The following is a 144,179-nucleotide window of genomic DNA, read 5'->3' as shown; positions in this document are numbered from 1 at the left end:
TATTATTGCTTGTATAGCTAATTGTTTTACTGCTTGAATGGTCATTGCTTGTTAGACAGCCTTGTCATTGTTTGCTAAGCAGCCAATCTCAATAAGCCACAGCAATTGTGAAGAGGTGTAAGAGTAGCAGTAGAGAAAATAAAAGAACTTTTATGGCTTTGGATTACAAGAAGTGTCCTGCTGTTATGTCAGTCTCGACAAAGCGACACAAGAACTGGAGCATTACACAGGTAGGCTGGGAGAGCTGGGAATGTTCAGCATGGAGAAGGCTCCAGGGAGCCCTTAGAGCCCTTTCCAGGGCCTAAAGGGGCTCCGAGAGAGCTGGAAAGGGACTTTGGGCAAGAGCCTGGAGTGACAGGGGGAATGGCTTCCCACTGCCAGAGGGTGGGTTTAGATGGGATATTGGGAAACTCCTGTTCCCATTGGAAACTCTTGTTCCTAGTTCTGTGAGCTACAAAATTTCACTTTAACCAGCTGATATTTTCACATTAGATCAAAATCCAGAAGGGGGAAGGTAAAGATGGATAGTCCAATTCTTCCAATTATAATGGAAGGTGTCCATGGCCATAGCCAGGCAACTGGAACTACACCATCTTTAAAATACCTACCAAGACAAGCTGCTCTGGGATTCTGTGATTCCCAAGCTGAGAGAAAAACTACAATTCTACGCAAGTTCTCAGCTGCTGAGCAAACATCACAGCATCAAAGAAGTTTTAGGACTCCAGTTTATCCTTCTATAGTCACCACACCAACTGCTCAATCCCAAGTTCAGCATCTTTATTGCCACTGCAGACTCTGGAATTGGTGTCTTTGTCCTACTGCTGACCTTCGGTGTGCTCAGCAAGACCTTTAACTCCACAATGTGAAACTGGACCTTCATGGAAGGGACCTTTCCAGCCTGATCTCCCCTAGTTTGTCTCTGCACAAAACACAGCACAGAAAAGAATGGCAGGATGGGGCCTGTGTGCTCCAGGGCTCAGGTTTTGCTCCACTTCAGCTCCACAGAGACACAAATAAGGTGAAGAAGCTGAAATGTTTATTAATGGAAAGCAAAGCAGAGGGATGAGCTGGGAGCAGGAGAAGGGAACAGGCAGGGTCTGAGGGCTGCAGGGAGGGAGCAATAGAGAGGGAGGGAGAGGCCAGGAGCCACCGGAGTTTCCAGGCAGGCTCAGGTATGCCCAGCATCAGCTGTGCCTGGAGCTCCAGCTGGTCTCCTCTTGCATGGGATCTGGTGCTGTCCTGGTTGTCTCAATCCAGAAGATGAACTTAGTAGCTCAGCTCTTTCATTTAACATGACTTGAACAATCAGGTTTGTGTTAGAAGGGCTGTCATCTGTGCTCAGGGCTTGAAGGGCTGGAACAGAGAACAGACCCAGGGTCATTGTGAGGAAACCCCCTGAAAAGACTGTCCCCACACCGCTCCTGCCATGGCCTGGAGAGAGCAGGAGACAACAGGATCAGCTGAAAGGTGCTGGCCACAAATCCCCCACAGACCCCTGAAATGTCTCTGTGCTCTGCCCATGCTGCCCCTCATCCACACAAAGGAGCAGAACCCTCTGCAGCCAGGGCAGGGATTGCAGCTGCCCCTGCCAGCCCACTGGCCTCACTCACCCTCACAGATGAGCTGCAGCTCTTCTGGCTGCCCTTTCATGAGCATCCCAGTGATCCCTGGAAACACAGAGCCTGTCACGGCCCCTAGCCCGGATCCTGCTGCAGTGGGGCAGGGAGAGACCAGGACCCCGGACGGGTGGCTCACCAATGGACCTGATAGCAGCCTCTCGAAGGGGCTCCTGTCGGCTCTCCAGGTATGGCAGGGCCTGCCGCAGGTGCTCGGCCGCTCGGCTCCTGTCCTCTGCCAGCTGCAGAGAGCGCCAGGAGGGAAGGGTTGGCGCGGGCTCAGCCCCTTGGCCGGGCGCTCCCTTCGCCTGGCCCTGGCCTCCCCCTCCCGCACAGCCCCGAGGCCCGGCCAGCAGCCGCTGTCACCGGGCTCTGGAGAGGGCAGAGGGTCGGGTGCTACGCAGCTGAGCCAGCACTCCATCGGCTCCTGGCTCAAGGCCAGAGGAGCCTGGAGAAGAGCCCGCGTGGCCCAGGGAAGGGAGCAGCGTGTGGGGCACAGGCTGGCACCCCTGGGTGCAGCACTGGACGGGGAGCACAGCTGCCGGCCCTGCACACTGAGCGCTGGGGGCAGGGGGCTTCTCCAGGCTGGGGCTGGGGCTTCCAAGCTTTCCTTACCACACGCTCACAGAAGCTCCATGAGTCCTCCATCTTCAGCAGCTGCTTGAGATCCCTTCTCTTCAGAAACCTGACTGCACAAAGCAGCGTTTCCCAAGAAGCCTGGAGAGCAGCAGAGACCCAGAGATGGCACCGCAGCCCAGGGCACAGGACGCGCGTCCCTGTGCCAAGGCCAGGAGGAGACTGCAGCCCGTGAGGTGCCAGGGCAGGAAGACACTCAAGCTCCCTCCCAGGGGGACACCAGCAGCCCAAGAGTCCTCACCTCTGCCACACGCCGGTTCTCATCGTGGCAGTGGAAGAACAGTGGGAGCAGGCTCTGCCTCACATGCCTCTTCAGGGGCTTTTTTCCCTTTTCCACTACCAATTCCATCACTTCTTGGAAGAGCTGAATGGAGAGCAACTGCACAAGGCTGTTGTCCTGTTGGAAAGGAAAAAACTCAGCACTGCATTCTCCAGGCCCCCTGTGCACAGGCCTGAAAATGCACAGGGCACCACATTTCCAGGCAGCAGCCCAGTGTCAGTGCCTGGGGGCACAGAGCCTTACATTGTTGAAGAGTGGCCGGAGTGCCTCAGCCAGCCTTGGGGCCGTGGGGCTGGATATTAGGATATCTTTGTTCAGGAGTACATTCAGGAACACTGAGAGGGTCATCCTGACCACCTCTCCATCTGCATTCCTCAGTAGCTCCATGAGGCTTTCAGACAGGCTGCACATTTTTTTGGCCTGTGTGGAACACAAGGCTGTGCTATGCATCCATGAACGGCTGCACCACCAACACTGCTCCAATAGTGTAACCCCACCCTGCTGCCATGGAGCCCAGAGGCCAAAGGCCTGTCCCGAAGCACTCAGGCAGCTGACCAGCGACACAGGAGAGCTGGGAGCAGCTGCCACAACTCCCAAAGCCCAGCTAGCTCCAAGTGATTGAGTTCCCCAGCCCCAATGCTGCCAGTATGGCTTCAGCCACTGCCTCCTTCTCACCATCGAGGGGTTCTTGCTGAGCACCATGAGGCCTCTGATTGCCAGGCGATGCATCTCCCTGGACTCGCTCTGCAAGTGCCTTGTCATGATCTCCAGGACACTGTCACCCCATTCACTCAAGTCCAGGCACTCGAGGACCTGAAAGGCACAGGGCAGTGACAGGGGAGCCGGCCGGCAGGAGCCCGGAAGCGCACAGGGCTGGGCCCAGGCAGCAGCGCAGGGCGCGGGCACCGTCCCAGGCAGCTGTGGCTACAGGAGGGCAGAGAGCTGGGAGGCAGCTCAGCGAGGCAGTGCTGGCCATCGGGCTCACCTCCACAAGGAATGCCGTGGCAGGCAGATCCCAGCGTGGCTCCTCCCTGCTGAGCAGCCCAAGCAGGTGGAGTGCAATGCAGGAACACAAGGGTATGGAGACACGGTGCATCTCCCTGGCAGGGGGAAAGAGGCACCATCAGCCCTGAGATGGGTGGGCAAACATGTCCCATGACTGACTCACAGAGGTCTGGTCTTTCCCCACCACCCTGCAAGGGGACATGGGTACTTTAGGAGGCAGCTGTTCCCAGGCACTCTCTTCTCCTGGCCTTTTCCAGTCTGCTCAGCCGTCCCTTGGTGACAAGGCCCTCTGGCCCATGACCACGGTGACTCTGTGGGGTGTCCCGGGCACAAAGAGGAGGAGCAGTGGGGAGAAGGGGCTCTCACCTGGCCAGCAGACCCACGGCATAGTGGTGGGTGTCAGCACAGAGCAGCGTGTCCCAGGCACGCTTGCGCTCCATTGCCACCAGTAAATCCAGACACTGCAATCGGCGGAGCAGGGCCTTCAGGGTCTGCACTGCAAACCTGTGTGCAGAGGAAAGCCCAGGTCACGCTGGGAGCCCAGGCCTCAGCCCTGGAGACATGGGAGTTACAGGAGGACTGGGATGGAGCACCTGTTGATGCTGGTGGGAAGGCCATGTTCCTTCTGACATCTCCTCCAGAAAGTACTGATCTCCTCTGGCATCTGCTCTGTACTGATGAAAACTTGGAAGAGCAGAGCCACGAGGAGATGGGGGGAATATTCCATAAATGGCTCTGGGCACCAGGGCAGGCGGAGAATCTCCCAAACCACCCTGGTTCCCTGCAAAGGACAAACCACCCAGAGACAGCGCTCAGTGCTGAGTGGCAGGGCCTGAGCGTGCAAGAGAGAGGCCAGGGGAGATGCAGGGTAACACCAGGCCTGGTGTCCCTGAACCTGCCTCCAACCCAGGTTTCAGCCCAGTGCCTGAGGCAGGGAGATGCAGTGGGGGAAGGAGGATGGGGAGCTGCTGGAGCAGCAACCCAGGGGTGAGCAAAGGCCAGTTCCAGAAACTCACAGCCAGTGCAAAGACATCCTTATTGTCCCCATCAGAGGTGTACATTTTGTGCAGTGGCCAGTCCTGCATCACACGGAGCAGTGTTGGCAGCACCTTGTCCAGTGTTTCTCCTGATGAGGCTATGGTCTTCCACATGACTGCAGCACCTCTGCAGGACCAGAGATGTGTGTCGGAGGGTCTCAGCCAGAGCACTATGGCCTGGGCAGCCACAGGGGCCCAGGTGACAGAGCCACAGTGCTCTGAGGGGTAGGGAAGGAGCATAGCATCAGGCTTAGGGGCTGACATCCCAGAGCTGGGAAACAGGGTCTGGTGGCTCCTGGAACTCTCTGCCTGTCTAGCAGACCCCATTGGACTGGCTGTACAGAGTGATGGGCCCTAAAGGCTGGTTAAACCTAAGCCCTCAAGGCAGGTGGGCCCTGTACCTGTCACATGATGGGGCACAGCGCAGGAGGGTCACTGCAACGTCAGTGGGGTGTGCATCAGTCAGCCTCAGGATGTCCATGAACAGCCTGTCATCTGGAGGCACTTTGGACACAAGCCTCTGGTGGATGTTCCTAACAAAGCCTGGCACCTGGAGAAGGCACAGAGAGATTTGGAGAGCTGTCAGAGCAGGCACTTCCCCAGCTTCCCCTGAGACGCGCTTCCCTTCCCACCACACTGGGCTGGCCTCAAAGGCTGAGGAGGCCCAGTGGACCTGGCTTGGGGCCCTACGTGATTCCTGGGGGGACTCAGCCCTGGCCACAGGCTGCTTACTTGACTCGGACTGGACACAACTCTCTCCCCAAAAAGATCCAGGCTGGGAGCAGAAGCTATGCTCTGAGTGGACATGGGGTCAGACTCTGCCGCAGCCCTGGTCAGCATGGTGATCATCTCTCGACACCTAGTGCCTGTAAGGTTTGTAAACATCTGCAAAAGAAGGAACAATAGGGAAGAGAGGGATAATCCATTGAGTGCTCCAGCCATGATTCTTGGCTGAGAAGGTGGGGATGGCTCTCAGTACCTGGCCTATATAGCGCCAGCACCTATGGGCAAAGTTCTGCTCTTGTGTCCGATCCATGGCTGCATCTGGCAAAGAGCAAGCACAGCCAGAGCTGAGGAGCTGCAGGAGAGGCCAGAGAACACAGCCCAGCCCTGCGCCCCCCAGGCAGGGACAGCCCTGGGATAGCCAGGGGGTGGAGCACGAGTTCAGGGGGTTCAGCCCCAGTCCCTCTTCTGTCCTTTCCAGGGGAATGTCCACAGGGGATGGGATGGGATGGGATGGGATGGGATGGGATGGGATGGGATGGGATGGGATGGGATGGGACGGGACGGGACGGGACGGGATGGGATGGGATGGGACGGGATGGGATGGGATGGGGCCAACCTGGCTGCAGGCACCAGCCCTGTGGCCCAGCTCTGTCACTCACCCTTCTGCAGCAGTTGGAACTGCTCCATCTCATTACGTTGCTGTGGTGGGGCAGCACCAGGGCCTTTTTCCACCTTCTTGGGTATGCTGGGGGGTCTCTGTTCCATGTCAATGTCTGGATTTATGGCTACTTGCCAGAGAGATGTCTTAGAAAAGTTCTGGGTGAGCAAGTGCTACAGCCGTGTCTTGAAGGGACCTACAACAGAGAAGCCTTGGCAAGGTTGCAGGACAGTAAGTCCTGCAGTCTGTCCTCGAGGGCTCCTGCCACAGTGACAGGAGACATTTTGTAAAGGCTCTGGTCAGCAAGTCCTGAAGACTGCCCTCCAGGGCACCTGCAAAAGAAAAACCTTGGGAAGGCTATGGGTCACCACGACCCACAGTCTGGCCTCAAGGTCACCTGCAACAGTAACACCCTGGAAAAGCTCCAGGTCAGCAAGGAATGAGTTGGCTGTGTGGGGGCTCCTCACAGCACCGCTCTGTCCCGTCCTGTCCTGTTGTGTGCTCCAAGCACTGTGGCGTGGCTGCATTTCTGCCAGCCCCTATGTCAGCACGTGTCACAAAGGGCCCTGGGACACCCTGTCCCATTCCATCCCATGGTGACCATGCTGCACCACATCACAAAGAGCCCTTGCACACACTGGCACGTGCCCTGGCAACACCCCCTCCCCACCCAAGCTTCCCCAGCTTGCAAGGAAGATGTTCCCTTGAGTGTCTAAGACAGCCCAACAGGAATTTCAGGAACAGTTAAAACAATAAGCAGATGCTCCTATGGTCTGCCTGCTCAGGGCAGCAGAAGGAGCCCCCACAGCTGCTGACTCAGCTGCAGCAGGAAGGACACAAGGCCTTCCACAGAAGCCGAACATGCATTGGGGTCTGTGCTCCTTCCTGCAGGCAGCTGTTGGCAGGAGCACCTGGAGCAATTGATGGCAACACTTGGTATCTGTCAGAAGGCAGAAGCTGTTGCTCATTCCTGGAATGATTTTTGCTTGGAAGTGATTATCTGCAGCACAAAACAACTATCCACTGTTGACTCTCAGAGGACAATTAGATTCTTACAGAGATACTGTCAAGTTTCCTTGTGTTCTTCTGACTGTTTTTCTTACTTTCTGGAAAAAAACATCAGCCCAGTCTCTGATGCTCAATGCTCCACTTGCTGCCTACCTGGCTGCGGCCAGCAGCTCATGCTCAAACACAACTGGGTGCCTGCTGGGCAAGGGAATGGACGGACATGAGCAGTGATTTTCCCTGGTGAACAAGGGAGGTACCTGGGGAGATGCAGAGGATAGGGATAACTCTGTGATGTAAGAACCTGCTCTGTGTCTCTAATTATGGTGCCAGCACCATGAAGAAGCAGCCAAGACAAGCACTGGTAGCAGACATGTCCTGCCACTTTCTGCTGTTCGAAGGACATGGAACACACCTGTTCCCACGGCTCCAGAAGACTCGATCCAGGCACAACAGAGGGCTCTCCAGTGGTAGGGAACGGCCTCCAGCAAGACCAGAGCAGAATCCTCTACCAGCAGAGCCTGAGCTTGTGACCTGGGCCATCTGTTCAGCAGACACCAAAATGCTTACTTCCCTCCAGCCCTGAACCTCAGCCACGAGTCCCTGCTTTTCTTCAGCATTTTCTTCTGCTGCTTATTCCTTTGTTCTGAGGAAATTCTGCATTTAGAGTTTAGAAGCTCATGCATGTGTCTTTAAGGTGCCTGAATGGAGGAGAGGGTCAGCAGCTGCAGTGCAGGGCTCGTGTCCCACCAAAGTCTCTAGCGATGGCACCAATGCCGGTGCTTTGGGACACCTGACTGTGGAAGGCAACTCTGCCCTCAAGCACGGCCATTGAAGTCAGTCAGGGGCACAGGCTGCAGCTGAAGCTGCCAAACATCGCTGTGAGGCTGGCAAGGCAAGAGAAAGCCATTGTGACCGCTTTCCCTGACGCCTTTTGCCAAACCATGTAAAATTGTGCCGACAGTATCCCCTCTTTTGGCATCCTGGTTGCTGTAGATAACTTGCTGAGGAGGTACAGGCGTTCTGGGTCCTGCTGTTCCTGTGCACACTCTGGTGCTTTTTCTCTGGTGTCCAGAGCGTCTTTGGCAGCAGCAACTCTGCAGGCCAGCTTGAGGAGACATCGCCATCCTCCCCATGGTGGCAGCAGCTGCACAGGCCCAGAGCGCTGTGTCAGGGGCATCTCGGCTACACAGCACCGTGGTCGTGGGCCAGAGGGCCTCATCACTGGGGGACGGCTGAGCAGACTGCAAAAGGCCGGGAGAGCAGGGTGCCCAGGAGCAGACACCTGCCAAAGGGCCCAGGTCCCCTTGCAGGCTGGTGGGGAAAGACCAGACCTGTGTGAGTCTGTCCCAGGAGAGGTTTGCCCCCCAGCTCAGGGTTTTGGTTCCTTTTTTGCCCTGCCAGGGAAATGTCCTGTGTCTCCATACCCTTGTGTTCCCAGATCACACTCCACCTGCTCAGGCTGCTCAGCAGGGAGAAGCCACGCTGGGATCTGCCTGCTCTGGCATTCCTTGTGGAGGTGAGCCTGATGGCCAGCACTGTAGAGGGATTCCTTGTGGAATATAGGATACCCCAGGAGGGTTTGGGCATCCCAGGGCTGTTGCAGAAGTACCCCTGATGGAGCCTCAGGCTGAAAACAGGCTTGCAAGGTACCTGCTAGCTGGCAGCCTTGAACAGCCTTGGGAAAAGGTATACACTGGTCAGCTCCCCCACTGCTTAGAGGCTTTCTCATGAGAAAGGGGTGTGAACTTTGGAAAAAGTATAACTTGGTGTAACGGAATAATAAGAGGGGAGCACAATGCTCAAATCGTATCGGTGTTCGTATCATGACTCTGGCTGGATTCCCCTGCTCCCGGGACCCCCCCCTCGCTACACAGCGCTGCCTCGCTGAGCTGCCTCCCAGCTCTCTGCCCTCTCGCAGCCGCAGCTGCCTGGGACGGTGCCCGCGCCCTGCGCTGCTGCCTGGGCCCAGCCCTGTGCAGTTCCGGGCTCCTGCCTGACGGCTCCCCTGTCACTGCCCTGTGCCTTTCAGGTCCTCGAGTGCCTGGACTTGAGTGAATGGGGTGACAGTGTCCTGGAGATCATGTCAAAGTATCTGCAGACCAAGTGCATGGAGAGGTGTCACCTGGCACTCAGGGCCCTCCTGGTGCTCAGTGACGATCCCTCAATGGTCAGAAGGGGGCAGCAGCTGAAGCTGTTCTGGCAGCGTGGGGCTCGAGAATGCAGTCCCTTGGGCTTGCCTGGGCTTTGGGCACTGAGGCAGCTGCTTCCAGCTCTCCTGCCTCCCGGTACAGCTGCCTGAGGGCTTTGGGACAGGCCTTTGGCCTCTGGGCCCTGTGCCTGCAGGGTGGGGTTGCACAGCCTTGTGTTCCACACAGGCTGAAAAAATATGGAGCCTGACTGAAAACTCCGTGGAGCTCCTGCAGGACACATATGGAGACATGGTTGCAATGACACTCATTATACTCAGCTTTACAGTCTTGGACAAAGACATGCTGATACCCAGCCCCATCGCCCTCCGGCTGGCTGAGGCACTCCTACCACTCTTTGACAATGTAAGGCTCTGTGCTCCCAGCCACAGCCACTGGGTGCCTCCCAGAGACTTTGTGTCCTGTGGATTTTCAGGCCTGTGCCCAGGTGGGCCTGGCTAAGCCAGTGCTGAGGACTTTTTTTCTTCCTTTCATACAGGACAATAGCCATGTGCAGCTGCTCTCCATGATCCTCTTTCAAGAAATGCAGGACTTTTTAGTGGAAGAGGGAAAAAAGCCTTTCAAGATACCTCTGCGTCAGAGCCTGCTCCCCCTCTTCTTCCACTGCCATGATGAGAACCAGGAAGTGGCAGATGTAAGGATTTATTGGTTGCTGGTGTCGCCCTGTGAGGAGGCTCGGCTGCCTCCTGGCCTGGAGCCTTGCAGGCTGCAGCCTCCTCCACGCCTTGACACAAAAACATGACTCCTGTGGTGCCGTCTCTGTGTCTGTGCTGCTCTCCAGGCCTCTCACAAAACACTGCTTTGTGCAGCCAAGTTCCTGAAGAGGAGGGATCTCAAAAAGCCCATGAAGAAGGAGAAACTCTAGAAGTTCGGCGAGTATCTGGTACGGATGGCCTGGAAACCAGTCTCAGCTTTGAGAAGCTCCCTGACTGTGGCATTTAGTGTGTGGGGCTGGCAGCTGCACCCCTCCTCAGTGCTGCACCCAGGGGCGCCAGCCTGCGCCCCACACGCTGCTCCCTTCCCTGGGCCGCGTGGGCTCTTCTTCACCCTCCTCTGGCGCCGAGCCGGGCGCCGATGGAGCGCCGGCCCAGCTGGGCTGTGGGGCAGGGCGGCACCGCAGCTCCCCGGGCAGCACCCGGCCCTCAGCCCTCTCCAGAGCCCGGCGACAGCGGCTGCTGGCCGGGCCTCGGGGCTGTGCGGGCAGGGGAGGCCAGGGCCGGGCGAAGGGAGCGCCCGGCCAAGGGGCTGAGCCCGCGCCAACCCTTCCCTCCTGGCGCTCTCTGCAGCTGGCAGAGGACAGGAGCCAAGCGGCCGAGCACTTGCGCCGGGCCCTGCCGTACCTGTACAGCCCACAGGAGCCCCTGCGAGAGGCGGCCGTCAGGTTCATTGGTGAGCCACGAGGCCGGGGCCCCTCCCCGCCCCGCCGCAGCTCGGCCTCGGCCCCGGCCCCGGCCCCGGCTGCTGCCCCGGCAGCGGGATCCGGGCCCGGGGCCGTGCAGCCCCGCCTGCCCTCGGGCGTCAGGATGCGGCAAGGACCCGGGCTGAGCCCTGCCGGGCGGAGGAGAGCCACGGGGCTGGCAGTGCTGCTGGGAGGGAGCTGTGCCGCTGGGGCCGTGACAGGCTCTGTGTTCCCAGGGATCGCCGGGCGGCGCTTTAGAAGGCAGCCGGCAGAATTCAAGTTCATCTGTGGAGGTGAGTGACGGCAGCGAGGCGTCAACAGGAGTTTTCAGAGGGAGCTGCAATGCTGCAATCCCTGCCCCGGCTGCGGAGGGCTCTGCTCCCTGTGTGGGCGAGGGGTGCCTTGGGCAGAGCCCAGAGATTTTTCAGGAACACGTGGGGCATTTGTGGCCAGCAACTTCAGGCTGATCCCGTTTGTCCCTGCTCCCTCCTGGCCATGGCAAGAGCGGGCTGGGATAGCCCTGGCAAGGGGGTCTCCTTGGCTCCCTGCAGATCCGGAATCTGAGCATGGCTCTGTTCCTCTCTCTTGCAGCCCTTGAACACCTGTCAGAGGACATCAGCCCTGCCATCAGAAGCCTGGCACTTCAAATAGTGTATGTCCTCAGAGCAGTAGAGAGAGCTCCATACTCCACATTCCGGAGGCTGCAAGATCAGCTCCGCAGGGCATGGAAGACACGGCCTCATCTGTCAGGCTGTGGCTTGCTGTGCCGCATGAGCTCCAGAGAGCTGATCTGGGAGGCTCTGTCTGCTGGGGCCACCTGAGCCAGCAGGGATTTTCCTTTTCTTTATGATAGTTCTTTTCTTCTTTTCATTTTTCTTTAGTATGTAAATATAGAATGTGTTATAATATGCAGACTCCCAGGAGTTTTCTTTTGGTGGCCAGTGTCTGCAGGGCATAGGGAGCGCCCTGGAAGAGGTGCTTGTGCTCAACAGGTTGCCTGGGCATGCAGTGTTGAAGGGAAAATGGCCAGAAGCCCCTTGGCCTTTGGTGGTTCTGCTGAAGCCTTAGTGGTGCTGACAGAACGGGTGGGCAGGGGCCGGAGCTGCGGGGATCCCTGCAGGACTGGTGCCGGGAGATGGCCACAAGCCCTGTCCCAGGCAGGAACCGCCATCTGTATCCTCCTGCCCATGTGTTGCTGGCGGCATTGCTGAGGGCTCCAAGGTGCCTCTTGATCTGGCTCGTCTGGTGCTCTGTCGGGGCTGTGCTGCTGTCAGGCAGCTTGGCTGAGCTGGGGGAGAGCCTGAAGGGCCAAGGTGGTGGGAAGGTCTGACCAACTGGGTGTCAGAAGCCAGAAGCAGCCCCCAGGCAGCCACCTCGTTCCTGCCATCCGGCTGCTCTGGCGCTTTCCCAAAGCGTCTCCCACGCCTGTGGCAGAAGCCCTCGAGGCCAGGCCTCAGCAGGAGGTGGGGACCACCCTGAGGTGCCCAGGCGGGGTTGGCTGGGGACAAGGAGGGCAGGGGGGCCCTGCCAGGGCACGGCCCCTGGCTGCTGCCAATAAGGGGCAGTTGGCAGAGGCAGGGCTGGTGGCTAGCACAGGCCCCCGTGGCTGCCAAGGCCACGGTGCTGTGACTGCGGCCCCCCGACACAAAGCTCTGGACCCACACAGCTGCTGCCACCATGGGGAGGACGGCGACGTCTCCTCAAGCAGGGCTGCTCTTGCTGCCACCAAAGATGCTCTGGACACCAGAGAAACAGCAGCAGAGTGTGCACAGGCACAGCAGGAGCCTGAGCACCGGCACTGGCTCAACGAGGCATCCGCACCAGCCGGGATGCCAAACAGGAGTTCTGTGGGCACAGCTGCACGTGGCTTGGCAAAAGGCTCCAGCAGAATTGGCCACAATGGCTTTCTCTTGCCTTGCCAGCCTCACAGCGATGCTTGGCAGCTTCAGCTGCAGCCTGTGCCCCTGACTGACTTCAGTGGCCGTGATTGAGGGCAGATTCACCTTCCACAGTCAGGTGTACCAAGGCAGCGGCATTAGTGCCACCATGAGAGCGAGACTGATGGGACATGAGCCCTGCACTGCAGATGCCATCCTTCTCCTCCATTCAGGCACCTTAAAGACACATGCATGAGCTTCCAAACTAACTTTGGACTTGCTTGGAACAAAGGAAGATGCAGCAGAACTGAAGAAAAGCAGGGAGTGGTTGCAGATGTTCAGGGGTGGAGGGAAGCACTTGGTTGTGTGAAGAGGACATGGCCCGGTTCACAAGCTCAGGCTTTGCTGCTAGAGGATCCTGCTTTGCTCTTGCTGGAGGCCATTCCCTACCAATGCATGGCCCTCCATTGTTCCTGCATCACGTCTGCTGGACCTGTGGCAACAAGTGTGTTCCATGTCCATGTGACAGCAGAAAAGGGCAGGACATGCCTGCTTCCAGGGCCTGTCTTGGCTGCTCCTTCAGGGTGCTGGCACCATCATCAGAGACACAGAACAGCTTCTCCTCCCAGAGCTATCCCTATCCTCTGCGCTTCCCCAGGTGTCTCCCTTGATGTTCCCTGGGGAAGCTCCCTGTTTTAAGCCGCCCATTGCCCTGCTCAGCAGGGACGCAGTTGTGTTTGGACGTGAGTTGCCGCAGCCAGACACACAGCAACTGAAATGTTGAATATCAGAGGCTGAGCCGATTCTTTTATTTCCAGAATGCAAGAAAGACAGAAAAGTACAAGGAAACTTCACAGTGTCTCAGTAGAATCTCTTTGTCCTGCGAAACTCAGCAGCTGATGCTGTTCTGGTGCTACTGCTAATCCCTTCCATGATAAAATTCATTCCAGGAAGGAGCAACATCTCGTGTCAGATGCCAAGTGTTGCCCCCTGTTGCTCCAGGTGCTCCTGCCAACAGCCCCCTGTAGGAAGGAGCACAGCCCCCAATGCATCTTGGCTTTGGCTGCCCTCTGGCAGAGAAGCCCCCTGGGGGCACAGGTTTCTGGGGCAGGAGACGGGCACCAGCTCTGCCAGGGCTCAGGGACTGGCAGGTCTGCTTCGGAGGGGACTCTGCCACACCTGCTGATTTCAGCGCTCCCCGGGGCCCCGGGGTCAGAGCAGCATTCGCGCCCTGACCCACACGTTCCTTGTCTGTGTCACAGCCCCGGCTTTAGGATGGCCACCAGCTGGGACGTGTCCCAGGGAGGCCGTGCCAGCTTCTGTGGAAGACTGTGGGGTATGCCCAGCCCCTGCCCTGGAGGGAGACCTGCTGATAAGGAGATTGCATCCCTTGGAAGATCCCCTTGGAAAAGCCAGCACTTCTCAATGAGGGTAAGAGAAAACAAGAACCATGATCCTCTGAGAAAGAAGGTACCCTGCTGCAGTCTGTTGTGCTCAGCTTCAAGGCTGCTAAGAGAAGAAGGTACTGTAAGAATCCCTTCTCTTTTGATGCGTCCTTCTGTGTGAGCTCTACCTTGTCGGACTCTGCAACACTGAAGGTGTACGAAAGGGTTTTTCTCCACGTAGTGTGAAGGAGTCCAACCACTGAACGTTCCTTTTGGAAGCAGCAACAGCGTTCTCAGCTTCCTCTGATCATGAACGAGCTTTTGCTGGACTTCTGCAATTCGGTACACTGCGCACACAAGCCCGGTGCTCTGCCGCTTCCTTCTTTGCCTTTTGTAACACATCGCACTTTCCTTCTCCCGGAGGCAAATCGTCGTCTACTTCTCGCACAGAACACTGCCAGCAGCCAAGCGCCCCGGCGCCCTGCCTCTGCCGAAACACGCCGATGTCATGCACTTCCCTTCTCAGAGCTACTTACCACCACATTCTGCCTCTCTTGCATTCTGAATCAAAAGGGAAAGCTGCTCTCCTACGTCTCGCACAGAGAACTACGCCAGGAAAACAAGCTGGACGGGAGCTTGCTTGTGGAAACTTGTATTTGCACCACAGTCATGGGGCAGCCCTGGTTCCTTTACAACCTGCAAAGCGCCGTCAGCTCGTGCTGCTCTCTGCACGGCCCTTCTCAGCTCCAAGTACCACCGCCCCCATTACAGCCTCACAAGGAGCAAAGATCCGGATAGACATCTCACACAGAGAGAAATGTGTGCCAGGGCAAGAGCGTGTTCTTCATTACCCCCTCTCATTGCCCAGATTGTGGTGCTCTGTTGAAAGCCTGCCACTTTGAAAGGACTAATACAGCAAGTGCGTCTCTCTTGGCACATTTGCCTGAGTGGCAGCTAGATGGACAGTTCAGACCCTGTGAATCTGAAAGCATATGATTGCACCCAGAGCTGAGGAAGAAGCGTGCACAGCACAGTGTGGATGTGTGCAGCGTCCTCGCTGAAGAGTGGCAAAGTTGAATGTTTCGGCAGAAGCAGCGCGCCAGGGCTCTTTGCTGCCGGCACAGCGTTCTGCGCAAGCAGTAGACCACGATTCGCCTCCGGGAGAAGGAAAGTGCAACTTGTTACATAAGGTGAAGAAGGAAGCACACAGGGCTTGTGTGCGCAGCGTACAGGTGGCAAGAAGAGCGTGCTTGCAACTTGCTTGCCTGCCAAATACATGGTAGCAGCTGCAAGAGAAAAGTTCAACGGCAGCTTCTTGTGCTCCTACCCATTGGTTGTCCAGTGCCCCGTGGGAAAACAATGCGCTTAAACTTTCGGTGCTGAGATGCAGAGAACAGCATGCTAGATGCAGTGTAGAGTGCAGCAGTGAGTTTGGTGGGACTTACATGTGGCAAGGGGAAGGTGCAGCCCAGCACTAACTTTTTCTTCTTGAGCCTTTTTCTAGGAGAACAGCTGGTGGATGTTGTCAGCCAAGCTGCGAGAGCGAAGAACAATGTGATCGTACGTCTACCTGAGAAGGAAGATGCAGGGAGTACCGCAAGTGTGTTGTGCGTAATTTATATGCTGTTAAGAGAAGGAGGTACTTTTGGAACGTTTTCCTTCCTGACACTTCTCTCTGTGTGAGCTCTAGGTGCTTCAACTCGGCAACAGGGAAGGTCTATGGAAGGGATTGTGCTGCAAGAATCAGGTTGCACAGGGAAGAGGGAAGGCCGGCAAATGCTTTCTGGCCTGGCGCGTCTCTCCATCCAAGCTGCAGCTGGAGACGCGTCGCTTCTGCCAAGGACTCTGCCACCTTGAGAGAACGTGATTATGCGCTACATGTAGTTGAGAAGGAAAGAGTATACCACTGGTTTGTTTCCTCTAGACTGCAAAGGGGCTGTGAAGGCCAGAATTGGCTTTTTGTTCTAGAACTTTTTCATTGGGAGCAGTTGCTGGATGGTTTGGAGTGGGTTTGGGAGCTGTGAAATTGAGAGGGTAAGGTTACCACTATTACCGCAGTCCTAGGGTGTATCACCGTGTCCTGAAGCCTTAGGGAGGAGGAGGAGAGAAGATCCAGCAGGCAGGAATTGTGCAGCAAGATTGATTTATTTAATTATTTTACAAACTCTTTTATAGACTTTTTTCTTCATAGTCTAGTTGAACAAAGGATCAGCCACCCCTTGGGGTAATTGGCTAAAATCCTAAAACATCCATTGTCAATATATTTTTCTACTGTACTATAAACAAGACTTTTCAAGGCTGCAGGTGGCTTGGTTGTTTACATAACTCTGCTACCTCTTCTGTGAGAGAGAAAAGTCTCTCACGGACTTAGAAAATAGCAAGAAAATCCTTACTAGCAGCATTTTTGTATCCACCATTCCCCCTTTTTGTTTGATAAGATAACAACTCTACTATTAATCCTAAATAGAAATTTACATCAGTTATTAATTCTAAATATGTCCTTAAGGCTTTAACTATCTGACTCCATAACAAGAAATTTAAAATTCAGTCTCTGCTTGTAGAAGGACCATCCCAGTCTCTGCTTGTAGAAGGACCATCTGCCTGATGGTTGACATCTTGGTCATCATCAGAAGAGTCATTAGGCTGATGATCTACATTCTGGTCGCCATTTGGGTGGTTGGCATTCTGGTCATCATTTGGAGGTTGCCTGTTCTGCCTCTGGTGCCGTAGGTCAGGGCGAACGCATTTTGAAGGTAGCCACCGTACCCCAGTATCTGTGGAAACGCAAGCATACCCACGACCCCAAACGATAACCTCATGCAGGCCTTCCCACTGGTTAGTGAGTAAATTCTGTACCCAGACTTTTGCCCAGGGCAGTTTTGTCTCACCTGAAGACTGCAATGAGAGAAAATGATTCAGAATAACTGGATTATTTGAATTTGTGGTACTGTAAGGTGACTGATTGTATACAAATCTTTTTCTAGTCGGCTTCAGTAACCAAATTCAAAGGTTCCTGCGAGAATCATTGAAAGACCATTAATCCAACAGCCCTTAATTCGGCTAACTGAGCAGAGCCTGACTTGGATTGGTGTGTTAGTCAGCCACCACAGAGGTGTGCCCTTACACACAGTGACCCCTATTAAAAATTTGTCCCAATCCGTACCCCCCAAGCTGCCAACACGTGCCATCCCCAAAGGTTAAGGGAAGTGGTAGTAACATAAGGCCTAATTGTAGCTGTGTGCCCCTCTGAGTCGTTCACCACCACAGGCCGTTTGCTTAAATAGCTCTGTGTGGTTCCTCCTACTCCTGTGATGGCCGATCCCACCAGGGCTAAAGCCCATGAGGGAGGCCATGCAGAGAAGGAGATGATAGTTACATCAGCACCCGTATCAATCAAACCTCAAAGCTGAGTCCAGGGCGGACGGGCGTTCGGCAGGATCAGGGTACATGTCATCTGTGGCCTTTGGTCAGAAGGCCTGCGGAAGTCCCGGAGATCCACTGCTGTTATCTTTGTGAGTTTGTTGTTCTATCCTGGGGACACAAAAGGCACTAATTTAGCAAGGCAGGTCTTTCCAGGAAGGGGTTTTTGTGTGGAGACCATAGCGCAAATCTGACTTTTAAAGTCAGCGTCAATAACCCCTGAGTGCACTAAGATTCCTTGATGGGCAACGTCAGGTTTTCCCACCAGCATTGCACTGGGTCCCTGGGCTAAGGGTCCATATGCATCCAAGGGAACCTTATAAATACTGCTAGAGTCTAAGACGACTGCGGCTGCGGTGTGGACGTCAAAACCGTCTGATCCCTGGGTGCTGTCTCTAGGGTGGCTGGGTAGGCCTGTGCCTCTACCTGTGCCACTCTCTGGGGGAGCGACTGCATCGGAGAGCAATTCCCCCTCCTTGCACCCCAGCGGAAGTTTCTTCACAACGGCCAACCATTGGCATGAGTCAGAGATCTACAATAGTCCGAGCAATGCCCTGGCCTGCCACACCTTTTGCACTGAGGGATCGGTGTGTTCTCTTTTTGGCTCGGCTTAGGCCGCTTCTGTTTCTTCATCTGTTTTGGTTGCTTTGGTTCACTATCAGAAGATGCATGACCAGACTGCAGGAACGCAGCCAAAGCAGACCTTTTCTGGTTCCCAGATCCCACCTTAGCGCAGGCTTCGACCATGTCTGTTACCTCAGGATCCCCTGATAAGGCATCTATGATTTTTCCGCACTCCTCATTTGCGTTATCTCTCACTAACTGCCTTAACAACATCTGCCTTAACCCGTCATCCTCAACCTGCTTCTCGAGAGAAGCCGCGACTTTCTCTACAAAGGAGAGGAATGACTCTGATTTCCCTTGAACTATTTCAGTATATCGCTCTCTAGACGCAGACAGCTCTATGGTTTTCAACAGGGCAGCCATGCCGACCTGTTGAGCTTGCTGCAGGATGCTAGAGGACAAGGTACCCTGTAGGCTGGGATCAGAGAAGGGATCAGTTCCCATAAGAGCATCCGTTCCTGCTGTCCATCTAGGATCGGCAGCAGGGAGCTGCATAGTCCCTAATGCAGCCTTGTCGGCCAGCTTTCTCCACGTTTTCTCAAAAACTGTAAATTGTATAGGTTGAAATAGAATTTGACCTAAGTGTCTGATATCAAATGGAGCAAGTAAATCTGTATTTATCACCCTTACTATCTGCATAACCTCAGCAGAACCTAGCCCATGTTGTGCCACCTTGGATTGCAGATCCTGGGCAACCTTCCAAGCAATCACCTCATGTTTGTCATGCTCCCCTGAATTTGGGAGAGCCTTATACACTGGGAAAGCTTGGATCTCCCCTTTTGGGGAATCACTACCATCCTGAACTTCTGGCACAGCCTGTAGCTGGAGTGTAACAGCTTCCCGATTACCCCCAGAATCCTCAAATCTATTTGGCATTCCAAGTGTTTCCATTAATTTCCAATCTCCCTCCTCCAACACTCGCATCTTAACTAAGAAGCGATTGTAGTGGGTTGGACGCACTGTTACCGTGCAGTCCTGAAAGGTCCAGGGGCAAGACCACAGCAGCCTTTCCATTGCCGCCTGGCTATGGCAGCTTTACACCCCGGGGCCAGAACCTAATCAACCTCACTTTCTGACGAGGAATCATCAGGCAAAGGCAACTCAGAGACGCTGTGAGTGAACAGAGGTGGGTGGAGAGGGGCACTTTGGCTAGGTTGGCTAGCGGCAGAACAGACAGCACAGACTACAGCTGGCTGCGCTGCAGTTTGAACAGCAGCCTATTTACAGGATGCCGTCTCGGCTGATCCCGACCAAACTGGTACTGGAGCTGCTGTAGCTGTCTCCAGGGCTGCAGCCGCGCCTGGCGCCGTGCCCATCTCTTGCACCATGCCAGCGCCTGGCACCACCGCTGGCCCCCACGCTGCAGCCGCGCCCGACACCGCGCTCATCTCTTCCACCGTGCCAGCGCCCGGTGCCGCCGCTGGATCTTGCTCCAAGCCGCGTTCGGTGCTGCCGCTGGCTGGGGCACGGCTGCCGCTGCTGCTTCTGGGTTTTCCCACGGCAGCGCTACTTCTGGGTTTGCCGCTGGCCGCGCCGCTTCCTGATTCGGAGCCACATCTCCCGCGGGCGGCGCGGGCCTGGTGCACCCCGCACAGCAGGGTGCCTCTAGCATCTGCAGCAGCTGCTTTTGCAAGCTGAGCAGTTCCTCCAGCTTCCGTGATATGCTCAGCAGCTCTGTCAGCAAAGTCAGATGCTGTGTTAAAAAAGTAGATAGCTCGGTTCTGCAGCGGTGCAGAACAGTCCAGCACCAAGGAGGGCACTGGACCACACCCAGGCAGTCTCGGTGCAGGCCCGCCTGGAGCCGCATCGGCCAAGAAGGGACGTCCGGGCAGTTTTGGCTCTGCTGGCGCATACAAAACAGGCTAGGAGCTGCCATGGTCCAATTCACTAAACCGCTAATTCGCGGCCCTGAATAAGCCGTGGCTGCTGCCGAGCCGAGCGGCAAGGTGTACTGTGCATCTTCCCTCTGCCCTGACACCCCCGCCTCTGCTGGTGCGGGTTCCCTGGCAGCTGTGGAGTCCTGTGATTGTGTAGGGTGAGGCGGTGCAGGCTCTGCCTGTGGAGCTGAGGGTGTTTTTTCGGATTTACCATCACTTGCCCCTGGAGCCCAGTCAGCGGGGTCCACCTTGGACATCCCTCCGTCATTCATCACCGAAATAGGCAAGCCAGCTCTGCTGCCACAGTCAAGGTCAGTCAGCAGCATAAATAACGAACGCCAAGTTCGGTATAATCCTAACACTTCTGGGTCCCAAAACAGGATTCCCTGTCAGACAGCACAGACAAGTTCCTACCATAAGGCAAAGTCCAGGGCAGTATCTCTGTCCATGGAAATCCCTTTTAAGGTAGCCCAATCTAATAATTCCCGAACTGAGTTCTCAGGAATGGAGGTGTGCATTATACTGAAAACACCTTTCCAGTCCATTACCACAGCATCGGTTTGTGAGCCGCTGTTCACCATTTCTCAGTCCCGCTGGACCTCCCGGTCCTGGGGGGGAAGGGGAACAGCGTACCTCTACAGGAATTCGGCTTGGCTCGCAGCAGCAGGACACTTCGCAGCGTGCAGATCATGTCGGGCAGCACCAAATATTATCACAGCCCTATGTCCTAGGGTATATCACCATGTCCCGCAGCCATAGGGAGGAGAAGTGCAGCAAGATTGATTTATTTAATTATTTTACAAACTCTTTTATAGACTTTTTTCTTCATAGTCTAATTGGACAAAGGATCAGCCACCCCTTGGGATGATTGACTAAAATCCTAAAACATCCATTGTCAAAATATTTTTCTACTATACCATAAACAAGACTTTTCAAGGCTGCAGGTGTTTGGTTGTTTACATAACTCTGCTACCTCTTCTGTGAGAGAGAAAAGTCTCTCATGGGCTTAGAAAATAGCAAGAAAATCCTTGCTAGCAGCATTTTTTATCCACACAGATCCCTCTCTTAGTAAAGTTTATGCTCCTAAGTGTGTTTCAACAGACAAATGATATGGACTGAGTTTGCCTGGTCATTCACTGATAGACCATAGTGTTTCTGCAGCTGTTACACTGGGGGGAAGCCCCCATTTTGATATTCATGTAACTCCAGCCATTTTGGCAAACAAGCATGCTTTCATTCCATGTGCAAAAATATAAATTAAGGGAGAAAGGTTGCACTAGAATTTTATTGTTACTGGGTTTTATAACATTTTCTCCTTAGAGCACAAATGTTGTAACCTTATCTAGCAGCTATAAAAAACATTTCAGGGTTCAGAAGTGCTCTGAGGGGCTTTAAAAACAATGATCATTAGTTAAAACGCAGTATCAGGTTTTGCCATGTTCCTTTCCTTCAGGTCAATTCAGCACTCATTACTGCAAGGGCAGGGAAGCTCCAACCTGTCAGAGTCCATAAGACTTCTTCGTCCAAGCAGAGTTAGCAGCTACCTGGCGCTAACACAAATCTGGGCTCTCAGACTACTTAGAATTGTTACATGGGCAGGTTGCTACACAGTTAGCTCAAATAGGAGTTTGGAATGGACTTGCAGTTTGGCAAGCAGGCAAGGCAGAATGAATTACCCCAGAAAGATCTCCAAGGGGCCCACAATAAGAATCAGCCAGTGCTCTAAAAATAGCAGGAAGCTCCACAGTGCTGAGGTATTGCCGCAGGCCTGGGCCCTAGGGTATATCACTGTGTCCCGCAGCCATAGGGAGGAGGAGGAGAGAAGATCAAGCAGGCAGGAACTGTGCAGCCAGATTGATTTATTTAATTATTTTACAAACTTTTTTATAGACTTTTTTCTTCATAGTCTAATTGGACAAAGGATCAGCCATCCCTTGGGGGTGATTGACTAAAATCTTAAAACATTCATTGTCAAAATATTTTTCTACTATACCATAAACAAGACTTTTCGAGGCTGCAGGTGGCTTGGTTGTTTACATACTCTGCTACCTCTTCTGTGAGAGAGAAAAGTCTCTCACAGCTTAGAAAATAGCAGGAAAATCCTTGCTAGCAGCATTTTTGTATCTACACTGAGGTGCAGTCATTGTGTTTACATTCCGCTGGCTGGGAACACCAGGGAGAGCTACCAGGAACATGTACTCTTACTGCTACAAGTATTTTACCTTTAGCTGTCAGAAGTGGGTGCACTATGAGCTGTGGGAGCATTGACTGCATGGTGTATCATGTGTAGACCATGGAGCCCCAAAAATCAATCACCCGGGAAGGTGAGGAAATATCTCAATGATAATCCATAGTGATATAAAGAAGGAGCTCTGACTCTTCCCCTTCTAAATTGCTCTTTGGTTTTCTGGCAAAAACCTGGTTACTACCTTTTCCCCAGGCTGGATTTGGAAAAGAAGCATGCATTCATCTCCCATAACTTAGATATCTGCCAGGTACCTTCTCCCTGTTCCCATCATCTAGATGTGTCTGGTCATGGCAAGAAACAGGCATATGGAGACCTGTGATTTAATTCCTGAGGAACACATCCCAAACAGTACAAATAACTCTCCCCTAGAAGCGCTGTTTCCTTCTGGTGATTATTCAAGGAGTTCCAGACAACCAGGTCACATGCAGGTGACTCTGCTTCAGACATCTGGGGTCAGTCAGCTGAGAGGAATCATACTTAGAGTTCCCCAAAACATACTGTGTTTGAGAGGAATCTGAACATTGTACAAAACCTGGCTTGGGTCAAACTTAGGACGTTAGTTTTCAAGCAAGGGAAGGGAAAAGATGTCCAGTTTCAATGCAGACTTTTTGCTTTGATGACAGATTTTTATTTGTTACAGTTGTCAAATGACATATCCTCCAACTCTAGCTGTTCCACCAGTCCAGTGCTGGTCATTCAGGGTTGGTACTGGCTACATTTATGAATGTACTGGGTTACCTATGCACTCTTCCCATCCTTGCTGGTTCCCTCTTCCCCTCCCTTTCCCTGCTAGAACTCCTTCTCCTCACTGGCCCCAGCTCCTGCAAGGACCACTGGGGGGCTGGTTCTCCTAGATCCACCCCAGCTCAGTGCTCAATGAAAGGCACCTCCATTTCACTGACGTTGGAGGATATGGCATGGATGAAACTGTAAGTAGCCAGTTGTGGTGATGTGCTCTGTTTGTATTGCAGGTGATGGGAGTGGTAGGACCCTCCAGTGTGGCTGACGGATTACCCCTTCTTCATCTCAGCCCTTATCTCTCGCCACCTCTGCCCTTCAGCACAGCTGTTGTCCGGCTTGTAGCATTGCAGATACAGGTGTGTCTGCCCTGGCCCACGGCCAGGCCTTTAGAGCTTCTGGTTGAGACACCAACTCATCAGTGCTCTGTTTTCTTTCTGCAAAAACTGGCCAAAAACTGTGGAACATGCACCAAAATTTAAGGAGAAGCAACATGTAAATTCTCCCTCCTTTCTGAAGGCTTGAACTGAGCTCAGAATTCATCTGTTGGGGCCAAGGCCACAGCAAGCATAACACTGCCATTGGAAATCCAGGGAGTTTGGCTGATGGATGCTGTTTAAGGCTCTGACAAGCAGGTTAGGATTGTCTGCAGGATCTAAGGAGTTAGTGTAAGACTTCTACCACAGGAAGATGGGCCCTGACTTGGGTTACATCCATGCAAACTTTCCTGTGGGACCATGTGTGTAACTGAGAGTGGAGTTTGTGCTCTTCTGCTCTTACCTGAGCTGGTCACACAGTGTGCCAGCACAAAAAGCCGGGCAACTTGACTTTTCAGCTGCTGATGCAATGGTATCCTTGCCAGAATTAAAAAAAGTTCCAGACTTTTTGCAGATTTTCACCACTATTCCCTTCTCATAGCAGCACTATAACTTTCCACAGAGTCTTTCTGCCTCTGTGTCCCTTTCCTTCCCCACTGGCATGAAATTAGTCTGAATGGTGACCAAAGCTAATTTAGCTCCAACTTGAATTTTTAAATATGCATTGGTACATCCAGTTGAATACTTAGGCAGGTATTTCTGAGCAGCAGGATGGCTTGGGAAGGAAGGCTTACAGGGACCAACACACAAAGCGGTCCCTCCAAGCATGAGGCACAAAAGGACTTTTTGGTACAAACTGGCACAGAAAGAGAACAGATTTCTTCCAGCTCTGAGGGAATGGTTCCTTAATCAAAACAAAACAAAACACAAAAAAAAACCCAAAAAGGCCACTTTCACTTACTGTGAAATATTATATTTTAAAAAATAAAACAAAAACAGGTACCAAATCAATAAATTTTAAAAAAATTATTGGGAACTTTTACTTCTATTATCTTCTTCTCCCTGTTCACTCATTTGTGGGCTTAAATGTAATGAAAACCGAACATGTCAGGAAGAACACAAGTCATAATTCCCAATACTTCCAGCAGAATACAAAACAGAAGTACCTCACACCCCATCAGAAAACATCTCCTAGACTTTCTCAGCCCAGGTCTGCAAGCTTGAGGAATTACAAGGTTCAGCTGCATTTCACAGTCTGTAGCAACTGGGATGTTGTAAATGAGCCAAGGTTTTGGTGACAGCCTTTTGAATTACTTCCTCTAAAAAAAGGTGAAAGACCTTTCAATGTAAGCTTGACTGTGTGTCAAAAAGTAAGCATGCATTTTGTTTATTTTTCAGGAGTTCATTCTTTGTGTTAAGAAGGATGACAGGGCAGCACAAAGTGAGGCAGACCAAAAATGTGTTTGGGAATAGCCTCCATGTTCGGACAGGAGAATATTTAGATAATGTCATTTGTGCAGTTTCCTCTGTTCCTTTTTTTATTCTCTATAGTCTGTGTCAGATCCTGATACCATTCACAGCAGTGGAGAGCTTAGGCTGACTCCTGTGGGATACATCTGATTTTGTTAATGATATTTAAGAGTTAGGAGTCTGGGTTTCTTACATTTGGCTATGACAAGAGCAGGTGATCCCTATGTTACTCTGTGAATTCCTTTTACTCCTGACTAAGTGGTCTGAGGACATCTCATTCAGTCAATGCTGAATCAGGTGATCAGAGCTGGTGGTGTACTGTGTGAACAGGGTGGCCAGGGGATCGTCATTCCCTGCAGTGACTTGTGTGCATGATCTGCTGATGAAATCGTTTAATCCTTTTTTATTATTACTGCACAGGCTTTGAAAGAAGATTTCCCCCTAAGCCATGTCGTCTCCCCATTCACCAATCAGGAAAGAAGGGAAGGAATGCTTTTAAACCTACTGATTCCATTTGTGCTCACAGTAGGATCTGGAAGCAAAGGTCTGACTAATTTAACAAAAAGAATTTTTGTCTCTCTTTTGGATATTTGCACTTTCCCTGCTCTCTGTATTTTATTCTTATTTTTTAGTTTGGTTTTCTGTCACTGGCAGTATGTCAGCTAAGTGCCCTTTGGGTCTGAGACTGAAAAGAGCCCCGCTGGGAGGAGTTGTTGTTTCTTCTCTTTATTTCAGCTGTGCCTTGGTTCTTGAGTCAGGTCTTGCACAGATGTGCTCCTGCTTTTGAAACTGGAGTGCAGGGCAAGACAAATCTGTTGTAGCAGAAGTCACAGAGGGGAGCAGAGGTGTTGGAGTGAAAGCTCCTCTGGACTCAGGCCCAGAGGGAAGCCAAAGCACAGGGGTTGAATTAAAACCTTTGGACAAGCTGAGATACATGAAGTCACACCAAAGTGAAATAGAAATATAGATTTTTAACTTTTAGTAGAAATACATGCTAAGTGCTTTAAACATTAAAAAGCTGTAGCAGAGACCTTAAACACAGTTCTTGCTGCAGCAGTGTTACCTTTTCACAGAATTCTTTACTTTAGACAAAATATAGATAGAACTGTACTGTTCACATTTTTTAGATAGAGTGTTCACATAAACAATAAGAACTGATATAAACTATGTATGCAAATTTGCGTAATACCTATGTAATACTTGTGTAAGATTTACGACTGTTTGAATTAGACCAGGATAGGTTAAGGAAAGAAAAACTAGAATGGTGTGTTAATCTTATTGGTCAGTTAACAAATATAATCCACACTTCTGTAAGAAAATAAATGGAGCATATAGAGCATGTAGAAGAAGCTGTTTTTGCCTGCTGTTGCTGCTGCTGCTTGGCTTTATCATGTAACCCCCTTCAAACTCTGTCTTCAAGAAAGCCGTGAAACTATGAAATAAAGAACTTAGCAGAACAGCAGCCTCCTCTGCTCTCTTACCCTGGTCCAAGAAGGAAGGGTACCCTGTCAAAAGCTCAACACAGAGGTCACAGAAATTGTGTGCCCCTGTGGATCACAGTTTGCCCAGTCCATGCCACTTGTCTTGCACACGTCCTGCTCCTTGCTTTCTGCTATAGAGGGTCTTCACTGGTAAATCCCTAAATGAAAGCAAAGAGTAAAGGGAGAGGGGAATGCTAAAAGGAAATGAGACCACTGAATTGGACATTTCTTTGTGCTGTGTGGCTCTATGTTCGTGTGTGTTTGTGTTGGTGCTAAAATAAGCTTTGCTTGCAGGAGGAGAAGCAGCATAACAAGGTGTGTGGGATGGAGTTTATGCTTAGGGGACATTTGAGATGCACCCTGTAGGAACCCAGAGTACCGAGAATATTTCCCTGCCTGTTTTGAAGGGGTTTTAGCCCCTGAACAACACTGTTTTGATCTCCAACCTTGGAAAAAATTACCAACTATCAGACAAGAACTAGAAAATACAGTGGTGTGAATTAGGTGATAGACTACTATGTAAGATTGTCACAGGGTGAAAAAATTAAGAGGTTTTAAGCTTCTCTTTGTAGTAACTAGATAAGAGCAAAAACCAACAAAATGGAGGATTGTTGTTGTTCACCAAACCTTTTTCTTCTTCTTCTACTACTCCATATTCTGCAGTAAAAGTAATTTTGGATGATTGGACAAAAAATTCTGCAATTCCTGGCTGTGTTACTGAATAATTGGTAGGAAAGTGAAAATAATATATGTTTTTAGTAACCATTGGTTAAATTATCTTTAAAAGGCCGTATAAATCTTGATAATTGGGGCTTTCTCCTGCATTCTCTGCTCTGTACTGTGTCTGGGTCATGCTAGTGACTCTGTTTCTCTGATAAGACCTAATAACTACCCAGCAGCAGTGAAAGCAGAAAGTCTCTGTTTGTCTCTTGAACTCCTAACACGGACTTTAAAAAACTCTCTCCCATCAGGAGAGATTTGATTTACAGCACGGATCTGTGTCACATCCCATTTTGGAACTGAACAGAGTCTGGATCTTTTGGGTGTCTATGATGGGATGTAGCCTGATCTTTCTCTCTCTTTCCCCTCCCAATGTATCTCAGACAGCCCCTGGCTGGAGCAGCCTGAGGTCCTGCTGCTGCTCCAGACTGTTATCAATATCCTCCTGCCACCTCGCATCATCAGCACTTCCCGCAGCAAGAATTTTATGCTGGAGAGCTCCCCCGCCCACTGCTCCACCCCAGGGGATGCGGGGAAGGACCTGCGGCGGGAAGGGCTTGCAGAATCCACCAGCCAGGCTGCCTACCTGGGTGAGTGATGGCTTCTGCTGACCACTGAGAAGAGACAGAGCTATGGTGGAGTGCTCAAGAGTAGAGTGGAGTGCTCTCTGTAGAGAGCACTAAAGAAAACCATCTCAGGCAGGAGCTAACTGACCTCTTTAGAGCTGCTTTAGGCCTTGTCCTGAACAAGGGGCCAGGCCAGAGCATGAAGCCAAGAGTACCTCTGGAATACATCACAACATGAGTGATGTCTGCACTGCAGCTGGAGGAAAAGCAGCACAGGTAGAAGTCGCTCAGTTTTCACACTGCCAGACTACAGCAGTGAAGCCACAAAGGCGAGTCAGACTGCCCATCAACCCCTAACATCAGAGCCTCACTGGCCCTTGGCTATCTAGGGTGAGAGGTGGTGTAGTCTGTCTGGCTGCTGGCCCCACACACGGTCCTTACTGACTGGTATGCCCCCTGCTTGCTGTAGGGTGGTGCAAGATAGTACTGCCTTATCTCCCATCTGACCCACAGGTGAAAGGACAGAAAAAATAATTAAATTGGAGATGCAGCAGCACTGCAGGCAGTCGGGCCTATATGGGGACAGTTTTCTCTCAAAGCCCCCTTCAAAAACAGCTTCTCTGTTTCTGATTTTGTGAGGGTGAGCATTTATCTGAAGATTTATATTTGGTCTTTGTTAACCTGTATCTGAGGAATGGAGTAAAACTGATGAAAAATTGGCAGTTCACCACTGATTTAGCCCCCCACCCAAACAAACCAGGATACAGAGGTATAATGGCTGAGAAGTCTTGGCCATCCCATTAAGAAAGATGGAGTAGTCAACTTTCCCCCAATAATGTTTTTGCCAGACATGGGGAACATGGAAAGGGAGAGATTGCTTGTCTCTCCTGTGATTCAAGTGTTAAGCACTGCCCACTTTAATGCAGAGCATTGTTTTGAACTTCATTGCTGTTCATCCCCATTTGTAATGCCATGCTCTTGTTCTTGTGAATTACTACCCTTGGCTTACTGGACCATATTTGTATTTAAATTGTGGTGTGACCATGACTCATGCAGCTGCATTGCTAGAAAGGTTCTTTTCATCACCCTATAAATCATCTGCAGATTATTGTGCTCACAGGGTGACTCTTTGTGTGGATATGCTTGGTCAAGATTTTTGAGGTTGTCTGATCAGCCAGGGCTGTATTCCTACTCTGAGCTGCTTTCAAAATATCTGATTCTGGGAAGACAAAAGAACTCTACAGGGAGGGAGAGGGAAAGCCAGAGCAAGAAAATACAGAAGAACTTAGGTATGAAGTAGAAAAATTTCTCTGGGAATGGGACTGCCAATACTGATCCTGAGGCCTTTATTACTAGAAGGTTGGTTGCTCCTTCCCTGCCATGTTTGGAGACTGATAGAAAAGACAGTTGTGACTCTGAGGTGTGTGGGTGTGCATGTGCATGTACATGCAAAGCATGCCTGTATAGGTTTGTGCTCACTGTGGCCCCCTCCCCCATTCTTCCCCCAGTGCTCGTGAGGGACACTGGTAACATCTCTGACTGCCCTTTGTTGATGTGTGTTCCCCTGTGTATTGGGTTGACCCTGAGTTGATGGACAGTCTTTAAGACCAATTACGCTTCTCACAATTTACATATTTAAACCGCACAGAAAGGCGGGACTTCCCCTTTTTGTCGGAGCTCGCCTGCTGGAAGGTGGGGGGGGGGGCTCCGAGCCTCCCGGCCCCGCCGGGCCGGGGCCACTGCCCCTTTCCCCCTTTCCCAACGCTGTGGCACGGACCCTGGGTGGCTGGAGGGGACTGCCTCAGAGCCACAGGCAGCTAAAACCAGCCATGGACTGCTCACAGCTAAACCCATCCAGCGCGGCTTCTGGGGACCGGTGGGTCCCTCTCCTCTCCATGCAGAGCCAGCGGAGTCAACGGGAGCCGGCAGAGCCTCCTGTCTGCAGCCAGCACACTTCGTGCTGAACTGAAGAGGACACCACGCAGCCAGCAGCACAAAGGGAGCGAGGCTTTCCCCACCGTAAAGCCTGAACAAGAACACTCTTCAGCATGGCGGCATCAGAGTCAGAGAGAAAGAGAAGTGAGTCCCGTGGGATGGAGCTGGAAATGGCGACGGGAGAAAAGAGGGCGGTGCCGCGATTCTGGCGCGCAGCTTAAAAGAAACCTTCTTGCATGCCGTGGTAAGAAACTGTAATACCACAAACTGTTTGTCTCTTTAATCCATTTGAAGAACATGGGGGGATGGAGTATCTTCGTGTGCCTGTGAAGATTGTGAAGAATGCCTATGCCAGGCTATATAGAAGTAGTAAGAGGCTGTTAGAGACTTGTGGTGAAGAAAAAGCTTTTGTGTGCAGGCCAAAAGAACTTATCCTTAAAAAGATGAATAACCCCATGTGATGGCCCATGTTTTGTAGTGTGAAGGAACTGTGAGATTTTTCATGGGAGAGATGTTCTACACACAGCAGATTGTTTGTTTCTGGGCGGATCTGCTGTTGGTGGCAGTTTGGGAACCACGTGCAACTGAAGGAAAAACCCTTTTTTCCCTTAAGCATAAGAGAGAGACTTTTCAAGAACTGGAACACTGACTAACATCCCATGTTCTGTTATCCCTTGTGTGAGCTAGGTAAAAGGAGAGAAGTGCTGGAGGGGGGGGGGGATTTGCTTTAATTTTGTTTTGTTATTGTCTCTTTACTTTTAATTCTATTAGTAATAAAACTCTTTCATTGTACTGCAACTGTTTAAGGTTTATGCCTGCTTTGCTTTTCTCCTAATTCTTATCTCACAGAAGGAAAATAAGTAAGTAATGAATATTTTGAACCAAAACCACTACATTTAATTGGTGTTTCTGCCCAGTTTCGAACTCAACCCGCTACACCCTGTAGCCCTGAAGGTGATCCTTGTTTGCTTTGAACGCCAACTGGACAGCCAGTGGTACTGGCTGAGCCTGCAAGTCAAAGAGATGGCCCTGTGGAAGGTGGGAGGGCTGGCCCTGTGGGATTTCCTCGACTTTATCGTAAGAACACGGATCCCTATCTTTGTGCTCCTTCGGCCCTTCATCCAGAGCAATGTAACAGTTGCTTTGGCTCCTGATATTTCACTCCCTGAAGGCAAGATAGCCCTTATTCCCCAGCTGAGAACAGAGGAACAGCACTTCTGGAAGAATTATATATGTATGGAGTGACCTTTCAGAAGTTAGTAGGCCTAAGAACCCTTTGAAACTAAATCACAGAGCTTTTTCCTAGCCAAAACTAAAGAGCATGTCAGTCATCCAGGTGCTCTGATCCATGGAGTACAGCTAGTCTTAGTTCCTCTGGATGGGGAAAGGCATGTGGACTTAATTCTACAATGAAGACAATCAAAGCACTTGGAAGGAGTGTGAATGTGCTGAACCTGGGAGGATGTTGGCAGAAATCTTCTAGTAATCTCTCTTCTGCATAGAGCTGGGCAATACAGCTAACAGCCAAGAAGGACCACTCCTCTTTCCATCTCTTGGATGAAGGTTCTGACAGGAATTTTGTGGATGGACAAACAGCTGCTAGGCTGAGGCATCTGGGGCTTAAGTTAATCACAGCTTCTCACCGGTTACCAGGTAGACTAGCAGATGGTACTCTACCTTATTTAGCCTACCTTGTCTCTTGGACAGACTAAATCATCATGGAGGAAGGAGCTGTCTCATGACAGGATCATGAGGATAGAGTTTAGAATAAGGAAGCCCTCATCTCCATGTACCCTGTGCCACTGAGGTTTTGATCTCTGTTCAGTCAAATATAAGGTTGTCCCTGTGTAGTGGTTTGGTCCAAAATACTCATTACTATTACCTTCTGTGAGATAAGAATTAGGAGAAAAACAAAGCAGGCACCAAACTTGAAAGAATATAAAGAAGTTTATTAACAGACCTAAAATAAGAAAAAAAAATTATACCACACCTTCAGAACTCTTCTCCTCCCCCCACCTTCCTCCCTTCTCCCATTGACAATATAAAAAAGTGCCACTGTAAAGCCAAAGCTCCTCATGCAGAAAGGTCTGGCTGCTCAGCAGCAGCAGATCCTCCAACTTTCTCCTGGTCTCTTTGATTTTTCTCTACTATGATATCCAGATCAGCATCCCTGAGCTGATGGGGCACTGAGTTCTCTTCTGAACAAGGGGAGACTTTTCTTCAGTGATGGCCACCCCTGTTGCCACGAGATGGCAGCTGCTGCTCATACATGGCAAGCAGTTTATGTGCTTTCTTCTTAGGAAAACAAATTCAAAAGGAAATGCTTCAGTCTTTTTTCCTTGGCAAGAATTTGCCTTGTTTCTAAATATTGAAGCTGATCTGTAAAATACTGGTTGTGAAAATCAGACTGCATAAGTAAAACAGAGATTTTGCCTTGCTCGCCTCACCTTTCCAAAATCTCTGTTTTACTTATGCAGTCTGAAGGCGAGCAAGGCAGCTGTTTGTGTTTTATCACCTCTACCACCCCCTGTCACAGTATCACAGAACCATTAAGGTTGGAAAAGACCTCGAGATCATCAAGTTCAACCTTTGACTGATCACCACCTTGTCAACTAGACCATGGTACCAAGTCCCACGTCCAATCATTTCTTGAACACCTCCAGGGGTGGTGACTCCCATTCTAATGCTTAGCAACCCTTTCCAGGAAGAAATTCCTCCTGTCCAGCCTGAGCTTCCCCTGGTGCAGCTTGAGGCCATTTCATCTTGTCCTGTTGCTGGTGGCAGGGGAGGAGAGGCCAACTCCAGCCTGGCTCCACCCTCTTGTCTGGGAGTTGTAGTGAGGTCCCCTTGCCCCACTAGTCCAGGCAGAATGAGGTGCCCAGTGTGACAAGAATGCTTGGCTTGCTGTTGATTTCCAGTGCCATGAGTGACTTGGGTTTGGTTTTCCCCCTCTTGCGCAGCTTACCAAGGGAAGACATCTGTCAGCACTGTGGGCACCTCCACCTCTGCTTACCGCCTGAGCCTGGCCACCATGTCCCGTTCCAACACTGGCACTGGCACAGTCTGGGAGCAGGACAGCGAGCCTTCCCAGCAGGCCTCGCAGGACACGCTGAGCCGCACAGATGAGGAGGATGAAGAAAGTACATGGCCACTGATACTAAGCCCCAAACAACTGAGGATGTTTTCTTGATGCCCAGAGGCTGGCTGGGAGGGGAACACAGTTGCCCCTGTCCCAGTATGAATAAAAGGTCCACAGGAGCATGAGGTTGAGCAGCTGGTGTGGCTGGTATACATGGTGTTAAAATTTGAGTTGTAACATACCTCCTCATTGCCCTCTGAGCTATGGCAGGGTAAAGGGAAGGGCACACAGAGGATTTTAGTGCCTGAGATGCGGGCTGATGTGCAATCATCACAGTTCTGACAAGGCATTTGGCAACCAGGCCTCTCTTTAGCCATCATGACAGTGGGCAGGGGCTGTGGCTCTGTAGTTAGGATCCTGTTCCTGCAGGATCCCCAAAAGCATCAAACAGAAGGAGTGAAAATGGGGGGCTCAAAAGAAAGGCCCATGCAGTTACAGCAGAATTGCCTTTTGGCAAAGAGCAATTAGCCAGAAACTTTGCAGGTTTAGCCCAACTTTATTTTAGCTGGGTTCACCACTAAACTTTGTACTATCCACTCAGAGCTGTATTGCTTATACATTGTTCAGATATTTACTCACTGTGGCAAACTGTGGTTTCAGCCTCAGATTAATTCTGAGCCACTGTGTGGAACGGTAACTGCCATCTTCCTATCTGAACTGCAGCATTATTTCCTCAGCCCTGCCTTGGATAAACACTGCCATAAAATATTTCAGTACATCAGAATAGGAAAAGGTCAAAAAGAGAGGAAATTACACAAACCCACCCCTTTGTTTTCTTTATTTGTAATTAAAAGTTGTTGTGGCAAAACCCACAATAAAGTAATTTCTCTCTGGATACTTGATATAATTTGAAACAGCACTGAAAATTTCAAGCTGTCCTGATTGCAGTCCAGCTGTCTGCATAGTTCTGTTGCAGTATGATGTATTTGAGTCAACTTATCCAAATTTTTGGTATATTTTAAAATGCATGTCTGAAGGGTGTTGAAGGGTGTCAGTTCTGCATTTTGCTGTCATGTATTTTGGCTTTTTTGTCACAGTGCTATGCTAGATCATAGAAGCAGTTTATTTCACACCAGGACAAGCTCCAGTTACAACTTTTATGCTGGAAACACTGTATATTAACAAGCAATTTATTAATCACAGGATTAATTCCCTAGTGGAAGCTGGATTCCCCAAACATGTTTTCCTGAGAGCCATTTAAGCTGAAAGAATACATAAATCCCTGCCCCATGTTTGTCAGGTTCCTCATCCTGCAGGGGTTTATGTGTCTGTCTTTCTGCACTGTGGCTGTAAAGTCTAATGGAATATTCCAATTTTCAGGCTTGGGCTCTTGGTAAGTGAATGCTGGGTACACTTTTGGCATCCTGTTATCTCTTGACAACTGTCAAGATGCAGGTGGGATTTGGGTGGTTGTTTCCTCTCCTTTCTGTTTTTTTCTCTCTTTCTAGATGACTCCTTGAGCATGCCCAGTGTGGTAAGTGAACAAGAAACATACCTTATGGGTGCCATTGGGAGGAGGCGGTTCTCCAGCCATCTCTCCAGCATGTCTGCACCTCAGGCTGAGGTGGGCATGTTACCCAGCCAAAGGTAACAACATGGGCTTTTCACCTTTCCCATTATATTAACAAGAGCATAAATGGCACAGGTACATCAGAGATATGGGACAGTGGAATTGGTGCCAACATAGTGATGCTAAATTTATTCATCCTGGAATAGTGTTGGACCAAGGGCTCAGGACTGGAAATAATGATTTTCCAGGATGATCTGTGTTGCGTAGGGTCCATAAGAACAAGGTGTCATCCACAGCAACCTTCTTCTCAAGCAGTTTCAGAAACACTCAGCGTTATTATTTTTCTCTGCTACTACTGAATAGCAAAAGGAAACATGGTTTTGGGGTATTCATTAAACCGGGGGACCATACCCAGTCTGTGTAGGGGAGTGGGGAGGAATCTTGAGAAGCTGGGAGAGGGGAGCAGAGGCAGTTTGATTTACTTTGTTTTCTTCTGTGTGTTCTTTGTCCTTCCTAGAAGAGTAACTAGCTCATCGCAGAAATTAAACTCTATGTTCAAAGATGGGATGTAATACTGTTTTAAACCTGAAATACTTGTTGATACAAATAACATTGAATGCCTTATTCCTGGTTGACATGGAGTGGTGAGAAAGAGCTTGTTGGGAAATGTACATCTTTAGAAGATGTGGAGAGAAGTTTTGCATTTAAATGTGGGGTTTTTTTCTAAGTAAGCAATGTTTATTGTTTTATTTGTCCGTGACATAGTTATCCAAGGATATCTGACAATGGACAGATTAATTTATGTTACTTCCTTTGAACCTTTAAAGAATATATTCTACATAATGTCTTGACGACCCCTGGAAAATCAAACAATATTGTTCCCTCCCCATTCTTGCTTGGAATTAAAGAAATAACATTGATAGATGAAGGAAAATTAACAGCTGTGGTATCTACCAGCAGAGATAGGAGAAGTGAGTTACAAGAGAGAAGTTACACAGATTTTATCTGTGAGTTTTCACAAAAGGACTTACAGGAACTCATTTGACTTTCAAACTCAGTTGATTCGGTCCCTTTTTTCCTTGAAAAATTAACATGCAAGACTCCGTTTTCCTCAATCTTTCACTACCATCTTTAGTGCATAAACTTTGTAAGAGTTACAGCTGACTGAGAGCAATGTTTGCTTTGTGCAATCCCAAATCATGGTGATGCTGAGAAAAAAAGACTTTAAGTACCACAGAGCTTCACTCTCTACTTTTTAAGTACATGGTATAGCAGGAGAACCACTTTTCATGTGGGTAGGGGAAGGACCAGCTCAGCAAGCATAATCATAGTCCTCAACGTCATGCCTTTTGAGTTATGGATGGTCTCTGGGCTTTCAGACTGCCTCACAAATGTAAACTAATTAATGCTAAGTAATATTATTACTGCTTTCCTGCTGGTAACCCAGCAGACTACTTTCTTCCTTTCTTTCTTTTCCTATGGCCTGAGCAGGCTGCTCCTGCCTGATGGCTGCATTGCAGAAAAGCATTGGAATTGTGTACTCCTTGGCCAAGACCCTTGCCAGCTGTTTATTTACAGTTTCATTGCACTATGAGACCTTGTTTTCCCCATGTTTGTCCTTAGAGTTGCACCAGAAGGAGAGTGGTCTATAGCTCATGGGAGATAGATCAGCCCCCCCTCAAGGAATAAGTGGCTCATGGGGAAGGAAAAAAGCTTTCTATGATGCTGAAAGTAAATAGAACTGAAATAAATCAAAATGCTGCAGGAAAATAGCTTTGAAAACAGTTCCCTGCCTTATTTCCTTCAGAAACACATCCTGTTCAACTTCTCAGCTCCCCAAATCTCAGCAGAGATGTAGAAGGCTTCATGCAGTGTAAACTCCCTCTAAAGACTGCTCCTGTTATCAGATGTTCTTTCACCTCCTCTGAATCATATATGTGCTGTTGAGCATGTAAGACCAATTAATGTTACCGTCCTTTTTTTACTTTTTTATTCCGTTGATATTTTCTTCCCTTGAAAACAGAGACAAGCGCATGCTTTTTGCATTTTCTTTCCCTAAATTCTTAATCTCCCTGCCCCTCCTGCAGTGAACCTAATGTCCTCGATGACTCCCCGAGCCTGGCCACTGAGGGCAGCCTCTCTAGGTACAGTGTTAACACTACCTGTCTGTCAGTGTGTGTGCTGGGAAACAAGCTGTTTCCGACCTTTTGTCTCTTCCCCTCACCTTTTGTCACTCTCTCCATCTCTGTCTCTTGTGGCTCATCAATATTCAGGCCTGCAAGTCAAAGGTGTAGTAACCCACCTTCAGTTTTCAGCTTTGATTGCCAATAACTTTGAGAAGGCTAAGGAGAAGGGGAAAGAAAAACCTGTAGTGAATGAAGCAGCAGGCTGGCCTTTCCCCCTTGTTTAACAATTGCTTGAAAGGCATGAGAAAGATGATCCACAAGGCATTAGCTGTATCCTGTTATAAGCATTAGTCTGGAGGCTTATGTAAAATGGAGACATCTGTTTTTTCATTCATCTCACAATGCTGTCACCACAAAAGACTTAATATCAAGCTGAGTTCTTTACCATTCGCTGATAAAACTAATTATGGTAAGTCCTGTGGAATATAGTGTTTTGTGGGTGCTTTACAATAATTCTCATTAGTCTTGCAAAGCATTTACAATTCTCAAATGACAACTTAGAAATCTTGCAGGTGGATGCCATAAATACATCTCTAAAATGGCTCTGTTAGTGCTGCAGTTCAGGTCTAGTTGTTCCCCATTACCCACAGACAGGGGAACAAACACAAATGGGTCAGGAGGGAACTTACAAGGGAAGGCTGCACCTTTAACACCCAGATCAGTTATGTTAATCATTCTCCCTGCTCTGCTGCTGTGCTTCCACCTCTCAACCTATCCTCTTGAGGCTGGAGAGTTGTTGTTAGTCCCAAGAGCATCTGTTTCCTCCCAGGAGAACACAGCCCCATACATTGGCAACACAGAGGGTAACTCACTATTTCATTCCTGCACCAGTGGAAGCAGTGGATATGTTGAGAGGCATTTGTGTGAATGGTTTCTGTTTCATTAGCTTGGGTTTCAGTGTTGGTAGTGGCTTTTTGGGATGGGGACAGGCTGCTGTGTTTGTTTGTTCACTCTCTTCAGTTGACAAAAGGAGTTTATCATGGGTGCTATCACTGAGCTCATTCCGTGCAACATGGTGTCCTTCGTGTGTGTGAACCCTTCTCTGGCAGACCAGTCTCTGATCAGTTAGGAAAAGACACCAGCTTCTTGGCAGAGGCAGGAGTATTGTTACCTGGTTTTGTGACAATGTAAGATTGCATGGTCATCTGGGCTAAAGAGCTGAAGAAAAATCATTCAATCAAAGAACTTCCATGTTGTCCCTTTAGCAGCACTAAAAACTCACTACAGTTAAGGAAGAGGACAAAGGGGAAGGTCCTGAGGTAATGTCCTGATACTCAGTTACATCAGTGTTGATTCTGAAATGTTTTGATCTTGTTAAGTAGGGGCTAGCCACTCCTAATTACAGTGGTGAGGCTGAGCACTATGAGACACCTAAGTCAATGAACGTGTTCAAACACAGTAATTTATTTTGAACCCTGAAATGTAATCAGCTGCACAACGGGTTCTTACTAATTCCTGTCACAAAAATTTTCTCCAGGGACCAGGACACTATCCTCCACCCTGCTCTAGGGTACAGAGCAAATGGGTGAGCAGATATACTTGGGAATCAGTTCTGCTGAGGTTTATTATCCTTTTCAAGGAGCGGGCACATGTCTTAAGGACAGGCATCAGGGCTGCAAAACCTTAAGAAGCCTTAAGAAGGAATGAAGACACTGGCAAATGTGTCTAAAAAAATTAGGTTAGATCTCTGTGAGGAGAAAAAGATGTTTCAACTGCATTGTTAAATGTGAAATTTGGATTCCTCCTCTAAAGGACAGCAGTAGTAAAGCAGATGTTGTAGAAGCTTATTGTGCTGTGGGGATTATAGGGCAGAGTTAATTTGTTTTTACATTCAGGAACATTAGTTTTGAATAAAGCAGGCTTCAGTTTTTCTTATGTAACTTTGATTTTGGCTGCCGCACAATGATAACTTTTTAGGATCACCTTCTGAATTCAAAAGCTGGTATTTAATCATAACCAAGATAAAGAAGTAAACAGTATTTACTAGGGACTAGACCCTTTTGGAAGGTAGGAGTCTTAAATAAACAAATTGTGACAAATACAAAAAAGAATAAAGTCTGTTTCCCTTTGTTCTATAGCAAGTAGACCCAGCCTTGAAAAAAAGCAGGGAAGGCAGGAAGGGGAGAGCACTGAAGTGCTCAGACAGCTTGGAGTACAGGGCTGAGGAGCATCGTGATCTGTTGTGGTTATAATCTGAGAGGACAGGATATTTTCCCAAATCAGAAAGGAAGAAGGTGAAACCACTGTAATGGAAATCTGCTGCACAAACACATTTCCCTGTAATGTTTGTGCCTATCCTAGCTTAATGGTTCCTAATAGGAAAAATCAGATTGAATCCATATTGCCAGGGAAATTGCAGCAGCAGGTTTAATGCTAACTGGGCTGGGATGTGTCTGGAAATACAATATATTTAACCCATTTTCTGCTGCCTTTGTCCACCAACCATCTCATTCATATGTCTAGGGACACAAAGTGTATATGCTCTACCATGATGGTGTGGCAAGCATGTACATCTTTATAATAGACATGTAAACTTGTTGCTTCCTTTGTCTCTGTTTTGTTTTCTTCTTTCTTCATTACCTTTTTTTGGGTGTTTTTTTTTTTTTGGCTGCGTGATTTGGTTTTCTTTTAATTCCTGAGCATTACTTATTTTACTTGCCAACCCGACAAAGTTTGTTTTGGCCCCCACCGTGTGACTGCACTGTCATTCCTTGTAGCACTGGTAACATGCATCCATAAACTTGGGTTGGTCTGATCTTTGGCTCACCTCTGCCCTACATAATGGGAGTAACATTATTGTGCAAATAAATCCCTGACAGAGATACTCAGGGAGCGACAGAGAGCGTTGGGCAGGAAAAAAATCTTGTTTCTTATTCCCAAATAAATCTAGATTATGTCCTTTAGAAAAACTATTCTTATAGATCACATTGCCATGGGTAGGAAATGTACTGTCAGCTGAAATGGCATCTGATTCAGTGTTCCTTGGATGGGTCCCACAGGCTGTCAGAAAAACAGTATACTCCTGGTCAGGTCTGGTAAACAAGGAGAGACAGAAAAGGAGGAAGGGCAGGCTGCAGAGAGCCAACCCTCTGCCTGCCATGCTCGTTTTCACTGAAACAAGGTTGGTAGTTCTGTTCTTTGATGTGAAAAAAAACCCTCACAAACCCTCATGAAGAGAAAGCTTGTATCTGAAAATTCAGTCACTTGTCTGAAATTTGTGGTCTTTATGATTCTCTCTCTCTTGCTTTCCTTCTTCAAAATGTGGGGATACAGAGCAAAAAGACAGCCACAGCAGGACTGTGTTGTGCACAGGTAGCTCTGCAAAACGCAGATGTGTCTCAGGTCCACCATTTCCCTGCAATAGGTATCTGCAATTTCAGCTTGTAAGATCATCCCAGATTATACCAGTTTGTGTAATGATTCAGTACTGGAAGTAAACGTCCACCAGCTCACTTGATTCATTTCACTTATGTTATTAAGCCAGGCTGAAAATCCCAGACTCCAACAGGAAGACACGAAGTCCAGCCTTTTTTTGCTCACCTATTGTTTGTCTTCAGTGCATGGGAATAGTTTTTACCTCGTGTATAGCCTCTGTGCCCTCACGCAGTCCATGTATACCCTTTATCTAATGACTTTTTCAAGTGTTTTCGTATCACACGAAAGTGATACGAAAGTGAGTTTGTTTCAGCACTGTAAACAGTTTTGTACTGAATATAATTGCAGTCTTTCTGCTGCAGACATTAATGTCTCCTTACTCACAGAACTAAGAGTTACCTTTCCTTCCTCAGAAATCGTAACAGTGTTCTCAAAGCTACTCTAGTAGAATTTTTTTTTCCCAAGAACTTCTCCAGCTAATTCCTACTTCATTCACACATTGGTAACCACTGTAAAAACTTCTGGAAATTCAGAAGAATAAGTTTTATGTAATCCTAAAAGCAGAAGATTAAGGAAATTCTCCAAGCTGTAACTTCAGGTTGTCTGGATCACAAATATAAAGACTAATTTAAGTGCAGTCTCTTTGCTTTAATAAGGAATGATGTGATGCTTTTGGACTTACCAGTCATATGTGCTGCAGTCAATGTCTAGGTCAAGAACATAGTCTTACTAACTTGGAGGTAACTCTGAGGTCTCTGCTTATCCCTAGGCAGGTGTTTGTGTGGTATTTAGGATGCATGGTATGTAAAGCATGTCAATATCCTATGGAAAAGCTGGGATATATGTTCCAGGGACTGGTGATTTCATTTGGAAGACCTGTCTGAGGAAGAAAGGGACTCAAATACATCTTGTTTGTTCTGGCTTTGAGCTTGCTGAAGCTTTTTCTCTTTTTCCAAGGCAGTGCAGCTGTGGTGAAATTGCTGAGGGCATGCCCAGCATTATTAGGCTGTAGTCTGTCAATCAAAAGATAAACAGCTTCAGGGTCCCAAGATGTCTCTCTTCTTGAAGTTGCCCACTGTCTCCCCTGCAGGAGTGACAGAAACATGAATATGGTTCAGTGCAAAGTCTGGCCTTAGTTTAAACGAATGGGAGGAAGGAATAAGATTTTCAGATCAGGTAACCAAACCTGGCCCCTGTCTTGGTTTGAAAGACAGGTGTCTGCCAAGGAAGGTGGGAACCTCCCTTGGAATGGAGAATATGACCCCCTTCCCTCCAAATTATAATAACTTTGAAATTAAGGGGCTTCCAGAAAAAGATATGGGAAAATGAATAACAGTTCTTTACTAGTATGTATGTATGTATAACAAGGCAGACAAACAACCACAACGGCAGCGACAACAAACAAACCCACAAACCCAGTGCCAGCCTCTCTGGGCTGTCAGGCAGTTCTGGTGCAGTTCTGGTGCAGTTCTGGTGACAGCCGGCAGGGGCGCTGGTGGCTCCCGGCCGGGCGGGGGGGGGGTGCAATGGTTCCCCCGCGCCTGCAGGGGGCGCTGTGGCGCGGGCTCGGCTGCATCTCCTGTCACGTGGTGATGGCGGACGGGCTGGATGGCAAACACGGGCTGCAGCAGGAACCTTGGAGCAGCGGCTGGAATAGCAGGGCAGGCTCACCCGGAGTAGCAAGCAAGAGGTAGCAGACACTCTGCAGGTGTAGCAGAGTGGCCGTGGGGTGTCCCAGCAGGCAGGGGGGGTGTGTTACAGTGCAGCAAAAAAAGCCCGAGGCAGTGGCAGAAAGCAGCAGAGCTGGGCAGTGGCAGCTGGGCTCCTCCACAGCAGCTGCCACAGGGAAGACGTGCCCTCCGGGAAGGGGGAGGGGGGTCAGGGTCCCGGTCTTCCCCTGAGGCACCTGAGCAGATGGCAAGGGTCCTTTCCAGTGAGACAGTGTTCCAATAAGGTCCCAGTTAAATGGCTGCTCTCACGAGCAAAGGCTCACCCGGGCTAGGAGAAAACAGGACAGGGCTGGGCTCTGGCAGCAGCAGCGAATCCCCGCCGCCTCCCCCCACCCCCACTAGCAGCAGCTCGGCCGTCCTCCTCTGAAGCCTAGAGAGCAAGAAAGCAAGGAGCTGTGCCCAATTCTCATGGTATCTCTGCCCCTCCAAGAGAAACCCCCAGTTAAGAGAGCGGCCAGCCGCACCTTTATAGTGGAAACTTTTGTCTCTCCTAAGTATCGGTCCTTATGGTTTCTTAGCGACAGATGGGACAAAATTCCATGAGAGAAAGAAACAAAAGGAAAAATCCTAAACCCCAAGAGCCCCAAAGCAGAGCAGGAAACTCTCCGTGTTCTGTTCTGCCAAACCTTCTAAGAACAATCGGTAACTTCTGCCAAAGTGAAGAATGAGCTGCTCAGGAGACAGAGCTTTTTAAGCCTCTCCACAGACATCCTCCATGTCTTGTCTGACCATGTTCCTAGGTTTGTCTTCTTCTTCCACCCCTGTATGGTCAGGTGATTAACCTTCATTGTGTTGGTGGTACTGACAAACTCCAGGGAACTCCAAGAGAAGTATCTAGAAAAAGAATGTTGTTTTCCTTTAGATTAATGCAAACCAAAGACAAAATGGATTGCAATACTGAATCTTCAACAGTGTGTATGTGAGATATAGCTGGAAGTTGCTTAAATAGGACATGTTGCTCAGTGGATTCCAGTCTGGCCTAAAAAAGCAGCTGCCTGAGTTAAAAGAAGTCTATCTTAAATGTGACTTAGTGACTATTGTAGTCATAAGTCTCTCAGACACAGTTTGTTCAGCTAAAGTGTTTTATGACTGCTAAATGTCCAGTGTTCAGAGTAATACAGTACTTTGATAAAAATGAGGGGAGGATGGTATTTCTATATTAAGTAGATTGAATGGTCAGTTGAATGGTAGCATGAGGTGGTACATAGCGGAGTACGTTTTATTGCTAAAGTTTCTTCTACTGCAGGTTTTCAGATATTTTGTGCCAATATATTAAAAACCAAAAAGCTGCATTTATCTAGCTATCTAGCTATCTGTCTATCTACCTCTAATTTTCATTTACTTGTCTCTTTTGTTAGCCACAAAAATACTTAAGGCTGCAAGTGTTGAGTGTGGGGCCTTGTTCACATAACTCATGCATCCATTATGTGAATGGATCCTTTGTCACTTTGTGTTTGCTTTTTGTTTGTTGACTTAAATTGAAATTAAAACCAGATGACAAAATTGTGATGAGGCCATGGAGTCTTATTTGGGAAGAAAAACAATAGCTTTTACGACATTGTCCTTGAAAAAAGGAAAAGCAAACAAGAAGGCTTTTGAGCTAGGAAGCTGATGTTCCTGCCTTCACTGATGTGGCAAAGGATGCAGAGAAGTGAGTGCTGCCCAGTGGGATGCATCAATCAATGACTGAAAACTGAAATCTGCAGTTATTTATATTTGGATACTGTGGAAGGTATCTTTTCAGCTTTATACCGGCTAGCGCTTGTATTTCAATGCCTTGGAAAGCCCCGAGCAGCCTTGAGAGGTAGCACGGGCGATCTAGCACTTAAGTAGCTCTAAAATCGGTACCTGTATCAGCTGCAAAGCAAATACCATCAGCAGAAGCAAAGAGGGAGAAATTTAGCTCCCTGCTCACTCAATTTCCTGCGGTTAGAAGCTTTCAAATGAGACAGACAACCAGAGATGTTCACAGGAAGATAGCTGAGCTGAGAGAGGGCGGGGCCTCCCTCGACCATCTCTTTTATTAGGAGAAGGGGGAAGGGGAGGACTGGGGGCGGACCCGGGGTGACCGGCCAATCAGACACTGCTAAAGAGTTTGAGTTACATTTGGTTTTTTTGCCCTCGCTTAGAACAAAGGAGCTCAGAGCACATGGCAGGAGCACGTGTCTTTGGGAGGGGGAGGGGAAGCTCAGAGCAGGCAGCAACAGGATGCTACCTGTGTGTGGCCAAGTCCTGAATGCTATGACTCCACCTCCCACCCTTTCCTAAGCCCCGGAAGCCACAACCCAGCAGACATGTCTCCTCCCGTCCTTCAAAGATAGTGCTGCTCTTTGAAGTGACTGTGCCATTAGTGGTTGGTCGATCTATTATTTATTTATTTATTTTAGTCCCAATTGCCAGGAAACGTACTAGTTATGCAGTGTGCTTCTGTGCTTGGCCTAATGCTGTCAACATCTAACAGGGTGGGAAGTGTGCAGAGCGAGCCAGGACAACAGAACCTCCTTCTGCAGCAGCCCCTGGGGCAGAAGAGAGGCCTATGGCAGGTGAGGACACAGGCAGTAAACAAAACTTCTCTCTTGCTGTGTGATTTGGTTTGGCTTTTCTTGTATGTGGCTGTTTGCACACGGTATGTGGATGTGATGTGTCCCTTCTACCTAATTTTTGCTATACTAGTGCAGTCCCTTGACTTAGCAGGAACCATAGCACAAATCATAGCTGTGAAGCCAGACAAATCCCTAAGAGAGGAGGTACCCTTTGTTTTAAATTCCTCAATCTTGTCCTCTGCAGGCTTTTTTCTTATTATTAAATTATGGTTATGCAACCTGCACTGCATTACATTCAGTGTTGAAACTGAAAAGGCACAAAGCCCAGAGGTTCATATGAAGGAGATGTCTGATCCATGGAAACCTTAAAACACATATCTGCTAAAAGTAGAGTGAATGGACATCTAGAGGTACAGACAGTGATGATCTGTTCTCCTTTCAGAGAAGAAGCTGTGCAATACGTGAACATACATTAACCTAACTCTCTCTTCCAATGTTTAGCTTCGACGACCACTGCTGTCACGTCAGAAAACTCAAACTGAACCTCGGAGCCGTCACGGAGCTCGACTTTCAACCACGCGACGGAGCATCCAGCCAAAGCCAAAACCTTGTGGTAGGGCAATGCTGCATTTCCGAAACCAGTGCTCCACACTGGAAAGTAGAAAAGGCTGTGGTTTTAGCTTAAAGGAATAGCAGGTTGTTACTAGCTTATATTAAAGTGAAATTCCGGGAGCTCTATACTTCTTCCTAATACGTGGATATCCTATCAGAAATCCACCCCCTCAAAACACTTTGATGGTTTCTCCAGAAGTTTTCAAGGTCAAACAGGATATGGACAATGAATTACTTTGTTTCCAGGAGTTGTGGAGAATTTAGGGGATGGGTTTCCTCTAGTCAGGATGCCTTATCCAAAACCTCCAGATGTGCAAGTTGGAAAGATGCTATTGAGAGTAGTAGAAAGAAGAAAATGTCCCATCATAAGCTTAGCAGTGCAGAGCTTTAAGGATTGTATATGGAAATGAATGTAGGACTGCTTCAGTCTGTGCTGTATGTTTCCAGGAGTCAGCACTGCCAAGCTGAGCAGGTGGCTGTATTCTGTACCATGTGGAGTGAGCTTTGGAGGAAACATCTGGAAGAGCAAAGGTTACTTGTGAACTTCCTGGGTTTCTAACTGCTCAGCAGGACTATGCTGGGGCAACAGCACTGTTGGAGATGTTTGAAACATAAAAGTTAGCCAAAAATAATTAAGAGCAGGAACAGGAATATCAGTTTTACTGTTAGAATTTTAGTCTGTCTTTACTCTGTGCTCTTCTGTTACTCCTGGCTAGTGGACTTAGTCTGCAGGAATGAGGGGCTATCTGCTGCACTTTCTTTTCTCAGATGTTCTGCAAAACCTTGGGCAATTCTATCTTTTTGCATGCCAGTTTTTCTTTTTTATTTGAGGGCAGAAGTGCCTAACTCACATGGGATTCAACTCAGTGTATTCTTCTGGAATGGATAGATGTTATGGGTGGTATTTTTCTCACCAAACCATGACAAGGATAGGTGTGCTAGCTAGACTTCAGGTGATCCCAGAGTCTTGCTGTGGCTGTAGTGGAAGCCCAGGGTAAAAGGCTTTTAGATTAGATGCCAATTAGACAGCTTATATAAAAATTGGATGAATCCTGTCTTAGTTGTAAAAACTCCAGGGATTATCTCTCTTCTTTTCTTGTGTTTTTTCCCCAAATTTTAACCCTCAGTTTTCTGGGCTTTGTACCCTCAGTGGAGCAGAAGCGGTCGGTGACATTCACGGAAGTCCAGCCTGAGGCACCCCCAACCTGTGCTGTGGACCCGCCGGTACAGCAGCCGGGCTGCAGCCGCAGCAGCCCCCAGGCCACCAGCCAGCAGGAGCCCCTCAGCAAACCTGTGCTGACTTCCTCACCTGCCACCATTGTAGCTGATCTCCACAGCCAGGTAACGTGACTGGTGGGTTTGTAGCCTGTGTTCCTCCACTGCTCCATCCCAGGCACGGGGAAGCACCAGATTCATTACAGCACTGTAATGAAAGCTGGCAGGAGAGTGAAGACAGCAAACCCTCCTGTGTGTCTGTTTTTTAGGCTGTTTGCTGTCCAGCCCCCTGCTTCTGTAAAGCCATTCCCTTCCAGATCTGTGCAACAGTTCTTAATTTGAAAATATATTTTCTGCACCTTCCCTTTCCATTTTCCCATTTCATACAGTGTCCTTCTGGACCTAATCACCAAGGCAAGCTGTCCTTAACAGGTTTTCACAGCTTGCTCCTCAGAGATGCCTCCTTAAAGAAGGAATCCATCAAAGCCTCAGGACTGTTTTAGCAAAAGCATCACATTGTGAAAGAAATTGCTTGTCCAACATTTTTCTGTGTTGGACCCCACCGAGGATGGTGCAGGGACAATCCCAGTCATCCCTTTAACACATCAGTGACATTGAGATCACTTTTATATGCCCAGATATCCATTGTGTTTTGAGGTTATGTCCTTTGCCAAATGAACAAATGAATGATCTCTGACTTCAGAATCATAGAATGAATCACAGAATGGTTTGGACTCATTCCACCCCCTGCCATGTGCAGGGACACCTTCCACTAAACCAGGGTGCTCCAAGCTCCATCCAGACTGGCCTTGAACACTTCCAGGGATGGAGCATCCACAGCTTCTCTGGGAAAGCTTTTCTAGTGCCTCACTATCCTCACAGTAAAGAATTTTTTCCTAATATCTAATCTAAACCTACACTCAGTTTGAAGACATATGCTAAAAAAGATGAAATGAGAAAGTGTTAATGACTCAAATCAGATAACCTTTCTGATCATTGTTGTAAATTTGATTCACCAGCAAAAATATATAATTGTTAAGGTATAATTTTAAAGGTATTTATAATCTGCAAGTGCCTAGTTCTTTATGGTAAAATGTGTATCTGAATGAGAAAATACTTTATAGACCTTCCTTTCCTTTTTTTGCCCCTCTCCCTCCTGCTTTCTCTGAGCCTGACCACTAGCTCTCCTCAACTGCAGAGCGAGGCACTCTCTGCTGAGAAGGAGAAGGAAAAAGAGGAGGGCTTGGAGTCCTGGCCAGCAACAGCACAGAGCACCCCACCCACCCAGCTCTCTGACACCGAGGACTACGCTGGCCTCGAGACCACCAGCTTGCTGCAGCATGGGGACACTGTCCTGCACATCAGTGAGGACAACGGGATGGAAAATCCTTTGCTGGCCACTCACTTCAGCTTCACACATGTGGAGCTCGGGGAGACGGATGTCGATCTAGATGAATCTCATGTTTAACTCTTGGGGAAGTACAGTAGTGGGAAGAGGAAGGAAACGTGTACCTTTCCTCAGAGTTCCCTGCTAAATAGTACCTAATTAAAACAAGAGCACTTTATGATCCAAAAGCAGGAAATAGCTATCAGCCAGTTGCTCTATATAGACTGGCAAATTTCTGTTTGTGAGATCTATTTCAATTTAGGACAGGACCACAGGAACCGAGAATTTGTACAGAACTCTCAGGAGAGGGATGTGTAGGCAAACGTGGTCCCTAGAGCCCTTATCTGACAGCCATGTACTGTGATCAGCAGCCTCACTGGGTAATGGACTGTTGGACTGTGCGAGACAGAGAACTCTCTTCTGAGACTGTGCCCAAGATTTAATTTTGTAGTGTTTTGGAGAGGACAGCTATGTAGCTGAATCCAAGGCTCTTAAACCTTGAAAACAGTGAAAACACTGACAGAAAGTACCAATCTAAAGCTTGATTTTCTCAAGCCTGGGACCATTGTTTCTAACTTGCAGAGCAATGATAAGCACCATAAAGCAAGTAGACTTTTTTTTTTTGGCACTGCAGACTTCAGTTGAGTTTACTTTTGTATGTTAGCTCCATTCCACTCCGTAAAATACTGCTCTTGTGCTACAGAAATATTTGCTCTGTAAAACTAAATACAGTAAGCAGGAATGCATGTGCTATGCACAGACACAGATGGACAGGGGCTGAGTGGTCTGCACGTGGTACAAATAGCCCACACTGTCCTGCTTTAATGTACTGAGCTATTCATCTCCGCAGCTTAAAAAAACCCCTGAGAAACCACATCCGGAATGGTTTTCCGGAATGGGTGGACCCAAGCAACTGCTCCACTGATGTCATTGGATGTACTTAGAGGGATTTAAAGTAAATATTTATATATGGTATTTTCGTGTTCCTATATATATAAATACATATGTACATTGTAAACAAAAGATGGATATTGCAGGGCAGAAACTTGATGAAATCTATTTTTGGCATGCTGAGATTGTATTTAAAAGCTTCCATTTTATGTATATAATATTCATGGCTGCAAGTATTAGTTAAATGTATGTAACACAGAAGGTGAAGGTCCCTGGGGGGAATCAGCTGAAGTCACAGCTGAGTTACAGGTTTTGCTGCAGCATCATGGAATTACACTGAAATGGGAATTTAGCCATTAGCTGCTGATGGGCAAACTGCAAAACAGCTGTGAAACAAACCATGAAATCATCAGCAATGCCCAAAGATACCCTTGAGAATCACACACTGCCTTTTTTGGCACATGTTAGACTAACTGGAGTTCATAATTGTGTCATTATTGTGCAGAGGAAGGTGTTTTGGATCATCCTGAAAGTATCTAAAATGTACTAATTACTACTATGGCTCCTGAGGGATTGCAGTTTGGACACACACATCATAAACCAGCCTTACTAAGGAGGGAAATTATACCTTCTAGCCATCTCCAAAGAAAGGACTCCTCACTGGCTCTGAAATAGCTGAAGTACTACCCTATGAACAGCTGCCTTGCTGCTGTAGTGCAGCACACAGGTTTTCCTAGGGCTTTGACAATTAACCACACACCTGACAGCAGGTTTCAGCCTGCGAAGCCCATGGAGCCTTAGGCTGCACTGCCTGGCATTTGCCAAATGCTCACATTTGACAGGAGCTGTGCACACCAGTCTGGGCAGGGAACTCACTCACGTTAAACCTCTGAAGAGAGCAAAGGCCACCTTTCTCCCAGGTGCTGAGCATGTTCTGCTACCACTCTGTTGGTGAGAGATGGAGAATCTCAGCATATCTTGGGAAAAAGCAGGCCTGAAAAGGCAACTATTTTTATAGTACACCACCTATAGCCCCCACCTATATGGGCCCATATAATGTACAGGTGGTGCTCTAATGCAGCTCCAAAGAGTACCTGGTCTTGTACGACGGGTGTTTAGGTGGAGGTGACAGTGTCCCCATGGATGTCCTGGATGACAAACTGTTTCCTCTGCTGACCAAAACATGCTGTACTGCTTCTTACCTCCTTAGTGCACTGGAGCCTGTGCCAGCTACCTGTAGGATGCTGCTTTAGATTAGCTCCTAGTTCAGATGTCACTTCAAGAATTGCTAAATTCCAGATGTTAAGTTTTATTATTAACACTGATGCACAAATGAGAAAAAACCCCACAGCTTTATTTTCATGTCCCAAGGTAGGCTTGGTCACTGGCAGTCTGAGGGGCAGGAAAGCCTCAGACATGAACTGAGTAAACAGCTGGGACACAACACATACAGAATTCATGGTGCAGTTTATAGTGACCTTTTCTGCTGAAAATGAGGAAGCATTTTCCTTAATGAAAAGTAGAGGCCTTCCCACAGTACTCTACTCTAGAGATGACAAAATAACTTGATTTACTTCATTTAATTCAGTGTATATAATAACTTTCAAGTTTCCACTGTCACAGCTGAATCCACAATAGAAAGCCATAGCAAGGAATAAAATGCCTCTTTTTAATGTCTACCCTACTAGAAATGAATGCATCTTATAAATGATGTAATCTGTAATTTAGTTTTATCCAGGTGGCTGGGCAGCTGGCTTTGGTTCTGTGGGATGATTGCTGAGAAATGGCACAGACAAGTCAGCCCATCAGCCTAACTTCCCATGTGTTTGTTCTACTGTAGTACCAGTTGCATTTAATGCCATCCTGATGAGTGGCATACAAAGTACTTTAGCTGGTCTGTGCTTTCCTCCAGTATCTCTGTACCAGAACTGGTGTATTTCTGCTGTGAAAACAAACGATGCTGCTTTACATAGTGTTAGACGCCTTAAGTGCATGTCGTGTTCAGCAACGTCCGGCTGTGCCCGTCTTGTCCATGTGTCAGTCAGTCCCGTTGCCTCAGCATTTTATGCAAATGTTGTCCTGAGGATTAAATACAAAGGAACGATGGAAACGGACAGAGTTCTTCTGTGTTTGAATCTCTTGTGTAACACGGTCGGTCTCTCGGGCTCCGAAGGACTTCGATGTGTGGTTTTGTTCTGGGATACCGACAGCACTTGTTAGAAGTTTACCCATCTGCTCCCAGGCCTGGCGTGGGGGGTGCCGCGGGAACGGGCTGTGGCAGTGGCTCTACCCGGCATGAGGCTGGAGCTGTTCTTTGGGGGGGACAAAATACACTTCGTTGGAAACTTAAGATCACTTACAGAAGAGTTATTACTATTATTATTATTATTATTTCCTCCAGTTTGGGCCCGAGGGCATGGGCAGGCCAGCGCTGCCGGAGCCGTTTGTGCTGCGTCAGCGCAGGCGGGGCAGCGGCCCCAAGATGGCGAAGGCACCGCCCTGGCCCTCCCACTGCCCGGCCGGCCCTCCCTCTGGCCCAGCAGGAGCCGCGGCGGCAGCGATGGCGTCGGGTTGTCGGATCGGTCCTTCCATCCTTAATAGCGACCTGGCGGCGCTGGGCGCTGAGTGCAGCCGCATGCTGGACTGCGGGGCCGACTACCTGCACCTGGATGTAATGGACGGGTAACGCCGGGGGCGGGTGGGAGCGGCCGGGCCGGGGGCACGGGGGGCGGCCGGAACGGCCTGCCCCTCCCCTGCCAGCCGGCCCAGGGTGTAACCTGCGGGCGGGCGCGTCTCTCTCTTCGGCCCCAAGACACTTCGTCCCGAACATCACCTTCGGCCACCCCGTCGTGGAGTGCCTGCGCAAGCGGCTGGGCCAGGAGCCCTTCTTCGGTAAGGGCCGGGGGCTGCGGGGCACTGCCCCTCCGGCAGCGGAACTCAGCCCCACTGCCCGCTCGCTCTCCTCTTCCAGACATGCACATGATGGTGGCCACACCAGAGCAGTGGGTGAAGCCCATGGCAGTCGCTGGAGCAAACCAGTACACTTTCCATTTAGAAGCGACGGGTAATCCCGGGGCACTGATAAAGGACATTCGGGAGAATGGGATGAAGGTGAGGGGAGTACACACTGTGCCCTGCTTAACTAACAACTGCCTTGCTGGCAGGTTCTCTGTGGTGACCAGTGACAGGACCCGAGGGAACGACCTGTAACTGTGTCAGGGGAGGTTTGGGCAAGATATAAGGAAAAGGTTCTTCCCCCAGAGGGTTGTTGGGCACTGGACAGGCTCCCCAGGGAATGGTCACGCCCCAAGGCTGCCAGAGCTCCAGGAACGTTTTGACACCGCTGTCACGTACAGGGTGGGATTGGTGGGATGTCTGTGCAAGGCCGGGAGTTGGCCTTGATGTGCCTTGTAGGTCCCTTCCAACTCAAGATATTTTGATTCCACGATTTTATGAAAAACTCATTGTTTCCACTTCAGGTGGTCAGGGATTGGCACATGCAGCCCTAACACACTGTGCATGAAGCTAGTCTTCAATTTTAGTGAAGAAAATCTGGAATTTTTAAATAAAGAGGCCTGTTCTTCCTGCCATTACACAGACATGTAATTATTTTCTTAGGAATCCGCACTGAGCTCAGGCCAGTCTTGCCCTGAGGTGCATGAATCCTAAGGTGCACTTGGATTTGGCTTCCCTTCCTGCAGGTTGGCTTGGCCATCAAGCCTGGCACTACAGTTGAACACTTGGCACCTTGGGCCAATCAGATAGACATGGCTTTGGTGATGACAGTAGAACCTGGGTTCGGAGGACAGAAATTTATGGAAGACATGATGCCAAAGGTAAACTATGTTTCTCTTTCATTATTTATTGAGCTAAAAGCTAATTAACAGTAGGGAGTATAGTGGTGAAGTAGATAAACCTTGTCTAGATCTGTAAGAAGCTGTAGGGTGGCAGCTCATGTGGATCTCAGTGCCTGCCTTTTTATCTGGTTCCTCAGGTTCAGTGGCTGAGGACACAGTTTCCCTCCTTGGATATAGAAGTGGATGGAGGAGTTGGGCCTGACACCATCCATAAATGCGCAGAGGTAAGAGGTTGCAACAGAGCAGCATTCTCAGTCACTGTGCTGAGAGACTTATCAACACCCAGAAAATAAAGCTTAGGAGAAATTTTTAGTTTTCAGAGGGAACTGTAAAACACATTTAATATCAAAATCTCTTTGAAGTCTAATCTTTTTTTAATAGTGTCTATTGTAGCCTGCCCTAAGATAGAGAAGTTTGTTTCTTTTATGTTGGTGTAAATAGAAGCAATGTGATGAAGAAATTATTTATTTGGGGAAGAACTGTGTTTTCTGAACTTGACTTGGGATTGTAGTTAGAGGTGTGTCATGTGTGTCCCTCTTGTTTGCACACCAGCCCAGAATTCACAACCACCTCCAGTGTTTTACAAGCAAGCTGTAGGCAGTGGCTCTGTTCCGTGTGACTAAGCGGGTGTTTGATGTCTTCCAGGCAGGTGCCAATATGATTGTGTCTGGCAGTGCTATTATGAAGAGCGCAGACCCGAGGTCTGTGATCAACCTCCTCAGGAATGTGTGTTCAGAAGCAGCCCAGAAACGCAGTCTGGATCGATGAGACCTGCCCAAGCCGTGTTCCAGAAGGCTCTGGGCACACAGGAGAACCCTTTTCTCCTGCATAAGGGAGGGCTGGATGAACACCAACTACAGAAACTTTTTGCTGCTGAACAGAGGAATCATTCCTTCGCTGCAATGAAGCAAGCAGCAGTGGGAAACATTCTTGCTGTCTTTCAGTGGTTTGAACCTGTCTCTTGATTTTGTGGAGGCTAATTTTGTGGCACAACCTCCAACAATACTGACTGGATTGAACTACAGTCAGTTTGTTGCTTGCTAGAAGAGTGTAGCATCGCCACAAGAATCTCTCTTGTGGAAGACTCTTAATCAAACTGCCTTCTGCTGCCTGTATTTGTCATTTGATCTGTGCATTCCTACAAAACTTTTCCACTACTGCATTAAACACCCCTTCCTTGGTGTGGTAAGTTCTTTTAAGATGACTGTCACAAATGAGTGGCTTTGGGAGTAAGTTCGAGGAAAATGCAGCTTAAGAGGGCTAAAAAAAAATCCCAGTGATGGTAGAAGTGTTCCTGTCCTTTGTCTCTATTGCATTGGAAGTATCTGGCCTATAGAAGTCAAGCATCAAATCAGTCAGTGCAGCATCTTTACCAGATCACAAAGTGGGGAATATCTTCTCATTTACCTTTCAAACAGCCAGTTAAGACAGCTGTGTCTGAAATTCCTGGAAGTGATGGAATTCCTCAGAAGAATGTTGCTTTAATATTCTTCAGATAACAAAACCTTAATCTTGCCTCTCAGTCTCCTTGGTTTGTACATATGTCTGAGTAAGTGATTAAGATGGTAACATACAGAAATGGTACCTGCTGAAGAGATATGTAGGTTGAAATGCCTGGAGATGGGTCTGTAAAACAGCTTGTGGAACCAAATAGTTATCAGTCCTTCAATTTGCTGTGTCTGCAGGCCTGGCCTGTTTGGGCATGTGAAAGGTGAGTTACAGTGCACTAGAGAAGACCAAGCAGGCCATTTTTAGGTCTCCCAGGGCTACAATTAGGATTGTTGACTCTTTAATATTTCATGGTATTCTGTGTGGTATTTTTCCTTTTAAGTTGCAATTACAGAAGGGTTGCAAACAGTCTGCTGCCCTGGGGGGCCAGGCCAGGAGGCTCAGCAGCTGCAGCTAGGCAGGTGTCACCTGGCAGCTGCTGAGGCAGTGCTAGAGCTGGTGCAGCCCTTCTGAGCCTGGGACCTGTGAGGTGCCCCAGAGTGAGAGCCACTGCCCTTGCTAAGCAGGAGGAGCTAAGGCTATTTCAGACACTAGACAAGTGTCTGAAATGGCTGAACTGCCACTTTTTTCTGCATGGTTAATTGTGGTTTAGGTGAACAAACATTGTTGCTTCCTGTTTCCACTTGCAACACCATTTGGGAACTAGCAAAAGAAAAATGGAGCTGTCTGGACCTGTTGTACTGAGAGATACTTCAGAAGAGGTTTGCCAAAGCAAGCTTGGCCATGAAAGGCTATAGTCCCAAGAGCTGTTGGGTGTGTGTTAGAGTAGCTTATCCATGCTTCTGGAAAGAACCAGCATAGAGTTTAATGTATGCATGGACAAACAGTCACAGCTCTGGTAGCTAAAATGCAGGCTGGACAGCCACCAGCTGCTACAAAAATGGTAGTTCAGGATGTGGAGTCTGGCTTTTCATGCTGTTGAAAGCAGTAGGACAACAGCTCTAGTATACTAACTTCCTGCAGTTGAGTGTAAGCTGGATTGAAAGGGTAATCAAACTATTTTTCTGCTTTTTTCCTAATTAATTTGGGGGCAACAGCCAAGCTGTGCTAGTTAATTGATGGTACTAGGCTTTGTGGAACCGTATGGTATTTTCTCTGTTCATAGGTTGTAGTAATTCTGTAATTGTTTTAAAGATGGTAAATTTGCACCTGCATTGACTCTTGGGTTAGGAGTCATGTGGGCAAGACGTTACACCCACGAAGTAAAATTACTTAATTGCTTCCTTCTGTCTGAATCCCACCAATGTGGGTTTATGCAAGTGACTCCTGCTGCAGCAGCTTTTACACATCTAAGGTCAAATCTGTTAGTGACCATGTCCATGAAGTCACAGTAATGAATGATTCTTGTTCTTTAATGCTTAAGACTGTTTCAATATGTCACCTCTATACATTTACAGAGTGATCTGTTTGGGGGCTGTTGTCCTGCTCAGTAACAAGCCCTGAGTCGCAGGATTGGAACTGAGTGCTGACACAAAAACCCAGAGAGCTACTTGCATGGTCTCCCCGGGGCTGAATAAACCCCAGGTCCATTAGATGCTGCAATCCTCTGATAAGGTTTCAGCAACAAGGGAGAGCACAGCCTGTGGTATTGAGGCACGTGGTCTAGAGTGGTCCAGAGTGATCTGACAGCACAGGTCTGTCTGAAGTGGAAAACGGGATGAAAACAACAGAGCCAAGTCATGCTGGGCTTGCACATGTGCTGCACAGAGTGGTACAGCCCACAGCCCTGAGCGAGATAAAACACTACAGGAGACACACACAGAGCTTAGTTTTAGTAGGGTTTAAAGATTCTTATTTCTACTTACATTCCATTAAGATCCTGGATGCAGAGATGAAGCATTTTAAATCCTCACAGCAGCAGGAAGCAGAACATAAGTGGTGTTTAAAAAATGCCTTGATTGAACACGGTAAATAAAGTACATGGGAAATGGCTTTGTGCAGCTGCAAACACTCACTTTCATGCGTGGGGGGGCCTTTCTGCATTATGTTTTAACTTGGTATTTCAGAGTCTTTGTAATACCTTCAGCCACAGCAGTAGGAGCAGCACTAACAGCTGTTCCACATCTTAACAGCCAAAGAGAGGTTGGATTTTGTTGGGGGTTTTATTCTTTTTAAAACTTTGAAAAGGAAAGAAAATAAGTAGGGGATTCTGCACATTTTATGGCTTCAAGGATGAGCCTGGCCCTCAGCCCATTCCCACAACAGGTATAGCTTCCTCATTACGCCAGCATTCATGCAAAACTGAACTGTATGGAGGTGGGAGCCCAGCTGTGCCAGGACATGGGCTGCAGGCAGTAAACCAGAGTACCAGTGCTGATTCCAGCTGCATGCAGTATAGGGAGAAATGAGACGGCTGGTCGTGGAGTCAAGTTGAGTTCAGCAAGTTTTAGCAAGTTTTCTAACCCTGTCCCGGTACTGAAATGGGGCTGTTGAAAAATCAGGTGCCTCCCTGTCTGGAGCCAAGACACAGAGTGGAGACAGAGAAGGCAGGGCACAAGTCTGCAGCTTCTTGAGAAGCATCTCACTTGCCATGTGCCCACAACACTGCCCACCCAGCCCTGCCAGATGGAGGGATGCTGGAGGCAGGCAGGTGATGGGGGAAATGCTGCCTGTTCCTGGCCCCGCTTCCCACTGGATTCTGCCTGCCACACGCACATATCCTGCTCCACTGATGGCAGAGCCCTGTGCACCACCACTGCATGTAACAGCCCTGTGCTGGCACCGTGGGAGGAGGAACAGCTCTGGCACGGTGCTCCAGCAGCCACAGTTTGCTGTCACAGGCCTAGCCAGCTGAGAAGCAGCTGTTGGAGAAAAGATTTCTGCCAGAGGTGGACTGGGGTAATGACAAAACAGATGTTTTGCTTCTGTCTTGTGCCTGTTCAGCCTAACTACCCTTTTTATTGCTGTCTCATGAAGCACTAGCAAGTTCCCACAAGGGCTGGCAAGAACATACAAGAGAGGACACAGCAACCACGGTTCCCCTTGCTTGGGCCACTATCCGCCTCTACAGCCGCTGTAGTGGGCAAGGTACCCAGCAGCTGCTTTAGCCCACACCAGGGCTGACCTCACAGCCACACGATGGTTTGGCACCGCGGCTGGGACCTGAACTGCAGTGCAGCGATGCTCTGCAGTTTCCCAGGCTAACCAAACTGGGATAACCCAGCTCCTACGACACAGGGGGTCTTTGGCCTCCTTTTTAACACCCTTCTGTTTCCACCGTCCAGTAAAGAAAAATCCTCCCATAAACTGGATTGTATTTCCATTTCCTGGCAGCATTCTCAGGACATGGAAGGCAGATGGCCTGGCTGGCTGGTTTACTTAGTCTGTCCCCTCTCCTGAAGTGCAAGAATTCTTCCCTCTGCCCCAGGTATCAGACAACAAAGGAAGCCCATACCTTACAACAAAGCTGGGTGAGAGCTGGTCAGATCAGGCTTCCTACGGAGTAGATAAGGGTATGGAAAAGACTTGCAGAACATCTGAGACATGAACCTTTCAGACACTGTTTCCTGGAAGCAGATGCACATGCAGGGCAAGAGAGAGGGCAACACACTGCTCTGTACGGAGGCAATGAGGGGGCCCTTGGCCTCACAGCATCAGTGGAGCATCAGTACCACAGCAAAGGTGCAGTGGGTTTGTAGGCCAAGCAGGGCTCTGTGCCAAGAGGAAGTATTGCTGCTACTTCTTCACTTCTAAAAAGCTATCAAATTCAGACTATATACAACATATATAGAAATAACTTTTAATTAAAAAAACAACCTTGCATCAGAGATTGTATCAGACATTGAGGCAAGATTCAAGTTTAAGACAAACCAGTGTTAAAAAAGTATTTTAAAAAATAATCAGAATGTGCAATAAACTACAATGTAGCAATAGGTCGTAGTGTTGAAACTTTACTGAACTGTTTTCATATGGCCTGTGTGTATTTCCTGTAATTTTGACCAAAAAAATAAATTGACACTAAAGCTGGGTCATCTGTCCAGTGCCATTCCAGATATTACACATGGAAGAAAACTGCACAAAAAACAGAGACTCCTATTAAATTGCCTTCAACTGTTCTACACAGAAAATCTGCCTGTTGATGGACTATACGTACATTCAATGTTTAATCTCTGTTAATACTTCTTGGGATTGCAGATACATTCCAAGCTATGCTATTTAGATGCAAGTTTAAACAACTTGCTTTTGTTTTCTCACTGTGAATACACTGGGAAATGAAAAATCTATCCAGAATCACAATGGAAAGCTTTGGGGCTTTTTTTTTATTGCTCTTCAAGACATCAATCATCTTTTCCTTTCCAGCTAGTCACCAAATGTTGGCATACTTACTAGACTCTTACAAGGCACTGTACAGAAATTGGAACAAGACTTTAACATATTAAAGCAAAGTATTATGAGCCTCATTAGCTACCAAAGGACTAAGGAAGTAAGATGAGCCAAAGCACAGTATTCCATGGGGTGTGTCACTGATTTGACTTGACCCCTCTTTCTTCATGTCTCTCCCTCCCCACAGGCCTGAAGCAGAGACACTGCTTTCCAGGTGTGAGATACATTGACTATGGCAATGCAGCGGGCTACTTCTACCTTATTGCTTGAGGACATCAATATGAAACATGCCCTGGCACTACTGAGAGCCGACTACACGACTTAAGCTAGATGCGAGGCTTCCAGATCCCCTGGTTTGAACTGCTGGTTCTCACCTACCCTTACCTTACACATGCAGTTAGGTTTTTGCCCCATGGTCATGCCACACAAGAAAATAATCTGAAGCTATCGCTTATCCCCACTATTTTCAAGTAGTTTTTCTGTGTTCAGCTGAAGTTGTTGGATAAGGTACGCAGCATCTCCTGGTGCACCAGAGTCCACTTGCACCAGAGTCCACTTGAACCAGATATGCATTTGAAAACAAACAAACAGTAAAGGATGATTATTGACAAATGTGGCAATATGACAACAGAAAGTGAATGGTGCCAGCGATTTATGTGCTCCCACTCCCAACACCGGGAATATTAGACTTCCAGCTTGAAATAATTACTTTCTCTTGGGGTTCAGGAAGAAGAAAGTGTTGCCTTTGGGATTTATCCTGCCTGTTACAAAGCAAGAAAGAAAATATATTATATGCAGCTAACATAAAGGTTTTGAATTGTGCTGTCATATGCTGTGTGAACGAGAAATTTTACCTTACACTTCTCTCCACCTTAATTGGCTTTCTTAATGAACCACATTATTCCCTGTCACCTTTGTTTTCTTGTACTGTTGCTTCCCAGGCAAACGCTTTTGCAGTCTTCTGACTCCTGGGTAGATTGTTTTCTTGGCGGATAGCCATTGTCTGGCAATGCAGTGAGTGTGCCTGGAGTGCAGGGAGAGTCACTGGGGAAAGCTGCACTTGACACTTCAGTCTGATTTGTTACTTGGTCTTGGCACAGTAAAGCTTCTACCTCTTCATCTTTTAGTGGAAAGACTCGAAGTTCCCACAGCCCAGACTGAAAGGAAGAGTAGGAGTGAGGTGAAAAAGGGTATAGAGGATAAAAAGGGATTTCAGTTGAGTCTGAACTGATTAAGTCTGTACAGAATCATCTCCTATCAAGTAACAAACAAGTGTCTTTCTTTACAGTGTTTGCAGGGCTCTTCAGATAAAGAATAACACTGCTAGGCACCAAGATGTAAGCTGGCTTCATAAGGTTTTGAACTAATAATAGACCCACTCTTGAACAGGCAAGGAAACTCTTTTCCACAATGCCCAACCATCAGGATACCTGACCCCCTAATGACCAGGCCTCTCTGGAACCTTGGCCAACACCCCTGAAAAAACCCCAGCCTGAACCCAGTCCTTCCATACTCACCTCAAAAACATGTGCCATGTGTACTGAGCAATGAAACTTTTACCTGTTGACAGATCTGGCATTAATTTACAAAACACAGCAATATAGTTCTAAACAGGAGTACTACGTTCAGTGCACATTAACTAAGGTGACAGCCTGAGATTCTGATCAGTGAGACAGGAGAGTTATCTTCAGGTTTCTTTGTTGTCACTGAAGAACTGACCAGACCTGGAAGCTATTGGAAGCACCCACCTTCTCTTCCTGGCTCTCCCTGCAGAGTGGTGCCATCCCTGAACAAACAGAGCTGCAGGCTTCCAAAGCTGGGACAGGAGCAGGGTCAGCAGCACAATGGTCTTTCTGCACTGAGTCCTGGCTGTGTCGACCATCAGCATTTTTGCTGTAAGATCTAGTGCAGAATTAGAAATGAGTTTTAAGAGCTACTCCCTGCCCTTTCACATTGCCATGAGCAGTTCACATTTTCTTTTCAGATGTTCAGTTTCTTCATACATGCTGCCTCCATTCTGCTTGTTTAAACCAAAAGAGCAGAGGAAAACTGGTGTGATTCTTGACAACCTTGTTGGCTGGAGCCAAAGCAAAGCACTATGTGGAGGAACTAAGTGGATAAAAATGGGTGGGACAGGCACACTCTGGCTGCAGACAGATAGTAACTGGTCCCACTCCTGCATCTTGCTCCACAGGCTCACCAGAACTGTGATTTTGAACAAGAGGAATCAGTGAGCCACAGGCTGTTCCACTCGGGAGAGCAGCATCACCTACTGGAGCCAGTGGGGGGGGTCCAAACTGCACTGTCAGCACTGTGCCAGTGCAACTTGAGACACAAGTCCTTGGGCTCTCCCTTATCACTTCTGCTCTGGACTCAAGTCCAAAGCAATCAAAAATGTAGTAAGACTAAAAATTTTGACCTACTTCTAATAGAAATTTAAACTAGATATGAAATAGTGGCATGCATCTGAAATGCCAGGTGGAAGCTTGACCTTGCTCATGTCAATGAGCAGTTTACTTCTGAATTCAAGCACTAAGATTTTACCAAAGAGTTCACAGTTTCAAAATTAAGGCACATACAGAACTTTTTACTTTTCAGTACACTTTCTGAAGTTGTGAGGTTTATGTTCAAAATTGCTTAACAGGATTCCTCAATATGGCTTAGCTCTAGTTTTATCCTGCATTAAAAAAAGCTATCTTTGACTATTTATTCCTAGTGTCATGGTTCACTTTCAGCCAAGAGTAGACACAAGCATATGATAAATAGCAGAAAAAGTTATCCCAACATTTATAGGCTGTTTTTTGTCCTGGCAGATTGTGAAGTGATTTATGGGAATCATTGTCTCAGGGCCAAACTGCAAATGCAGCTTTATGACATTTGTTCTGATATACACTACTTTTTGCAAGACTTTTAGTGGTTCTGTTTAAATCTGATGAGTTCTGCACCAGATGGCAAGCCTGTGAGAATGAACACAATGACTTTCTAAGTGTAAGGCCCCTGGCACAGCCCAGAACTCTTCAGTAACACATCTTTGAACACTGTGGAGTTTCATCTGAGTCAGGCGAGGGAAGAGGGACTCATGATACACTGGGTGGCTAAAGTCATAGTAACTGGGAGTGGCACAGTCTAGCAGAGCTCTGTGTTCAGTGAGGGAGGAAGGTATTTGTTTAGTTATGCCAGGTCACTAACATGCCCAATTTCTGTTAGTATGCATGCTTCAGCACTGCCTTCCCTTTCCAGCCACTAAGTCAAACATACCTGGTACTGTCCCTGATGAGTTAATTAATGAATGGTGCCCTCATTTTCAAACTTCTCTGTGACAACATTTCTGACATTGCTGTACTACAACCCACACCAGGTTCAATAGGAAGGCTCTTATCAAAGCCAATACACCTGCCTGCTGTTCCTCCTGGGCCAGCGGCTCTGCTCCCAGAGTGACCACCTCGCACGCTCTCTTTCTTCGTACTTTGTGTGACGCAAGGAAAAAGCTTTGTCTGACAGGTCTTCTATCTGTAACAAGACACAGGGAGAGCTGTGCTGTCATGAGCATCACTAAAAACAACACCAGCCAGTATTGTATATAATTCCGCAAAGGTCTATTCAACAAACAAGAAGAGGCAACACAATGCATGCTTGCACTACAAAGCACACTTACATGCATTCAGTTTACGAGAGCTCTGGTGTATGGAATGCTGTCACATTAGCTTTATTTCTTTACATGTCTGTGGTTGATCTGAATGCATATAGAAATTACACACTTTCCATGCAACTAACACATTTTTCTCTATGGTGAGAGGCAGAAAATTAAGAGGACAGGTATTCATTTGCAAATCAAGGCAGTGTTAGAAGTACATAATAAAGACAGGCAAAAATTCCAACAGTTTCCAGAGATTGCTTTAGGAGGCGGCTGGGAGGCAGCAGGATTTGCCAGGTGCTCTTTAAGCACTGAGAAATAGGTTTGAGATCACCAAGGACTTTGATAACTCCACAGAGAGGAAGTCGGCGAACCTGAGGTGCCACATTCCTGATGCAAAACCAAGCAGAAAATGGCTTCTGCTTTGAAGAGACTATTTCTTACCCATGACCCCCAGTACAGCTTAAACCAGCCTTAATGCAAGTACTTTACCCGCTCATAGTAAAACAAGAGCCAGCTTTTTAGGTAAAAGATGTAACTATTGCACCCGACCTTCCCTGTGAAAGTACCATCTGTGTTTCTCCAACGGCAACACACCAGGAAGTTTGTTCCTTAGCCAGGGCTGGCCAAGGAGCACTTTGCCGCCCCTCCCCCTCACTCCCCGATGGCAGGGGAAGCTCTTGGCTGGACCCCTCCAGTACAGCTCACAGTTGTTTCAAAGTGCTCCAAACCATTCAAAATTCACCTAAAAAGCTGAGGTTGGCAGGAGCATTTGAGTGCTGCAGCCAAGGAGTTTATGCCAGCTAGTCCTAACTCAAAAGCTGAGAAATCCTTGGAAAGAACCATTCCTGGTCACACGATCTGTGAAGCTGCACTGCCAGATCAGTCCTAGACAAGGATCATACTAACAAGTGGGGTGTCATGGAAAATAAACTGCATTTCTTTTTCTAAAGCAAAATCCTCAGTGGTGTTGTACATGTAACACCATTAATCTTCCAATTGAGCCTACAAAATAGAGAACCAAATGCACAGTCCTCACTGCAGTGCCAGTTAGTGCCATCAAGACACTGGCACTGCTCCACTTTGTCATGGTTCTGTGGAAGCCATCCCTGTATTAAGTCTCTTAGCACCAAGGTGGTTCACAGTCATTGGCAAAAAGTACAATGGCAAAGTATCACAACCAATCAGTATGATCCCAAAGGCTTCATTTTGGTTGGAATCAGACACAAGACCTATTTGTAGAACTGTGGCTGCCCAGGTCCTCCTCAGCCCAGCACTCGACAAGAGCCTTCAGACAAACAGGCTGCTTTGTTTGCTCATCTCATCACTCCTTGCTGAAGGCTCCTTCATTGCTTTTATTTATTTATGTTAAACACAAACCACTTTGTTAGCTGCTGGTTTCCTTTCATGCAAGTGAACTTAATGGGCTTCCTCCTCTCTCTCAAATTCACCAGCTCTGTCACTTGGAGAGCATCCAAATGGGGCTACATCTCAGTTCACATTTTGTCTTTCCAAGGTCAATGATGTATAGCATGAAAGTGAGAATTTTATGAACTACAAAAGTGTTATTCCCTTGGGGAAAATTCAGGATTTTTCTGTGCTCAGATTTCCTTTGGAGTAGAAACAAAAGATAATTAAAAAAAAAAAAACTTAAGAATTTTAAAATGCTTTTCTTAGCAAATTGCCAAAACTTACCATGCTGGGAAGAAATTTCATTTTTAACAAGCTGCCATTCAAAAATCAAAGTCCACATTCCTCTCCAAGTAGAGAGTTTTGAAAAATACAGAAATAAGCCTCGTTTGTTTTCCATAGCTGGTGATGGCAGATTTACCCACTTGTTTATTTAAAATGAGTTTACCCTATTCTTTTGAACACTAAATTTTCTTATTTAAAAATTATACTCTGTTCTATGGATAAAAATTTCATGTTGTCAGATAAAAGGTCTCTCTTCTTGGTTCAGTACAGCCTCTGCCCCTCCCCAGCTTTGTAAGGCTTTATGTATTTCCTCTAACAGCTTTAGGTTAAATTAAAGTTCTGTAACGGGAGAAATTTGGTGATTTTTCCTCACTAAGGTTAGTTTGAAAAAGGACAAAGGAAGTGTCATTCCTCAGTGGATGGATCTGGCAGTGATGTTGAGAGAAAAGACTATGGGGAAGGCCTGTTTGTGAGGCATGTCTAATGATTTCACCCAAAGAAAAATAAGCTCTGGATCCCCCCATGAAACTACAATACACTGTGCATTAATGTTGAATAGCACCAGGAATATTTCTGAAAGGTTCTCAAAACAACAAAATCTGTGTTTCACTCTTTGGCTCCACAGGAAACTCTGAGTCATAGGCCATGAAAACACTTATACAAAACTAATTGCACAAGGAATTACTCCAAAGAACTTGTCATTACTAAAACAACTACAAAATAAACTCAAATGTTACAACTGTGCCTTTCCAGAAACTTTAACCTGGACAAAACAAATCAAAACAACACGGGAAAACCTGTGCCACACCCTCCCATGCCTTAAAACAGTAAGACTGCAAATTCATACATGCAAACCAGGAAACTCAAATGTTCTATTTTCAGAAAGTATTTTTAGAGCAAGTAATAGAGCAGACATTGACAGCAGATTAACTTTTGCATTGCCAATTTTGTTCTTATAGAGCAAAATTTCCAGAAACAAAAATGCACCCACAAAAGGTAAGTTTTTTGTTCTCAAAGAAACAATGAATCTGCCTGACTCCCAGCAAGTGCTGAGATTCCATCCTTGAAGTGCGGCTCATGTGGAACATGACAAATTGGGGACCCCGCATTTTTTTGTAACTTAGTAAATGTTGGGTGCAGGTCTATTGCATGGATACAGGTTGTTGCATTGAAAGCCTCTAAATGAAGACAGAAGAAGAAGAAGAAGAAGACAAGGAAGACAAAGAAGACGAAGGCGATGAAGAAGAAGGCAGTGAAGAAGATGATGATGGAGACGACGATGAAGAAGACGACGAAAAAGAAGACAAAGAAGAAGACGAAGAAGAAGGAGGAGGAGGAGGAGGAGGAAGAGGTTATCCAGTGGCCGAAATTCCTGACTACTGCTTGACACAAGGACAACTCTGAAGTTTTAAATTTAGCTATGCAGAAGATAGAGAAGTAAAGAAACGATTATGTAGTACCACAAAAAAAATTTTAAAGTTGTGTCATTTCCAACACCACCACAGGCTGCTATGCAGTGAAATAAAGAGCATTTTATATAAAAGCAGAAAGTATATTTTGCCTTCCCTTGTGTTAGATGAATGACCTACTGAAGCTTGCCTTGACTTTAGCACATGGAGTGATTTCAAGAGTGTCTGCGTGAGTGCAGAAAATGCCAACAGGTGATGGTGCTGTTTCCTCATGTCTTTTTACTCAGTAGCAAATGTAACTTGGCTCAAAGCTAAAGGAAGTTGAAGAATTACGATTAATCACCTTTTCTCAGTACTCTGAAAAACATCCAAACTAATTAACGTGATCCCAAAAGAAAGGGGGAAATTGGTAAAGGATAATTTACACAAACCAGATCTTTAGCATTTTTCTCTTGTCCAGTATCTCTCCTCCTCATTCTACCCAGCAGCTGACAGATGATACAGAAGCAGTGGGCCACAGCGGGAGGCAAAGCTGCTGCATTGTTAAGTTATTTCCTGGCCAGAGAATGAATCACACAGGATTGAGTCATGCCAAACACAAATGTACTGGGAAGGCTACTAATTCAGACATTAGCCCATGAGCTTCAGAGAGAGACCTTGAAGTCCCTTCAGCAAAATACATTAAAAGCACGAGACAAGTCATCTTTATGGGATCTGAAATCTAAACAAGAAATCCACCGAGTCCAAGCAAGCAAGTCTTGAAGCCCTGAATGCAAATCACTTGAAATTCTTCACTCCCCCCCAGATACCAGGACAAAGAGAGCAATGAACAGTAAATGCTCAAGGGGCAGTGTGCCATTGCTACCTTTATTAGTTGTTCTCCAAATGGTTTAATTAAATATCCTTGCAGAAGAGTTCTCCTGTGTGTGGAATTTGACCTTGTTAAAAGGAAGAACAGGCATGTTTCCTGCTAGCTGGGATGGTACTAACCCAGAAGCCGGTGGGTGGAAGTGACATAAATTTGACCACAGATTTCACAAGAATTTCTCAATTACATTGGAAAAGGCAGGGACAGAGTAAGCTTTTCTCTTCCTTCCAGCCCAAGAGTATGCTGCCAAGTAAGTGCAACTACACCAGGTAAGGCACTGAGACCACGATGCTCTCCTAAAGGAAAGGTTCTGGAGCAGGTAGCTACAGACCTAGTAAACCTCTGAGGAAGCTTGTGCCTTTGTGGAGAGTATATTTTCTATCCCAAAGGAGTGACATAATGATTTGTTTATTGAGTTTAATGTAACCTTCTGCACTGCTACCTAAATGGCATCTTTTTCTGCTGCTATGGCAACTAAACTCCTGCTGTAGAAGTTCTCTCAAATAGCAGCTCAAGAACAGATATTGTGGATAAAGGCAGGAATACAAGTCCTACAGTTACAATTGGTGATAGTGGCAGAGACTGGAGGGAGATTAGAGATGTCCAAAGGACACCTGAGAGATTTCTGGAAAAGTAGCCGCAAAAAGATTGAAGGACAGAAAATCAGCCTGAAGACCAGACCTGCTGATATATTCACCCCGAGGTTAGGAAATGCCTCAAACCCCTGATTAGGGGAGAAAGGGACCCCCAGCTGCGAAGTCCATGGACATTCCCTGAAGAAAAAGGTAGATTCTTATGTCTGGAGGAAGCAAAAGTAGCCCATGATGTGCAAATGTAGCTCAACAGGCAGGCAGGAAATGCTGAAGGTTATGTTGTTCCTGACAATGCAGAAAAGTTTGCTCCCAACAGGAGGGTTGCAGGAAAACAAATACTGAAAAGGAAACTGAGGAAACTTGCTGGACCCACAGGCAAGATGCCTAATTACCATTTGAAGAGCAACATGCCATAGGAACTGGCCATGGAAGGAGAGGATGAGAGGGAAGGACAGCACTGCACCTGCACTGTAGCAGGTGGCCCCGGAAGACAGTCACACTGGAAGAGGCAGCATTACAGTGCTCAGGAGCACGGTGGCAGAGCCTGAGCCAAGGGACCCTTTGGGAGTGCTGACTGCGCAGCAGCAAGGGACAGAAGAGCCAGGCAAACAATGAACCAGGAATATTAATGGTATACTTGCATTTCTATCTTCCACTGTATGGATAAGACACATTTTCACAATCTGATACTTAATACTTTATTTTTGAAACTTGAAATTTACTGGGACTTGTATGAAGTCAGTGATTTCAGAAAGTATGTACCAATTACCCCAATTATATATTGTATCTTAAATAAACCTTGTGGTTTAATTAAAATACAGCCTACCTCTTCTTCATCTGTTTGCGATTTTTCTAAAGGTTGAAGTTTAACAACTCTCCAGCTAGAAATAAGACAAGGAAAATCAAATTAAGTTTAAGGTGCGGATAACAGATGGCTGAAATTTGTATTCTTCTTTCCCAACTTGGTATCTAACCTTCCCTTTTCCTAACACAGTCTTTAAGATATCCAATACAGTTGTAATAATATTTTTCAACTTAAAAGACAATTAAAAAGCAAATACGTATTATGGATTTAAAGAACAGAACAAGTATATTTAGCACTTCAGGCAATGTGCTACTAAGACACTGAAGTAAGCAGAGGAGACCAATTACCCTGCTTTTGAGATCTAAAGATGTTCTCTTTCTAAAACAAAGGAAAAAAAGATCTATAGAATAATGGATTAAAGGCCGACACTGTATGAAAAGAAATAAACCTATTCTACTGCATCAGAATGGCTAAATTTTTAGAAAATATGCTAAATCCATTTCTGTTTAATTCACTGAAAATAGTTTACTACTTTCTTATGAATACACAAAAAAAGACAGCAATCTCCAAACAACCATTCAGAGCTTGTCAGCCTGACGTTATACTAAAGGCCCTAACTACAATTAAGATTATATAAATCCACTTCTATTTTTAGCCAGTCTGTGCATCTGCCACACCCCCGTGTATTTCAGACTATTTATCCTGTGCTATCAGCTATCCAGTGTTCCCACCACTTCAGTCACATGAGCTGAAGTGCACAGATAAAACCCCAAGTGCATGAAAGATCATCTTAATATTATAACATTTTCTAACTCCGTCTTAATTGTATTCTTAGTTAATGTTCTCATGTTCATTTTCATGTCTTTGCAATTAAGGAGGTTGTGAACAAACCTTGGAGTAAGGATTTCTTTGTACTGTAGTTTCTCCAACTTTGATGGTGCTACCAGCGACATGGGAATAACAATGTTGTCTATATCATAGGAGCTCTCACTTCTCAACCTCCTCCTGGAGTTGTGCTGAATAATAGAATCAACACAAGAGATCAGCTCAAATCATAGGAAATACATGCTAGCAGAGAAACATTAGAACTTCACATGGAGAAACCCTGAAATTTAGAACAGTCTGTTTCCATTAAAGTAATAATTTATCTGTTCTTTGCTGATGGTTGACTCAAGGGAATAAAGGAGTGTGGTCTGAACTATGTGGAATGCACATTTAAACTCAACTCTGCATTAAAACATGACAACTTATAGAGCACCAGTATACCACCAGGCCTAGCAAAACCACAGGACCTAAATCTGAATATTGTTGTGAATTTTGCGTGAATTCCAGTAAAAGAGTGTGTTTTTGCAGGGACTTCACTGAGCCAGAGTTCTGCTGCTCCTCAGCAAATCTATATACCAGGGACTTTGCCTGTATTTTTGCTCAAAGAGTTTTAAATAGGCAAACTGAGACGTAACAAATTCTGTGACTCTATTTATATATATTTTATATATAAAATGAGGCCATTTTCTATAGCTGCACCAACAGAAAGGGCCATAAGAGCCCTAGAATTGTGTACATAAACTGTTCCCAGTCTAAAACTGGGAACATAAATCATGGTGTATTTAATGAAATTCGGGGAAAAATAAAAAAAGAAAGGCAAAATGCCAATAAATCAAACTTACACTCCAGTTATATGATCTGAAAAATTCTTTTACAGCAAGTATCTGTCTTAGAAACACCACATACTCAATCTGGAATCAATTAGTTAATGTAATCCACTTAATTCACTGTAAAAATGCTCTGCATTGTCATGTGACACTAAATCAGATGTAAAAGATGTGTGGCTTTGGATTAATTTGCACAACTCTGTGTTGGTATTTCAGTTGAGACAGTGACACATTTTTGATTTACCTGTGATGAAGTGCTATGAGTGGGCCGAGACATGGCACTGACACTGCTCGTGGAAGCAAAACTGTTGTGGGACTCAGGCTCTGCATGGTGGAAGGAGAATGTCTCAAATTGAGTGCTACTTTCACCTGTCATAAAAATAGCAATAAACAAGACATACCAGCTGTTGGCTATTAGACTGCAGATACTTTTCCATACAGTTATAGTAGTCATTTCTAGAAGCCCACAGTGAGCCACTTACCATTTACTGGATACTAAAAAAGCCATCTAAATGAACACTTGCTATTCATCCTGTCATTGTTGTTCCACAAAACTCATCCCTCTTATTCTATGAAGGATTTCTTCTCATGGAACCAGCTTCATATGAGCAAATCCTGACTCTTTTTCAGGAGCTGTCATAGACTAACAACACAGCAACTGCAATCTGACTTAGATGCCCCCTGTTCCCCAGCAGCACTTCTCTAGTTGGGGTGCATCTCACAAGTTTTCCCTATTTCTTCCTTAATAAATGATAATTCTGGCAACAAGAGTAACAAACAAAATCAGTTTAGATCTCCAAACCAATAGCGGTTTCTTCTGATTCACTGCTCCAGACAAATTGTAATTCCTGTTTACTCCCATTCAGTTCCAGCATAAGCAGCATTTAGGGGGATTCAGAATTTAACCACCTGTTCTGCTTTCCTTCTGTATCTTAATTTCCAGTAAGAAAGGAGAACTCAGACTTAATATACCAACAAACAAAAAGAATGAGTGTATTCCAATATGGAAAAAGAGGTAAGACTGATCCTAAAGACTGTATTGCAGGCTGGGTCAAGGTCATGAACTCCCGTCTCCCTGACAACACAGCTTTTGTTTTTGGCCTTGTTCATTAGGCTGACCTTCCTCACGGTTAAATTCTCCTAGACAGAGCCCAAATTAGGAATAAATATGTAGTACTACACCCATAGGACTAATAAGCTAGAACTTGTGCTCCTACTCATGAATGCACCACAGAACAGTTTTCTGGCATTGGGAGACTATGATCCTCATGATAAAAGACTACTTTTTTGGTTCCATTTATAAAAAAAACTGAATACTGTTGTCAGAAGACTAACGGTAACTTCAAAAAGTTTATAGCAAGACATTTTCTCTCTTACTAGTGCTCCCAAGTAATTCCAGTTGTTGATCTCAGTGTTCATGACTACACTTACAGAAACTGAGAAACACTGTGTCAGCATCCACATCTTGGGGACCAGCAAGTGGTCAGGGGAGCGGGTGGCATGGAAAACAGGATCACTGGTGGTGAAAGGGGATAGGGCACAGCACCCTGTTGGAGACAGGCACAGAGTGTAAGAGAAGCCTGTACAGCAAAGGCAGGGCTGTACCGCACATGGGGAAGGATTCAAAGGACAACCCTCATCTAAATCCAAGGCAGTTTTCAGTGCGCCCCCGAACAGCTTTTATTCTGTCCTAAAACTTTGTAATTAATTGGGTGGTCTTGGTTTGGGATTGTGGGTTTTGGGGTTTGTTTTAATCCTAGATCATAATTTTTTATTAATTAATCTCTGCAGTAATTCCTGTATCTTCACCTCTAGTGAAAGATTACACTATCAGTTTTGCCTGGATATGCACCAGCAGTTTATTTTTCCACAATGTTAACTGATCATTTATACCTTTTAATTCTTTCCTAAGAGAAATTTTAAACTGATACGGTTTCCCCTCTTCTCAGTAACTTATTTTCTTCAAATGTCTTGTGAAGAATTTTTCCAAAGGTTTTCCACAAGTTACATAAATGAATCTGTAACAGAATCTGTCAGGCTTTACGTTCTAACAGCCTGGAGAGGTAAGGTGCCATTTATCTTTGCAGTGGTAAGCTAAATTTTTTATCCTTACATTATCACATTATTCTACAGAATTTCAGGGCCCTTCCTATTAATTTACCAAGTGCTGAAGTAGAGGCTTAAAATAGAAAGGCAACAAGGGTAAAAACACAGTAATAACTGGCTATCCTCAAGTCCTCTTAACAGTCTGGAAGGGATCCAGAACCACAAATGACAGTACACAATGAATTAAATATAGTGGACCAAAGATACTACAAATAGTAAATGTTTCATTGGGCATATGATTTAACAGGTAACTCTGTAATTCAGTCTATTTCACTGACTACTGTAAAAAAAACCCTTTCGTATTAAGAATGACACCCAGTATTAGAAGAACACAGCTGGAGTGCTGAGCAGTTTCCTTTAAGAGTACTACAAAAATAAAATACAAGAAGCTTGTCTCATTCTGTATGTACATTTATGAAGAAAGATGATTACTATGCTTTAAAATAGCAAATTATTTTCATGATGTTCTAAGTCCATTTCTTCCTAAGTTTCGTAACAGTATCCTTTTTGGAGATAACTTAAAATTAATTCTCAGAGCCCAGTGGTATTCATACAGTACATATTTTAAAAGATGTAGTGCCCTCTTACAATACTATTTTTCTCTTACCTACTGCTGTCTCACTTAGATGCCTTTTCTTTCTTCCTTCTGACAGCTGGTCAGGTGTTCCTAACACCAACTGAGATTTGGAATTAGACAAACAGCCACTGCTCCATTGTTTGACAGAAACATGTGGATTTTGGTCTATAACAGAAAAAGCACATATCAAGTTGAGAAATTACTTTTCGTCGGTACAATTTACAGGAAATCCCAACTGCTGAACTATTTATAATGGAAAAACCCCCAAACTTCTGATAGGAATCCAAATAGTAACAGGACTGCAGTCAGGCACCTGGTCCAAACTCCCCCCATTTGTAGTGTCCTCCTACAGCTCTGGTGGGATCACCTCAGTGCAATAAAGGAGAACCTGACACTGTGGTCTGAGAAGAGACTCCTCTTCCACCTAAAGCTACCTTCTCCGATAACCTGCTTTGTGACAAGTTTATAAACTTCACAGCAGAAAATACTGACAAATGAATGAAAAACGGCCTTGCAAATACTAAAATATTTTGCTTTACCTACCATTGTCAGCAGATACTTTAAACTCCCCTCCCAAAGATGAGGTATCAGCAGGTTCTCCTTTGATGTCATCCTTCCTTAATAATGTTTCAAAGTATATGTGAAGAGGAATATCTAATCAAAAAAAAACCAGAAATCCAAAGGAATAAGGTCTCTATTAGAAAGATGGCAACCTCTGAGCCAATGAATTATGCAACATCACTAGAGGTCTAGGCACTGATTCACCCAACACATTCAATATAATCTGTGAGCAATATTGCTAAGGACTGAAACACACTCTGGAGGATGCTGAGTGAGAGTAAGACTCGGGTCTTCCCTCTTGACCAGCTCCTGAACAAAACCCAGCACAGCAAAGAGCAAACAGTGCACTTTTCCTGTAATGTGAAGAGGCTTCAGGTCAGCCTTTTGGGTTCAATTAATGCTTTTGGAAATTGTTACTGCTGGGAGCCTATAGGTATTTTTAAGGTACATTCCTTCTCTGTCTCCCTGGAAAAGTCTACAGCAGGGCGTCGGAGCTCTAATGCAGAATTAGCCTGCAAAACATTTCAAATGAAGGAATTTACCCCCTGTTGTAAGGCAGGAAGGCTTTTAAGAAGAAAAAAAGTCTCTCTCTGAACAGCCTTTCTGGAAAAAAAATTACAAGAATGAAGAGAAATTTAGTTGAAAAAAGTGTCAATGTAAGAAGTAGGCTTGACAGCTAGTACATTCAGAATGAGGACTGTGGGCAGGGCCCAAGGGTGGGCATTAAACTACATATATTTATACACAGTCTTAGCCTCATGTGCCTTCAGAATGTGCCAGGACAAAAACTTGCAACATATTTTGCTAAATAAAAAGAACAATTTTTTTCAATTTTATATGGATCTAACTTGATTGTTTTGTCACAACACCTCAAGGTTTTTGCTGTGTTTCCTATTCTACTTCCAAGTAAAACAAAGAAGGTCTGAAATCTATATTAGTCACAACATTTAAGTAAAGAGAGAACCAAAACATTTCTCCTATTTTGTTGGGGGTTTTTTTTGGTTGGTTTTTTTATTTTTAAAACCTGGGGAACCACCTGGGTGACTGAGAGAATTTTTATTACATCCTCCTGTATCTTAGTCTAAAGGGCAGGAGTACTTGCATCAATCAATCCACAGATTAGGTGCAAAATACCAGAAACCCATACTTCTTAGATACAAACTACAATTTTCCAGTTATCAAGGTACAAGTTGAAGGAGGTGCTGTTATGTTAAAGGGATGCTGCAACCACTGATGTATCTTTAGGCAAGATCCTTGGTAATCTGGAAACTGTGAAAGGAAGACTTGGACATAGGGACAACTATGCTTCCAGAAGGGACTACACTAGTGAGCCAGTCCCACTGCACTATTTACTAGATTGTCTGCAAATTATGATTCACCTTTAAAGCAAACCACATGAAAAAACAAGGTGAGAGAACTGCATCTGAATCTTGAATTCCTCCTGGCACACACAAAAAAAATCAAACTCCCAGAGTTCCAAAATGAAAAAAATGCCAACAATGTATTTTAACACACAGAGAAAGCGAATGCAAACCCCTTTTCTTTTACTCTGCTGACAATTTTTATATATAAGGATGTGGGCAGAGCACAAGCAGTATTTTAAGAGAAGTTATTGCTCTGGAAGGGGATAACCAAGAAAGCTGCAAAGAAAACATGAAATGGCATCAGGCTACAACTTGGAAAATTTCTACCATGCATTTATTCACAATAATTCTTTCACATGAAAGAAAATGTCAAATAGACTAGTCTTCATGAGGAGGTAGAGACAGCAAAGCACACACAGTAAAGCATAAATCTAGCCTCCTTCAAAAGTGAGGACTGCACTTGAACAGGACATAGTAGGTCGGTCTTGTACTTTTTCCCTGTCTCAACTATTAATAGCAAGGCTCCTGGAAAAGAGAATGAATATTCCTTGAGAAATATGTCCCTGATACTGGCACGAAGCTAAAAACAGTCTTCCTCCTCCATCCTGGCAAAGTATCCAACAGTAGCCACAGCACAGTCCAAAGCTTTTTAGGTTTTTTATGATGACAAAGTTTTTTTGAGAAAACGAAAGGTCAATACTCTTGCTACACACCCCAGTCTCCCGAGGTAAGAATGAACACAAGTGGCACAGACTGTCATTGAACAGATGCCTAAACTCCTGGGGTCCTGCTGGGGTCAGAGTCACAGGGGAAGCAATAGAGAGTGTGTGTAAAGGAAGAAAGATTTAGGTCATGTTTTTCTTACCAGAATAGAGTTCTACTGACTGGGATGTTTGCTGTTGCACTCTTGGAATGAGTGTTCCATTTCTCCTATCTGCTCCTACAAGAATCTCCTCCTTAACCCATATATGGGATGCAAACTGCCAGAGCTGAGGCTTTCTCTGGATTTCCTGTCCACACGTGGGTCTTCTCTACAGGCCAGTGACAAGTTCTCCAAAACCAAGCCTTAAGTTAATTCCTGACTTCCCAATATGAGGCTGCAAGTGTCTACACTGTCATTCTGGGAAGACAGTGGGTTTGATTAAAGATTCAAACAATTTCATGGCAGTCCCAGCCTTATCTTCAGAATGATTTTGTGGCAAAGAAGCCCCCCAGAACAGCATAATTCCTGTACTGGTCAGTAATTACCTGGAAATAGATTTTTCCTAAAACAAAAAAAATCCCACAAAAATTCAATCCCTTCTGCTGATAACAGCATTTAGGCTGTTATTTTCAAGTACCAAGTACTGTCAAGTTGCACCTGCACTAATTTTAGGGCTGAGTCACAGACAACATCATCTACATTACTGTCCAAAAAGACTAAAAAATCAGATGACAAGAAAGCATAAAACTTCAAAGATAACCAAAAAGGCTGACTATCACAAAAATAATTAGAAAACCTAAATAAAGATTTTTAGACCTACTCCGAAGGGCCTGAACAGAAAGAAAGTTACTTATGAAAACAACACAGCCATGGTATGGTGGTGTGCTGGCAAAAGCACCATCTCTAAAGAACACTGACTGAATTGGAGGCACCATGAAACACCCAAAGCACACCTTTTTTCTGACCAGTCTTTCAAGGTTGTATGCATACTGCTGGTATGGGAAACCTAGAAGGTGTGTTTTTCAAAAGTCAGGGTCAAGATTTTCATTCAGTCTAAACTCACGTATTTTGTCAGTGTGAAGTATTCTGTTAAGAGAACTAAGTCCTAAAAATCATTGAAAAGACATGTTAGTCCATAACCTCTATAGCTGTCACAAGCACAACCACTCTGTTAAGAGCCATGGCACTACTTACCTGAAGGGAAGGATAAGACTGGATGGAAGGAAGAGTCCAGCTCTTGCACATAATCTAGGATTTTAGATTCTGTGCTGTACTCACTGCTGCTGAAAGTGGAGGCTGGCACCACATATGGCAACTGAGTTTTATACGGAAAGGAGGTATCTCTAGATGGCAAAGTCTGCAAGAATACACAGAAATAAAGGTTAACTTTTCCTTTACTCACGTCCTTCAAATTAGACCAGAAGAGGGAAAAAACCTAACAAACCAACAACTCAGTGAGCGACACTCTTTGATATGTGAACGGGAAGAATATTCCAACAATCTTCTGATAGTCTAAATATGACTTACTTCACTTCTTACAGACAACAGTGCACAATACAAAGGATACAAACTGCTCCTTCAATTAGGACCAGGAAACAGCTGTCAAAGCTTTCAGATAACATCTAACTGTTGCCAATCATTATTTTGCTCTATCTAATGACAAACTAACACCCCTTAAAATTTGATTCCAGGATAACAGGCATGATACAAATACAGAAACAAACCTAACACCAGACTAAATAGAGAAGTCTTGTTCATTTATCCCTGTAGTAAGATTCTTAGTATCAGTATCTCTAGACATCTTGAGCTCACACATTTTAATGCAAGAAACTATACTGAACATTTTGAGCACAGTGTGTACTTCCACAAACCAAAAAGGTAGTCTTTTCCTTGTTATAATTTAAACATCAGATAAGCAACAAAACAAGATACACAGCAATAAACATGGAGAGGGATGCATTAAGAATTGATTAATAGGTAGTAAACAGGAATTACTAGAAAGAGGAGAGGTGCAAAGAAAGATTAATTTAGCTGCTTGGCTGCAAGGCTTGTTAAAGTATGGAAGGTAAAAGGATGGATGGCACAGAACTGGTAGATGTGAGGTAGCAGGACTGAGGCAAAAGGCAGGGTGAAAATGGACAGGAATAAGCAGCAGAGTCCATGCCATAGACTGAGCTCTGGAAGACTGAAGGAAAGAATTGAATGTGATGATACAAGACAGCAGCAAATAGTAGTCTGTGCTTCGGAAGTGCTACAAAAAGTACTTCAGGGAAATAATGTTGCATAAGCTACTTTCTTACTGGATATTTGTGGTAGTAACCCCAAAGATACTAACATTTTTAAAGGCTTTTATAAGTCTCTAATATTTTGCCAAATGCTGCAGATCCTGCAAATGGGAAGGGAGACATAGGGACACTGGAGTACTTCAAGGGTCTCAAGCCTACCACTGTGCCAACAATCACATTTATCATGCCCCAGCAAACAGTTCCAGTGTAAAAATCTGTAAGAATTAGTATGACATTTTCTTGTGACTTTTTATGTAAACATGTAGCATCAAAGGTAAGACTATCAAAGAACATTACTTGTATTTTCTGTACTTCTGCTTTCCGAATCTAAGAAAACTCTTTCTCCTGCCTGAAATACTCCAGGCTGCACTTTAGCACTGCCATTCATGCATTAGTGATGCAGTGATTATATCTACCACATAAAATCCCCTCCACTTAGTGAAAGCAGTCCTTCTGTCACATGGCATCAATATTCACAACCCACATTATCTCAGAAAACATTACATTAAGAAGTTCCCCTTTCTATCTCTTCCTTTCTTCTCAGTTGGTAAGTTCCCTATGTTGGTACTCTATCTCAGGAACTACTAAAATCAAGTAAGCATGTCATGATGCTAGAGCAGAGAACACAGTGATGGTGGGGGAGGTTCTTGTATTTAACTTCTTTTTCTCCAGGAAAACATTAACAGTCCTAAATCCACCTTGATCTCCATCCACAGGTGTATGCACAAGTACTTTCAACTTAGCTTGGAAACATTTCTTTTCTAGCCCAGGACTCCTTCAAATTAATGTTATTTTCCTGTGACAGACACATGGGACTTTTCATCTGTTAAACTTTAAACACCCACAAAGTGTTGGCAGAACTGAGTCCTGTGTTTGGAATTACTAGAGGGATAAATGCTAAAGCAAACTTAATGTTTCCCATTATATGGATCACTACATTAAAGCTTAAAGAGCTTTTAGGTAGTTGCTCTACCTCAATGCACTAAGGGCTTGCTTTTCAAAAATGCACAAAAGCATATTTCCTCTTGATATTTGGATTTTAGAAATGAAGTAACTTACTAAATCTCTACTCTTTAAGCTGCAACAGCACTTCTTCTGCCTGTCCTTTTTTTTTTACAGAAGTGAATCCACATTACAGTAAATAAATCTCTCACTCATTCTTTAAAAAGAAATTCCCCAAAACTAACGAGTAAAATTACCTATAAAGTATAGAGGTAAGACCAAGACATTCTGACATCCAACTTTTTAGTCCTGTAGTGGGTTGAACCTGAGCTGATGGACAGTCTTTTAGACTAATGACGCTTCTCACAATTTACATATTTAAACTGCACGGAAAGGCGGGAATTTCCTTTCGTTTGAGCTTGCCTGCTGGAAGGTGGGGGTGCCTCGGAGCCTTTGGGCCCTGCCGGGCTGGGCCGGGGCCCCTGCCCCCCTACCACGCCGTGGCACGGACCCTGGGTCAGTGGGGCGGGGGGAACTGTCTCAGAGCTGCAGGCAGTTAAAACCAGCCATGGACTGCCACACAGGTAAATCCATCCAGCGCGGCTTCCTGGGACCGGCGGGCCCCTCTCCTCTCCATGTGGAGCCGGCAGAGCCAGCAAGAGCTGGCGTAGCCTCCTGTCTGCAGCCAGCACACCTCACGCTGAACTGAAGAGGACGCCATGCAGCCAGCAGCACACAGGGAGCGAGGCTTTCTCCGCCGTAAAGCCTGAACAAGAACGCTCTTCAACATGGCAGCTTCAGTCAGTGAGAAAGTGAGTCATGTGAGACGAAGCTGAACATGGCGACGGGAGAAAAGAGGGCGGTGCCGCGATTCTCGCACGTATCTTAAAAAACTTCTTGCATGCCATGGTAAGAAACTGTAATATCACAAACTGTTTGTCTCTTTAATCCATTTGAAGTACATGGGGGGATGAAAAATTCACGTGACGAGTGCCTATGCCAGGCTACGTAAAAGCGGTGAGAGGTTTTTTAGAGAGAAAAAAAAAAAAGCCTTTGTGTTCAGGCCAAAGTAACCCATCCTTAAAAAGATTAATAACCCCATGTGATAGCCTGTGTTTGGCAGTGTGAAGGGACTGTGAGATTTTCATGGAAGAGACGTCTTAACACCACAGCAGATTGTTTCTTTCTGGGCGGGTCTGCTGTTAGTGGCAGTTTGGGAACCATGTGCAGCTGAAGAAAACCCTTTTTTCCTTAAGCATATGAAAGAGACTTATCAAGAACTGTAACACCAACTAACATCCCATGTTCTGTTACCCTTTGTGTGAGTTGGGTAAAAGGAGGAAAGTGTTGGAAAGGAGGAGGGGGTTTGTTTTAATTTCTTGTTATTTCTCTTTACTTTTAATTCTGTTTCTTTGTACTGCAACTGTTTAAGGTTTGTGCCTGCTTTGCTTTCTCCTAATTCTTATCTCACAAAAGAAAAATAAGTTAGTAATGGATATTTTGAACCAAACTCACTACAAGTCCTTACTCCCTTTTTCTTGCTTTAATTCACTTTAGCCCCAAACACATCTAGATTATAGCTTAAAGCTGAGCCTGCTCGAAAACATGCATACATGGTCAAACAACCTCACAGTCACAATCCATTTTGAAACTGTATTAAAATCTATTTGCCAATATCAGTAAATGGAAAATTCTTTTCTTCACCTTGCCTGTGGTGGGAACTACAAAACCTAATGCCTGAATTTGTGCCTTGAATGCTCTGCCATCCACACCTAAGTAATGAAATCTTTCATTAATACAAGTTTTTAATCCAAAAGAAAATACAGAATTCATAGAAGGAAGAGCAATTTTATTTAAATGCCTGTGAAGCTACTAGGGAAAAAAGCTAAGAAATTTGTCAGTGTCTGTGTTCCTAGCTACTGGATCTGGTTTAAATTTCTGACGGAGTAGTTTTCCAATGGAAAATGCTGAATTAGTGAAATCAAGTTGTTTGTCAGAAATATTGACTTAATCAACTCTTGATGAAAAAATTTCAGAAGCTCTTAGCACTAAAATGAAAGCATTTTACTCAAAGAAAGTGCTTCAACTTTTATTGAAATAAAATGGAAGAATTGTTTACTGGAAAACTAGACTCTCCCTGCTTCCAATTCCAAATAGAACACAATCTACAAACCAACTGCCTTTTACAGTAGTCAATTATTGAAATTTTAACATAGCAACAAAAAAATCCAACAAAATCCAACTGAAAACAAGCCTACATATATATCCATTCAGCCATGGCAATGACACAGGAACATCATGGCACACACCTTTTAGGACACAGACCTCTACAGCAAACCCAGCCACGATGCCAACCCTTCAGAAAGCAAGAGAGATTACAAAACTCTTACCAATCTTCCCCTTTTGCCCTTGCTATACTACACCTCATACATCTCCTGAAACATTTTTCTTAATTACTGAAATACAAAACCTCATGCTTCCTGAGCTTGAACAGATATGAAGAATAATATTACATAAAATTCATTGTATTAGAGAAAATTCACTGTATTTAAAAGGAAGTGAGGAGTGTGCAAGTTTTAAATATTCAATTAAAATAGCAGCTCTGGTTTAAACTTATGAAATGGAATGATGTCAACCAACAGAATCTAATTTTCTAGAGTATTATGAATTTTGAACTTGGATTTTTCCCCCTTAGTACTGTTTTACTGGGTTACAGAAAACATAGAGAGCAATTAATTTTGATATTCAAAACACTTCTTGTGCTTGCTTGTGACAGACTGATGCATTAAACAAAGCACAACTGGCTCATGCCTCTGTTTTGAAGGGTCAGAAGGCTGAACTCTACTGACCATCCTATCCTCCTGCAGAGAAAAAAGTGTGAGTCTATGAAGCAAGCCATAACTGAAAGGAAAAATGTTTTGTGCTCCCAGTTAAAAAATTGTGAAGTAAATCCTCAATACATGGCTTCAGCTACTGATCACTAAAACTCCTACATTTTGTCAGAGACTGAAATATTATAGTTTATGACTTAAACATTTTCTTAAAGGACTTTTAAAACTGTATTGAAAAAGCTGCAGAAAGACTGCTGCACCCCGAATGGGGCCCTGACTGAGGCCTTACACCTCTCGCTGATGAAGATAAGATAAAGTAACAACTCAGGGCTGGGGACATTCACAAAGCACAGGCTTAACACCTCCAAGATGGAGACCACAGCCCCAGGACTATCAGCTGCCAGGCTCACACAGACCCCTTGCACCAAAGGGTGGAGGGAGGAGAGGCTTTGGGTATCTTGGAAAAGCCTCTGGTCAGAGGCGCAGTGACTGCCCATCCTCCACTGTGCAGAGGAGCCCAGCTGAGGGGTCCTCACCCAGGGAGGGGAAAGCTTATCCACAGCAGAAAGGGGTGACATGGCCCATCACAGGGGCCCCTCTCAAAGGGGTCCCCAGACCCAGCACCAGAGCACCAGAGATGATGCAATAGACCCTCAGTGTTGCAAGGGACAGTGTCAGGCTAGCCCCTACAAGAGAGGCACGTGGGCGTTCCCACCTGGCCCGAAGTGTGTATTAATCCACGGGATTCTGCACTCTTTGGCGTGTGGTGTGGCAGTGTGTGGTGTGGCGGCGTGGCCATGGCGGCGACAGGGGACCCTCACCACCAGAAGACCAGATGGAGGGGAGCAATGAGACATCGTTGGGACCCTCGGATGGGTGATATACTTCTACCTAACCCCTGTCACCTCTCCCTGTCCTCTCACCCCCCCCCACGCACGTTTCTTTCTCTATTTCTTTCTTTCTTTCTTTTCTCTTTCTTTCTCTTTGCCTATTATTAAATAAAATATATCAATTTTTTGGCATCAGCATTTAATCTCGTTTGGTTTTAATCTCGTTTCTGGGAATAATTTGAACCTTCTAAGTTCTTCCCGGTTTATGCACAGAGACTTAGCTTTCTTTGCTTTTCTGGGTTTATACTGGATTGTAACACATTTTTGGAAACATGCCCAAGTGTAACAGTACAGAGAGCCACAGTTCAATTATGCCACTGTGTGCAAATCCAGTAAGTTAATTAAATTAACTCAAATACACTGTGCTGAATACCTGTCACATCTGCTTGTGATTACTCTTATTAAGCCCAAAAAAGCAAGGAAAAATGCATTTATGCTTTCTACAAACACACTCTCAAAAGTTTTTAGCAATATCAAAGAAGAGTTATCTCCATCAGTATTAAAAACTTCATTAAGTTCTTCAGTAAATGGGTAGCCAACTATACTGCAGAGATTTAATTATAGGATTCAAGAGAACCTCTGTGTGGGGTGGCTGACAACTCCCCTTTGAACACCAAAGACATCAACTTTTAATCCTGTGGTACAGATCCAACTAATAGAGCAGCCTGCTTCCCTCAGTGCTTTAGCATCTGCCTTTAGGACAGCCCACTTCTCCATGGCCTCCCTCTTCTGGACTCAACAACCTGCTCAGAGCAGAGCTATTTCCCTCTGGCAGAACATACAGTTCCACGAAACCTTGTGTTTCACAAGGTAAATGTGCAGGTCTTAAGTGCAGAGTGCTTTTGGGCAACACACAATACACAGACAGTGAAAGGTTAATCTGAAAGCCCCCAAATTACCAAGTAGTGGGAGAGAAGGTGCGCAAAGCATCTAAGACATCCCTACATGGGAAGGTGCACAACAGATGGTGCTTGCACACACACCCCTGCCGTATGTCAGATCCTCCCTTCCAGATGAAGTTTTTCTAGCAGTCAAATAGACAGACCTTTCCCATGCACGTCAGGTACAGGCATGCAAGCTGCCCCAGGACGTAAACAAATTCACCTGTCTCTGGCCCCTCTAAAGCTGTCAATAAAAATGAAGTGGCAGATCCTATGGCAGAGACCAATTTTTTTCCAGGAAGAGAATGTGGAGTTTCATAAAATACTAATGAAAACTTACTCACATCCATGTTGTCCCAAATTCAGATTTTTTGCTCAGTGTCCTACAAGGAGTGATAGCTGCTACTGTTCTTGGAGATCACCCACCTCTCCTAAGTATACATGGAGTTTAGTTTCTTTAATCCTGCAATAAGCCAGCGGGACTTTCACCTGCTCTGTAGAAGTGCATGCTGTCTTCTACATCCTGAAACAAAGATGTTTTGTTCAACTAGAAAATCAATTGAAAAATCAAGGTTAGTGCTCAATCTTTGACCAGTTAAACCAAAAGAAAGAAAGATATGTTAATCCACAGGGATATCTTCTCAAAAACACCATGCAGAAATTAAGAGTAGATGTGATCAGTAAATCACTACAGAAATGTCACTAAGCTAAAGGTGTAAGACTCTGGAAAGCATGAAGGTTTTTCATTCTGAAGAAAAAAGAATTCACAGGCTTACTGGCTTGCCACAAACCTCAGAGAGGATGGATCTAGTTCTGCTGGAAGTATCACAGAATTGCAAGCTAGACGTGTCCATCCTTCCTTCCTGCCTCCCTCCCTCATAGACAAAAGCCTTGTCATATATTCAGAATAGCTGAATGCATATGAGAACTTCTTTTCCCACTCAGGTCTCATTGATTTTTAACTAACAGAAGGCCTTATTTTTAAACTTCAGGGTTAAAGTAGCAATTTCATCAACTACTATTTTCACTTACAAACTTGGTAACCACGGGATTCTCCTCCCCAGACCACAAGACTGACATATCCACAGAGGTACCACACCACTTGCATTGAACCAGTTTGCAGGAGACTTGGCAACCAAACAATGTTTTTTCAAAAGTCAGCAATGCCAGGAAACTATGCTGAAGCAGGTGATGGAGCCAGTATCTAGGGTTACCAAAGAAGAGGATGACAACCAGTAGACTCTGGTCAATGCAACTTCTTTCCTCCCAGGTACAGACCCCTAGCAAACAGCAGACATTTAGCAAGTAAGATAAAGGCTATGCATGGATATAATACAAATTATATGTGTGTGCATATATATATATATATATAAGTAAAAATATATACACATTCTTTCCAAAAACCTGAAAATTAACAAGACTGGGGGAAAGACCCACTTGTATTTATCAAGCGGTGTCAACAAAAAATACCACAGGCACTAGGCACGCACTGGGAATGCTTCTGAACACAAAAATCATAGAACCAGCATGAGATTTAAATGAAAATAAGAAGCTCATACCCTCGAATTTAAATACTTTTCTCCTGTCTCCTTTCAGAGCCTTCTGGACAAGCACTCACTTTTTTTCCCCCCTTTTTTTTTCAAACCACTAAATGAAAACAGATACTCTTCTGCTCTTACTTAACTCCAAGTTGAGACTGCAAAGAAGAAAATGTGGCAATATGCAACTGCAAGAGTTGGCAACATTATACCAACTGTTTGCTTGTGGTGTCCAAAATGTAAGCTTTTGCACCTCAATTCCCAACTTTCAGGGTGCTGGCACCTTTGCAAATTTGAATACTGTTTTCACCACATGCCTCAGTCCCCACAATCAACTCTTTCTCCAGCAGGTGGGGATACAAATACAATGAGAATTTTCAGATTAAAAAACACCACCATGCTCTACAACTCTGCAAAAAAACAGACAGAAGCAAAATTGACAGTACTCCGATCTCACTGCTCTATTGTCTCTTACCTTTATTTAGAGCTCTATAAAGTTTTTATAGATTAAAAGTCTACATAGCCTCAATGACATCTCTTGGCAAAACATGACTTGAAAAAAAGTGGAACTAGTATCATTTATTAGGATGTTAAATGAGAAACTAATAAAATATACTGGCAAAACAAACTCCTTGTTATTAAAAAAATCCTGCAGCAAGTCACACATAAAATAGCAAAAAAGAAAACATCTGGGCATGTCAGCTAAGCAAAGACCTCTCTGAGAGTTTCTGACTAGTATGACACTTGTCTGCTTTTAGAACTTTTAGTATGTCACAGACAATTTAGTTCCTTCAAGTGCAGACAAAAAAATAGCAGGAGACAGAGCTACAGTTTTCCTCACTATAGGAAAAGCATTTGCAGAAACACCAGGCATTAGACTGGACAATCTGGGGTGGGGGAGGAAGGCAGGTACAAATGCAACAACCACCGAGAAATGACTCAATAGGTGTTTCCGTCTTACAGTCCTGACACCGATTTGCTACTTACAGACTTTCTCTGTTTTAATGTTTCGATACTTTTGACCTTCTTTCTTAGCATTAAAACTACATTACACACATTTTATAGGAGACAACGATCCAGAGATTTTGACTTGCCAGCTGTAACAACACAAATGAGGGGCAGATGCAACATTTTGAACACAGCACTCTCAAACTTCCAACTCCCAGCTGCAAACGTTGTCTTCTCCTACTAGACACACCTGCAACTTACTTCTTTGTGCTGTCCTGCATGCAAGTTTTATCACTCATTCGAACATCATGCTGAAGAAATGCACCACTACAGTCATGTCCTCTAGACTGAAGCACAGACTGCAATCCAAGGGTTTGTTGTGCATGACTCACAATCAAGAAATGGCCTAAGCTCTTACCAAGCGATTTAGACAAAGAAGAAAGATACAAAACAGATTCCAGACCCAAATGATGACTCAGGGATCATCTTGTGGTACTTAGTCATTCTGAATGAGGGGACGAGCGGATTTGGCCCCAAAGGATGTTTCAAGTTCCTGAGGATATTGGACAGTGACACATAAACCAAACACCTTGCATCCTGTTTTATTTATCTGCGGTCTATCTTGTCAGTCTGGAAAGTCTTCTAGAGTTTCACAGACTTCTGTATTTTCTTTTACATACTACCCTGAGCAGGGGAAGGTGTAGTCCTCTTCAGAAAAGAAACAGCAAAGTAGAGGACAATATAGGACATCTCTCCACAGGCAGTGAGAGGCTACTAGGTCATAAATACTCAGTGTAAATGTATGTAGCATGGCAGTAGATAAGAGAAAAAAATGTGGCTGTCTTCCCAGTGACCTTATGAACTGACAGATTGCATAGCAGTTCACTGTTTCATACTTTACTTTTCCTAACATGGATGTGAAGGGGGTGAGGGGGCAGAATGAGCTTCTCAAATGAATCTGAAGAGATGTGAGGGATGACACTCTGAATGCCGTTCAGATGCATAAAGGCTACAACCAGTCCTCAGAATGAGAACCAACTGCAAATTCCTCAAAGCTATCCCAGCATTTCTTAATGTTCCACACATAGAGGCCTGCATTTTGCTGTGATTCTCTGGTCATAGTTCTTTAGTCACCATCTTGCTCAAATTACTCTGCAGAGTAGCATATTCCCTCAGCACTGCCAGGCACTGCTTGCTGGCTGTTCAAACCAGGCACCACCAGGAGCTGCAACACTCAGAAGATTCAGTTTTCTCCTCTGATTCTGGCAAGCTGGAATCTGATCTCCACATCTGCTGCAAGACTTCCAGCTTGTTTTCAGGCCAGTGACCTTAAGGAAATGGGGGTCCTCACAGATTGTGGTACCAGGGGTTATATAAATATGTCAAATCTGAGGAAATATGGGAGAGGCACTTGCTAGAAAAGGCACACTAATACATTAAAAATCCAACTATTTTCCATGTGCTAAGAGGTTACTTATTTTTTCTGTGAAAAACCAGAGGAAATTTGCTGGATTTCTCTGGGGAATATAAATGCATTTTCAGAGAAAACTAGATATCAATCCCAGAAGCCATTCCCCATTTTGCATCCTTACTCTTAGACATCTGCCTAAGCCAGCCTGGGCTGATGGCCAGTGCTCTTTCATTACAGGATGAGCAATCTCATCAACAGCTGGGTAACCAAGTGTAGCAAGTGCAGGACTAAGAAAGTGACAGGGCCTGTTAGAATTTCTAAGATTTGTTGAATGAAACGATACATGGCTGATGACTCTTAATTCAAAACCTCAATACCTACTTAGGCTTGATTGTCAGTATGTGCTGGAAATGTCCAGTCTAATTTTGTCACTTACTTCCCCAGCAGAATCCCTGATCCTCTGTTTTCAATCAACACTGTGTGAGAGGCTTTGTTCCCTGTTTTACCTTAATTTGCAAAACTTAATTGAGTTTGGCACTTCCATGAAGAAAGACCGAAGCTGACAACTTGATTGCTGCCATCATCTCTTGTTTTCTCAAGAAACAAGAGCTACAGAATCTCTCTGTAGCCCATGATGTAGTTCTCCACATTGCCTCTTGGTTAACTTCTCCATGGAAAGGACATTCAAAAGCAAAGTCTAAACAAGGCTTTTGAGCTGAGAGCTGTGGTAAGCATAAACAGCATACAAGGATGTTTTACCCCACTGTCTTTGGTACATCTCTGCACTTTTGGTACAAAGGCACTGAAGCTGGGTTAGTATAAGGTAATCCAGCACCAGAGATATCAAGAGCATGGAGCAGACACACAGTTGCACCAGCTCCAATACTTGAAGCCTTAACTAGTAACTTAAAAACATACTTTTTTCTTGCAGTCTGCAGCCACAGGTTAATTATAAATTTTTCTTTGCAGCCTACAAGTCAAGGTAAACTATCAAGCATGCAGATCTGCTTAGCTTTATGGCTGGTTGAAGGTAAAAATGTAAATTCTGCCTTGAAGTCCTGCTGTCAGGCTACAGAAATGGAGTTTCTGATCATAAGCCTTTACCGATATTCTCTGAACTTCACTAAGTCTGGCCCACTTCTCAGAACACAGGGACATAGGCAGTGCTTGTAGAAATATGAAATACTTGAGCCTGCAAGACAGAGGCTTCCAGAAAGGCCTGTTATTTAGAAACTGCATCTGGAGTGAAAACCCTTCATGTTTAAGTAGAAGGAAGGGAAGGTCCTGGAGTCTCTCGCTAAGGAGCCCTCTCCACAGCTGCAAGAAGCAGTTAGAAGCATCAGCCACAGCACAAGGCCTCCAACCTCTGTGACAGGATTGAATGGGAAACATTAAGTCCAAGTCTACAACAGTCTCCTTGGTCAATGCAAGCAAGATGAAAAGGCTACGTACCTAGGAGAAGATAGAGCTCCGAGACTCACTCTCCACCCCCATCCCCCTGGCCCAAACCTTCCAGGAAGGCTGCAAAGTCTTTAAGCCCCACTGCAGGGAAGCTAGGAACTTAAACTAGTAAGAAACTGAACAGTTTTCCAATAAAGTATCTTGCTATAAAACTAGGACGCTTCTGCCATTTTGCAGAGAATGCTGAATCAGTACAGAACATCCTTGCACGGGAAGTTGCTCCCCAGACCACTGGCACACTTAGTAGATCCTAGACAGTTAGCTGAGGAGATACGGAGATTCCCTCAATACTACACTTACTTTTAAAAAGGCAAAGTAAAATCAAGAAATTAAAACCTCTTGGGATTAACACTGCTCTGAAGAATGAGTTCATACTGTCTCTGCTCCCAAATTAGACTGTTTCTTTAAGTACCACAGCTAAACTCATTATATATTCTCACCAGCAATATGCTATTAAAATCAGATGCAAGCCGATAGCCTTGCTCTGCACAACAATGTGGTTTTTTCCATTTTAATTCCTCTGTAATGCAGAAAATTCTAAGAGTATTAAAGCATTCTTAAAGTGTCACGAAAAAGGCAATATAATTAATCAGAGACAGCAAAAATGGAAACAAGATTAAGATACTGCAATTCAATTTTCTAGAAAACTATGTGCCACCAGCTGTGTAAACTTTCCTGTAGCTAAAACAAGTATTCTGAAAACAAGGAGGCAGATGCTTTACACTGTAGCCTGTCTCTTCAGCAGTCAGGCCTCCCAAAGAACTCTCAAGTTGTCTCTTAGATTCTACAAGGACTTTAAAGACAGCCATACAACAAACTGATTTGATAAGCAGGACTCTGACCTATCTTTAATTTTTATGTTCAACTCATTAACTCTGAGCTCCTGCAGACACATCCAGTACCAATGCCGCACACACTCTATGGTTCCTGAACGCAACAAATAACCAGCACAGCATGCACTATTCCTCTGGCACACCAGACAAGACACATGCTGACTCAAGCAGCTGGACTCTTTGGTTTTCTCTCCCAAACAGAGAGGCAAGGGCCTACCTGCTGATTCCAGTGACAGGCACCATGCATTCTGTAGAGCTTCCTCTTCTGGAAACTATGAAGTGGCCTTGTTCGGGCAGATGTGCTCACATTATTCACAGAGACAGATCTGAGTCTTGTCCTGTCTCTTCTTCTTTTCTTGATATGCTGACGATCAAGCAACCAGCTACCTGAAGAGGATACCTCTCTGTTGTCTGAAGCTCTGAAGTTTCATAAATAATGAGGAAAGGAAATACAAAATGTTAAATATGTTCCACATGCACAGGCCAAGATTTCACACACTGATTAGCATTAGCTATCTAATTCTAAGAGAATTTTATAAACACCAAGATGTTTTAGTACGCTGTTTCAGAAAATTGTGTATGTGCTTTGTTTGCTAGTTGACCACTTCTGTGTCAGGTCAGAAAAGGGAGTTTATCATTCTTGTTTACCCTTCTGCTCATGGAAACAAATTTCAAAATGAAGTTAAGCCTTCAAGCATATATCGAGTGTTGTTTTTTACAATTTCAAGAACTCTCTAACATTTTTAACACATGTGAGTTTCAAGTTACATTAGTATTTCTCTTCAAACTGACATTCATTCAAGACAGCAGTCATGCTAATGCAAAGGAGACCTAGAGTTCTGTCCTCATACTTTCAAGATTTTCTGGTTTTGCTCAAGAACTGAAACCTAAGTAAAGCTTTACAAACCGGTGATCATTCAGCATAGGGGTTGCAACTCCCCGTGAAGCATTTGTATCAAAATTAGGAACTCTACACACTTCAAGTGTAGAGAGTCAAAATCAAGTGCAAAGATGTGGCCAAGAGCAGTAGAAGCCCCTACGCGTATGTGTAGAACAACCTCACACTATTCTCACCAACCTACCGCCGGTCTGGTGACCAGAAGAGGCAATACCACAAGGTAAGAATTTAAAACACACTCCTATTTGGGTGGGAATGACTCAATGGGAAGAATGAACTTCCGTGTTATAGGTATTCCTGATTTGATTTTGTTGCTGTAGCAACATCTGCCTGCAAAGTTGAAGGCTTCCTGCAAAAAGCACTCAAGTGTGCTTTTATTTTTACAATACTGAAAACCTTGATCACAACTCTGAACTGTCTGAGCACTGCAACTACGCAGGGTATTTTGGCCTTGGTTCGTAACAGGTCATCTATCTGCATGAATGATTATTTTGCCTTATGACGAGTCACAGTTTTATTAGTAGGTTTATTAGTAGAACATGAAAGTAGATTTATTACAAGGCCATTATAAATTTTTTTTGATAGGTGATTCTTTTAACAGTACATTTTTATTAAATAAAAGGGCTTGTTATGGAAGTGTGATTAAACACCATCCCATGCTATGTTGGAGTGGTAACAAGGCTTAACGGGCTTGAATTTGAGCTGTCTTTCTGACAGATCAATACAATCCAATAAGCAACACAGACACATGAAAATAACATGCTAATTAACAGAGGGATGGTACAAAGTACTTTAAGGAACATATCAGTAAGTGCCAAGAAAAAGCCCAAAATACTGAGGCATGACATTCTTAATGCTAACACTACATTTTTAAGGCTTGAGAAAGAAATACAAGGCTTACAGTCCATGAAAAAGATTTCTTAAAATACTTTCTCTGAATTCTCAAAAACATTTTCCAAGTCAGATGGTCCCAAGCTCAACTTGTGGATTTCCACATACCTCTCTCTTACGTGAGAGACAACTTGGACAGATAAATTAGAATAAGAAGCTCCTCAGCCTGGCTCCTCAACTCCTGTGATTCCTGCCTTTGTTCTGGTGGTCTGCCCAGGCCCTTGGTAATTTCCCTGCAGTCTCTGACATCTGCTCTATTTACCTTCCGGTGCCTTGCAGCAATGCACCGCTTTAGTTTCAGATGAAGAGAGATCTCATCTTTGTGGCCTGGAGCTCCTGTACATGGCACTGTGGTTTTCCTGCCACTTGTTTAAACGGTTTCCCAATCAAGCTTTGAGTTACCCATTTAGTTTGATCTTAGTCTGAATGATTTTCAAAATGTGATTCTACAGAAGAACAAAATGAACCATAGCCAGATGTGAAAGTAACGAATTTGCTAGAATGCTCCTTTCAAATCTCATAGTTTTCCTTTCTTGCTTTTGACCTTACTTCCAGATGCATGCCTGCACAGGAAGCCGTCAGACAGGCACTATTTGTCCTGAAGTAATCAATTTTTCCTTCCCCTCCCCTCATAAGAAAGTGGGTATCACTAGCTTAGGGAACTGCTTCTATGAGCATCTACCTTCATGCAATGCTTTGGGCTAATCTTGGCACCTAGATTCAATTGTAAGGAAAAGCCATAAAAAAAAAAGGAAGGCATTAATGTAATTAGGCCTTGACAAATGGCAATGCAAGGTTACCTATATTCAGTCAACCAGAACTGTACATGCACCTCCACTTCCACTGCGAACAGCCAATGTAACCAGCTGTACTGCAACCCCACAACTACCAACTCCAAAGCATCTCATGCTTAAACCTACTTTAAACATGGACTATCGTGTTTTTCACATCAATAGCCTACAACTAATTTCAAGAACTGACGTAAGTGAAAATTGCAATCATCTGTTTCTTCCCCCTCGCCAAAACAAAAAAATCCCCTTATTTTCCATTTGATTTTGATTTCTGCTTTCTGAAATACTGAACACAGTCAGAGTGAGGTTTAGAAAAAGTAAGGGGAGAAGCAACCAAGAATTAACTTAACTGCAGCACGTAAGTTAATAATGAACTATTAAGTTAATTCAATTGATTGAATACCCAGCTACTACAACAACAAGGTATCACCAAACCCCTGAACATGCTCAAAAAACCCCAAGAAGTAGGAGGCAGTGAATTTCCCTGCAGGATTCTCATGATAACTACTCTATTTCACGAATCTTTAATGAACAGTATTTATTTGCAGATTTCAAAACACTTCATAAGCAGTGAAAAATTGAAATTAACTGTTTAACTCATGTTTAAGAAAGCATCTAGAAAGCCCTGAAGTCTCTCAGACTCCCTTCCAACACCTAACTTGCCAAACGCCAGTTTAGAGTTACAGTACTGAGAAAATCTTCCAAGTCCTAACATTTTTCTTTGGACTTTTTTAGGTCATGAGTAGAAAACAACCAACTTTAGAACATTAGAGCAGTCCATGAGCAAACAACGTGTTACTCATGAAATGGAAAGACTAACTTTGGACAGTGCCTAATAAATAAGAAGAGAATTGGCTTGAAGTTACACCATTAGTCTCTCATCATGAAGTTAACTTCATAACTCCTAAAAACATTTTTAAAAGCAGGAATTCTTCCTCATCTGTCTCTGAAAAAGTCAGATTTAAGACACAGCCTAAATTACTCTCTTTTTCCACATACCCATCTCTGTTAGCAACTCCTATTTCAGGGCTATTTTTAGTCCACATCTGACAGGAACCTTCTGATTTTCTCCTACATCATCTATAAACAACTGATACATCAGGAACAGGGATGTTACATGCCAGGACCCCTTAAATTTAGGGCAGAATCACACAACCACTGTGGAACAGACGGCAGCTAAAGAAGCTGCCCATCCAAGCTGCTCATTATAATCTCTTTGTGGGAGGCTACAACCTCTGCAGCAAAGCTGAAACAGACGGTGTGGACAGCTCTTCTTGGAGTCAGAAGCCAGGGAATTATGTTCTGCTGCACACTCTGCCATAAACACCCCAGTTCTTGGGAACAGTTTCTTCATCCACCTGATCTTAATTAAGACCTGTGAATAACAGCATCCTCAAAAATCACATTACAAGTAATCCAGGAGAAATATCCAGCATACCTAGATCTTTTGTAGCTGTAGTCAATTACCTTAATGTTGTTCTGAAACTAATACTTACTACAGCCTGTACTGTATTTAAAATCTTTGAATAAAAGATGGAATTACTAAGTAGTATGGACTAGCACTGAGAAACATTTTTCTAAAATGTTAGTTTTAACCTACAGTCATCCTGGAAGGTGTGTCCACCCAGAACAAAATACCTTGAATGGGAAATGGTATCTCCAAATTCCTGAACATGTAGGTGGCGAAGTTAAACTTGGCTTTTTACTGACAACTGATCTGCTCAAAATTAATGAAGTTACCACCCCGACACTGACCCCTGCTGAGACATGCAACATTGCTTACATATCCTACTAATCTAGTTTGTCAGTTTTCCAGAAATAAAGCCGCACTTGTTATGACAGAATGCATTGTCTCAAAACAATCAGAAGAAATGTGTTCCTATATTCTTTCACTACTTCACAGATCCATCTTCCCAGTATTTAAATGTAGTTGCAGTGGCTATACTTTTATGGTATCTTTAGGAACAACACAAAGCCCTACTATTTTCAACCTTACAACCAAGACGATTTCTCTTGAAGCCTGCAGAAAGCAGTTCTCTTTTCCTTATTTAATATTGTAATGATTATTAGTTCCATACAGATAACTTTTCTGCAAGTTATTATAAAAAAAAAAAAAACCAACTACCACACCGTCACCAACCTGAAGGAGATGCCATTGACCAACTGTCTGTGTCTACAGGTCTTGGAGGAAAGAGATGAAGAAGCTGGAGACAGACTGAGTGGAGCAATTAGGCTGCTGATGATTTCACTTAGTTGTGCACTCTGGAAAAAAAATAAAAATTAAAGGTAGTCAGACTTTTATCCAGACTCAACAACTCAAAGGTCCTGGGTTCTTGTTTTCCTCCTTAGGATTTCAGTCCCGTACATCATGGAATAATCATATTTAGTTTCTTCCTGTGAATAACCATGTTGGCATGGTTTTACTTTCACAATTATTATGTTCAACTCTACCAAAGCCCAAACAAAACACCAACACAACCCTGAACATTGTTTATACATTTGAAGTAGTACCCCAAATACATTAGTGACCGTAGTATTGTGACCAAAGGTCTTTAAAAGGAAAATAGAAAACAGAACACTTTATAGCTGATATTACAACAGCTGCAGGCAGAGCTGCTAACTGGTCATTTGACAAACATTTCAACGGGGGAAAAAAAAGGTCAACTGTCTATTCATCATACATTTTATTCGCTCAAAGTTTTTTGTTCTTAGAAGAATCCTCTTCATTGCTTACTGTAGTTTGACAAAGGTGTTTTTATAAAAGGAAGTGTAACTACATGAGGACTATTCTAAAGACAGACAGAATGGATAAAATCTTCTGGTATCCTCAAAAATAGCAACAAGAGGCAACCAGCACCCCCCCTCCTCCTGCAAAACACCCTGACTTTCAAAACTGACCCAAAACAAATGAAACACATGTAGCCAATTTGTTAAGACTAAGAACTACTCCTTACAAAGCAATGAATTGTTGACTGTCTCCAAAAAACATTTCACAATGATTTTTTGTTTTAAATGTCCGACCTTAAAGGCTATTCTCACAATAAATGCTTAGAGGAGACTGTGTTCTGCACACTGAACAGAAATTAAATGGATCTGAAACGGCATATTCATTTAAAAACAAACCCAAACAAACCTTTTGTATTACTCTGTTGGATTTTCATTCAGAACTAAGATTGTTTAAAACATGAATTGCTAAAGGTTACTCAGTAAGTTTTCTTTACATTTTGATTTTACATTTACATTTTTCGTTTAAGCAGAAATAGGAAGAATTTTTTTCTGTTTTGTTACAAATCACAGATTTTCTGTCAACGTTTAAGTGATGTACTCAGGTAAAAACTTCACATCAGAATAAAAAATTCAGGGATGGATATTACAGAACAGAAATAGCAAGTCAATTATAAAAGGACTGGACAAGGCAAACAAGATGCCAGTAAACTAGTTAGCAGACTTATTTAAAAATCTCAACAGAATTCATTCTGTAAAGAGCAGTCTCTACTCAATATAAGAGCATGAAAAATAAAGGCAGACTTCCAAAACACAAGGAGAAACATACATGTAGCTATGAAAAGGACTCGAAAACCGTATTAATAAAAATTGCCAGCCTTAGTCACTTTTATTCTATACGACTTTCCTTTTGGTTCACAAGAAAAATTACTTATTTTTAACAAAGAAATACTTTAACAGTGGACTGAAGAATTCTGTGGGAATATCTGTAGATGTATTTCAGGCTGCAGCATTGTTGCTCCTGACACGGAACAAGAAATGCAGACTTTCAAGAGTTAAGAACAGAACTGGTAGTCAAAAAGGAAATCAAACCCCAAAGCTTTTAGTGGTGTAAAAGGGAAGAAATCCAATGTGTTGTGTTCAATGTGTTAGTTTTTACTTCCAAGTAATTTTCAGATCATCAAAGTTATTGCACCCCTTGGACCAAGTTTGTGGCTACTTGGGGACCAGGAAACAGACCACTATCACTTTAATTGTCAAAAGTCTTACTCAAAAGTGTGTTTAATTCTCCAAGCCACCACTTAAAGAGGGGCCATTCACCACATTCTAAAAATGCTCTTTGGGTTACCTTATGCAATTGCCAGCACTGGGCATGGAAATTTCCGGTTACATTGCTTCCTCAGTCCTGCCTGTGGTGGGTAAGATTTATCAACCAGGGGAAGCATTTTAAGAACAGGAAAGTATGACTGTCAAATAAGAAAAATTGGCACAGAGATTCAGGAACAGGCACTAGTACTTAATGCTACTACTTTTAACCCTTTTAAAAAATGTTTGTATGACCAGGAATTTATGTAGAGCAGCAGAGCAACAAATTAATGCCCCACAGTGGCTTTGTCAGGTTTGTTTTACACAAACTGCATAAATTCATTCTGAAAAACAAATTTCCAGTATCTCCTTCAGCAATTTGATCCTCCCACATCCTTTATGTACTTTCAAGCAAAAGAAAATCCTGCTGGAATCGTATTTCCTGGAATCAACACCATGGAAACAGCCATTCTGCACACTGTGAAGTGAAACTCTGCTCACAACTATGCCTCCACTGTACCTGATAAGTACCTGGAACTCCTCAGCTCCAAACCAGAGTCCTACAATGTTTGAAAAGGCAGATGAACAACTGTGTTCTGTCTGGGCTTTTACTCTTTCTTTTCACATTAAGTATTTCCTGAAACAACCTGTGGAAACTCTACACTGACCCTGACTATAAAGCAGGGGCGGGTTTGTGGATGGTTCTTAGAGGCTGTTATGTGTCCGCTTGGAGGGAAACAAAGCAGTAACACAGACACGTCAGAAATAAGAGGTTAATTTGTAAACCTGATGTACAGTGTAGTTAATTTAAACCCTTCAATTAATCAGCACCCACTCCCAGGACTGTAAAATATCTTTCTTTTTGGAAGTCATCACCATGGAACCTCCCTATTTCTGAAGTCAGTCATTTGGCTTCACTGACAACTCAGTTTTGTTTTACTTTACCTGTTTTTCTATGTTTCGTAAAAGCAGAGTAGGACTGCTGGGTGACATTTCAAAGTCGTGCTCTGGCAAAGAATCCTGTCTCTCAATGGCAGCTTGCGAATTCCCTGTGGCGCTTAATAAAGCTTCTTGGTCTGTCAATTGTATTTGCTTCTTCAAAATGTCTTTTGGAAACGGGAATTCTTCTAAGACCACCATCCCCTAGACAACAGCAATTGAACACAGTTGGTTGACAACAGATTAACCCTCCTAAGTAATTTTTAAGGGGCAGTCAAACCCGGCACATCCCTCTTAAATCCTCCCAACAACTTTCAAGCACGTTGCAGTTAAAATACAGAAATAGTATGCATTTTGTTTAATAAAAAGCTGCATCAATTACGCTACTTCCTGTAACAGCAATCACTCCAGTGTTATACTACTGCTTAAACATCTGTGTCAAAATTGAATCAGAAATTCATACTTATTAGAATATTATATGATCATTTGCCTGCTGATTTAAGAGGAGGTTTTAGATTTTTTAGACTCTCTAAGAAATGACCACCAATGATCTGAACTTGGTTTTAGACTTTGGAGTCAATAAATTTTGCTGGAGTAATTTTAAAGTGCTCTATTTCTCTTATTCCTATCCATGTTCTATGCAAAGCATCAAGGCTGTTATTCTTATGTAGCAGAAATTATACAATTATAACCAAAAGCCTTTTACAATTTAATAACCGATTTTTTTAGGGTGAGCATTTTTAGAGTTTCATAATTAGAAGTAACTATGCTAAATATATGCTTTTCAAGACCATCTGCACAAGTATGGTATCAGATGCAGTGTACCATCTAGAACACCACCTAATAAGATAAATGTAACTTTATATGGTAGGGAAATAACAGTGTTTCATAAATGGAACTAGGAAAATGATACCCCTATTGTATTTTCCGCATGACAGATTAGAAAAATAGAAGTCTCTAGTACAACCCTAGGTAATGTACCAGTTGGTTTAAGAACTTAAAATGTTAAATAAAATAAAAGCAAAAATGACCTTGTGACAGTCAAACCCAGTCCTCAAATAGTTCCTTGGTGTGTCATTATCTTGAGCAAATAAATGTAATACCAGAAAAGGCTATCAAACTTCTCCAGGCTTTTTCCAAAGAGAAAGGGAAAGAACTTACTTGCTTTTAAGTATTAACAGTTACTCAAATATCAAGCAGATATTAAAATAATGGGATTATTATAATACTGCCTCAAATCTGTCTTTCTAATGACAATATTTCACTCAATCAAAGAACAAGGAAGACTGTCATAATGTGAACACAAGAAAGCCGTATTGCTATTTCTTTAAGCAAGATGGACTTCACCTAGGTTGTGGCTGTGAAAACTAAAGGTCCTACAGATTCAGCAAGACCTTTACTTCTGCCTCAGCAGCAACTGGCCTTAAAACATAAAAGCAAGTCTCAAAGAGATTTCAAAGCGGAGACTAGGAGAAAAAGTGAAATTGTCTTGCTCTCATTGTGCCTAACTTATTCCACTGATTGAATTTTAAATTCAAAGCTGAGAATAAAGATATTCTCTAAAAATAAACAAAGGTGCTTGAAAACTTGGTTTAATGCCTAAAAAGTGCACAGAGATTCTGTATGTCCATCAAGTCAATACTAGATTTTTCACATATATCATCATCTGCACTTTTCCATTTACAGCAGATGGACACAAATCCAGACCAGTAGCATACTATGGGCAGTATATTCAAGGAAATTCAAGTAGAGAACTAATTTTTGTGTGCCACAGCAGGAGGACAAGCTACCTCAACAGCTTTAGACTCTTTTAGAACTTAGAATCTTTAGGTCGTTTTAGTAAAAAGATGATAGGTCATGACCACAGAGAGTCTAAAAAGTCTAAAATCCAAATTCTGAGGTCAGAGGAATGGGAAGACACACATTAAAAGTGCTGAAAAGAGGGACATACACACACATGCTTCCAATGGACTTTTATTTTTTGAAGTTTTGGAAATCTGTTTACCAAGCATAGAAAGAGGAAAGCAGAAAGGAAGAGGAAAATCGACAGAGTGTATGGAAAGGGAGAGATGGAATAGGTACAGAAGATGAAGGGTAAATAATTGTAAGACTAATATGATCTATATTACAAGTTAAATGAGTTACAATCAGTAGGTTTTGGCAATGACTGCCTTCCTCCCCAAATGGAATGGTTTTGTTTTGCAGATACAGATTTTTTTTTTAAATGAAAGGACTCTCAAAGATCCAGAGGCGCTACTTCTGTGTGTGTAGAGATGGTGAAGGCACAATGTAGTAGGCCAGGAAACAGGCCATAAGTTACTCATCTCCCTTCTTATTGCATTATGGTGCTCAAGGAGTGGCATTTTGCTTGAAATCCTTATTCCCTTGCTATGAATCACATTTTTTTCCACTCAAAACACATCAAAACCACTCTAAAACCATTAAACAGCATACAAATTCTAATGATATTGTGTAACTCCTTTGCACCCAGTAAATGAAAACAAAGAGCTCTTCTATCAGCCCACATGTCCTTCTGTAGCTGCTGCACTGGTATAATATAAACATGTACACACACAAAAAAAAAATCCCATCTGAAGAAAATAGGTGCCTGCCTTTACTATGGGACACAATGCCAAACACTAAATACCACAGCTGGTAAAATGGGCATGGAGTTTCAGAAAGGAATGTCACTAACAATCTCCACCAGGAAGATGACTTGGCTCCAAACCAATATACCACCTTATGCTAAGATAATGCATGACTAAAAGAATGTTTTTCCTCTTATTTCTCTGATATTATTTCTCAGTCTTCTGTAGCTCATCTGACCTACACCATCATAAAGGCTGACAGCTTTTGTGTATAAGAGTGTGTGTGTATCTGGTATTCAGGACAACACTAAAACATAGGCGTTCTCACCCTTCACCAAAATACAAAATCTCCTTTCACAGACCCTTAAACAAAGGCTCTTCATTTCTTTGTAATGAAAAACCTGACTGGGGACAAGCTGGATATGAAAAGAAGAGCTCTGCAGGCGAAAGGAGAAGACGTAATAATTTTTCTTTATGTCTTCAGAGGGAAGTGCTCTCTGAGGTGATTTTCTTCTCCTTTTAAACTCCCTCTAAGTCTCATGTTCAGCCACATAAACTCTGAAGCATCTTCTTGCTCTTCTCAGTTGTGCTTATCTGACACCAACACAGACCAGAAAACCTACATGAGGCTCACTGACGAAGAGTCAAAGAGCCCTACTCTAAAACCCCTCACTATCACGCCACCTCACACAGGTTTGGCTTCTTTTATGTGAGAACGACCTGGGGAACCCATTAAATTGATAGCTAGATTACTAATGGTTTAGGAATGTCACTTTCCCACTGTCCAGCCAGTTCAATTTACAAAAACTAGTACATGAATTACACACATTGGAATTTTAGTAATTATTAATCCTTGACCTGTTCAAAGTGCTGTACAAACATTAACCATCTAATCCTCAGAATAAACATGCACTGCAAGTAACAAAAAAGCCCTGAAAGCCCAAGACACAAAAATGAATAAATAACCAACCATCCCACCTGAAAAGGCAATCTCACCTCTCCCGCAGAGGGAAAAACCAGTGTGATAAATGCAGAACTGTGCGCTGGGCCCCTGAAAGCCACTAACAAAGTCACTATCACAGATACAAAGGTAAGAGTTCCTAAATCAGTCCTATACTGGTGCCTTTAAGGTACAATAGTTTTTAGCTCCTGATGTCTTTCCCATTAAACTCTGCAGGTGATAGTCTGCACAGACACGAAGTCTAGGGCAAAACAAAGAACAACAACAAGAAACCAAAGACATAAATATTACAAGAAACTGTCAAAAGATGATTCGAAAAGCCGATTTATGAGGTTACAGACAATACCTTGGTGGCACGTATTCGCCTATGAAGGTCAGTTAGCTGTTGAATTTTGTATTCTAGTTCTGAAATCTGGGCTTGAAGCCATGTCCAACGGCTGCCAATTCTAGCTCTGTCTGCAAGCCACTTCGATTCAGAAGTATAGCTGCTGTGAAGACAAAATGCTGGTTAGTCCAAAAATAAAGATAACCACATTTGCACAAAAACATTTTTCACAGCTGCTCTGCCTCATGTTGCAAGCATCTCAGCTGCTTTCAGAAGATATCTGATTATACCCATCCAGTTTCACATCAGCTTATTTCTGTAGCAACAGAACTTGCCCAAACCAGTACAATCCATGCTCACTGACTATTCCCACACTAAGCTAGTTTTTTGTTCTGGATTATAAAACTCAGCCCTGGATAAACTACCAAACTATATCAGTTAAGGCTGATTACAGATGTGTAAAGAATTCCAGTAACTCCACCAGCAAAAATCCAAACTCTTACACCACACCTCGTCCCACAAGCTTTGACAAATACTGTTTGCTAACAACTGGAATCTAATAAAACATCAGCCAGCAATGACCAGCTAGATATCAGGTCATTGCCCAAAAAAACCCAACTAAGTAGTTTAAATTTCTTTTATTCAAGCTGTTTTATAAATATCTGTGTCAGTTTAGTATAGTCAGGTCACTCTTACTGCTGTTCAAAATAGATGCTTTTTGTAATACAAAAAATATGCCTCCTGGTACTTGACATTGTGAAGACCTTCATTTTATTATGCTAAATTCATCACTGGTAGCAAACATTACTCAACCTACATAGTAAAGAAATTAATGATGAAACCATACCATGCAACAAACAATCTTAATATCCAATAAATTTAAGCAACACAGAAAACACAATGCAGTATTTTAGTATACAACTTCCACTATTATCCTATTATTAACTGACATTGTTTATTTATTTACAGAAAGTAACTGGTGTTTGTAGGAACCCAGAGTGCCGAGAATATTTGCAAGGACTTCTAGAAAATTCTCTCCCATCAGGAGGGATTTGACTTATGGCACAGTTCAGTGTCAGTGTTTTTTTCCCCAGTGAAGCTGTCAAGTAGTTTGCCACAGCTGACTTAGAAAACGGTAAAAACAAAAATTAAACTTCTAGAAAAGAAGTGCTTTTCCTCAAGTTATTGGGATAATTACTAGACCTAGATCCTTGATGACACTGTGTACATGCAGAATACATGATCTCCTGTTCCCCAGGCAATGAAGAGCACTGAAGTATCACAAAAGATACAAGAAATACCAGATGCTACGATCTGGCATAGGAACATTACACAAGTGCAATTGTTTCATGCAGAATTTTGTGTCAACTACCTCAACAACAAAGAAAGGTAATACAGTCCCCTGCAGAAGATGCTAGACACGTCCTGGCATGAGCAGGGAATCATCAAATTTGAGAATCCTAATATTTTCAAGGCTAATATTATAAAACATAATATAACTCAAAATTTCAGAACTTTCAGTCTAGTTTAGCTATCATAAATGGTAACAATAAACACAGTGTCTGGTAGGTCACCTCTAAAATACATAATCCTCTCCCTTTTAACATAAATTATCTTCCCACATAATTTATCACCAGTTTAAACTCTCTTGTACACAAAAAAAATGAACGTACAAAATTATGGAGATTGAAACACCCTATTTAAATCCAAATTCTATGAGAAAGCAATGTGGATTACTATCAAAAAGAACTCAAAGAACTCTGTAAATATATATAATAATAAATTACTTACATTTTACATATTCTATTCATAATTTTCTCCTAAGAAAAAAAGGCATATGAAGTCATCTTGTGAAAATCTATCTTCTGACCTCTTTTTATTTCTCTTTATCTTCCCATTAATACCAGCAAAGAGTAGAGAGTCACAATTACTTATGCTCTAACCAGGTCTTCCTAACAAAAACTTCTCTGGGATGGACAGCTTTTGCGTGTTTGCGCTCCTGGAAATCATAAAATACACTTTGCGGGGAAAGGGAGGGAATCTGAATTCAAAGATTTAATTTTAATGTGTTCACACAACCATGGTGGCTGGAATAGTTAAGATTTGTCTCAGGACCCTGGTCTGGCAAAAAGCTAGTCCTAAGAAAGAGCTGCTTAATGAGTCTATAAAAATCCCTTAGTTAATAATTTTAACAAAAAACAAATTAAAGAGGAATAAAGAGGATAACTGAGAAAAACCCAACAGGAGTACTGAGGTGTTTATTTCTGCTCCTTTCTCAAAAGGCAAATGAACAAATGAATGATGAAACCCCGCAAACCAGGACACTGTAAAAACAAAGCCAAGGTGAAAGGAAATAAATCACATGGACAGATTCACCTCCCAAGCTAGATGCAACAGTTTGGGGAGAAAGGGGAGCTACCCTCAAACAGACTGAGGAAGAGTGGGAAGGAAATGAGGAAAAAAGTAAGGTGTCCTGTACACAGCTGGGAAACAAGAAGCAGAATGGAAAGTGCCAGAACTGGTCTTATGTCACCTACACTACATGAAATCAGTGTGGCATAAGGGAATCCACAAGCAATATTGAACCACAGCTGACAGTAGAAGGAATGTTAAATGCTATAACCTCTGTACATTACTGTCTTACACATACCAGAATCCTCTGCAAAGTTATATCACAAGTTATTTTTAAAAAATGTTTGCATTTTTTTCCCCTTAAACACAGTATTTAATCTTGAATCAACTGCATTCACTGTTAAACACATTAAGTACATTTTTGCTTCATTCTAAAACACTATGCAAGTATTTCTTAAGGCTTTAAATTCTATTACATAATTAAAATAACAGCATTTAATTACAGTGTGTAACAATGTCCTTAGGTCCCACTCTAAGGAAAGGTTTCCACCTAACTAAGCACAAACATTTTATGCTCAGGCCAAAGGAAGCAGTTTTAGCTTCTCTGTCTTGCCAGCCCAGGCTGCCCCAAGGCCAGTGCCTGCTCAAAGACTTGGGCAGCTACACGGTGACATGGATTAGAGTTGCTCCTGGTTAATTTTAACTTCAGGGGCAGCATGATTGAAGCAAATTTAAGTCTAGATCCCCTTCCTAGCTTTGATGCATTACAGACAGGATAAGAGAGAGAAGCATTGCTGAACTCTGTTCCCATCCCTTTCACTCCTATTTGTTTGATCTTGCATTATTTTTTACCATCTTTTGCTGTAAGTCTATTCCTCTAAAAATCTTTTAGTAAAGCTTGTAACTCCTAAGAGAGATAAAATCGTTATGAACTATCCTCACACTCCTAAATTGAGCTATTTGCATGCAAAGTAGGATGGTTGCTCAAGTGACAAATGATAACCCATTTCTGCAACAACAACAAAAAAAACCAACCTGAAACAAAACCCAAACTAGTAAATCTGTTCCTGGGATGCCAGACAGTAAAGCTTAACATTCACTCAGTAAAAGGACGTTGTTTTAATGTGGCTCCAGTGAATTCATTAATTCTGCAAACCCGGAGAAGAAAAAAAAAAAAAAAACAAACGAAAAAACCAACTACAAACAGTTATAAAAATAACCAGGCCTGTCACTGAAGGAGGAAGTCAGAAGCAGGTGCTAAAGTATAAGCTCATGCTCTTGTTTTCTGTTGGGAATGAGACAAGAAAAAAGACATTTCTGTCTGTCCTGCTTCCTGTGTGCTCCTTTTGCAAAGCATCTTTACTTGGTTTCCGTGCTTTTGACTCAAAGATCATACATCCTCCACAGGAATTCCAAAATCATTCTTCTGCTGGCAGCTCAGTATAAACCATGCTACACTGGGAAAGTTTCTCATGTTCAGTACTGTAGTACAGTGGAATATTAAATTTGCATATAAACTTACTGCTCTTGCAATGACTCTAAATCTGCAGATGATCTACATTCATCCAGGACTATTAGAATTTGAAAAAAACAGAGCAATGCTGATTTTGTATGAATAAAACATCTCATTTAAATTGCCCTACAAAAACATGCTGGAATTGCATTAGGGGCAAAACTTATTTCCATGTGAAATACCCTCCTGCATTTCTATTTTGGTTGGACTGCAGGTCAATCCTGCACAACTTGCAAGAGAAGGAAAAAAACGAAATGCAGAAGAACAAACAATGCACAAGGAGCACATACACAAATGCAGACAAAGTATGATCAAAAATGTAACTAGGAGCAGACATTCACGCTGTACTGGGGCATCCCAAAGTACGGAAAAGAATTCAGCTGGGGATCATCAGCAACAGCAGAGGCAGTGTAAGCATTTCATCAAACCTACTTGCTTCTACTGAGACTGAAGAGGCAAGTAAAGACCACTAAGTACTGCTATTACAGTTGGTACTGTTGCTGGAACTGAAGTAAGTTTTCAGCCATGACCTAAGGACAGAACGCACAGAAGAACCCTGTAGCACTCTCACCTTCCCCCAAAGAGAAACACTGAAAACAAACCATGTTTTTACATAACCAAACCAACATTGCAGAACACAACAGGACCCTCAGAAGTATTTCCAGTGCTTCCATTGCGTTTTGGGTGAGATTTATGTTTTTCCAATAGCTAAGATCAGCCTGTGCCAAAAAAACAGATGCAGGCAACCTAGCTGAGTGCAAAAGGGAACTGCTGACCAAGATAAAATTGCTGTGCTACACACACTGCTGTTTGGGGTTTGTGTGGGGGTTTTGGGGTATTTTGGTTACAGGAAAGGAGAAGAGGTGGAATTTAAACCTTAAAAGCATATTTTATTTTTATAAGCAAACAAAACAATAAGCCTGAAAACAGTTCATAAATGATGGAGAAACACAATGGTGTTTAAAAGGCACAAAATACACAGAACCTGGGATTGACAGTAAGTATCCAGGAAGGCTGGTTCAAGAAAGTATGATGAGCACAAGAAAGAGTATTTTAGAGTGTGCAGCCCTGTGACCATGGCAAGATTCTCCACAAGTATCTTATACGCTGAAAATTAAAAGGAAACTAAAGCCTTCCGCCTTTGTAACTCCCAGTGAGAACAAGTAACATGCCCTACCATGACATGTCTGCAGGGACAATGGCAGGATGCTTCCTGCTAAACAGGAAAGGAGCATGCTTGCAACAGACCCACATCAAAACTCAAAACCCACATTTGCCAACCCGTAACAGTCACCTTTCAAAAGGCTTTAAAAACACCAACATTTTCAAGTAACAACACTCTTAAATGCATGCAAGCCAGAGAGCAAGGCACTCACATAGTGTGGGTGGGAAAAACAATCCTCCAATTCCAAAATTCTTCACTAAACGTAAGAACAGCAGTTGTTCCTGACATCACCTCACACTTACATTTCTGCTCAGTCTCTCAACATGGGGTATTTTGCTCTTTCTGCTAGGTGATGTTCCCTTCAGTTTAATCCACATTGTTCTGACATCGAGTTTTCAGATGATACAATCCTAAAGTGACCTCTACCACATCCCTGCTGGCACATCTCTTGTGGGGAACTCCCCGGCTAACAGAGGCCTATTGCTAATCACATAGCAGTGAAGCACTTGGGAGCAAGAAGCAGCTGATAAACCACAGAGTGACTCTACCCTCAGGATAAAGAGCCAATCATCCTCCTTAGTGGGAGTCACTGAAAACAAGGGCAGAAGTTTATTGCTTTTATGAAGGGCTGATCTCCAGAAACTAAAAAGCAAAAATAAAGTTTTTCAAGTCTTTAAATTCCATCCAGACATCGTATGACTCACCATGAACTTCATGAAACATTGAGAAAAAACCAGTCATCCCCCAATTCTCTTGAGACACTCAGTTGTACAAAAATACAAAATATTCTCCACATGGCTCTATCACAAATGCTCCACAGCACACTAGTGTGGTGAGAGTTCCTCCAGGACTGGAGCTGATAGCTGTGAACCTCCTCAGCTGCCCCTAATTTTACACCAGCATTACAGTCAGTTCTCTGACTACATATGTTAAAGCCCAAAAAGCAACTGTCCTGAATACAAGCATTTTCTTGCAAGCCACTAATGTGGGCCCAGGGCTTCTCATAGCTTTGGTCAACATGGTGGAGATCTTCAGCATGTCCATTTTTCTTCTCTCTGCAGACACTGACAGTGAGAGATTACCTATGAAGACTAAAAGAAGATATAAAATACTCTAATTAGGTGAATTCAGATCTGCTCATATTTTAGATAACCTTATCTAGATTTTCCTTATGAGATAAAAGTGCATGCCCACTCCCAACCAAAACCTCCAACACTTGTAATGGCTGAACAAATATGTGCAACTATGAAATGACCCGTAAATGCTTTCTCAAGGACTAATTCTTCCAGCACACCTACATAATGTTTGTTTTCAGGATGAACTTCAGTTGCTGTTGAAGTATTAATTCCCCTGGATCAGTTAACTGTTAAACCCATAATAACTACATAACTAAAAATGCCAGTGCGTGCTGTTTTATGAATGCAGTCTCTTCTATGCACTCCTGAGTGCAAAAAAGATTAAAACAAACTGTAACAAAATCTTCCCTCTAGTATTATAGCTGATCAACATTACACAAAACCACTATTTACTGTGGCAGTTCACGCTCAGCCTTTGCTCAGACTATGCCGGAGCAATATGCTGCTGTTTTGGGATAACCAACACCAAACCAAGCTATGCACCCCCCGGGCCCCACTCCTACTCAAAAAAAGTCAGTCGAGAGAATTTCTCTGGTGCTCAAAATTAGCCTGCAACCTCTACGAAGATCTGCAGCCAGGTCATTCTTCTGGAGCCTTCCAGGTCACTATCTCATTTGGTGTTTAACAGAAACTTTTATCTGGCAGACATTTTCCCCTGGAACACTAGACAGCTTCCCAAAACATGGGTTACAGTTATCCCTATCATCTACAGACATCAGCAACTGCTTATCACAACAATTTCTGGCACCCATGCTTGGCCCCACCATCTCTGACACACTCAAGCCATTTAATACTTTCAGAATTGAATCCATTAATGCATGTTGATACCAACATATAATACACATCTTAATCTTCCCAAACCAAAAAACTGTATCCAGCTGAACACTTCTGCTGCACCACCAGGCCTGAGGAATTTATGCACTAACACCTGAAATTATCAACCATAGCTGTGATTTTTCTCTTGAAGAGAAAATTCATGGGGGGAAAAAAATTAAGTAGCAAGGAATTAAGTAGCAATGGAATCAAATTTTTACATCTTCCACAAAGTGAGAAGGGACAGTGGGTAGAAGAGGAAAACTAATATTCAGGAAAAAAGGCTGCAGAAGAAAACTGAAAATATGAAAAGGAAAAGTCTCTGTGCTTAGATACCCTAGCAAGGGAAAGATTTAATAAGAATTTCACTGGTGCTCTATATATGCTCCCTCATCTGAGAAATGACATCCTCCAGACTGATGAGATACCACAGCCAGTATTTGCCTGGGTCCCTGCAAAGAATCACACTACCGCTGCTGTTTTATATTAGAAACCAAATTGTTAAAACTTGCACTGAATTGTTAACTCAATTCGTGGACAGAATAAATTAAATATTCAGCTTCTTAAAGGATCTTTTAGAGTGTTGAATCTTTCCACTGGCTGGCTTCACAACCTGGTACATGCTTTTCATCTCCACTTCTGTTTACTTAATTCTTTAGAGCTGTGTTAATTATAGAAGGCAAACAGGTTAGTGAAGGTGGAATCAGTCAGAATATTAACCATCCAGGAAGTAAAAGCCTGCAAAAGGTAAACAACCAGCAGTATTTCCTCTTAATAAAATAAAAAAACCCCAAACATGCTGTAAATTGATTATCTGCCAATGGCTTTTGTTAAAAATACTTTAATAATAATTTTTAAGATTCTACTGTCTGCTTCAGCACCCCAGTATGCTGTACATCAGTCCAACGTGAAGCAGAGAAGCAGGTAGTGCTAAAATGCAGAGAAAGAAACGTCAAGAACAGCAGGGCTGCCGAGAAACAAGCTTCTCTTCTTGCCTTTGAAATGGCACAACATGGATAGATTAACAACAAAACACCAGGAACACAGGCCTAGAATTTCTCTCTAAGTGTGACACAACTGCTCTTCAAAACGAAACTACGTAGTGCTACATCTGTAGCCCATGCTCAACACAAAATAAGGCAGAACTTACAAAATACACTCCTTTAAAGATTTGTGCAAATGGAACATTATACACAAGCAGTTTATCAATGCTGTCCAGCCACTGAAGTTTATTCCAAAATCTGTATTTATATTCTTACAAGGAAAAGATGGGTATGGTTTTCATATAAGGTCCAACTCCATCTTACAAATCAGTACATATATATATATACACACACATATATAGTATCAGATTCCAATGTAAAATGTGTAAGAGCCATATTCTTTTTTGAGACATCTTGGACAACCAACAGTTGAACCAGGAAGGTTCATGCCAGATACACCAAAGTCAGCAGCAGGCTTTTTGTAGTGGAGGAGTTGTAGCGCAAGAGAAGCAGTACAAAACTGTCCCAGCAGGGACTGCCAGGAGAGTCAGGAGGGGCTGTGGTAGGTGGGGAAGTTCACGACAGAGAAATCAGGTTAGAAGGAGCAGGAGCAGAAGCAAAGGTACCACCACACACTGCCATCGATGTTCCACCTCTGGGAATGTGCCTTATGTGGGGAGTGCTGGGGGGAAGGGGCTAACAGGAGAGCTAGCAGAGTGCTCCTCTGGCTGGTAGGGCAGTTGGGCACATCTGACAGAGGTCCCGCTTCAGGCCTGATACAAAGGAAGGTGCAGAGGGGCCGTGCTGACTATGAAACCTCTGGGCGGGGATCCTGCAGCAGCATGGCCCCAGCAGGGACCCCGGCACCTGCGCTGAGAACATGGGACACCCTGGTACACGAGAAATCCAGTTGCTGCAGGTGTGCTGTGCTGTGAATAGAGGAGGAACCACAGAGAACTTGGCTGTCTGCTTCACAGGGCAAGGATGGAGGTCTTTCTGAGGTTAAACCCCGCAATTCAGTCAGCAGGGACATGGGGTGGGGAGTATAACGAATGTAGGTTTGAACAGTTTGGTATTCGGGTGTTTTGTAGGAGCCTGTGATTGAATTTCACTGAGTTTTACAGCTGCTCAGTCTACCTCATGGGCTGGGAAGAAAGGGAGTTTATAGTCCACATATATTCAAACTTAAGACCTCCAGATTTATTTTTTTTTACAACACCATAATCAGAAATCAGAAGTTTGCTAATTGAAAATTGAATTGATTTAAATTCCCAAACAGAATACTTCTTTTGACTCACAAGAGCTAGGCAATGTGTGTGGATGAAAATAAAATAATTTACAGCCGTTTCAGTAAAAAGAGAGCACAGGTCAATATATTTAAATCCAACATCTAACATCACATTCCTAACCCATATTTAGCAGTATGAATGAAATTCTGTTATAGGAGAGCATTCCTACTTTGGGAAGTCTTTATGCACACTTTTTACTTCATGTAGAAATGAAAACATTTAAATAATTTCCTCTATCAGGGGCCCACGTATGCTGATTTTCAAAGGCACTGGATGTATAACTTTGAAGTATATTCTCACAAATCAGTGTTAGCTATAAACCAAAATAACAGTGCCCTTGCTTTACAAGAAGTTATAAAGACAGTTCATTGTTGTTTGTAAACAAATCTTTTAATTAAAACAAACACATTTCACAGCTTAGTGAAAGAAAAAAGTTAGCCATAAACCACTGATTAATCAGCAGCTGACATCAAGAACCAACTTCTTGTCTCCAATTTAATTAAGCAGAGAAGGTTACATATGTATACACATGTGCCTGCTTATTAGATATGCTACGCTACTACACCATCTTGACTGTGTATTAAACAGTTATTAAGACGAGCAATGCCAAGTTTTTATTTGAGTTCAAAACCCATCTAACTTAATAGATTTGACATTCCCAGCTCCAAGTTTCCCTTGCAGGTTGAAACCTGTCAAACCTTCTGCCCTTCACTAAAACCTTTCAGTCTGCCTTCAGCAGCTGCAAAAACATTAACGTAATTACAGGTTAGAAATCAGGATCCCCACTCACAAGAACATTACTCTGGTATTGTGAGAACAAAGTCTTGTTCAACAGCAATTTTTTATTGCTGCACATGAGATCGCTAAAGCAAAACAGCAAATGCATGTGGGACCCTAAAGAAGTTTTAAATCCATTTTACAGAAACCCAGCCAAGTGAGGTTAAACATATTCTGAAATAATACATGTATCCTTAGAGTTAAAACAGAAAGTAATGTAAAGCTATATTTTCTTTCATTCTCCTCCCACATCCTAGTGATAGGGGCCTTTCCATTTCAAGAAAATGGAATTCTTGAAAAAGCAACATATAAAACATTCTTAAATCAGCATATTATTAACACCAATGAATTTATACTTATTCAAAAGCCCTCATACTAATCTTCTATGCAAATAAGACATTTCCTGGACTTATAAACTAAAAACGTCTTAAAACCAGGAAACAAGTTGGAGTTTGTGCTTAAGAGCAGTATTTAGTCCTGGCAGACTCTCCTCCTCCCCTTTCCAAACTCATAACTCAGTTCTCATATCAGATATGAAGTGAAATTACAGCTCAGTGTGGAAAATTAGGACCTGACCTTGCAAAAACAAACAGCCTCCCTTTATAACATGGCTCGAACACTTGCAATAAACCCTGTCCTTTAAGCAGCACTGTATATAGCCAGGCCTGCAGAACTGCATTGATGTTGCTCAGTCAGCCACAGGAAAAAATGCTAGGAAAATGGAAAATAATCTAGAACAAACAGATTAGGCTGGAGACACTAGTCACAATGTTTTCTTCCTTCCTGTGTTTTCTCTGCCTTAATGCTCCCCTCCCCATCACATGTTTGTACTAAAAGCAGATTTCCCATCTCCTCTTTCCAACTATCAATCTAAGGGGGAAAAAATAAAGAAGGAGAGAAAAAAAAAAGAGAAAGATTTACTATCTCTTCACATTCATGATGAAAGTTTCCAGGCACAATAAACCCTGTGGCCATGGAAAGATGTAACAGTGCGTCTTTGTCAGGTGTGAGATTGCTGGAGAATAATCAGTAAAACATGTCTTTCAGAAATCAGAGGAAAAAGCATGAAAACACTTCAGAGGGAAAAATCCCACCAAATGATGCAAAAGGATTATATTTGGATAGGGAAAGAACTGGGAAAACGAGGCACAGGACTTTTCATGAGTAGAAAGAGCTACTTATTTTGCAGAAAAATCTATTGCACGCAGTTTTGCTGTCTAATTGATTAGGTGCAGGTATTACTGTTTGATGGAGTGAGCAGCTGTTTCTTCAAAAAAACACAGTGATGTATCTTTTGATTCTGGAATATCACACATGTAGTGTACGTAGAAGAAAAGCTCTGCGCTCTGCAACTTTAAAAGTTTCCCAAATGACCACCTGAGCATCAGAGTTCTTTGTGGTACATTGTACTTCTTACTACATCAGGAAAAGACACAAAATACATCAGTAAGAACGTGGAGTTGGCCTAGCAGGATACGCACTGCTCCCAGAGTGGACCTGTGTTTCTTTGAAATCTATGACTATGTCTGTGTATAATCTTTCATCGTCATAAGCCACAAAGATCAACAGGTTTCAAGTAAATTCAGCTGGTGAAATGCTGTCTATGTTGCATATCAAGTGTTAGTTACGAATCCCTGAAGGAATTACTAATGGTCAGCTTTGTGTCGCCTTCCTTGGGCACTGTCTGCTCTGGTTTCTAACACCTAACAGGGAGCCAGCAAGCAGCACCAAACAGCTGCCTTTGAGAAACTACAGAGAAAGACTAACACATCCCCTGGGTAGTGGGATTTTCCTATGCCTAAATGATGGAATGGTACTAAAATACACCAAAAGTTACCGCTGGAAATGTGGTTCTATGACAACTGACAGGTTAAATACACTCATGAGTTGACAGTAACAGCAGAATGACAAAGGCCCTAAAGACAGGCAACTGTTTTTTCATATTTCTTTTTAGTAGACACTCAAAAGAATAAAATATGATTTAATTAAGCTCTTGAAATGGGATGAGCCTTTCCAATTACTCTAGGCATTAGAGAAGTTCGGTAAGTACTGTGAATTGCCTTCAACAGCAGACCAAGGATCTCATCTTGAGGACAGAATCTATGGAATGTAGAAACAATGGTTTAAATATCTTACAATAGCTATTTGCAACTAAACAACAAAGGTATTGAAATAGAAGGATAGAGACAATCTTACTTAAGCCACAAAGCATTGAGATACAGCTCAGAAGAGCTTATGTCAACACTCATTGGGAAAAACTCTTTTCAGGATAATGAGAATGAACAGGTTCAAAATGCTAAAAATAACTCCAGGATTTTTAACTAGCAAGAGGAATTGGAGCTGGAATCAACTTCTCCCTCCTGATGGGAAACACACTGTTCTCAGGTAGACATAGTAACTGCAGGTTCCTCCCTGCCTTGCACATTTTGATACCTCCTCCCCCCACAAAAAGGATGAAAAACACCACAGTCATGACAATGACCAGTCACAAGCGTGATTATACCCTCAAGTAAAATGCAGTCAGTCTACTGAGATATGGGCAAAACCAAAACATTCTTTTCATTCATCACTACATTACTTGAACCTTATAGTATCTACAGTTAAGCATTATGAAGAATATCACAGAGGAATTCAGAGTAAAAGTCCTCACTATGAAAAATAAATATTTCCACACAGGTGAGGAAATGAGTATTCTCTCACCTGTATGATCCCATTGTTTCTGGAAAGCACTTAGAACCAATTCCTGAGGAGAGAAAGCCATTTCAAAGCATGTAAATCCACTCAGCAGAAATAAAAATGGATAGTAATTTTGTTTCTTTTGTCCAGATGAAAGGCAATCCAAATGGCCTTAAAGTGGCAAGGCTCAGGAACCAGCAAATCTCATCAGCTGAACTGGTGAAAAACTGATTTACCTTTGTTACCTTGAAGGAAAAGGGCAGCATTTTAGCCACAAAGGCGAATCTTAGGAAGGTTGGAGAAATAAAAGAAAAACATTGAGCTGAAGATAATGATAAATTCAAATAAGAGACAGCCTGTCCTCAATGCAATGTTAATTCAAGCACTGCCTTAGTCTAGGCACAAAGACAAGTCTTCTGCTTAAATCAGGCAGTACTTTTAACTCTGAGCTTGCTCGCCCAGCAGCACACCTCGGAACGCCAGTGGTTATTTCCCTACCAATGCAGCAAGGCTGTTGCTGCTGGAAGAAGGAGGGAGAAGAACAAACAACCCAAAATAAAGGGCCACACTGAGTCACACTACAGATCATCTACCCAGTTCTCCTGCCTTTTAGCAGTAGCTGAGATAACACTGTGACAAGAGTGCAGGCATGGAGGGAGCAGTGCTTCTCCTGAACATTCCCCCAGCTGCCAGCAATAGCAGCTTGGGGATTTCCTGAGCCAAAGGTGATAGGTTTGCTCTTAATAATCCTCTGTGGATTTTTTCATCAGTGCAACAAAGCAAACCGAGTAAGCCTTAAGTGGAAAGATAACTTAAGGAACCCCAAAAGCCACAAGAAGGAATAAAGGCAAAGGACTGGCAGGCAGAGTTAGAAATTCAAGTGTCCCTGGCAGGAAGGAAAAAGAAAACCATCACACAAAACTTTGGTCCAAGTTTTACATTACCCACTACCCTTCAAGAATTAAGAATTTCTCAGGAGTTTTCCTCTTTAGTTCATGTAATCACAATCTCCTAGAGGTAGAGCTATTACTCAGAAGTTAGGAGAAGAAGGTGGATTCTTCTATGCTGGGGAGAGCCCAAATTATGTTTTTCATCAAAATATTTCAAAAGAATAATTTGCAAACTCAAATATTTAAGGTGATCCTAACTTAGCTGGCAAGTCATTATGCTTTGGCTGGACTTCAGCACAGTATTTACCATTCTGACAATATGTAAAAGAAAATGAAAACCTTTTCTCCTCTGTTTTTGAGACCCACAGAGCTTAGCAGAACACAGCCTTGCTGGACTGAAGCTCTAAACACGTAACAGGGCACAGCTCTTTCAGTTTCAGAAGCTTACTTGATTTCTTCTGAGCATTATGCTTTTCAGGAAGCAGAACTGGAAGTAAGTGTTTTAAAGTATTTTTTAATTTATTTTTTCAAGACAACCTCTAACAGCAGAGGGTATAAGGAAAGTTTTGTGTAAACACAAACCCTGTCCTGACAATCTGTAAGAACCCACCAGAAATGTGGGCGTCACAAAGCTCCTACCAAGCTGCTGCATTTGTGTGCAGCTCTCTTCTGTGTGTAACAGTCCTGACCATTACATCCCAACAAACCTTAGGACATGCTCATTTCTCCAGCTTTGGGAAGAGGAAAGCAGCAATCCTTTCACTGCTTTCTAAAATTTCTTGGCTGAAGAGATTGTGTTAATAGTGTAGCAAGGCAGAGGTAAAAAAAGAAAAAGAAAGAAGGTTGTACCATCATCAGAAAGCAATTGTACTATCTCCTCTTACCTACCACTGATTTTCAAAGCCACAGTGATTAGTATTGACAGGATTCCTGCCAACTCAAGACACTATTAGTTAATGATATGAATTTCCCTCTGGTTCTTCTTGAAAAAGATAGCAGCAACAAAAAACCACCACTGCTAGCTACATTTATAGCTGCAGAGTGACTTCAGTAAGTAAATTAACATTTTAAAAATAGAAGTTAAAGAACCAATATACCAACAACCAGATACTGGATACAACAACTTGATACCTGCATCAGATGACCATTTTGAATTTTTACTCTTTATCACATCATACTGGATTTCAAGATCCTAACATTGACTAATGTGTAATAACGCCAGAGAAAAATTAAAATTATTTTCATTCTGGACCGAAGTATTTACAGCTATTACTATTTGATTTACAGCACCATTTGAGTATGAGCAATATTGATGTAATGCAAATTGATAGAGTGCAGTACAAACTCTAGTTCTCCGCAATCTAGTAAAGCAACTGCTCCTTAAATGCATTAATTAGAAGTTCTTACTTTTTGCCAAACCTAGCTCACACTGTCAGTCTTGCTGGTTTCAGTAACACCATCTACTGGACAAAGTCACTCACACAAGATGGAATCCATAGGTCTAGACCCTTCCATCCTGATTTATAAGTAAGAAGTACATAAGTCTAAGCAGGAATTTAACACTTACGCTTCCAAAGTTGTTCTTACAGTCTGTTCCTCACCATCTTCATCTGAGCTGCTACATGTTGCATCAGAGTCCAGGTCCTTTTCCACACGAGACAGCAGCCCTCCAGTAGAAAGTGCAAACCCACGGATTTCACCTGGTGCAACACTAACTCCATTCTGTACGTCCACACTTGAACTACGCTTTGAAGTACTTGTGTTGTTTTCTGGCCAACCTTCAGTGCATCTGAGGGAGCTATTGCTCAAAAATCTAGCTGGCTCATGGAAAACCTTCATTCGCTGAAGCTGATGTTTCACAAAGCATTTCAGCTGCTGATCACAGTGTTTGATAATATGTTTTGCCAGGAGCATTTGTAAACGCTTCTGAGTTCGTTTGACGCGACTGATTTCCATTTGTTGCTTAGTGACACACCGGAGTAAACGAGCATACACCTCCTCCTGGGTGCAGCTCAAAATCCCTTCTGAAGGCCCATGAAGAATTTGGTGTAATAAATCCCCTTTTATTGTTTCAGTGCAGACTTCCAAAGCCCTACCCAAAACCCCATTCTTCTTGTACCATTTACCATTTAAAAGCTGCATTTCTTCTGCATTACTGGATTCAATTACACTTGAACCTGAAAGTCTCTGCATCCCTGCCAAGTTCGGAGATGTGGTCTCTGAAAACGTTGCCCCTTTGACCTGTTGCTCTGGTTCTGAATGACTAATCTGACCAAATGATGTGTCAGCACCATTATGTAATGTTTCTCTCATCTTGGAGCAGCCGGGCTCTCCTGCTTTCTTTTGCTTACCAGTTTTGTTGCTAAACGCAGAATTTGTACTCATTAACAAGACAGACTGATAGCACTTGGAGGATGGTGGGGAACCAAAATGCTGCACACGGAAGATATCATTCCTGAGGTTGGGCTCAGCAGTGGGGAACCCCAGGACTGAGCAAGTAATCTGTGTGATGGAGTCCTCTTTTATCTTCTCTTCCACTGCTCTGGAATTTTCCATGCACAAAGCTGTATCAGACTCCATAGCTCTAGAGGACAAAGAAGGTGACAAGTGGATACCATGACCTTTTGTTGTTGCCTCTCTGAGGGCTGGTGTCATTATAGCTATGACAGGTAGTTTACAGCAAACCTGAAAATAACATGGGCCATGTAAATTTTCTCATTTTCATGACACAATACAAATACAACTGTTAGACATTTCATTCTTTCAACATTACAACATCATTCAGAGATTCCTTAAAAAAGAACATTATCTAAAGAACAGACTATGTTGCCTCCCAAGTCAAACAAGAACACTCTCTCTGCTGGTTTTTTTTTTTTTTTATTTCATTCAGAGGCTGATCCATGTGCAATGAAAGCCTTTACATCTCAGGGGAATGACTGTTCATATCTCATTTCATTTTTGATCCTATCAGTCTGAGAAATAAGACCCAAAAAGTTCAGGTCTGTCATTTAACCTTGCCTAAACTGAAAAACATGGCCATGAACAATGTGACTGGCACTATTGAGAGAAACATATTTACTCTAAATCTATATAAAGCAAGCATTTGATTAATTATGATATATTCTTATACATACACATTAGAAAACAATCAACAATGCTAACGCTTTCAAAACAGAAACTCTAAGTTCTGAAGTTTCCTATCAAAAAAGAGTTCTTTCCTGAGCCTTCATATCCCACTCTTTATTCATCGGGCACTGTCTGTGTAACATACAGGATATTTTTCATAATATCTTTTTTCATAATGTCTTTTTTTGAGGAAAGACAGTTCTCCATGACAATCCTTTTGCTTGTGGCTTGCCATTTAACAAAGGGTTCCCAGACTCTGGGATCAAAAGACCAATGTCAACCTTTAACCCTTCTTGTCAGCAGCTATGCTGCCAAGTTATACTGTATCTATTTCACAGCATACCACGCAGGAATCACTTGCACAGTACTTACAGCTTTGTTTAGGAGATGGTTAAGTAAACCCAATGAATGATTTAATTGAACATGGCTTGCAGAAGCCTGAAAGATAAGTTCCTGTCAGTTCTTCATTAAGAAGCTAGAGAAAAAACCAGAAACAGTAAGAGAGCAGTAGCAAAAGTGAGTGCAGCACAGTAATGCCACAGTAAATTCTGCTGAACCATGTACTAGTTGAGCAGCACTTCCACTGCCCTCCTTTTAATGTCTCCAGTTTCCTTGAGCTCCACAGCAACTGCCTAGCTCAGTAATTTTCAATACACAGATCCCCACAAGGGGTCAATGATTCTGAGACTGCTACATATGGACTGTAAGAAAAAATCTGTCTGAAGCCTTAGCTTGATTATAACTACAGGTTTTTTACACTGAAAGTGCAAATATTAAAGTGAGATGTGGAAACCTAGGGAGCTGAGAAATACCAGTTTGGATACTTGATCCTTAACCCTCAAAATGGGAAGCAAAACACAGCCACATGCTCCAGTACTGCCTTACCACTCTCTGTATGCTTTATTCACCTTTCATTGCTCCATGTGTACTTCAACCATGAGGTTTTCATCTCTGTACATCACCTTCCTAGCATCACTGGGACCAGGTTTGGTGGTCCTACTGTTAATCCTAAGTGATACCACTAAAATCCACAGGATTTTAACCTTTATAAATAAGCCAATAACTTCAGCCTACAGAGGAGCTCAGCACAAAGCCCTCCCAGTGGACAGCTGTTCAGGAAGAAGCCCATTCTAGGATCAGACAGGGAAATGCACTGCTGAGAACTGGAGCTCCAAACCCTAAAGGCTCTGGTGACTCAGCGATGCTCTCAGCACCTGGCTGACTTGTGTCTTTCCTCTTGTAAAAGCTAGCAGGCCTGTGAATTTGTAAATCCAAAGGAGTATGGATTCAGACACCAATGCCCCCCTGCCCCTAACACACGGCAAATAACTATAGCCAGTCAGCGAAATTTTGCATGGCTAAAACACAAGGGGAGAGAACTGAACAGCTCTGCTGTGGGGTTAATGTAAGCTCAGGAGTCCCTCTGTTTGACCTCTCCCTAGGAATTCCAAGAAGCTCTCTAAGAAGAGCACCATCAGCCTGGTATCTACATGCACCTAGCAATTTGCTTATAACTTTCAACTTTACCATCCACCTCCCTTAGTCTGAGTGGTTTAACAGGCACAGGTTGCTATTCCTGAAACCCAGGAAACATCCACACACAGTGGATGCTGTTCAAGCAAAAAAGTAGTTTGGAGATGCGCATCACATACCTGTATGAAGATGGAGGTTACTCAAAGAGCTGGCAGCACAAAACTTTAAAGTGCTGTGTTTTAACTTGATCACATTCCCTCAAATACCACACACCTTTTTGGTACAGCTCCAAATCTCCAAAATTTCAATTAATACTATTAGCAAATTATTAACTTTTTTTCATCTGGGGGACTTCTTTTTAACTTTTCTAGGGGAAAGAGATGAAGAAATTAAAGTCCCCTTATGTGGAACACAAATATTGCACTAAAGAGCATTGATAAATCACTAAATAATTTGGAGTGCCTGACAGAGGATGCTCTCTACAACATAGTTAAAAATAAGTAAAATGCTTTTGAAGAGGGAAATCACCCAATTAACTCCTTACGCAGCAACTTGGAAATTTCATACAATGTTTCTGCCCTGAAGTCAGCGTGAGACATTCTGGAGTGCTCATCTCGTTACAGTGACATCAAAAAGACCTTATAAAAGCTGGTACTGCCAGAGTCTCCAGCCCTTGGCATTTCTCTAAGAAGTTCTCCACCCCCCCTCCCACCCTCTCCCACGTCATAGGTACAGGAGCAAAACAAAGTATCGGCTTCAAAAAAATTACAAACAAATTTTAGTACAAGTACTCGGCTTGACAAGAATTTTACAATTTACATTTTGACACATTTTCTTTCATTTTGGCAGAAAGCTGCAAAAAAAATTCACTCCACCCGTATGGGAACTGAGTTTGAGAGCAAAACCTACTACCTTCAAGGGGAGAAAAAAATAAAGGCAAATAGGGAGGGAAGACAAGTACTGCAAAATGGTATACTGGAAGAGTATTTTCTTTCTGGGAAAAGCTTTTTTGTCATAGGAAAACCATTTAATGGATTTTTTTACATTGTGTATTACTTGAGGTTTCAAAACCAGAACAACTGAAATGCTGCTAAATGGGATAACAGTTCGCTTTTCATCTGCTGAATAAACACTCCACTTGAAAGACTGAGAAGTATTGTAAAAAGAAAAACTGACACTAAGTAAGTACTGGGGAAGGGAAGAAACAAGTACCAGACATACACAGTAGAGCAAGTGACGTTTAAAGTGACTTTATGCTTATCCTCCCCTAATGCCTTAATTACCCAGGAGGATATAGCTGGAAATTGCAGTTTACGACAGCCCGACCTGCACCCTGCTCCCTTCCACCACTGCATCTACAGGTTCCTAATCCCCCACCGACTCCTGGTCCTCTGCCTCTCCTCTCCCTCTGCTGATTTCTTAGTCCTCCTTGACACTTCTGCATTATACCCTTCCCCAGCTAGACTTACCTCAATGGAATTTGCCTAAATCCTGAAACTAGTGTCTTCATGTTGGTGATTAGCAGCACCCTATTAAAAGAAACACAACAAAACCCAGCCAAAACCCAGCACACAGGGTGGCATTCCCTCCATTTCCCAGCTTTTGTTTATAGTCCTTTCACTTTTTGACTCTTCTCCCCCTTGCATAACACTATCACTTTGGTTACACAACAGTGCAGACAACGTTTTGGGGGATTTTTGCTTGGGGGGAGGATTGCTTTGTCTTTTAGTGGATTTTTTGGTTTATGATCTTTTAGTTTCCAATGACAATAAAACTCCACTTGCATGAGCTTTTTAAGGCTCCTGTGTAGCAGCCTTCTCTCCTTGTATATTGAGTCATCTTTCCTCATCATAAACACCTGAAATTTTCTTCTTAATAATGAGATTCCTCGAGACTAGGAGGAGATTTTTACATTTATTACTTCTTTTTGTTTTGAAACTCAGAAACCTAGAAATAACACTTCAAATTAATATGGTGGTTTCCAGTTTATTCACAGATTAACAGTGTTTCTGATAAGCCAACTTCCACTGTTTATTCCTTGCCTAGATGGCATTTCAAAAGCAAAGCAAAGTCCCTGACAGCAGACAGCCTCTGGTGAAACACCCAAAATTAATCTCAGCAAGAATGCTCAAAAATACTGTATTTCAACCTGTTTTAAGGTCTCTTAGAGAAAACCTGCAGAAGAGAGGGCAGCTACAAAAGCAAACTACAACACAACTGCCAAAACCTGGTTTCCTACAGCTTTGTGCTGTTTGTCCTGTAATCCCCAGCTCCTCCTGGGCAGCCTTCCTGATAGCCACCGGACAAAAATAAAGTGCTCTGGCAGACAGGCATTACTGTGGCACTGCCTCAGCTGAGTGCAGCAGACAGCATCTGACCCCGGCCAGCTTCTTCAAGCCTTGCCTGGGAGGCATCCCTCAGGCTTTAACTACCACTCCCAATTTTCAGAAAATCTACAGGATCATAGTGATTTCTGAGAATAGCAAGAACAGCTCAATAGCATAGTCTGCATTTTCTCATGGAAAAGTCTGCAGCAACGACCACAAAAAGGATATTGGTCCCACTGGGCATGTCCTGCTTAGGAGTATGAAAGAAAAAGGAAAGAAGTCCATATTTAATACACCTGGGCCTAGCCTTTAAGAGAGAAAAAAAAGATCCTTTCAGCAGGCAGCTTTTGTTTTCACTTCAAAAGCAGACCAGTTACTCATGATGTGTATTTAAGCATTTTAGTATTTTGTTCTATTAATAGCGTGGAAAAAACCCCATAAACCCAAACAGGATTATGTGGGGAGTCTCAACTTTCAGCAGCGCTCACTGTGCAGGGACAACTATCCACATAAAACTGCAACTCCAGTGTTTTGTACACCTCAGAAGATATAAGTACAAAGTCCTCCTATCTGAAAAAAACCACCACCAAAAAACAGCACAACCCCCCACCAAAAAGGATCTCTCTTTGAACACTAAGAGAACTCCATTTAAGACAGACCACCCGAAGTTTCAATCATAAAAAACATCAAAAAGGAGTAATTTCAAGTGGAACTCATTAGCATTAATTTATGCTAAAATCCATGACTCATTAAAATCTCTCAACAGGTTTGTTTTCCTCCTTGTTCAGATCTGCTTCTGAACAGAGAATCAATATAATTTCCAAGTTTATTACCACATCATCAACTAATTCTTGTTCAGTTTATAGCAGCATATTTGCAAAGCAACGTCTGAAGTAATTTTTAATATATGTTAAACACTTTTCGTAGTACAACAGATACCTCTGTAAGTAGGTCATACATATGTCTCTAACATAAATATCTGCAATACTTTCTGATCCATAGTAAAGTCCATACCAACGTTTCCCTGATACTTTTGAATTTCAGCATTTGAAGAGAGGGCCATAAAACCTGGTCTTAAATGAGACCCACTCAGCTCCTAAGATACTAATTAAGATGACTGGACTTTAAGCTGCTCAGACCATTTCCCAGGATTTCAAAGCATGGACCAATACAGCAGGAGTCCTAAGGCACACAGACTGCTTTCTGAGCTGGTACATCCACCAGGCTTTATCCAGTGTAATTTTTAATATATCCTTTTTATCAAAATAAGCACAAAAAGGAAGTATTTACCCTTTGACAAAAAGTGTACTTTAATAATTTGGATTTTTTTGGCTCACATTGCAAATTGGAAATTGAAAATTCCCATTTTTGTTTCCCATTAGAGAGAGGTAGGTACAGAATACTTCAGTCACTGCTACATTTTTGGGGAGAGAGATACTTCAGCATTTTGGAAGCAGGAAGCTTGCAGAAAGTGGATGGAAAGACTAGCTCAGGACCACAGAACTCTCAGGGCAGGTTGCAGGACCTGATTCTGAGCTGCTGCCCAGAGCTTTACTAACTACTTCGTGTTAAGTATCCAGCTCTGTAAGCGGTCCACAGTCTGAGAAGTCACGCCCAGGGTCACTCCGAAGCAAATGAATATGTGACCGTAGGTACACGTTGATTACCAGAGAGAAGTTTCGATCCAGTGTTTAAATCCCGGGTGGGACAGGCGGGGCAGCCGCGGAGCGGCCCCGCCCCTGCACGCTCACGGGCCCCGCCCCCGCCTCAGAGCCGCCGGCCCCGCCCCGCCGCGCGCAGGGACCGTTACCCCCCACCCCGCCCCCACCCCGCGCATGCGCCCCCGCCACTCCCGCCGCGGGAACCAACCGCCGCCCGGCCCCTCCGTGCCCCCGCTGCCTCACGGCGCCCCGCCGCGCCGCGCCCCGCCCCGCGCTTGCCTCCACGTCCAGCGGGATCTCCACAGCGGCGCCGGCGCCGCCGCTGAAGCCCGCACAGCCGCGCGCCCACCGCGGCTCACACTGCCGCTCTTGACGAGTCCGCGCCCAGCTAAAGCACAGCGCGGCGGGGCGGGGCCTCCCCCGTTCCTCAGAGGGAGGAGCGCGGCCAATCCGGGCCGCCGAGGGGCGTGGCCCCTTGCGGGGGCGTGGCCGCCCGCCATTGGCGGGGCCCCGCCTGACGCGAGGACACCGCCCGCCCGCGCCGAGGCCGTGTGGGAGGGGAGGGGTCACAGCCGCTCCCTGCTCCGGACAGGTTCAACTCTTCACGTCCTGCATGGGTAAAGAGCTAAAAAAACACCAGAAACACATACATTCCAAGTTATTATCGCAAATAAAAGCCCTCAAGTTCACCTGCATCACACTCCCTCCCTCCGAACTCGCCCTCAGCGCCCTGAGGTGAACACGGGCACAGACGAAGAAACCCCTTTCCCCCGCGGGCTTTGAAGTAACCGCAGACAAGCATGAGATTGCATAGAAATGCTTTATTATGTTTATTTGACCAAAGTAATTAAAATAAGGCATCCCAGGTTAGATGTAAACATAGAGATCAGCTGCACAGCAGGTGGCTGCTGCACAGTGAGCAGGTGTATGGCAGCAACAGTAACAGTGTCAAGTTCTACTTGTCAAGGGGAAATACAAAGTTATAAATTAAATATTAATTTAAATATTAATTCATTTAAAGTAATATTTAATTTTGTTCATTTGTTAAGAATAGGGCTTCTCTCAAGATTTGATTCTGAAAAGTGAGGTTTGGATTCAACACAGTGGGTTCAAGTCTGACAGACCAAGCTCCCCAACGTTCCAGACCTAAAAATGCCTTTCACTACCAGAACTCTCGACACCCAGAGAATTACTCTGTTCTACAAAGACATTTAAAATTTAAGTTGATTAAATATTAGATATCTTGCATATGAGCACACTGTTACTACTAACACATGCTATAAGTGTCACTTGCTTTAAAGAACATGATACAGCACATTTATTTTACTTACATTCTGATGTCTGATTTTATGCCATGGATTAATATATAAAAGGATTCTGCAAGTCTGTGCAAAGGAGTAAGCATCTGCCCTACTTGTCACTGACAATGTCTCTAGCAATAAGTTCTTTCATTATTTCATTGGTACCACCATAGATTGGCTGAACGCGGGCATCCACAAAAGCTCTGAGGGAGGAAAAAACCAAAACAAAACAAGGAAACATTACAAACAACACCTCAGAATGAACACACAATTAAAAAAAAAAAAAAAAGAAAAAAAGAGTGTTTTATCTTTAGAGATCCCTCTTTTCAAAGTATACTATTCCCATTGATAAAGTAGTTCTTATTTTCTAAGAAGCTTCAACTACCTAGAATATTACAACTTCCCAGGGTGCTGTGTGCCAAATCAGGAGCGGGGTCAGTGTCTCTTCCCTGTTTGTTTATAGCGTGAAGTCTCCACTATTGCCTCTAATTAAACAAAAAAATAAAGCCCTATAAACCCAGACTCCTGCTACTACTCCACTCCCAACTCTTGTTCCTGGTGACAGCACACAGGACGATAACAGAGAACTTTTCCATTTTCATTCTGCTTCATCATACAGAGAGCAGCCCAGGAGCAATGTGGCATTCTCTGGAAATCTATATACTGTACACACAGACAAGCAGGGGGACACCCTGAATAGGGCTTACTGGCCTTCGTATAAGACAGTGCAGAACACTCACAAATTACACTCATTCCAAACATTGAGGAACAAGTTATTTTAAATCAACATTTCATACTCAATGTATTTAAAATTTTAAAAAAATCTAAACCTACTCAGTTAAAAAATCAGCTTACTCATTTATGAAAACGGCACAGCAGTCCTGTTTGTGCTATTTCTACTGTCAGATTACCACCTCTTTTTTTAATAAAAACAGTACCAAAATCTCTACTTAGTGTCTGTCACATGGCTTGTACACAAACTTCACAGATAATACACAAGGATATATACAAAAGCTCCATAAATGTCTCAATTCATAAAGTCAGAAAAAAAAATGGGAATGACAAATCCCTTTTCTACATATAAATCTCTCAATTTTTTCATTTAAAAAGGTATAAAAATGCTGAATGTAGCCAGTTATGCTCTTGATTTGACAATTTGATACTCAGTGGTATCTGATCAACATGTTTTCTTCATACATATGCAATTAATTTCAGATAAAACAAACTAGCTCCTCTCTCATTTCTACTTTTACAGTTTTCCTTCTGTTTCTTCAATTAACATTTTCTTCTAAAAAACCAACTTATCTTTTGTGAAAAAAACAGACAAAAATTGGTGAACAGCTTATGAGTTATTTGGAGAATCAAAACAAAGCTTTCCTGCAGACATCTGTACAGTAGATTCCCTTTCAATTAAACATGATGAGAAAAGGAACAGTAAATCACTACTAACACTAAACAAGTGACACACAGACATAAAGAAGTGCCTCATTTGACTTTGCTGGTAATCTTTCATCATACAATCTGAAATGTTACACTTACTTTGCAATTGGATACTCCCACATGTACCCCCATCCTCCATGCATTTGTACACACTGAGTAGCTATGCTGTTTTGGAGATCAGAACACCTTAAATGGCCAAAAGGAAATTTGCTTTTAGAAGGACATTATGTTGCAAAACCTTACAAAAGATAAAGAGATGTTAACAAGACAAATCCATAACATGATTAGTAAGAAATAAATACTGTTCAATTTAATGCATTTAAGTTTTGTTCCCTTTATGGGACAGCTTTCAGAAAATGAAAGGTTTCAAAACAGACAGGCTTGTTTACCTTTCTCATAGGCCAAGAGAATCCTTTCATGAAGCAAGTTGATACAGTCTCTTTTCTTACGAAATCCCTCAGCTTTGTCAGAAATTAACAGTAAACCAGGCTTCCCCCCATCATTCCCATTAGCAACACACCAGGATGCTCTTTGACCATAACCATCACCTGGGCATAATTTATTTTCCACAACAAACTTTATAGCCTTCAATTCTAAAACATACTGTAATTCTTCAACAGCATTTGTTGACTGCAAAATTTGGACTTAATAGCAAAAAAAAATTTAACTGCACTGGAAGCTCAAGTTGAAGTTAGAACACATGAAAAAAACCACTTTCTAACCGTACAGCTTTCAGTGGGCACAGAAGAAATGAAAATGACAAGTCAATTGCTTCTTGTGGAATAATGGCCTTTTCCCCAAACCATCCCCTCATTCAGTTAAATCCTTATCGTTTATTACACCAACTTTAATTCTGCAGTGAGTTACTGCAACTATCTTTCCCAAATATATTCTCAAGTTCTTTTAGGTATGTAACACAACCTCTGACCACAAGAAAAACCAAACCAAAACAACCGTACAGACCTTTCTCCAGATATGAAAAAAGAGATGAACAAACCAGGTTTTAAAATCTTTCAAAGCTCTAACCTGAGTCATTGGCTATACAAAAGGTTTGAAGGAAAATTAGAGACTAGACAGAATCTCCTAATACATTGGGAAATAAAGCAATTCTACATTCAAGTATTTTCTAAGCCATTTAAGAGAGTCTTATGGAAGGGTCACAGGGACACCACTAGGGAAAGAGGAAATCCACAACAAATCATGATGGTAAACAGCTGGGAAAGCAAGGGTGTTTCAAATGCCTTGTTTTGGGAAATTTGTTGAGGAAGTGAGTCTGCGTATCTCAGCTGGCATTAGTTGTTTCCTCCTCCTCAAAACTGAATGCCTCTGCTTCTGTACCGGGTACTTCTAGGTAATCACTGCCAGGAATAACACTCAAAACCCTTCCTTCCATTGTAAATATTTCTGCTCATTTCATCTATACTTATTTTGATTAGCCTAAAAACTTTAAACCTGTGTATCTTCCATAAATGTCTTTGCTCATGTCTCATGTGCTTTTTTTCTCCCATCTTTGCAACAAGCTAAAACTATACAAATTCATGTACCATTATCTTAGATGTTTCCAGTTGTTTTTCTCTCGTAAAACTAAGTTAACATATAACACCATCAAGTATGGGATGAGGGAAAAGAAGTTCTGGACAATAAAGGAAAACACTGTTCAGTCTCAGTTACAGCAACAGCCATAGCCAACTATTTCTTCCTAAAACCAGATAGCTTTGAAAACTGGCTGGGCCTAACAGCTATTGTTAAGTAACATTAACGAAATAGTATCACAGAGCTTCAAAAACATTACAATTTTTCTCCAAATATTCACATTTTGCTTTTAAAGAAATCAAATCAAGCCATATACCCCATTAAAAAAACAACAAAGAAAACAGAAAAAACACCCAACAACAAATTGCTAACAGTAAAATGTAAATTTTTCCCTAAATACCAATGGAGCACTCACTTTTACTTAAGCTAAAGCTGAGGCATGATCTTGTTATTAATGGAAGCCTATTTTAAAAGTATGCCTTTATTTTGAAATTGATCTGGTTAACCAACCCTGGTATTCAATGTAACTGTGATTTTTGTTGACCACATCATTAGAGTTAAGAACATGCAAGTAACACTTCTAGATGACTGTTAGCACGTACCAATACTTTGCCATCGAGGCTGTTGCGGAGTCCAAGCGTTTATCTGCATGGAGCTGCAAACAGTTGTCCATAAAAGCTCGAGCCACACAAATCTGTGTTTTTATTTCGGCCAACTTGTGCTGTACTGTCTTGTTTTGGAAGTGGATAGAGAGGGTAGAGGAAAGAAGTATAGGGCAGTTTAATACTTTAGGTAGAAAATGCAGCATTTTCTGAAAGGACTGCTGTTAGAAATAACTATTTCAAACAACTTTGGCTCTGTATGTCAGAAGAGACACCTTACTTTCCAGACAATAATGTCTTCACCAGTCATATTAGACAAAATGAGATCGTTCTTTATTTCTCACGGTCAACTCAAAACACGAAGTTAAGAGAAAAAGCACAGGAGAAGGGGAAAACAAATTCCTAAAGAGCAGGAGGCCCAGAGTGCTCTGTCACTCTTGGCTCCCTCTTGTGAAGGAACATCCTTTCACTCTGTAGAGCCATGAATTTTCCCAATTCATAACCATCTATTGAATGCTTTTTCTATGTATTCTTCAGAGTTTAAGCTACATGCAAAGAGACCGAAGCAAAATAAAATACATTTTAGACTATCAGAAAGTTTTTCAGCACCGAGTTCTGTCACATTGGAAAATAGGTCTACAGAGAAGAAGTAAAATACATCATAAGGTTATGTAAAACCAGAGCAGGCAGGCATTTGACCACCTTCTTGTAATTTTGGTAGGGAGGGGATAAAAACATCACCCACTAATAGAAGTTCTTTCTTATTTCAGTTCTAGAAATGTATATAAAAAAATCTTGCTTCCTTTGACAATAAATATACTGGACCAGTGTACTACTATAAGGAAAGAATTAATTTCAAATGCTGTAATGTGTAATGTGGCACGACTAAATGAATTAGCCCAAGACAGAGCTCTGATTGGAAGGGATTCTTTATAATATACACACTCGAGTCATCAGCAACAAAAAAAAAAGGAAATTGAAGAGATATGCAGAAATTCATTATTTTGGCAAAAATAATATACTTTATGAAATTTACTGTCCACCTACTGGTGGCCTAGCCTAAAAAAGGAGATTATTTTGGAGATCTCTGCACAGTGAACTACTACAAATAGGAGGCATCCCCTACCTACATTAAAAAGTTAAAATATAGCTCTTTTGCTTTACAGTCGCATAGTGTGCATACAAAATTCCATCTGGAATTATGGATTAATGAAAATTAACTTTAAAAACAGATGAAGATCATAGTCTTCTGAAGGATACCTAGCATTCCAGCCTCTAAAAGTTCCAGTTCTGGTGTTCATCACAACTAAAGATTTGAGTTTGACAAACGAAGTCTCAAGACACAGAAATGGATTTTTTTGTTAGTTATTTAAAAAAGAAAAAAAAATCAAAATTTCAAAAGTATATAAAAAAAAGAGGCAGCCAACATCTTTAGCCCATATGAGTCAGTTCTATCCTAAAAACCAAATATGCAGAAGCTTGGCCTGCCTCAGCCCTAACAGTTAATGTCGTTGTCAGGAACACTGTAGTATAGAAATCCTGTGGAAAGCAATGTACGTTTTATGACTGCAGCTAAAGACTGTAGGCACAAACATCTCAAAACTCAACTACCTACCCCTGTCAGGAGTGAGCTCTGCCCACAGAGCATGACCCAACAGTTTCACATGCAGTCACACAAACACCCAGAGTGCTGCTGGCTGAGGATTCTCATTACAACATTCATGAAACACCTCCACAGCACTCGGGCAGCAAGGTCACTCCTGGGAGTCCCCACCTCCAGCAACCTCCAAAGTAATTTTTCTGCAATGCTCTGTGTGCAGAGGAACACAATACCTGCACAGGCAGTCCCCAGGATTCCAGGCACAGACAAATACATGTAGGTGTGATGGACCCTGTGATTAGGACCTCCGGCTGTAAAATGCAAGCCTAAGATCAACAAGGGAATTGTTCTTTAGCAGCAGCAAGGAGCCAGTATACTTCCTGCGTACCTATTTCCCTCTGAGAAGTAGCGCTGCTGGGAGGTTACCTACCCAAGTTATAAAACACAAACATTAAAGCTTCTCTGGTGCTTTTTAAAAATTATTATTTTTGCATTTCAAAGATGAACGATGGTCATGGAGGCAAAAAACAGACACAATACAACAGTGAAACCTGTGAAAATAATCCTTTCAAAACAGCCCAGTGATTTTCATTTAGTAACTATTTCACATACACAGATGTATAGCAACCACACGCTAGAACTTGTGTACAAGTGGCTCGGTTCTAACTCACCTGCAAATGCGCAATTGTCTTCCCAAAAGCTTTTCTTTGCTTCACATAATTTCTTGTTTCTTCAAACATGAATTCACAGCCAGCAAGAGCCATATCAGCAATTAGCAGTCTTTCCTTTTGAAACACAAATTACAGAATCCAGTTGAGTTAGTCCTACATTCCTCCGCATCAGATGCACAATTAGGACACAGATGTTCAGTGTTGTTCATTAAGGGAGCAGGAGCAGAAGTCACATAAAATACCAAACCAGACATACTGCATTACTGACATTAACAAGTGGGACAAATGCCTTGCTGTCTAAAGCTCACTTTTAAGTCTTTACTGGGATAATACTGCATCACAGTGACTCAAAAAATAGCTACAGATTGACCACAGGAATCTTACCAACTGAAAAATTCACATCAGATTCTGTTTCAATTATTGGCTTTCAATGCTCAGCTTAAACAACTGTGTTGGAACCCTGGGTTCTGAGAATTTCAGCCTTTCAGCGCTGGCAAGCAGTGATCCTCAGAAGCACACTGTATTTGATCTGAAACCCTGGGAAAGGCTCCCTAAATTGTGTGAAAACACTGAGGTTGTTGCTGTGTAATTAAAAGTTATATAATTGGGTAGAATATGTAGAGGTGTAGAAAAATTTGGTTTAGGGGATATAGGCAACAATATGGAGGATTTTGGGTGTGGATCTTCTTCTTCCTTTCTCCTCCTTCTTCACAAATCTAGGGTTTCTGGTGTTGGATTAAAAAACCCGCAACTGCGGGTTGCGAACAGCTAGTTATTGGATTATAAATAAAAACAAGTTAATTGGTTGGGCAATTTAGACCTTAAAAAGCCTTGGAAGTTAGAATTCATGGCCATTTTCCCACCTTGTTACCTTGGAGGCACACTCTGTGCAGCTGTGTTATAGATAAGATATAATAAACAACTAAGTCAGAAGAAATTCCCAGTGTCCTGCATTTTAACTCAAACTCTGAGTAAAAGAACTCACGAAATAGAAGCAAAAAAGAATAGAAACGGTAAAAAGAGTAAAATAACCCAGGGACACTAATACAACTATTTAACAATTTCAATAGTTCAACTCTAGGGGGAAAAAAAGCCTACAAAAATTGGCTTTTCTTTCCTCATTGCACAGTGAAAAACAAAAACTACAGGCAGAACAATTGTTTCTGGAAGCATTGAAACAGTCTGATGCATTGCATTGAACCTGTTCATGAGCACATCTATTTAAAGCAGTAAAAGATTTCCTTTGATCAGGTTTTTTATTTACTCACAGTATAAAATTAAAAAACATGATCCCTACCAAATGAGGTAAATACAACATCAGAGCTTTGACAAAGCACACGCACATTTTGAAAAACCACATTGCCTCTTTGTCCTTCCAAATAATCCCAAAACTTCATAAAGTAAGTTGTAAACTGGCAAAGTATTTTGGCAGCTAAACAATTTCTTTACTTTGTTAAATGAACAGAGTTCCATGTAACTTTAATATGCTTCTACTTACGGAAGAGCTAGAACAGCAGCGCTTGTTTCTTGGAAGAGAATGCCAAATGAATCAGACACATCCAAGCTGCACTTAATTTACCAAGCAAAGTGCTTCCATACTAGAAGTACACAAGAAATATGTGGTATGTTCTTTTTAACACACTACCCTCAGGTTCTTCAATAGCTGGGTTGTTGATTAAGAGATCTGGCTTTGAGCTGCTGGGATATCAACATTTTTAGCAATGCCCAAAGAATTCTACACCTAGCACTGTGTGCTTCAGTTAAAAATCAGCAGTATCAACAAAACATTGCACACAAGACTGTCAAAGACTGGAAAAGCTTGATGCCTCAAGACATTTTGGGATGCACATGTGGGGGTAAGGGGGCAGGTCGGGCCCTGCTCTGATGAGGTGTGCCCTGCTCTGCACACCACACCCCCAGCCCAGCCCTAGAGCATCCCAGCCCTTCAGTGTCTGTCAGTTGTGGCACACTGGAGGCAGTGCCCCAGTCTTGCCTAAGCCAGCTCCTAAATGGCCAAGTGATTAAAGTCCCATCGGAGGAGGGCCAGGGTAGCTCTGGGGTTTAAAAGGCTGACCACAAGGGGAGCATGTCTTGATCCTATCAGCCTCTTGGAGTTTCTACCTCATTGTTCTGGTTTGGCCAAATTTAGAAATATATCCTCTGAGAGAAGGCAGGTTACAACCAGCCCTCCCCCACCAGGTTTGGGAAAAAATAAATTTTCCTCAAAGGAAAGTGAAAGAGATAAAAACTATTTATTTAACAAACACACAGGAAAAGGATAATAATGTTAAATAACAAAACCTCTCACTCTGCTGAGAGAAACCTGGGAAAATTTCAGAGTCCTTCCATAGCTCTCTCTCTCCCCCTCCTTGGAGCTAGGACGGGGTGGTAGGCCCACCTCCAGGGCCAAGGCCTCAGTGGAAATTCCTCCTGATGCATTCCAATATTGAAACAGTCCAGCAGAGGGAAAAAAAAAGAAAAAACAAAGTCCCAGGAAAAACAAAAGTTTAACTCTCCGTCTCTCTCCAGAGAAAGAAAAAAGAGCTGAAAAACTGGCCAAAAGCAAGCCGGGTGCCTTCCCCACTCTCGCTCTGCTGCCACAGCTGAAAAAAAAAGTCTCTCTCTCTGTGTGACCTTGAACAAGCTTCAAACTGCTTTGAAGAAGTTTTGCTCAGGTTTTCCTTCCCCCTCTCAGGCTCAGCTTAAATGCACAGAAAGGCACAAAATTAATTTCTGGGCATGGGCCAGCAACATGGGATACACATCACAAAGTCACCCCAAGACACTCATCACTGGAACTCAGGAGCTGGTAGTTGTATGTGTGGTTTTCTGTATTTTTCCTATCTTTCTCCTTTTCTTCTTCTTCTAATTCTCTTTCCATGGAACATTTTCGGTAATGACACATGGGACGGGTTTAAATGTCGCTAAGTTAAAACAACTAATTTAATGCTGTGATAAGTGTGTTCTATGTTAATTGGATGTTGCACTACATCCTTTACCAAAGCTCCTTGATTTTCTATATTTTGCCAGTAAACCTGTGTAATTGTGACTCTTGAGAATATCTGGCTGCTACTTCTCCTGTGAGCTTAACCCACAGAAATGTTTTGGGGTGTTACAAACACATCCCGCTTTGGCAACCCAGGTGGCTCACCACAATACATAAACTTCAGGACTAATGACAAAACCTGCCTCTGTATTCTTCCTGCTGACAGCAAACACTCACATTCCTTTTACCTGAGGGAGCTCTGCCATCAGATAGTAGAATCCTTTGTTTTCTTTTCCAAGCAAGGCACTGGCTGGCAACCGCACATCTTCAAAAAACAGCTCTGCTGTGTCCTAAGAGGATTTGAAATGCAAGAATTGAGAGTCTGACATTCTCATCTCATTACGCTAATTTTGCCCTATTTTTTTCTTGCTATTGTGCACTTTAACTTGAAATCCCAAAATTATCTAGCCTGGAAGGATCCTCCAGAAGTCATCTAGCTTACATCCTACTCAGAGCAGCTCCAGAAAAAACAATCAACTGAGGGCCTTATCTAGTTAAGCTTTCCAAAACTCAAAAGATAAAGGCTCCAGGACCTCTCTCGGCAGCTGTGCAAGTAACCAATCTCTTTCCTGGTGGACTTTTTTCCCTACTACCTAGTAAGAATTTTCCTTAATGTAACTTGTCTCCTTTGCCACTCTCCCCTTCACTCTGCTCCTCAAAGAAGAATCAGGCCCCACCATCTCTATAGCTAACGGCGTAAGTAAGATCCTGTCCTTCCAGGCTTCTTCAAAGTAAACACATTCAGCTTCCTCAGCCTCTCCTTGCACATCACATGCTTCAGACTTCCACAGGCAAAAATCAGGATACATATGTTGCGTGTTTGTGCTCTGAAGTCTAACAGCTACAATAGCACTGTAGTTCCATCTTCTATTTATTTAGCAGTTGCCAGGAATTAAGTGGGTTTAGACTTTCCCCAATTCTATTGCATTAGAGGTTGTATGAACTCACTTGAGCTTTCAGGCCAATTTTGTTCAGTTTGCGTCCTTTGATGAAACCTTTTGTTCCATTTTCCACCAGAAAAAGGCTGATCCCATGAGCAGGGGATCGGGCCTCCCGGTCTGTAACTGCAACCACGATCACTACATCGCTCATCCAACCATTGGTGATGAACACCTGTAAAAAAGGCAATTTAGAATAAAACAAGGTGGATAGAGGTTAGAAGAGATCACCAAGTAGCAGAAAGAAAAATTACATTGACACTTTCACAGGTGAACTGAAAGGCAAGGTTCAAGTGTCCAGAAGAATTTTAAGCTTTTGATATTAAGTGTTCTGGAACAAGGCAGACATTAATTTGAGAAGTATTGTGAGGGGCGGAAGTGTGAAGTTAAAGAATGCACAGATTTGTTTCTTTTGTCTGTCCCATGATAAAGAAGGAATACCTTATCAAATGTAAATAAACACAGAGGTTCTCTTGTCTAGAAATTAAATTAGTGAGGCATAACACTCAAAACTATCAATGCTTCTTGTCACAACTGCTTACTATTATCCTGTAGAGCAACTCATGAGCCTGTCAAATGGATCCATCTTAAGTCCAGCAAAAGAAAGCTTTCTGTCCTGCTTGGCTTCAAATGAGCAGCATAAGCATCTTTTTTAGCACCTATGCATATGTATTTGCTTGCATACATTCTCACCACTGAAATTCTGCTAAGACCAGAAGTCTCTATCCGTACTATGTTATCAGCAGCAGTAAAAAAGATTAGGACATTTCATAGCTTTTAAAAAAATGGTCTGTTGAACCCACACTCCCACTTCAACACTATTTCTGCCTTCTTGTTTTTCATTATGGTAATGCATAAAGTGCTTTGCCACAGCTTGACAAGACAGTCAGAGCATCTGATGCAGCTGTTTTGGTTTTTTTGTAACATGACCACCGAGCTCCTGAACAAAGATTCCACAGCTTGCATTGTGGCAACACAAGTTTTTACTCAGGCCACAGAAGATTTCATGGCAGTAGTATATATATTTTATTGTTAAACATCATTACTAACAACCATCCTGCTCATACTACACAGCACATTTTCCCCCTTCTCTTCACAGTTTAAGGGAAAATAAGCCTTTTAATAGGGTTATTTAAAAGCTACAAAAAGAACCCATACAAGCCCTCCCATAAATCAGTTTGTAAATTGCCTAAAACAGACCTATTTCAAGACCTATTAAAAAAGTAACTGGAACAAAAACCCCACCTACAACACAACCCACACAAAAACCCCAAACCAAAAGGATTGCGAGGAGATGCTGAGAGTGGTGCACATCCTGCTGCATTCAGCTAAATGCATTCAGTTCCTAGAGCCTATGAGCAGTACGTATGTCAGTGCACTTACCTTACTCCCATTAAGAATCCAGTCACTTCCATCTTTTTTTGCATATGTCCGTATTCCCTGCAAGTCACTAAAACGAAATTCAAAAGGTCCTTCAAAAAACCATTCTGGAAGCTGCAATTTGTATATTGAATTCTATCCAGTACAAAATAAGGTAGATTTTATACCATCCATGCATGGGCTCAGTGAAAACAGATGAGGATAGTGAGACATCATGAAATAGCTGAGTGTAACAGAAACCACAAGCATGCTGTGGAAAAGGATGATAAATCTATGCAACCATACAGGCGTGTGAGGTCCCATTTCCTCATCTCTGCTTGTGGGAGGTCGTGTAACACAAGCACTGACATCAACAGGTCAGCATGCACTTACACCAGTATGCCTCAGATGACAAATGCCACACAAAACCACATCCTCTAAACAGGCTCAATCCTGATCAGGAGGCTGTGTGAAAAGCCATGAACAACATCTACCATTTGTAGAAACACGACACCAACAGGTTTTGCACTTCATGTGTCCCTCTCTTTTTTGGAAACTGGTCAGATCAGCAGTGTCTACTCTAAACACTGGGTGCTGGGCAAGGAGGAACACTTCTCTGAAAGGATTCAGAGGAAAGAAAATCAAGGTGTTCTGTTCCACAGAAAAAACTAATAGTAAAGCCAAGCCTTCTTTACCAATGTGTCTTAGGGTGATTTTATGATGTGTATCCCCTATCACTGCCCCATGCCCAGAAATTAATTTCGTGCCTTTAAACTGAGCCTGAGAGGGGGGAGGAAAACCTGAGCAAAACTTCTTCAAAGCAGTTTGCAGTTTGTTCAAGGTCACACAGAGATAGAGACGGCTCTCTGCACTCAGCTGTGGGAGGAGAGCGAGAGCGGAGGCAAGCACCTGGCTTGCTTTCTTTTCCAGCCAGCTTTCGGCCAGTTTTTCAGCTCCTTTTCCTCCAGAGAGTTGAACTTTGTTTTCCTGGGACTCCGATTTTTTCCCTTCTCTGCTGGATGGTTTCAACATCAGAATACATTGGGAGGACTTTCCACCGAGGCCGTGGCCCTGGAGGTGGGCCCACCACCCCATCCCAGCTCCGAGGGGGAGAGAGAGAGACTACAGAAGGACTCTGAAATTTTCCCAGGTTTTCTCTCTACAGTGAGAGGTTCCATTATTTAGCATTAGTATCTTTTTTTTCTGTGTGTTTGTTAAATAAATAGTTTTTATCTCTTTCACTTTCCTTCAAGGAAAAAGTTTTTTTTCCTGAACATGGTGGGTAGAGGGGTGGTTTGTAACCTGCCTTCTCTCAGAGGATATATTTCTAAATTTGGCCAAACCAGCACACTATGTATATTATTTTTACACTGACTATACTTCATAAGTATGTTCACAGGACAAGCAGGTTGGTAACTATAAACTCAGACTGCAAAAGCAAATACAAAGCATAATTGCCCACAGTACGACAAATACAGAAATGGATTCTGAGCTACTATCTTGAAATGACAAAGCTGTAATAAAGTAATCCATAATAGGTTTTTTGAGTTTTACGTATAATGCAGGATAGTCTTGTCCGTACAGTAACTAACCAGGAGGTTCAGAATGTTTTTCACTGACAAATCAATAGACAGCAAATAATGTTAAGACCACTGTTTTAATATTTGGCTTACCTGCCAGCCCCAGGTTCTGTCATGGCAATAGCTCCAATACACTTGCCTGTAATCATTTGTGGGATAAAGTGTTTAATCTGTTCTTCAGAGCCATAGTTTGCAATGTAGGGCATGACAATATCTGAATGAAGGCTGAACCCTGGGCCTGTACAGTTAACATACATCCTGGAAAAAAAATAAGGGGGAAGTTCAGAAAAAAGTACTACCAAGACTTGAACACTGAACTTGCACTGTTACAACACAGACCCAATAACAAAGAAAACCCCACTACACAGAAGTCTCAGATATCTTCTGGCACTTTTACCATTATTTATAGAATGTAATTTCACAGCCAAATGGGTACATAACCTACCAGGCTAAAGAAAAATGCTTTCCCGAGTTACAAAGCCAGTGGAGCATAATGACACTTACTACTCAAACAGTGATCCAGAATACTTAAAACACAAGGGATTTACATGTATCTAAACCATCCTTTCCACAGGAAAGATAAGATCATTCTCTGTAAGCAAATGTAGTCCATAATGAGGATAACTCATGAAAAAAAAATACAGGCACAAACAATATGATCACTGAAATTCTTCCTGAAGCATCCAGTACTCACTGCTCCTCCCAGACGATGGCTGAAGAGAGAATATCCGCTCCGATGCCTCCATGTTTTTCAGCGATAGCAACACCCAGCAAACCCTGCTGTCCAGCTTTTTCCCAGAGCTCCCTGCTCACCTGGCCATCCTTCTCCCATCTGCAAAACAAACACAAAACCAGCACTGAACCCCTCATGTGCTACTGTTTATCTGTCATGGCTGCTGCCTCACACTGGAACACCAACAGACAGTGTGAAGGTACACAGACAGCTGTATGTCACAGCCAAGAAGCAGCAGCTTCATCACAGAGTTTCTCATCTTCAAGTCCACAGATGCCACTGGCACTACAGAGACACCAACTGTAAAACAAGTTTGAACTCCTGCTTCCAATGTGTAACCTGACAGGATTTCATTAAGACTTCTTATGACTCTTATACCAGACTGGGATTTAGGCAATTTAGCCCCAGCCATCTGGATCATCACAGGCAGGTCTTTATCCTCCTGACATTCCATTTACAAATGTACATTTAGCCACATACAAAATGAGTATAACACATCAGTATCTTTTATGAAAGACTTCACCAGTGAAAACTCTACCAGTGAAAAATGCTTTATCAGAATCAAATGATACCATATTAGTCAGTTTTGTATAAAAATCTGTCTCTGTGCACTTCTTACAAGTCAGTACTGTATCTTGGTAAATTACTGCTTTAAGGTACTTTCAAGTTTGTGTAAATAGATAGTTGAGGCTTATCTGCTGATAGCTTGCAAACTTTAACACCACAGCAATAATCTATTCTTGGAAAATTAGTGCCTCTTTATGGGGTTTGTCAACTCAATAGAAGGTTGGATGGTCATTAATGCTCCAGGTTTTCTTTTTTTAAAGTTTTTTTTTCTAATGCTGATGCCTTTTCCTGGTCTTAAAATCAAGAGACATACACGGTTAGAAGGGGAAAAGGGATTTTACCTTGGTATTTATTCTTAAGGATCCTTAGGTGTACACGTCCAGGTCATATGCATCAAGATGTACCCCACCGAGTCTTTCCCTGTGTCTCTGTGTCTCTCTCCTCCTGTGTATATCGTCCCCCCCAATATTGGGTATAACATTATAGGCTTTACTAATTAGCATACCTATCAAAGATTCCCCAGTGAGAGGCCCAAGTGAGCCCCCCTCCCCAAGGAACCTTCCCCTGGATGGTTCTATCTTGGTTTACAGAATATGCTCTGGAGAGGACCTTGGGGTCTGGGGCACACTGATCCCTAGCTACGAAGCTTCTAAAACGCTTAGTCTCTTAGCTTAACAAACAAGTCCAGGGATGTAGGCAAAAAGCACCAGGAATACAGAAGCTGCAAAAAGGCACAACGGGTATAAAAGAAAAGGCAAAAATCTTCATGGCATCAATGCCACAATTTTTAAATTATATAGTAAACAACATTCCTCTGATGCACATGTGTGCAGCAGAGCTAAATCATAGCTGTTTACCCACATTTAATCAAGTATCTTATCCTACATATAAAACAGAATCATAGAAACGCAGAATAGTTTGGATTGGAAGGGACCTTAAAGCTCACCCAGTTCTGACCCCTTACCATGGGCAGGGGTCTCACTAGCCCAGGTTGCTCCAAGCCCCATCCAATCTGGCCTTGGACACTCCCAGGGATGGGGCAGCCACAGTTTCTCTGGGAAACCTGTGCCAGTATTTCAGCTGATTCACAGAGCTTTTGCTCCTACACTGGAAGTCTTGGATCTCTTTTTACCATCTTTGCTTTGCCTCTGATCCCCACCTTCAGGGACATTCCTGTCCCTACTTCACCCAGCATGAAAGCTTCTCCTCCTCAAAATAATCCACAATTGCATTCACTGATGCTACATTTGCCTCTTCATCTCAGCCCAGACAATTAATATACTGTGCCTGAAGCCTCCTTGTTTACTTCAGAAGTGTGAGAACAGAGTGGTTCATTGGTCATTGAAGTGATGCAAAAACACAAGTTCAACTTGATTCAACCTCCCTAAGAAGTTGTTGTGTCAGCAAGATGGCAAATAGGATCTTCAGCATCCTCAAGCAGAGCCAATACATGTACACAGACCTGCCCTGGAAGTCCTTCTAACACAAAATGAGGGACAACATCTGGTTTTATGGACGGAATATGACTGTACAGTGGAAAAGCATACTACTATGAGGTTGTGGTTTGAGGATAAAAAAAAAACAGGTGTCACCAACCCTACTGTAAGCCTCCTGCTGCTCATTCTTGCCCCAGTCATGATGCTTCATACACTCAACTGAGGCACCTCAGCTGTTGGTGGATACACACTTGAGCTGTATCAGGATATTCCTATCTAGCAGGGCAATTTCAGAATAAGTCCTTCAGTATCACTTGCTGGTTTTACTTCAAGTAAACTAGAAATTGCTTAAGACACTACTACAGCTTGATACTTTTGGTTCAAAACCATATCCTGAGTTAATTTCTTTCCTATCCACCACTATAATGTGATTGGATATGGCTAAAATAAGGGCTAAAATCACCCTCCAGCTCTAGTTCAGTGGAATTACAACACCTCTACCCTGTACAGAAAATGCTCATATTTCCACAGAAACAAAAATTAAAGAAATTCAAACATAGAGGTTTTGTGCAAGTTTCTTGGTAATACATGATTCACCTTACCATGCTATATGTACTTGTACGTAGCTACAAAATCTACTGCAAGAGAGACAGTAACCTAGACACATGATCAAAGCCTTTTTCACTATTTCCCAATAGTGTGGGAACTGATCTGTCCACCAACTCTCCCAAAAGCATCTGTGTCAGTTAATCCTACAGGAAGGGAAACTTTGCTGCAACTCTGCAAACTGCATTTGTCTGCTCATGGGCCCAAGCTGAGGATGCCAGATAACATACACTGGAGCTCAAAGGACGCATTCAATTTGATTATGTGTGATTTTCCTTCATGTATGACTTTGTTTTAATTTGGTAAATTTGTATATCCGATTGTATTGGGAGTAACACTGCAAAAAGCATTTTGGGGAAAAATTAATATTGGAAAACCAAAATGTTTAAGAGGTTATCTTACTCTGTGTGAAAAGGCAGTACTTCTTCCTGAAAGAACTTCCTGGCACTCTCCCTGAAGATATCATGCTCTGATGAGAAGATCCTCCGAATGCCTATATCAGTCAAAGTCTTAGCAGAAGATGGTTCCAGGCGCTTTGTGCCATGCTGTTCTGTTTGCAGAGGACTAAAAAAAGACAAATTAATGCATCTGTTAGGATACAGGCACCCTATTTGCATAACCCTTTTAAAAGGGAAGAAACACCCATGTTACTAAATATAGTTCACATCCCAACTCTGGCACACCATTAGGTCTCAAGGATACCCATGATAAATACAAAGAACTAACATACATTGCACTCCACTGGACTACTAATGGAGGTAAAGCAAGGCTGGTTTGTCCTTAACACTTCAAATAAATTAAAAACAATAACAATACATATATAGGTAAAAGAATAAAGTTACCCCAATGAAAACATATGTAAAAACAAAATGATGCTGTAACAAAAAAAAAAAAAAAAACCAAACTGAAATAGTGGTAAATGTCAGTAATAGAAACCACACAAGGAAAGTATAATTACAAAATAAGAACAAAAGGTTTATAAAGCTTTTGTAGGGGTTTGGAACATCAAGGATGACACAGTACTTTAAGGCTTGCTTTTATTGTATTGCCATGAAACATCAGAAATTTTAAGTACAGAGCTGAGTACATGGAAGAGGCATTCACTCTTCCTTTCTCAAATTACTTTGTTAATCTCTCAATTCCTCTGCACATCAACCGTGTGTAGTCCTACAGAACTCAGCTCAGCCTATGCTTATTTACTCTGCTGTAGAGACACAAGTCTTTATTTACTACCACATGTAGTTACTCAGGCTCTGCCAGTGAAACGATCCCCCTGAAACAAACTATATTTACTTCTAATAATATTTGGGAAAAATGGGATACAGCAACTTGCTGGTTGAGTATTTTTCACCCTCAAAGCTAGGCACACAGAGACTCTGAAAAGCTCTACCTTATTTTTAAAGCTAAGATGATGCTGAGCTTCATTTAAGCCCCCCCGTTTGTTTAATTGTGGCTGACGCTGCACATGTCACACAGGGAAGGGCCTGGCTACTCCCTTATTCTAAACGACAGTCCTGGGAGAGACAACTCGAAGGTCTGGGAAGGTGTGATCCCACTCCTGCCTTTCTGCTCCCCTCAGCCCCCAAGCCCGAGCACTGGTGCCAAGGGGTAACGCGGTGCCCGGGAAAGAACACGCCCGGCTGTCACCTGCTGCCAGCACAGAACTCGCTGTTCCCGGGAAGTGGAGCAAAGGTCGGGAGATCACGGGGATGGATGCGATGGGGCTCCTGGGCCCGCGCGGCTCGGGGGGCTCCCCAGCCCCAGCTGTCTCCTGCGATGGGGGCACGGCCGCGCACACACACACGTATGTGCACATATAGCACCTGTAACCCCCTCCGCCACGCGTATACAGACCACACGCATCCACGCCCTCCAAACACACACAGAGATGTGTACACACATCCACACAGAATGGATAGCACACACAGACAGCCCCGTCAGCCCGCACACACACACCCCCCAAGCAGGTGGGCAAAGACATCCACCCCAGTCTTTACGGAACCCAAGCTGAGGGGCGCTCACCCACCCTCACTGATCGGTCCCTTCCGCCCCAGCGCTCCCCACCATGGCCGGTTCCACTCACCTGGGCTGGGCGGAGAAGGGTCGGGAGCCGGCGACCCGCAAGAGACCGCGCAGGCGGAGCAGCCACGCCGCCATTTTACGGGACAGGCCGGGACAGGACAGGGCGGCACTGCCCCTGGAGCCCCGCGAGTTATCCCTGTGCCCGCCCACCTACGGCTGTAAATCTCTTCCGGGCTGGAGGCGGCAGTATCGTGAAACAGCTGTATCATTAATAATTTTCTACTGTAGCTTTGCAATCACGTCATGGAGAGGAGCGGGAGCAAAGGTGACAGCCGGACGAAGGGGTTGTGCTCTGAAGGCAGCTCGTGTGATGGCACCCGGCATGAGGGACGACCTTCCTGGCCATGGCTCCGTCCTCCTTTCAGAGCCTTCAGGAAAGGGGCTGTCATCCCCTGGGGTGGCATGGCTGGAACCTGAGCCCCCTCCCCTGAGGGCTGCCCCTCACTGGGCCTTTTGGCCATTTTGCCTTCGTGGGGCTGGTCCTCCTGGTGTCAATGGGTCTTGATTTGCAGAATCTGCGCACCAAAATAATTTAGCATGCTTTTTAGGGGGGGTGTATGTGTGTGCGTGTGTGTGTGTGTGCTTTTTCTTTTTCCCTTTTTCTTTCTGTGATAAAAAGCTATTATAGCATTGGCTTTCGCAGGTAGTAAAATGGAAGAAATATTATGTATTAGAATACATTAGGAAATATCATGTGCAAATATGTTAAGAATAACTTTGCTATGCGGATATTAACTATTTAACATTATAACTGGGGTCAAAGTTACAAGATGCTGATGCAGCTTGAGTTATAAGATACCAATATAACCTGAATCATAACTTTCTATACAATGTAATAGCTAGTATATGGTTAACTAATTGCTTAATGTTTAAATAAAGGAAAACTCGCCAGGTGAATAATCTCAAGAATAGACAAGTATAGCTAGATAGTACATCCTGCTGCTTCCCTAATGAGAAGTTGGCAACAATGAAGCCAAGTAGCCACAAAGTAAAGAATTTAAACCGGTTGGATCCAGAAAGACCCAGGACCACCATGACTGCGCATGCTCCAAAGACGAAATTGAAAAGTTCAAGATGTGAGGGAGACCTGAGCCTTCGTCGAAGAAGACCCCTGAAGATCCTCACGATCATAATACGCATGCTCTAATAGGCGGTTCGGAGGAGGAACTATGTTACTACCTTCTAAAATGAAATGTAAATTAGTTCTCAGAAAAACTATGCATATGCATTGTGGTTTATTAAATATGCATAATGTTAAAGCATATAAACGGGAAATTTGTGTGTGTGTGCCTCTGGCTATGAGCCACACACCCAGTGCTGTGATTTTGCTTTAAGTGACCTTTGTCCCCTGTTGTCCCTTATTACATTTAAAAAAACCCAAAAAGAAGGGTGGGCTTCGTTTGTCACACTTTCCTTTTTTATTTTGAGTGCTGGTTCTCTAAACTAGGCGGTTTATGATTATCGTGTGCAGGGGCTTTCCAAAGGATGGAGGTGTTGTTCTGAATGTTACCCATCGCACAGCACCAATTCACACACAGAGACAAGCTAGGTGGTAACCCATAAAAGTCTAGCTCCCCATTCATCAACACTTTACACTATCTATCCTCTTTAACAAGGGCATACATTTTATTACATAACCTCTTTATTAATTAGTACTCAACCCCCTATTTGCTAGTTATATCTCTCACTTCTCATGCAAATTAGTCCTCATGTGCAGTTCTTCCCTCCCTTTTAGTCTGGAGTCTTATTTTGAGTAGGTGGTCAATGAGTCAGTGGTCACAATCTCCCACTGCCAGAATTACCTTTCCTCCAGTTACTGCAATGCTCATAAACTGTGCTGATTAACAACTAAAAAAACTACAACATTCAAAGTTTTACTCAGTTATTCACATCTTGGGGGGCTCAATATCAGAGCAGGCATTACTTTAAGGAAGAGCAAACCACTGGAGGTGGGGAGAAGGATAAAGATTTAATAGTCTGCTCATAGTTCTTCATCCCTTTGGCCCCTGAGGTCACCGTGCTGCATGGGGCATAGTCTTGACAGGGGATACTCTCCCACGTCAGCCCTTTTGGGAGATTTATGAGCCATAAATGGGCATCTTTCAGCAAGAAAGGAGCTCCTTTTACCAACAATACCCTGACCTAAAAAATGATACATATAACTAGATATGCTATAGAGATCTGATAACTAGATCTGATATCTAGAATATAACATGTTACCAATCATTATTAAGTATGGGGTTAAAATGATATACAGTTCTCATAATTGGGGTTTTACATACTTCCCTCACTTCCTGTGTAATGTTGTTGAACTCTCAGGAATTACCCTCTGGAGTCATAAGATGGCACAAAAAAATTAAGCAAAAAGGAAATTTTGAACCTTGATATTTGTTGAGAAATAAAACAAATGCTGAAAAGGCTCAAATTGCAAAGCAGATTGGACCAGGAGATATTTTTCAAACCTTCATCATTTTAAACTAATACTTTATTGGGAGTGAATTGTACAAAATCCATTGAAAGAATGCCTGTGGTTTGGGTGGGTTTTTTTATATTGATCCATAGTCCAAACCTGCTGTAAAGTTTTTTAACATATATAAAAAGTATTTTCAGCTATTGTGTTCCTACACCGTAAACCAGGAGATGGCACTACAGGAATAGCTATTCCTATGGATGAGCCTGTCTGAAAGCAGCAATGCCTCTAGACAAGGGACGATGTTTTCAGTGTGACACATTGGCAAAACACAGAGCTGTCTGTACTTACAGAGAGAAGCATCTGTATTACAAAACCAGTTGCAGCCTGGAAACTTGTCCTGCTTTTTCATTTGGGAGTCTGATCTCATTATATCAGAGTAGGCAGGAGGGAACCATGCAGGAGCAGTTGACAGGGAAGAAGTAAAAAGGAGATTGTTGGGAATTACTGAACTCGGATGTCCAGAGGTAAAATTTGGCTATGCTTGTGAGGTCCTGTCAGGTAGATCCTCCTGGAAAGTGCCTTCCTTAAGCTGGTGTAGGCTCCTGGGTAAGGCCAGCGTCTTGGTCATAGGTCTGTTAGCAAGCAGGAGGCTGACAGGGAGATTTGCATTCCCAGGGATGCCAGGTCACTCAATTTACAGTCTTGGTAGCTTTGTTGTAGCAAAAAAATCTGCCAGGACATATCCCATCACATGTACACCTATGCACTATAACAGAGTTGAAAGATGGTAGATCTTGTCCTAAGCCACAGAAAAGTAAGATTTGTCCAGGCTTCAAGGATCAGTTTCTGGGATCAGGAAATTCCTTAAACGGAGAGTGGCAATCAGATTGACATTTGGCATTCTTTGGGAAGGAAGGCTACAAAAAATAAGACATTAAGAACAATTTTTTTCCTTTTAAATGTGCTTACAGAAAACAGAGTAGAAGTAGATACTGCAACAGGACAGAGAGTGCAAATGATTGTTGCTCCTTACAGATGCTGTTTCCAGTTCAGAATTGTGCTTTTCTTGCAACAGCCTAGTGGATCTTTACAGAGACACAGCAGAGCCAGGGTTAAGTGACAGTACTCTACTCCTTCCTAGCCTTGTCTGGTCCCTGCACCTCTGTTCCTCCTGG

The 144,179-nt window shown here is 43.7% G+C and overlaps 3 protein-coding genes and 1 long non-coding RNA gene across 8 annotated transcripts; 2 read left to right on the top strand and 2 right to left on the bottom strand.

Moving 5' to 3' along the window:
• The first annotated feature begins 43,626 nt into the window (after positions 1-43,626).
• On the top strand, positions 43,627-45,660 carry LOC309574798. Its single transcript, XR_014226554.1, has 3 exons — positions 43,627-43,713; positions 44,215-44,326; positions 45,476-45,660. It is a non-coding gene; the product is annotated as an uncharacterized lncRNA (long non-coding RNA).
• Positions 45,661-50,371: 4,711 nt separating this feature from the next.
• On the top strand, positions 50,372-57,820 carry RPE (ribulose-5-phosphate-3-epimerase). Of its 3 annotated transcripts, none has more exons than XM_082285170.1 (6): positions 50,372-50,500; positions 50,631-50,710; positions 50,790-50,929; positions 51,520-51,654; positions 51,813-51,899; positions 57,695-57,820. In XM_082285170.1, exons 1-6 carry the CDS (start codon positions 50,379-50,381, stop codon positions 57,698-57,700), a joined length of 570 nt encoding a protein of 189 aa, XP_082141296.1. In that variant the 5' UTR covers positions 50,372-50,378; the 3' UTR covers positions 57,701-57,820. The 3 variants fall into 3 exon arrangements, with proteins under 3 accessions (XP_082141296.1, XP_082141295.1, XP_082141294.1); XM_082285169.1 differs by lacking the exon at positions 57,695-57,820 and adding an exon at positions 52,325-54,255; XM_082285168.1 differs by lacking the exon at positions 57,695-57,820 and adding an exon at positions 52,321-54,255.
• Positions 57,821-58,131: 311 nt separating this feature from the next.
• On the bottom strand, positions 58,132-115,191 carry KANSL1L (KAT8 regulatory NSL complex subunit 1 like). Of its 3 annotated transcripts, none has more exons than XM_082285165.1 (15): positions 114,078-115,191; positions 98,938-99,079; positions 95,049-95,246; positions 92,215-92,336; positions 87,712-87,913; positions 74,669-74,831; positions 71,390-71,500; positions 70,877-71,011; positions 68,408-68,532; positions 67,403-67,527; positions 66,533-66,587; positions 60,905-61,017; positions 59,256-59,409; positions 58,362-58,664; positions 58,132-58,268 (listed from the first exon to the last, which is right to left on the bottom strand). In XM_082285165.1, exons 1-14 carry the CDS (start codon positions 115,163-115,165, stop codon positions 58,416-58,418), a joined length of 2,982 nt encoding a protein of 993 aa, XP_082141291.1. In that variant the 5' UTR covers positions 115,166-115,191; the 3' UTR covers positions 58,132-58,268; positions 58,362-58,415. The 3 variants fall into 3 exon arrangements, with proteins under 3 accessions (XP_082141291.1, XP_082141293.1, XP_082141292.1); XM_082285167.1 differs by having other exon boundaries at positions 68,408-68,487; XM_082285166.1 differs by having other exon boundaries at positions 98,938-99,076.
• A 6,707-nt stretch (positions 115,192-121,898) lies between these two features.
• ACADL (acyl-CoA dehydrogenase long chain) lies at positions 121,899-140,752 on the bottom strand. The gene is made up of 11 exons (XM_082284665.1): positions 140,593-140,752; positions 138,912-139,073; positions 135,862-135,999; positions 135,261-135,425; positions 133,612-133,678; positions 132,239-132,403; positions 131,479-131,580; positions 128,245-128,358; positions 125,974-126,101; positions 123,938-124,024; positions 121,899-122,601 (listed from the first exon to the last, which is right to left on the bottom strand). The coding sequence occupies exons 1-11, from the start codon at positions 140,664-140,666 to the stop codon at positions 122,508-122,510; spliced, it is 1,296 nt and encodes a 431-aa protein (XP_082140791.1). The 5' UTR covers positions 140,667-140,752; the 3' UTR covers positions 121,899-122,507.
• Positions 140,753-144,179: the final 3,427 nt, after the last annotated feature.

Source organism: Coloeus monedula (genome assembly GCF_965178545.1).
Source record: "Coloeus monedula genome assembly, chromosome: 7".
NCBI classification, from domain to species: domain Eukaryota; kingdom Metazoa; phylum Chordata; class Aves; order Passeriformes; family Corvidae; genus Coloeus; species Coloeus monedula.
Note: the sequence above shows the minus strand (reverse complement) of the source record. Positions and strands in the feature narration are given on the sequence as shown.

Excerpts from the sequence above, each read along its gene's own strand:
- RPE (XM_082285168.1), top strand. The coding sequence starts at position 50,379 with ATGGCGTCGGGTTGTCGGATCGGTCCTTCCATCCTTAATAGCGACCTG. Across the intron at positions 50,501-50,630 it reads CACCTGGATGTAATGGACGG|ACACTTCGTCCCGAACATCA; the intron begins GTAACGCCGGGG and ends TTCGGCCCCAAG. Across the intron at positions 50,930-51,519 it reads TTCGGGAGAATGGGATGAAG|GTTGGCTTGGCCATCAAGCC; the intron begins GTGAGGGGAGTA and ends CCCTTCCTGCAG.
- KANSL1L (XM_082285165.1), bottom strand. The coding sequence starts at position 115,165 with ATGACACCAGCCCTCAGAGAGGCAACAACAAAAGGTCATGGTATCCAC. Across the intron at positions 68,533-70,876 it reads TCTAAGTGAGACAGCAGTAG|GTGAAAGTAGCACTCAATTT; the intron begins GTAAGAGAAAAA and ends TTTTTATGACAG. Across the intron at positions 66,588-67,402 it reads AAAGAAATCCTTACTCCAAG|CTGGAGAGTTGTTAAACTTC; the intron begins GTTTGTTCACAA and ends TCTTATTTCTAG.
- ACADL (XM_082284665.1), bottom strand. The coding sequence starts at position 140,666 with ATGGCGGCGTGGCTGCTCCGCCTGCGCGGTCTCTTGCGGGTCGCCGGC. Across the intron at positions 128,359-131,478 it reads TGATGGCAGAGCTCCCTCAG|GAAAGACTGCTAATTGCTGA; the intron begins GTAAAAGGAATG and ends GTGTTTCAAAAG. Across the intron at positions 126,102-128,244 it reads AGACAATTGCGCATTTGCAG|ACAGTACAGCACAAGTTGGC; the intron begins GTGAGTTAGAAC and ends TTCCAAAACAAG.